Source organism: Sturnira hondurensis, unplaced genomic scaffold, assembly GCF_014824575.4.
Source record: "Sturnira hondurensis isolate 20B ecotype Veracruz unplaced genomic scaffold, ASM1482457v3 Scaffold0011256, whole genome shotgun sequence".
Taxonomy (NCBI): domain Eukaryota; kingdom Metazoa; phylum Chordata; class Mammalia; order Chiroptera; family Phyllostomidae; genus Sturnira; species Sturnira hondurensis.
In genome coordinates, this window is record NW_028083887.1 from 283104 (window position 1) to 427282 (window position 144179).

Genomic DNA, 144179 nt, shown 5'->3' on the forward strand with positions numbered 1-144179 from the left:
TTGAAGACTTTAGCATCTATGTTTATCTGGGATATAGCCCTATAATTTTATTTTTTTGTAGTGTTTTTACCTGGTTTTGGAATTAGGATATTGCTGGCATCATAAAATGACTTTGGGAGCCTTCCCTCCTCTTGAATTTTTTGGAATAGTTTAAGAAGGAGAAGTGTTAGTTCTTCTCAAAGTGTTTGGTGATATTTGTCTATGAAGCTGTCTTGTCCAGGACTTCTGTTTGTTGGCCATTTTTGATTACTGCTTCAATTTTATTCGTTGTGATTGTCTATTCAGTTTCTCTGATTCTTCCTCACTCGGTTCTGGAAGATTGTAGGTTTCTAGAAATTTATCCAATTGAACCAGATGTTCAAATTTGTTGGCGTCATGTTTATATTATTTTCTTACAATCCTTTTTATTTCTGTGGAGTAAGTTGTTACTTCTCCTAATTCCTTTCTTATGACTCTGGATAAAGGTTTGTCAATCTTGTTTATCTTTTAAAAAAACCATCTCTTGGTTTTATTGATTTATTTTTTTATTTCTCTTCTGATCTTTATTATTTACTTTCCTCTACTCATTTAGGCTTTGTTGGTTTTTCTTTTTCTAGATATTTTAAATGGAAAGTTAGATTGTTTCTTTGAGATAATTTTGTTTGTTTCTGTTTTTAAATATATTTTATTGACTATGCTATTACAGTTGTCCCAATTTTTCCATTTTACTCCCTTCCACCCAGTACTCCATTTCTTCCAGCAATCCCTCTTTAGTTTATGTCCATGGGTCATGCATATAAGTTCTTTGGTCACTATATTTCCTATACTGTTCCTAACATCCCCTTGTCTATTTTGTACCTACTAATTTGTACTTCTGAATCCCTGCACCTTTTCCCCCATTCTCCCCCTCCCAACGGATAACCCTCCAAATGATCTCCATATCTACAATTCTGTCTCTGTTCTGCTTGTTTGCTTAGTTTGTTTTTTAGATTGAATTGTTGATAGCTGTGAATGTATTGCCATTTTAATGCTCATAGTTTCTATCTTCTTCTTTTTCTTATGTAATTCCTTTAACATTTCATATAATAATGGTTTAGTGATGATGAACTCCTTTAGTTTTACCTTGTCTGGGAAGCACTTTCTGCCCTTGAATTCTAAATGTTAGCTTTGCTAGATAGAGTCATCTAGGTAGTAGGTCGTTGCTTTTCATCACTTTGAATACTTTTTGCCAGTCCCTTCAAGCCTGCAAAGTTTCTTTTGAGAAATCAGCTGACAGTCTTATGGGAACTCCTCTGTAGGTAACTAACTTCTATTCTCTTGCTTCTTTTAAGATTCTCTCTTTATGTTTAACCTTTGGCATTTTAATTATGGTGTATCTTTGTGTGGTCCTCTTTGGGTCTAACTTGTTTGGGACTCTCTGTGCTTCTTGGATTTGTATGTCAATTTCCTTCACCAAATTAGGGAAGTTTTCTTATGTTAGTTTTTCAAATAAGTTTTTAATTTCTTGCTCTTCCTCTTCCCCTGCTGGCACCCCTATGATTTAGATGTTGATATGTTTGGAGATGCCCCAGAAGCTCCTTAGCCTATCCTTTTTTTTAAGTTAATTTTCTTCTTGCTATTCTGACTCAATTATTTTAGGTAAGTTTGTAATGCTATGAATTTTCCTCTTAAGATTGCTTTCTCTGTGTCCCATGGATTTAGGGTTGTTTTGTTCTAATTTTTATTCATTTCCAGGTATCTTTTGGTTTCTTCCTTGATCTCATTGTTGACCCATTCATTGTTTTTCTCTTAATTTATTTGAGAGAGAGGGAAAGGGAGAGAGAAAGAAAGGCAAAGAAACATCAATGTGTGGTTGCCTCTCACATGTCCCCTACTGGGGACCTGGCCTGCAACCCAGGCATGTGCCCTGACTGGGAATTGAACCAGTGACCCTTTGCTTCACAGTCTGGCACTCAATCCACTGAGCCACACTGGCCAGGGCTCATTCATTGTTCAGTAACATGTTATTTAGCCTCCATGTCTTTGTGAATTGTTCAGTTTTTTTCCTGTGAGTGATTTTTTTGTTTCATTCCATTATGATTAGAGAAGAGGTTTGATATGATTTCAAGCTTCTGATATTTGAAACATGTTTAGTGTCCTAACATGTGGTTTCACCTAGAAATGTTCCATTGTACTTGAAAAGAATATATTATACATTCTGCTTTGTGGTGAAATGCTCTGAAGATATCAATTAAATCTATTGATCTAGTGTGTCATTTAAGGCTGCTGTTTCCTTATTGATTTTCTGTCTGGAATTCTATCCATTGATGTTTATGGGGTGCTAAAATCCCCTTCTATGACTGTACTACTGTCAATCTCACCATTGATGTCCATCCAGATTTGCTTTATATATTTAGGTGCTCCTTTTGGGGGTACATAAATATTTATAAAGTTTATATCCTCCTATTAGATTGATCCCTTTAGCATTCAATAGTGTACTTTGTCTTTTGTTATAACCTTTGTTTTGAAGTCTGTTTTGTCAGACAGAAGTACTGCTACCTCAGCTTTTTAAAAATTTCCTTTTCTTTTTCTATCCCTTTACTTTTATTCTGTGTGTATCTTTTTGAGGTGGATCTCTTATAGACAGCATGTATATGGGTCTTGTTTCCTGATCCATTCTGCTACCCTATATCTTCTGACTAGAATATTTAAGCCATTTATGTTCAAAGTGATTATTGATAGGTATTTATTGCCACTTTATTCTTCACAACTATGTTCTTCTGTCTCTTTTCCTCCTCCTCCTTCTTCTTCCTCTTCCCCTTCTTCATCTCCTTTTCCTCCTCCTCCTTCTAACAGATGATTTAACATTTCCTTTAATGCTGGTTTGGTGGTAATGAACTCCTTTAGTTTGTTTCTTATCTAGGAAACTTTTTATTTCGCCTTCAATTTTAAATGACAGCCCTGCTGGGCAAGTGGTCTTCATTGTAGATCCTTGCTTTTCATCACTTTGAATATTCCATGCCAATCCCTTTTGGCCTGAAATGTTTCTGTTAAAAAATCAGCTGACAGTCTTTTAAAAAAAATTATTGCTGTTTTATTGCAGTGGTCTCAATATTTCCCCCCTTTCCCTCTACCGCCCAGCCTACCCCACACTCCCACAGTCAATCCCCACACTGTTGTTCATGTGAATGGGTCATTCACACATGTTCTTTAACTAGTCTCTTCCCCTTCTTTCCACTATTATATGCGTCCCCCCCACCCCCCTCCCCTCTGGTCACTGTCAGTCTGTTCCATGTTTCTATACCTGTGTCTATTTTGCTCATTAGTTTATTTTGTTCATTAGATTACCCTTACAGGTGAGATCATATAGTATTTGTCTTTCACTGACTGGCTTATTTCACTTAGCATAATATCCTCCAGTTCCATCCATACTGTTGTGAATGGTAGGAGCTCCTTCTTTCTTTCTGCTGTGTAATATTCCATTGTGTAAATGTACCACAATTTTTTGAACCATTTATTTACTGATGGTCACTTAGGTTGTTTCCAGCACTCGTCTATTGTAAATAATGCTGCTGTGAATATAGGAATGCATAGGTTGTTTGGAATTGGTGTTTCAGGATTCTTAGGGTATAATCCCAGAGGTGAAATTCCTGGGTAAAAAGGCAGTTCTATTTTTAGTTTTTTGAGGAAATTCCATATTCTTTTTTTTTTTTCCACAGTGCCTGAACCAGTCTGAATTCCCACCAACAGTGTACTAGGGTTCCCTTTTCTTCACAACTTCACCAGAACTTGTTGTTCATTGTTTTGTTTATGATGCCCACTCTGACTGGTGTAAAATGGTGTTTCATTTTGGTTTTAATTTGCATCTCTCTGATGGTTCGTGATGTTGAGCATTTTTTCATGTGTCTACGGGCCATCCGTATGTCCTGAATAGACAGTTGGAGAAGTGTCTATTCAGGTCTTTTGTCCATTTTTAATTGTTTTTTTTGTCTTCCTGGTGTTGGTTCATATAAGTTATTTCTATATTTCAGAGATTAAATAGTCATCTGATGTATCATTGGCAAGTATGTTCTACCACACAGTCAGTTCCCTTTTCATTTTGTTAAAGGTGTCTTTGGCCATGCAGAAAATTCTTAATTTGATGTAGTCCTATTTTTTAATTTTTTTCTTAATTCCTCTTGCCATAGGAAATATATCACTAAAAATATTGCTGCATGGGATGCCTAAAATTCTCCTGCCTGTGTTTTTCACTAGGACTTTTATGGTATCATGACTTATACATAATTCCTTTATCCATTTTGAGTTTATTCTGGTGTATGGTGTAAATTGATGATTTAGTTTCATTTTTTGTATGTATAAGTCCAGTTCTCCCAACACTATTTATTGAAGAGACTGTTTTCACTCCAAGGTATGCTCCTGCCCCCTTTGTCAAATATTAATTGGCCATAGAGACATGGGTTTATTTCTGAGCTCTCTATTTTGTTCCATTGATTTATATGTGTCTGTTCTCATGCTAGTACCAGACTCTCTTGATTGCAGTAGCCTTGTAGTATACTTTAATATCAGTTATTGTGATCCCTTCAACTTTGTCCTTCTTTCTCCATATTGTTGAGGCTAGTTGGGGTCTTTTTTGGTTCCATATACATTTTTGGAATATTTGTTCTAGATATGTGAAATATGCCATTGGTATTTGAACAAGAATTGCATTGAAGCTATAGATTGCTTCGGGTAGTGTACACACTTTAATGATGTTAATTCTTCCAATCCATGAACATGGTATATGCTTCCATTTATTTGTGTCTTCCTCAACTTCTTTATTCATCGTTCTATAGTTTTCTGAGTACAGTTTTTTATCTTGTTTACATCCTTGGCTAAATTTATTCCTAAGTACTTTATTTTTATTGTTGCTATAGTAAATGGAATTTTTTCTTAGTTTCTCTTTCTGGTACTTCATTGTTGGTATACAAGAATGCCATCAATCTTTGAATATTGACTTTATATCTTGCTACATTGCTGAGTTCACTTATTAGGTCAGTAGCTTTTTCATGGAGAATATAGTTTTTCATGTCCACTATCATGCTATCTGTGAATAATGACAGTTTTACTTCCTCTTTTCCAATTTGGATGCCTGTCTGATTGCTGTGGCTAGGACTTCCAATACTATGTTGAATAGGAGTGCTGAAAGTAGGCACCCTTGTCTTGTTCCTGATCTCAAAGGAAAAGCTTTTAGTTTTTGCCCATTGAGTACGATGTTGGCTGTAGGTTTCTCATATATGGCTTTTATTATATTGATATTTGCTCCCTCTGTTCCAATTTGCTGAGTGTTTTTATCATAAATAGGTGCTGAACAAATGCCTTTTCAGTATCTATTGATATGATTGTGTAATTTTTGTCCCTCATTTTGTTTATGCGGTGTATTCCATTTACTGATTTGCAAATGTTATACCATACTTGCATCCATGGGATAAATCCCACATCACTGTGGTGTGTGATCTGTTTAATATATTGCTGGATCAGGATTGCCAATATTCTGCTGAGGATTTTAGCATCTATGTTCATCAGAAATATTGGCCTGTAACATTTCTTCTTCGCTGTGTCTTTACCTCATTTTGGAATTAGGATAATATTAACCTCATACAAAAGAGTTTGGGAGTCTTCCCTTTACTTGCATTTTTTGAAATAGTTTGAGAAGGATTGCTGTTAGTTCTTCTTAGAAAGTTTGGTAACATTTGCCTGCACAATCACCCCATCCAGGGCTTTTATGTTCTGGCAGTGTTTTGTTTTGTTTTGTTTTTGATAACAGTTTTTTTTCAATTTTTAAAAATTGTTGTTCAAGTACAATTATCTTCATTTTCACCCATCACAGCCCAAGGCCCCAACAATCCACACCTGCCACCCTCAAACCAACACCCTTTGGCTTTGTCCATGTGTCCTTTATCCATGTTCCTTGAGGGACTTTTCCCTATTTTCCCCCATTATCTTTCTTACCCCTCCCCTCTGGTTACTGTCAGTTTGTTCTTTATTTCAATGTTTCTGGTTATATTTTGCTTGCTTATTTGTTTTGTTGATTAGGTTCCACTTTTAGGTGAGATCTTATGGTATTTTTGTTTCACTGCCTGGATTATTTCACTTAGCATAATGTTCTCCAGTTCCATCCATGCTGTTGCAAAGGGTAGGAGCTCCTTCTTTCTTTCTGTTGCATAGTATTCCATCATGTAAATGTACCATGTTTTTTTATCCACTCATTTACTGATAGGTATTTAGGTTTCTTCCAGCACTTGGCTATTGTAAATTGTGCTGCTATGAACATTGGGGTGCACAGGTTCTTTTGAATTGGTGTTTCAGGGTTCTTAGGGTGTAATCCTAATAGTGGAATTGGTAGGTCAAAAGGCAGTTCCATTTTTAGTTTTATAAGGAAATTTCATACTGTTTTCCACGGTGGTTGCACCAGTCTGCATCCTTACAGTGCACTAGTGTTCCCTTTTCTCCACATCCTCTCCAGCACTTGTTGTTTGTTGATTTGTTTATGATGGCCATTTTGACCTGAGTGAGATAGAATCTCATTGTGGCTTTAATTTGCATCTCTCTGATGGCTAGTGATGCTGAGCATCTTTACATATGTCTCTGGTCCCTGTTTATGTACTCCTTGGGGAAGTGTCTGTTGAAGTCAAAGGTCCTTTAAAGTATTATCATTTTTTAATTCTTTTTTCTTTTTGCTGCTCTATTAAGGTGTTTTCTGCTTGCTTGTTTTCCAAATTGCTGATTTGATATTTGCTTCATCTAAGCTATTGTTTATTTCTTCTAGTGTATTCTTAATTTCCGAATGGTCCTTTTTTATGGTTTTAAGTTGTTTTTTATGCTTTCTATCTCTTCTTAAAATTATTTCCTTTTCATCGAATTTATTGGTTAAGGAAATTATACAGATTTCTGGTGCATCCATCTCTTTATTCTTTTTTTTTGGAGGTTTCTCCTATCCTTTCATTTGTGGCATATTTCTTTGTCTCCCCATTTTTGCTGCCTCCTTTGTGCTTTTGCTATGTATTAATTAGTTAGAGCTGCTATGACTTCCAGACTTGGTAGATTGGCCTTATGTAGTAGATGTCCTGTGGGACCTAGTGGTGTGGTTTTCTTGATCACCTGAGCTGAGTGCTCAAGCAATGTCCCTTGTATGTGTTATGTGGGCCCTCCTGTTGTTTCTGAGTCTTGATTTGCCCGTTCATTCAAGGGGTTGACACTCAGGCTGGCTGACTGTGAAGACTGGCCCATACCACAATGTATGAGGTGCTGTGCAAGTACTGACCACATGAAGCAAAATTTTGGTGCCTGCTGAGATCTCACTCTGAAAGTGCCACTTGTAAAGTTGATTGGATTCTCCTCTTATGTTGTCTTATGAAGATAGCCACTGAGTGTGTTGGTTCAGGGGCCTCTTGGGAGGGACTCTGGTGTAGAGTAATGTCAGACACTGCCTGTAACTGGTTCTGGGCAATTTTTTTTATAGTCTACTAGTCTCCATTTAGGTAAGTAACAACCCCATTCTTCTGGATGTTTAGTCCATCCTTAACACTATTCCTTCTCTAATATCTGACATCTCATCTATCAGGAAGTTCTTTTGGCAATACCACTCACATTATTTATAGTCTCCAACCCCTTTTCTCACCTCTATTGCTACTACCCTGTTCAAGTTCACATTATCTTTTACCGATATTACATTAATAACCTCCTAACAGATCTTCTTGCTTCTATCCCTATACTCCTTATATTCTGTCTTCTCAGAAAAGCCAGTGATTCTATAAGTAAGAATTTCTAAGTCATAAACTTTAAGTCAGATAATGTCATATCTCTTCTCAAAATTTGGCATGGCTTCTCAGATCATTCTCTTTCCTTGCTCATTCCACCTTACCAGATCCAGGACTAGAATAAAGCAAGAGAGTCATCAAGGACACAAAATTGTTTTTCACATTTTTTATTGTTGTTCAAATACAGTTGTCTCCATTTTCCCCCTACCCCAGTCATCGCCCCTTGATGCAAAATTTAAGGAGGCATTCATTCTCACAGTTGTATGAGTGCCTCACCCTTACATTGGTCCTGCATTCTAGTCACATTGACCTTCTTACTATTCTGCAAAATTGCCAATAATACTTTAGCCTTGGGTCCTTGAATTTTATGCACCCACTGCTTTGAATATTCTCTCCACCCCCAGTACCTGCATGTTTTGCTTATGCTCTTCTTTCAGATTTCCGTAAAAAAATGTCACTTTATGAATGAGGCTTTTCTTATACTCTCACTCTCATTCTGTCCATTTGCTCTAGTTTTCTTCTTAGCACCTACCGCCACCTAATATGTTATATATTCACTAGGTTATTACCTATATTTATAATAAAAATTCAAGTTCAGTGAAAACAAAACTTTTATTACATTTTCTGCTATCTCCTTAGTAATTAGTGCAGAGCCTAGTTCATAGTAAGGATTCCATAAGTTATTTTTTTAATGAATGGATATGCACAGTCTTTTATTTTCTACTTATTTTATGTTTTGCAAACAATGTATGCCTAGATTATTATTCAATGTTTTACTAAATTTATTGGGGTGGTATTGGTTAATAAAATTATATAGGTTTCAAGTGCATAATTTTACATCATCTGTATATTGCATTATGTGTTTGCCACCCAGAGTCAAATCTTTCATCACCATACATTTGACTCCTTTACTACCTTCCCAATGCCCCTTCTTTCTGGTAACTGCCACACTGTCTGTGAGTTTTTAATTTGTTTTTCTTGTTTTTTTGTTTGTTACTTTCAATTTTATATCCCACATATAAGTGAAATCATGGTTCTTCACTTTTTCTGCCTGACTTATTTTGCTTAGCATGATATTCTCAAGATCCATCCATGTTGTTGCAAATGGCTATATTTCATCTTTTCCTATAGCTGAGTAATATTGCACTGTATATATATATATACTACATCTTCTTATCCAATCACTGAAGGACAATTAGGTTGTTTCCATGTCTTGGGCACTGTAAATGATGCTGCAATGAATATAAGGGTGCATATATCTTTGCAATTAAATGTTTTCAACTTTTTCAGTTAGATACTCAGAAGAGGGGTTGCTAAATCATAAGGTAACTCTAGTCTTCTTTTTTTTTTTTAGAAACCTCCATACTATTTTTCAGAATAGTTGTACCAGTTTATATCCCCACTTGGATTATTTTGTACTCAATTTCATATTCTGTCTTTTAAAGAAGCGATTGAGATTATCCATATTTTATATAATGTTTAATATACTTGATTTAAAATTTTACATATATTTCATACATATTATTTAATTAACATATTGTTATTTAATTTACATTTTTGCTCCTTATTTTTCTTTTTCTCAAGTTTTCTTAATTCATCAAGTTATTACTTCAGTTTTTCCTTTTGTTAATTTATAAACAGTAATGTATTTGACCATTTTTTTCATTAGTGGTTACCTCAACTTTCAGATACATATGCCTCCTTTGTTATTTGCAAGCATGATTTTTTTCTATTAAGACTTACTGCTCCTCCAATAATCTTTATTTGGAATACTTTATTACTTATTTGGAATACTTTCACTTTTTTCCCTCTTCTAAATTTATGCCTTCCCAGATAACACTTAGAACGTCTTTACTTCTCTGTTCTCACTCCTTTGCTATTCACAACTCTGATTTTTCATAGATGATGTACTACTTCTAGTACTAGACATTAAGTTTCCCTGTAAATATAGACCTTTGGTTTCAAGAGTCCTTATTTAACAGTTTTGTTTCTGTTTCTATACAGTCTACTATTACCCACTTACATTTAACTATTGTATTTGACATTCATACTTGTTCATTTGTTTTTCAACTCAAGAATTGTCCTGTTTTTTTCTTAATAATTTGGTGATTTTTCCATGTTTTGTTTTCTCCTACTGGTGCTGAAATTATTCACATATTTGGTCTCCTGTATCTATATATCAGTGGAGATCCATACCATAGAGCTCTTACACACTGGTCCCTAGGTATTTGCCTACCCACAATGTAAAAAGTATAGCACCAATACTTTTCATTATAATTATCATAGTGTCAAAAAACCCAGGCTACAGGTGCCATTTGACCCAAGTAAGGTAGATAGTTTAGAGTTGTTAGAAGAGGGAAAGTGAGCCTTGTTCAGATATTCATCTTTCTGGGGATTGAGGCTTTTACTGGTTTAAATGGCAGCTCATTTGAGGAAGCAATGTGTTCTCAAAGTGTGGAGAGACAACATATTTTTCCTCTTTCTTCCTCATGTTTGTAATGGTAAGAGTACTTTTAGCTGGATATACTCAGAAACTCCAGCCCTCTCTCCGACTCCTTCTTTTATAGTCTTCCTCTGAAGACCTTAAAAAAATAAAGTGTGCTCTTCTTTAGAAGAGATTTAGCTAGTTATATCTCTTTCTTTGTTCATTTTTCCTTTCATTGTTTCAAAAATAATGGGGCCCTGGCTGGTGTAACTCAGTGGATTTAACACTGGCCTGCAAGCTGAAAGGTTGCCAGTTTGATTCCTCATTAGGGCACATGTCTGGATTGCAGGCCAGGTCCCCACTTGGGGGTGTGCAAGAAGCAACCACACATTAATGTTTCCCTGTCTTTCTCCCTCCCTTCCCCTCTCTGTGAAAATAAATAAATAAAATCTTTGAAAAAATATTTAGTACCTACTGTGTGCCAAGCTCTATTCTAAGTGAATAAGATAGATATGGTCCCTACCCTCATAAAGTTTACATTCTATTGTGAAAAGGAGTTTAAAGGTAATTTCATATAGCTATAAATGATATAAGGAAGCTGTGGGATGACAATGGTGAGTTCTGGGATAAAAAGATGGGTCAATAAAATCTTGGAAAGGAGACTGAGGGTGTGAGGAGAAAGTTTGGGGGAAAAAAATCAAGGGAAAACTCTTGATAATAGTAACCCTTGTCTACTGGTACACAAAAGTAGGAAAAACAAACAGGACTCGCCATTTTGAAGAAATCCATGTCAAATTGTAGACACTAATTAGGCAGAGAATCTAATTAGGAATGTTATATTCAGAATAAAGAATTCAGGTGCTCCAACTAAGGCTGTGAACAAATCTCAGCTAAAATTTTCACTTGTACCCTCCACAGACACTCAGAAATGCAAATCTGTGGGCCTCAGAACTCCTGAATTAGAATCAAACTATTGAATTAGAGGCCCAGGAATTTGCATCTTAACAGGCCACCCAGGTAACTCTTATCATGCAAGTTAAATTTTGAGAGCACTAATTAAGAACATAATATATCATTGGAAAGAACTTTAAGTTGACATTATATTAGTGCAAAAATAAGGTCTAGAATAAGTGGAATCATCCATGTTAAGACATAAGCAAAGTAAAAAGAAATAGCATGGCCAATATCCAAACACACTGTAGGGGAATAGTAGTCAGAAAAACTAAATCTGAAAGAAAATATGTGAAAATGCTGAAAAACATTTTCTCATCTCCCATGAATAATAAAAATCCTGTATTTCACCTGGGTATATGAAAAGTACATTTCTCAGCCTTTGTTGCAGCTGACTGTGGCCATATGAATAAGTTCTGGGCTGTGGAATGTGTGAATAAGTGATATCTTCACTTTCAGATCCTCCTCTTGAAAGGAATGAGTGTGTTTCCTTACCATTTCTCCCTTCTTATTGGCTATAGATATGATAGTGGTAACTGGAGAAGCCTGTTTAGACACAGACATGGAAGCCACCCATTTTGCCCTACCAGCCCCATACTGCCCTGCCTCTGAACTGTAATCTAAAATAGAACAAACTTCTATCTTGTTTAAACTACTTTATTTCGGGTCTTTTTGTTACAGCACTTTAGCATGAATCCTAATGAATACACTACATGAATCCAACAAAACAAGCACTCAAAAACAAGTGATAAAACAACAGATGAAAAGGCAGACTGCACAACTCAAGAATCAAATCAAATATCACAATAATATTTCTTCAGAACTAATAATTAGGAAACTGAAAATATTAAAAGACATGTTAAAATATAATTTATTAATGTAAAGAAAAAACCTAAGATATATTCACTTAACAAATATTTGTTTCACAGTCACTTTCTTTAGACATTGTTCTAGGTACAGGTAATTGGAGGAAAGATTTTATAGGTTGTATTTCAGATAAAGGAAGCAATATGAGTGAAAACCTTGAGGCAGAGAAGAGGTTGGTGTTTTTACTCATAATAGGAGTAAAGATAGTGTGGCTAGAGCTGCATGAGTAAGAGGGGAAAACTGTGTGGGATTAAGTTGGAAAATTTGGGAGGAACCACATTATGCAGGGCCTCTATGGGCCATGGTAAGAGTTTTGATTTTATTCTAGGGACAATTGAGAGGCTTACTGGGATGATTTAGGTGGGGGAGAAGCATGATCTAATTTTGCATTTTAAAGTATCATTCTAGCTGTTAAATGAAAGAGGACAAGAGTGGAAGCAGGGATACCTACTGCTCAATTTCTCTGAACTAACAACTCCAAGGCAAATAATGACCCTAAACTAGGAGAACTACATGGATTTCAGAGACATTTTCCTGGTGCAATTATCAATACTTAGTGAAAGTTTATGTAGGGGATAAAGGAAAAAGAAGTCAGAGATAACTCTTATGTATATGACCAAAGCAGCCTGATAAGTGTCATTTACTAAATTGGGGGAAGACTGAAAGATGAACAATTTGGGAAGAAGGAGAATACCAATAGTCCAGTTTAGCATGTGTAAAGTTTACAACATCTATGAGAAAATATCTAAGCAATGTCTCAAAAAATTGTGTATGTAAGACATGAAGCTCAGAGGAAAGGTCCGATCTGAAGATAGAAAACTAGGAGTCCTATAGTTGGTAACTGCATGCAGATGAGATCAGCGGGGGTTGAAATGTAGCATGAGAAGATGAGAGTTCAAGCCCAAGTTCTGATGAGCTCTCAACATTTAGGGTGGGTAGAGGGAGAGAAATGTCCAAATATCATTGAAGGAGAGAATCCAGAGAGGTAGGAGGTAAGCCAGAAGAGTGTGGTGTCATGGAAGGAAGAAAAAGAATGTGTATTTCACTAGGTAAATGCTGCATGGAGATGTCAAATGAGATGAGGATTGGACAGTGTTCATTGAATTTAGCTATAAAGAAATCTGCAGTTGGATCTGCCTTAAACTGTAGAGAGTTAAAGAGTAGAAGACAGGTATATAAGTGGTTTTAATGGTAAGATGGCTGGAAGCCTGCAACCCTTAGGAGAAACCTTAGCTTTTTCTTTCTCTCCTTTCCTCTTTTAATATGTGATACCTGGGCCCAGGAAAAGTAATCTAGGTCAGCTTAGCTCTAGGTACTGAGTAATGTTTTTCTTCTTTGACCCATTTCTCTGGCATTGAAATATGTGGCCTTTCATGTTGCTGGAAGATAATATCAGAGGTTCATGTTTGGGCTTAGAAGGAAGCCACTTAGGATTTTAGGCTTAAATACATACATATATACATACATAAATACATAAATAAAATAAATAAATGTTTTCTATATGACTCAGTGATAGACTAGAATTTTTATTTAAGATTAGGGTCCAAATTTTCAACTAACAATAAAAATTTTTTGTTTGTTTTGTCTACCTCATGGACCTCATAGAAAGGAGAGGTACTTGGTATAAGTCAGAATTCATATATTCCTGGGACTTCCTATCAAAATATCTTCTTTTTTATAATTTTAAACTTTATTTCATTTAGTCTTTAAGAATAGTAAAAACTGTGTGGATGGTAGTTAAAATTATAGAGACAGTACTGACTTTTCATATGTAGACTTTGAAATTCTTTGAATATTCTATTGCAAATCACTAACATTATTAAATAAGAAAATATCACATATAGACTTTTCTTTCACCAAATGTTTAAAGAGATATTTTTCTAATTTAAATGCCATCAAAGGAGTTGGACTTATTTCTTAGATCTCTGAACGAAACTTCAGTGTAGACTCTCTCATTTTCTTTTCATAATCTTCTTCAAACTTCTCATTTTTGGCTACAGTAAACTTGTTTTTCCAGTCTCCCACAATACCCTTTCTCATGAAGGGAGATACGGTATGATCCATTCTGTTTGTACAGTAGTATAATTTGCACAAGAATTCTGCTTCATCACATCAAAAGAACTATGATAGAGGATTTTATTCACAGTTTCTTCTGGCAGGTCTTTCTCTAAAAACCTTAACACCTTCTGAATTTCACACTTTGGATCCTCTTTCATGTCTTCATAGAATAGGTAGAGGATATGATAATCTTTCCTTTTTTCCCACCAGCACTTCACGTGGTCATACCAAGAACCAAAAGCCACCTTCCCAGTCATGAATTTATGTAGAAACTCCTCCCAGGTACCAGGCTCTGGGTGTAATTTTGCCATTTGGTAGAAATAATAGTAACACACAGCCACATCTTTAGCATTCCGTGCCATATAGACCATCTTGCAGTTATTCTTCCAAAAGGAAGAAGGAAGTTGAACCGGCAAGTGTGTTTTCACTAATCGAGGAGACTGCATGTTTTTCAAAGCCTCAATGCCATTTTCACATCCACATATTATAAGTTCCATGAATGGTACTCGGTTGTATATTGCACCCCATTTACATTTCTCTGCATCCCCATTATTATAGATCAAATCCAGTATTTCACTGACCCCAGTTATGCCAGATTTGGGGTAGGTGGAGATCAAAAGGTCATCTGATTGGGATTCAAATGACTCCACCTGGGACCACTCCTCAGCAATGCTCCAGAAGAGAAGGACACCCTGAACATCCACTAACTCCCTTCTGTAAAGACTTGGCTTGTCATCCATTTTTGAGAGACTTTAAACTTCTGATTGTTGGGAACCACCCTGCCTGGTTTCAAGAATTGTAACTGCCTCCCATGGCTAAGACTGAGTGAGCAACCTCCGGACTGCGAGCCACTTAGGAGACAAAGCTTCAAAATATCTTCTTAATAGACCCTCTTAACAGATCTTTATTTCAGCTTCTTACATAATCAGGCAAGCTACCAACTTAAATTACAGATCTCTTGACAGTCCCTATCTTGATCTAAACCTGTACTTTTTACTCTTATACTGAAAACCTTCCTGGTAATCATATACCTCTCCTTTATAGTAATAGAGTGATAACCTTCAAATTCAATCCTATGGTTGTCACCTCCCTGTTTCCACCCTCTGTGCTGCCAAATTCCACCCCCCACCCAAATTGGCTGTATACCAATTTCTGCAGCTTAACAGCTTCCAGATATCAGCTATGCCCAATTGCCTCACTGAACTTTCTTGTACCATGTACATTGAATCTGTTATATAGTCTTTACCTTATGTTAATGAGTGTATCTAGGCTTCTGCTACCAATCTTACCTCATGTGGTGTGTGTAGTCATTGACTAATTTATTAAGTTGTAGCCTTATTTCTCATAGCTATAGAAATAAAGTTACAACCAATTGTGGTTCCAATTAACTTCTTGAAGAATAAGGTGATATCACTTTGAGAGGTGTGCCTTCTTCTCTTTTAAATATATTTGTCCCTGGTACGTCCTCAGGACAATGTTAACATCTGTATTGTTTGCTTTTTCTAAGAAAATTTCATTGAGTTTATTTCTATGGCTATATAGATTTGGAGACAAGATCTTTTCCTCTCTATGAAATGACCTAATAGTGTCAAAATTTTACAAAGATACTATTTATATATAGTAAAATTCATCTATTTTAAATATACAGTCAAATTAATTTTGGTAATTGTATATAATTGTGTGACTTCCACACATATAATGGTTTGGGAACCACTGCTACCTCTACCTATATATTTTTAGCAATTTTTCTCAGGTGGTTTTTATACACACTACATTTTAAGCACCACTGAAATATTTATTATTGTTGTCAGAGTTGCTTTGCATCAGATCCCCTTTCTTTTTCTCTAATAGTCTGTTGATATGTTGTAGGGGCATTGGTTTTCCCATCATCCACAGATAGTCAACTTGTATTTTTCTGCTGATGTTACCACACATAGAGCCACACATTCAGCTGTTACGGATTCAAAGAATGGAAATTGTCATTGGGTTTGGTTTGGCATAATATTAATGAGTTTTAGTGCTTTCACAAACTCATGTCCTGAAGTTCCATGCCAAATAGAAATGCTTTCTGTCTAAACCACTGTTTGTAATCCAATGACTATAGGTACCACTGTGGCCTGATACCCCTGATGTCAGGGATGCACCTATAGGTAAATAAAGGCAATGAGGAAAATTGTTACTTTTATTTTAGAATAAAGAAATGGCTTTAGAATTAGACTTTCAACACCATGCCCTTGGTTTCTGCACTAATATGATACAGAGTAAAACAACAATGTGCATCAGAAATTTTCTATGAGATGCATAGAAAATGTCTGTGAAAATGCTGTTTAGACTTCCAGCGAAGATGGAGTCATAGGTGGAAACACTGTGCCCCCTCCCACAACTAAATTTAAAGACAGCAAAGTTTTAGAAACAAAAACGCAGCCAAAACAGTGAAAATTGAATTGTACGGAAGTCTGACAACAACGAACCACTCAGCCAGACTAGTACGAGAGGCGGAGTCAGTGGAGGAGCGGGGTCCGGCTGGAAAGATCTTTCAGTCTGACCGACCCAGGAGCAGAGGTGGTTGGTGGATCCCAGGCATGGGGTGGCCACAGGCAGACCCAGTGAGGGTGTAGGGAGGCTGGCTGACTGTGGTCACACATTTGCGCGCAGATAAACCAAGCAAAGGAGCGAACAGTGAGACAAACTGCTGAAGCTAGGGCCCTAGCGATGGGACTTAGAGCCTGAAAGCACCAACTGGAAAGACTTTCTCAGGGTCGAGGGGCTGGGAGAGGCTCCCAGGCTCACAGAGAGTTCATTGGAGACACCCACAGGGTCCTGGAGAGTACACGGGCCCACACACCCGGGAACCAGCACCAGAGGGGCCCAATTTGCTTGTGGGAAGCTGCAGAGGGGACAGAAATCTGAGAGAGAGCAGAGAGGAGCTAAGCACTATTTTCTTTTCTCTCTCACCCTGCCCCTACATACAGCGTCACAACCCAGCGACTGGGTTGCCCGGCCCTGGTGAACACCTAAGGCTCCACCCCTCAAACATAACAGGTGGGAACAGACCAAACATGACTCAAGAACAGGTCAAAGTCCCAGAGCCTATAACTCTAAGTGACTAAGAAATAGCCAACCTTTCAGATGCCCAGTTCAAAATACTGGTGATCAGGATGCTCACAGAATTGGTTGATTTTAGCCACAAATTAGAGGAACATATGAAGGCTAAACTAATTGAAATGAAGGGAAATGCACAGGAAACCAATAGTGATGTAAACAAAACTGGGACTCAAATCAAGGGAGTGGACTGGAAGGAAGAAAGAAGCAACCAAACAGAAAAGAAGGAAGAAACAAGAACTCAAAAAAATGAGGAGAGGTTTAGGAACCTCCAGGACATCTTTGAACGTTCCAACATCCGAATTATAGGGGTACCAGAAGGGGAAGAGGAACAGCCATGAGTGGAAAACTTATTTGAACACATAATAAAGGAGAACTTCCCCAGTCTGGCAAAGGAAATAGACTTCCAGGAAATCCAGGAAGCTCAGGGAGTCCCAAAGAAGTTGGACCCAAGAAGGAACACGCCAAGGCACATCATAATTACATTAGCCAAGATTAAATGAAGGAGATAATTCTAGAAGCAGCAAGAGATAAGGAGACAGTCACCTACAAAGGAGTACCCATCAGACTGTCAGCGGATTTCTCAAAAGAGACCTTACAGGCAAGAAGGGGCTGGAAAGAAGTATTCCAAGTCATGAAATCCAAAGACCTACAGCCAAGATTGCTTTATCCAGCAAAGCTTTCATTTAGAATGGAAGGACAGATAAAGTGCTTCTCAGATAAGGTCAAGTTCAAGGAGTTCATCATCACCAAGCCCTTATTATATGAAATGCTAAAGGGACTTATCTAAGAAAAAGAAGATGAAAAATATGAACAGTGAAAGGACAGCAAACTCACAGTTATTAACAACCACACCTAAAACAAAAGCAAACCAAGAGGACAGCTAGATCAGGAGTGGAACCATAGAAATGAAGATCACATGGAGGGTTAGCAACAGGGGAGTAGGAGGAGGAGAAGGGGGGGAAAGGTACAGAGAATAAGAAGCATAGACAGTAGGTAGAAAATAGACAAGGGGAGGGCAAGAATAGTATGGGAAATATAGAATCTGAAGAACTTGTGACACATGGACATAAACTAAAGGCGGGGAATGGTGAGGGAGGGGTGTGCAGGGTGGAGGGGAGTGAAGGGGGAATAGAACAACTGTAATGGCATAATCAATAAAATATATTTTTAAAAAAAGAAAGAAAAAAGAAAATAAAGAAAAGAAAATGCTGTTTAGCATCATCACAGTGTCCTCCTACTATTTTCTATAGAAATATAGAGTGACTTAGGATAGTAAGTCATGAGTTAGAGTCTTTTCTATAATAAAAAGTGTTCTAGAAATAAGAAATATTTATGTATTGGAGCCATGGGATCTAATCCTAACTTTGCTACTAACTCGTTTTTCTGTGTCTCACTTTCCCCATTTTAAAATACAAATGATAAATTAAACAGTTTCTGATGGCCTTTCTAGCTCTGACATTCCATGAACCTGTAATTCTCACCACTTTTTTTTCCTTCTAAACTGTGAGGAGAGGGGAAAGAAGTGTTGGGTTGTTTTTACTCTTTCAGCTTAACAATTAGATCTTGAGTTGATTAATGCTCTCTTGGCAACTATTGCATCTTAGTGAAGATGATTTAGTATTTCAGCAATTGCTGGATGCTTATAAATGTGCCAGCTTGGTGTATTGAAATTATTAAGATTTCTAAAGGTATTTCAAACTGGCCTTAATTAATTAAATACTGGATAGATGCAGTCCAAGGTTAACCACTTAATAAATTGGCAACCAAATAAAAAATGGAATCAAACATTTTGAGCAGCTTACTGGAAGGGATCTGGGCTATTCACCAAGAGATTCTGTAGCAAGGCTGGCAGCATGGTGGGTCATTTTTAAGTTCCTGACTCATTGTCACTATACCTTTTCACCCAAGACTACACCCTCCCCAAAGAAAAAACAACACAGTATTGCTTCATCTGTAACAACAAGGGTTATGATAATGTCCACAGATTAGAAGGAAATACCCACGTGAAATCATTGAGATAGAAACCAACTTCTATTTGAAACCCCAAAACCCCAGTGTTCATGCTGCCTGTCACTAATAGATAGAGACAGGGATTGAATTTTTATGGATGCTTTACTCAGATGCTCATGATCTGAGAAGATGGCAGGTTGTGTACCCTAAAAAAACACACTGAAAGCTAACCAACCCTTTCACAGGGAGAAAGAGTGGGTAGGTAAATGGTTTAGGAAAAGGTTAATCAAATAAGAATTCCAGTCTGGCTGCATTTTTCCTGGTATTTCTTTATTTGCTGGTCAACAATTCTTTATCTGCATCATAGACATTCCCTCCCTGGAACACAATGGCTCAGATACCATCTTGATCCCTTGCAGACACCCTGGGGCACAAAGGTTGAATTGCTCCTCAATCTGGAGCAGTCACGTAAGTCCTGCATTCCAGTTCCTGGAATCACAGCTTTCCACAAGCATTAATCACTTAAGCCTATCAACTATGACTGAAGCTAAAATCTTCAGTCATACCCTATCAAATTTACTGTGTATGTGAACATAAGAATACCATAAAGAGGACAATAGTGATAGGTCTTATGTACAAAGAAAACTCCTTTTCCTTTTCTCCGGTCTTTAAGTTGAATACTAGCTTAACATAAAGAGAAATTGCTTAGAAAAAGGAATCATAAAGTAAGATGATTTGATTCTGCTTAGAAGGCAGTAGAGAGAGATAAGTTATTGAAGATTTGAAGTCAAGAAGTAATTAAGGGTTAGCCATGTACCTAGTGAGTATATTAATTTGGCTTATGCAGGTCATCAAAAACTGCCAACACTTTTAGATGAAAAGTGCTGAATAAGTTTATAAATAAGTTTATCCATTATAAACTTACAATGGATAGATCAGGCCGACAGCACATCAACAAACTAATCAGTGTTAAGATCACAAAAGAGAGACACCAGAAAATATGTTTTCTGATGTGATGCCATAGGAAGTACAAAAATGCCACCTATTATTGCTAAAATTTGAACCTGAATCTGATAAACCTCTATATCTAACTATAGAAAATACATGGGTCAGAGGCACTGGTGAGTGGTGATACCACACCAGTTAATGAGTTAGGGAAGCCTGGAAGAGGTTAAATGACAGCATAGGGAAGGACCATTCTGGCAAAATCCAGAATGTGGGAAATTTTATAGGACAAAACTGATTTCTCCCACAAATACACTGAAAGGAAGGAGAAGAGAAATAAAACCTACATGTAGAGTAAAAGAGATTAAAAAGACGTGTCAATCAATGGCAACATATGTGCGTTATTTGGATACTGATTTAAACAAACCAGTTGTAAAAAAAATGTAGGAAACAACGAGGGAAATTTGGACACTGAATGAATATTTAATGATATTAAGAAATAGTTGTTGTCTTTACATGCAATACTAGCTTTCAACCTTACAACTAAAGAATAGTAATATATTTATCTTTATTTAGTTATATGTAGTTATATATTTACCCTTATAAATAGTTACATGTTTATCTTTAAATAGTTTATTTTTAACTTTATTTTTATTGTTGACACCATTGCAGATATCTCCATCCCCACCTACCCCTTTTGCCTACCTTGACCCAGTCCCTCCTCCCTATCCTTCTGGCCTTCACCACACTGTGGTCTGAGTCTATGGGTTATGCATATATTCTTTGGCTAATCCCTTCACCTTCTTTCATCGAGTCCCCCCATGCCCCTTCCCTCTGAGATCTGCCAGTCTGTTCCATGTGTCCATGCCTCTGTTTCTGTTTTATTTGTCAGTTTATTTTGTTCATTAGATTCCACATATAAGTGAGATCATATGGTATTTGTCTTTCTCTGACTGGCTTATTTCACTTCACGTAATAATCTCCAGGTCCATACTTGCTGTCACAAAATGTAAGGTTTAAAAGAATAGTTATCTTTAGAAATGGTACTGTAATTATGTTTATAAATGAGTCCTTATCTTTTAGAGATACATATTGAAATATTTATGGATGAAATGAGACATATTGGTCTTGTTTCAAAATAAAGGGAATTGGGTTGGGGGTATAGACGAAACAAGATTGGAGAGGAACCTAGGTTTTTGGCTGGAGCAATTGGATGCACCATGGTAACAATTGGACGTACCATGGCAACACTTAGTGAGATAGAGGAAATAGAGAGGGAGGGAAACAGGTTTGGACCAAGACAAGGGGAGTAGCAGTTCAGGAGTTCTGTTTTTGATACATTAGATTCTAAATGCCTATTAGGTATGGAAGTGGCAATGTCAAGCAGATTATTGGATAATAGAGTCAGGTGCTTTGCTAAGGGGTCACGCTTCAGTTGTAACTTTGGATGTCACTAGATTCTATTATTATTTCTATTTCTTAATAGGCTTCTGGTTTGGAATATAAAGGGTGTCTGAATACTATTGTAGTGAATAACATGATGAAATGTGAGCTGAATGGTATTGTTAGGATAGTCATAGTAGATTCATTTGTTAAATATTTTGCACACTTATGTGGAATTGTGTGCAAAGTGTTTTCTTTCATAGATTGCTGTCTACCTGAAAAGCCAAAGCATGGTACTATTCAACAGTTTTGTTAAAGACTTGAGAAGAATGAAAGAAAAAGGAAAATGAAGATGACATAAATCTTGAAAGGAACACCAATTCCATTGATAAACATGCAGGGTTGAATCCAATAAGATGAAAATGTTGTTTTTCATAAAGTAAAAATAATCATAAACCTAAACATTTCTCTTATCCAATAGCCACACAATGCTATAATACTCTCACCAGTATGCAAAATATGAATCATTTTATCTCTTGAACGTTGTTTTGAACAGAGGACTCATTATTTCATGAAGCAGACTGTTCAACTGTTGAACACCTAGAATTGCACCTTATGAACTCTGTACCTTAAAGGACTCTGTAGCTTTAAGAATTGGCTGTTGTTTTCAGATAGAGCTACACAGATCTATTCTTTCATCTTCTACATGGCAACTTTTGAATATTTGTAGATAGTGATACTGCCACCCTAAAATCATTTCTTTTTCGGGTTAAAAATTCCTGAACTTATTTGGTTTCCTATCACCCTCCTTATCCTCTGGATCAATTCTAGTTCAGTGGTGTTCTACTTAAAGTATGGGCCTTAGTATTTTTGTTGCTGGGAAAGTACATCTGCTATTGCAACTTGCCACTTTAGCACATATCAGAGCGATAATCTGGAGCAGTTGTTCCTCTAATGACCTCATATAATTAACCCTTGTGGTGTCTAATTAAAAATAAACATATATCGGGGCCCCTATGTTTCCCTGTGGAACTGTTCTAATTCATCTTTGTCCTCTGGCTACTACTTTACATAAGATAACCATAGGGCAGTTAATTTTGGAAACACATATGATAGAAACTTGCAGTTCAGTTTTTTTCCTTAATGCACTTTCAATCAGTCCTTCTGGTTATACTCTGATGATTTTCTCATACCTATTTATTCTTCTATCCCTAACCCTATGTAGTTGATACTGAAAATTAAACCTTAAAATAACATGACCTAGGTTAATCCCATTCTCAGACCTACCCATATTTCCCCTCTAAACCAGGAGACAGATATTTTTCACAGCTGGCGGAAATCTTAGCCTACTCTCATTCAAAACCAGAAAATTCAAGGGAGGTCACACTGGCCTACCTGAGCCTGTGTTTTTAGGCCCTTGTAGACCCTTTGATTATCGCATCCTGACTTCTAAAGAACGCAAGAATTTTCTCTCTTATTAGGGTCACAGAATTCATAGTGATTTTATTTCTCTGCCCCTTCAAGTTAAGTCTCAGTTGATTCTTCCAAACATTGGGACCACATCCTTGGATCTCTTCTCTATCTATAATTCTCTTCTCCCTCAGACTTGTAGTGTTAAATACCACACAGGGTGGGGAAAGTAGGTTTACACTTGTTCATATGGAAAATAATACAATAATTAATAAATAATAATACAAAAAACTGTGGTTTGCATACTCACAAGTATAAACTTCCTTTTGTCCCACCCTGTATATATGCTGATAATACAAAATATATGTCTCCTCTTCAATTCTTTCCCTTGAATTCTGCCATCCATGGTGTTAGATACAATCCAAGGCTGGCTCCCTTTAAAGTCATAGGATGACTGCTGGCACACATCAGGACTACATTATTCCTTGTTCCTATCTAGTGGAAAATAGACAGTATTCCTCCCCAGAGTCAAAATTTTATCAAAGGCTTTTTCTACAATAAACTTCTATTATCATGTAGTTTTCTCTTTTAATCTGTTAATATGGTAAATTACTTTTATACATTTCTAATTTTAAACCACTCATGCTTCTCTAGCATAAAATCAACAATTGGATTCAATTATTAACATTGCATGTAATGTTTAATATTTATATTCATATATAAAATGAACATGTCATTTTCCTTCCACATAATGTCCTTGTCTGGTTTTTACTATCATAATTATGCTGTCTTCAAAGAATAAGCTAAGAATTCCTTTTAATCAGTTTCTTGGCAGAGTTTGATAAAAATTAGGATGATCTTGAAATTTAGTTGAACTTGCCTGTAAAACTATCTGGACCCCGTGTTTTCTGGAGAAATAGTTTAACATAGTGTTTTAATTTGTTTCATGATCCTGGAACTATTCAAAATGTTTATATTTTCTTGGGTCAGTACTAGAAGTTTTGGTTAAACTTAATTGTGATATTAATATCTTCTATATGCTTCTGAAATATTTTTCTCCTTGACACAACACTAATTGTGAGAAATATGTTGAAATCTCCCTTTATGTGGTAGATTTGTAAACTCCTAATTCTATGAATTTTTGCCACTATAAATATATTTAAAATTGGAATTAAACATTTATCATTTGGTAATAATCTTCTCTATGCCTAATATTTTTTGTGTAAAAGTTTATTTTATCTGAAATTAATGTAGATGCACCATTTCTTTTTCTTTATATTTGCCTGATATGCTTTTCTCATTTTTTACTGATAAATTTTTATTTGATATCATTATTGTTGATTTGTAAGAATTACTTTTAACAGTTTATGTATAGCCTTCAAATTAGCACATATTTATCACTGACCCTTTAATTCCACATGGAAATTAATGCATAGAAATCCCAATTATTAAGTTGGCTCATGATATATGCAGACTTTAGTACACACATTCATTTAGGGAGTTAAATGTCACCACTCCCTCTGTTACTGCATAATCCAGAATTTAAATGGTGGACTTGAAACAATGATAGTACAGTGGTTTTAAAGATTAATAAAAAATACCTTGATTTACTTCAACTCCATATTTTGTTTGACCACTTGGAGTTTTTATTTGTTTTTAAATTCAAAGCAATGTAATAGAATATGAACTGTAAGATAGAATATTTTTGTTTCAAAAGTGAAAGTTTTCATTCATAAAGGAAATATTTTACTGTTTGAACAATATGCTTAAAATTGAAATTTAATCTTTTCAAGTTAATTATTGTTTTAAAACTAAAGAAGAAACAGAGATAATGATTTTGCATATTAATTTTGTCATATGAAGGGAGGAAGCATTAAGAAGTGATCTGCTCCAGCCCTGGCTGGTGTGGCTCAGTGGATTGAGTGCCCGCCTGTGAACTAAAGGGTCACCAGTTTGATTCCCAGTCAGAACACATGCCTAGGTAGTAGGCCAGGTCCCCAGTAGGGGTCAGATGAGAAGCAGCCACAGAATGATGTTTCTCTCCCTCTCTTTTTCCCTTCCTTCTCCTCTCTCTAAAAATAAATAAAATCTTTTTTTTTATAAAGAAAAGGAATGAACTGCCCCAGATGATAAGTACACTAGGTATGCTGCTGTTAGGCAATTTGCCCGTTCTCTTTATAAGCTATTAAAATTTTCTTTTTGAGATGTTCTGAAGTTTCACTACTGCTAAGCGTGGTTTTCCCTTATTTCTCCTTAACAGCACTATCAATAACAAGTTGTTTATCTTTGATTCTGGAAAATTTAACTACATTATTTCTTTAATTTTTTTCTCTTTTCTATTCTATTATTTCCTCCCTTTCTGGAACCCCAATACCCATCTTCTATGGCATGTAACTCCAAGGTTTTCTTTTATATTTTCTTTTTGATTGGAAAATTTCTTCAATCTGCTTTTATAATTTGTTAATCTATTCATCAGCTGTGTCCACTGTCCTTTTTATCCCAGACACAGTATACTGTTTCCTTCATGCCAGATATTGAACTCTTTTTCATATAAAATATTTGTTTTTTTGAAAAAAATTATTAAAAGACTTTACTTATTTATTTTTAGAGAAAGAGGAAGGGAGAAAGAGCGGGAGAGAAACATCAATGTGTGGTTGCCTCTCACGTGCCGCCCCCCCCATTGGAGACCTGGCACGCAACCCAGGCATGTGCCCTGACTGGGAATTGAACTGGCAATTCTTTGGTTCACAGGCCAGCACTCAATCCACTGGGCCACACCAGCCAGGGCTTTTTGAAATATTTTTAATCATATTTAGTCAGTGACATGTAATTTATATACAGTAAATGTACTCATTGTAGTTTTGACAAATGTATATAATCATGTAACTACCATTGACATCAAGGTGTAGGACATTTTCATCACCCACAAAAGTATTCTCAAGCCCTTCCCCCCAACCCCCCTACCCTCAGGTACATCTGATTTCTGTCACTGTAGTTTGCACTTGAATTCCATAAAAATTGAGTTATACAGAATGTACCCTTTTGTGCCTAGCTTCTTTTAATTAGAAGACTGTTACTGAGATTCAGCCATGTTGTTTTATATATCATCAGTTTATTCTTTTTATAATTATTAGTGTTCCATTTTATCAATATATAATGTGTTTATTCCTCAGTTGATGGAAACTTTGGTTGTTCCCAGGTTAGGCTTACTATGGATAAAGTTGATGTAAATATTCAAACACAAGTCTTTTGTGGAAATATGTTTGTATTTATTGAAGAAGTACCTAGAAGTGGTATTACAGGTTTGTATGGAAAGCATATGTTTAGCTTCATAAGAAACTGCTGAACTGTTTTCCATAGTGGTTGTGCCATTTAATGTTCTCACCAATAAGTGAGTCTCAGTTTTGCCACATCCTTACCAATATGGGGTATTGTTACATCCTTTAATTTTGGTCATTCTACTGGGTGTACTGTAATATCACATTGTGATTTTATTTGTATTTTCCTGATGACTAGTTTTGTAGAGGATCTTTTATAAAATTCTTGTTCAAATTTTTGGCCACATTTTTGCAAGTTGTTTGCCTTTTATTATTATTATTATTATTATTATTATTATCATTATCATTATCATTATTATTTTGAGAATTCTTTGTATACACTTGATACAAGTCCTTTGTCAGGTATGTTTTGCAAACATTTCACACAATCTGTGAGTTGTTGTTTTGACAGTATATTTTATAGAACATTTTAAATTTTGATAACGTCCAGTTTATCAGTCTGTTTTCTTTTCTTTACTCCCAAGTCTGTTTTCTTTTATGCCTCATGCTTTACAATTGTATGCTAAGAAACCTTTTCTTACTTACCTCAAGATTGAAAATGTTTTCTCTTATTTTTTTCTATTGTCCATTTCAAGTGAATTTGTGTGTGGCATGAGGTAAATATCGAGTTTTTTTCTTTTCTTTTCTTTTCTTTTTTTTTGCATATGGATAGCCAATTGTTCCTGCACCATCTGCTATACAGATAATTTTTTTCTTCATTTAACTATTTTGACACCTTGGTCATAGATCAATTGACCATAACTTTGTGGGTCTATTTCTGGATGCTCTATTCTGTTCCATTGAACTATATGGCTGTTTGTTGCCAACACCAAAATATTTTGATTTCTGCATCCTTTTAGTTAAGTCTTGAATTAGGTAGTGCGAGTACTTACACTTTGTTATTTTAGAAATTGCTTTTTGGTATATGGATCCTTTGCATTTCCATACAAAATTTAGTATCAACTTATAAATACCTTTTAAACAATTCTGTTAGGACATTGATAAGCTTAACTTGAATCTATAAATTTATATGAGAATTGACACTTTGACAGAACTGAGTTTTTCAACCTGTGATATAGTATATTTCTCTAAAGTTTTTAAAATTTTTTATGAATAAGTTTTAAATGTACAGGTTTGCACATATTTTGTTAAATTTAACTTTAAGTAATTCATGTTTTAGTATGCTGTTTTAAATGTCATTCCTTTTATGTTAATATCCAATTTTTATTTGCTGTTTTATAGAAATAAAATTGACTTTTGTTTGTTGATCTTTTATCTTGAACCTTGCTTACTTGTGTAATTGCTAGCTTTTGGGGGGATTCAGAAATATTTTTCATGTACAGAGTAATGCCACTTGTGAATAAAGATAGCATTATTTTTTGGTTTTTTAATATTTATGTCTTTTATTTCTTATACTGACTTTACTGCAATGGCAAGGAACCACAGAATAATGCTGTAAAGAAATGGCAAGAGTGGACATTCTTACCTTGTCCTCAATCTTAAGAGTAAAATAGCAGGACTTTTTTCATAGATGCTCTTTATTAGATTAAGAAAGCACTCTTCAATTTCTTTTTTGCTAAGAGGTGTTTTAAATCATGATTTAGTCTTGATTTTTTAAAAATTATTTTCCTGCATCTATTAAGAAGATCGTGTGGTTTTTCTTTTATCCTGTTGATATGGAATTACAACAATTTATTTTCAAATGTTAATACAACCTTGTATTCTGAGAATAAAGCCTACTTGGTTATGACACATTCATTATCCTTCATATACATTGCTGAATCCAATTTGCTAATATTTTGTTGAGTACTTTTGTATCTTTACTCATAAGGAGTGTTGCTGTGTAGCTTTCTCTTCTTGTAGTATCTTAGTCTGGTTTTAATATTAGGGTAATAATGGCCTAAAGATTTCTTGAGAAATGTTTCCCTAATTTCTGAAAGTGTATAAGATTGATATTATTTCATGCTTAAATGTATCATAGAATTAAACTGTCTGTTCCTTTAGTATTTTAAATTATGAATTCAAAGTCTTTATAAAATATATTTTATTCAGATTTTCCTTTTTATAATCAATTTCAAAAATTTGACTTTTCATGGAATTTGTCAATTTCATATGAGTTGTGAAATCTCTTGGCATGAAGTTTTTCATAATGTTTTATTATCCTTTTAATATATGTAGGATCTCTAGTGATGTTCTTTCTTTAATTTGTTTCTCCTCCCTTTTTTTCTTGATCACATTAGTTAAGGCTTATGAATCTTTTCAAATAAGTAGCTTTTAATTTCACTGATTTTCTCTAGTGTTTATCTGTTTTCAATTTCATTGATTCCCTTTCTTTATTATTTTATTTCTTCCAAATTTCGGGTTGAATTTGCTTTTATTTCTAGTTAAGATGGAAACTTACGTTGTTGATTTAATACTTTCTTCCTTTCTAGTATAGTAAGCACTAATGCCACAAATTTCCCTTAAGCATGCATGCCTTTAGCTATAACACACAAATTTTAGTATTCCATGTTTTCATTTTCATGCAGTAAAAAATATATTCTGATTTAACTTTCGATTTCTTTAACCCACGTGTTATATATAAATGTGTTTTAAGTTCCAAATATTTAGGGACTTTTGACATAACTTACAGATTCCTAATTTAATTGCATTGTGGTCAGAGAACCATGCTTTGTATCATTTTACTTCTTTTAAATTTATTAATACTAGGCTTATAGCCCCAAATATTTTAGTGAATGTTCTGTGTACAGTTGAAAAGAATATGTATTTTGCTGTTGTTGATTGGAATTTTATATAAGTGCCAAGTAAGTCATGTTGGTTGATCAAGTTCTGCAAATCTTTTATAATCTTATTGATGTTCTATTTGTTCTATCAATTACAGAGAAAAGTGGGTTGAAATATCCAACTATAATCATGTTTTGTTTATTCTGTCTTTCATTTTTGTCAGTTTTTGCCCCATGTATATTCAATCCCCATTGTAGGTGCATACAATTTTAGGATTGCTATGTCTTTCTAAAGAATTAACCTGTTTATTGTTATGAAATGTCTGTCTTTACTCTTGATAATATTTCTTATTCTGAAATCTATTTTATATGATATTAATATAGCCATTCCAGCTTTCTTTAGATTATTTTTTGTATTGTATATCACTTCCCACATATTTCCTTTTAACCTACCTGTGTCTTTATAATAAAGTGAATCTCTTTTAGACAACATTTAGTTGGCTCCTGGTTTTGTATCTAAGAGAGAGAAGAGAAAGTGTTTCTTTTTTTGTAATATAAAGAACTCTTATTTGAAAGTCAAATAATGAAGTCAAATGAGTATATTTTCTAAGATGAGTCAATGCCGCCTGACCCAGCAGGATTTGAAAAAATCACAGTAGGAAATAAAGAAGAATTAAAAGTACTTCTGGGCATTTTGACATTAAATGAATAATGCATGACTTTCAAGCAGTATATAATACAAATTAAAATTTTTGAATCAACAACTCAGGCACATTTTAAAATAGGTTTGCAAGAGAATGAAGTACAGGCTATGTCATTGACATGCATATATCTTTCAATTTTATACCTTAGTATTTTTTGACTAGTGACATTAATAAACTATAATGAGCAATAATCTGAAACTTATTTTTATTTATCAGTGGAATAGACTGTAGTACATTGATACATGTAATTTTTTTCCAACAGGTTTACAATATGCCAGGTAATGAGAACACAACAATTAACAACATAATCACTATTCCTTCCCTCACAACATTTATATTTCAGGGGTAGAAGAAAGAAGGAAACAGATAATTAAATACTTACTAGTGACAGAGCACTGAATACTATAGAATTGTATAATGAAGGACATAATCTAGTTTTCAAGGGACCAAAACCAAATGTGATAGTTAAGATATCTAAAGAATGAGCTATGTTAAGGAATTTGGTTTGATAAACCAACACGGGCAAATGCCTGAGACAAGATAAAACGTGGTATATTTGCCCTGGCTGGTGTAGCTCAGTGGATTGAGCACGGGCCTGCAAACCAGACGATCGCAGTTCGATTCCCAGTCAGGGCACATGCTTGGGTTGCAGGCCAGTTTCCGGCAGGGGTCAGTTCCCTGCAGGGGATGCACCAGAAGCAACCATACATTGATGTTTCCTTCCTCTCTCCTTCCCTTCCCCTCTAAAGATAAATAAATAAAATATTTTAAAAAAACGTGGTATATTTAAGGAAATGAGAGAAAGTCAGTATACTTAAAATAAAGTGGGGAGAAAAGTTGAATATGAGATAGGAGAGAAATAGGCAGGGACCTGGCAATGTTAAGAAGTTTGATTTACTGATTAGGGAGTTGCAAAGAGAATTGAGATCAAGACAATGAAATAATCAGATTTGCACTTAAAAATCCTTACTCTTTGCTATGTGGAGAAAATATTAGAATGGGCACAAAAGGTTTTATGATGAAACTAGTTAAGAAACTATTGGAGCAATACAATAGGCATTGTTAATAGCTTTGTGGTTAGTAAGTTATAGTTGTGAAGATGTAGAAAAGCCTATCAATTGGATATATTTTTAAGAAAGTAGAATTGACAGGACTTTTTTGACAGTCAAATTTGAAAGTAAAATTGACAGACTCACTGTATATACTCTGTGAAGGAGAAGGAAAAGATAAGTTTAAGCATATGGCTTGAGTGGTTGAGTGGATAGTATTACCATTTATTGAGTTTGAGAACCGCCCCCCCCAAAATAATCAGGTTTAAGGAGAAAAAATACAATTAGTTCAATTTGAACATACTGAACTTGAAGTATCTATGATATATGCAAATGTAGAATATGAAGTTCGATATAGTCTTGACCTTATAGAAATAAAGTATGCTGGAGATAAAAATATGGGAGTCATCAGACTACTGATGATAGTTGAAGTCATAGGAGTAGATGACATTTCTTAGTAAAAGTGCATAGAATTAGAAAGCAAAGGGCCCAGGAAGAATCCTGTATACTCCAACACTAAAGGGTCAGATAGAGGAAAAAGACCTAGAAAAAGGGACTGGGAAGTAACCATATAAATAGGGGAAGAAACAGAAAAATAGCTTACTCAAAACCAAGGCAGGAAAAATCTTTGAGAAGGGATGAGTCAATTGTGTTGAAAACTACTAAAAGGTCTTGTTAAATAAAAAGGAATGTTTAATTTTATACACACATTCTAAATGGATATAATTAGAAAAGAAGGTGGTATTGTACAGTGCAAAGAATATAACATTTAATTAAGAAAAACCCAATTTTATTTACTTAAATATTTTCAAATACAGTTTACATTCAATATGTATTATTCCGTATTAGTCTCAGTAGTGGTTAGAAAAATCATGAACTTAACAGAGTGGCCCCCCTGATGTTTCAAGTACACACCTGGCCCCATACGTAGTTATTATATTATTTACTATATTCCCTGTGCTATACTTTACACCTCTATGACTTCTGTAACTACCAATTTGTGCTGCTTAATCTCTCCACCTTTTTCACTCAACCTCCTATTCCCCTGACAACTGTCAGTCTGTTCACTGTATCTATGAGTCTGTTTCTATTTTGTTTGTTCTTTAGATTTTACATATAAGTGAAATCATATGGTATTTGTTTTCTGTGTCTGACTTATTTCACTAAGCATAATACTGTGTAGGTTCCACACTGTTGCAAAAAGTAAAATTTCACGTTTTTATGGCTGAGTATTACTCCATTGTATTTATGTACCACAAACTTTTTATTTTTATCTTTAGTTTTATTGTTTACACTGTTACAGATGTCCCCATTTTCTTCCCCTTTGTCCACCTCCACCCAGCCCTTGCCCCCTTTTCCCTCACACCATCACCACACTGTTGTCTGTGTTTATGGATTATGTATATAAGTTCTTTGGCTAATCTCTTTATCTTCTTTCATCCAGTTTTTTGTCCCCACTCCCCTCTAACAACTGTTGGTTTGTTCTATGCACCCATGCCTCTGTTTCTATTTTGTTTGTCAGTTTATATTGTTCATTAGATTCCATATATAAGTGAGATCATATGTTATTTGTCTTTCACTGACTGGCTTATTTCACTTAGCATAATAGTCTCCAGTTTCATCTATGCTGTTGCAAAAGCTAAGAATTTCTTTTTTTTCTATTGCCATGTAGTAATCTATTGTGTAAATATACCACAGCTTTTCCTTATCCACTCATCTACTGATGGGCATGTGGATTGATTCCATATGTTGGCTATTGTAAATAATGGTGCAACAAACATACAGATGCATATATTCCTTTGAATTAGTATTTCAGGTTTCTTTGGATAATATATTCTAAGAAGTGGGCCCTGGCTGGTGTAGCTCAGTGGACTGGGCATGCGCCTGGGAACCAAAGGGTCACCAGTTGGATTCCCAGTCAGGGCACATGCCTGGGTTGCAGGCCAGGTCCCCAGTAGGGGGCACATGAGAGGCTACTACACAATGATGTTTCTCTCCCTCTCTTTCTCCTTCCCTTCCCCTCTCTCTAAAAATGAATAAATAAAATCTTTCAAAAAAGAAGTGGAATCACTGGGACATAAGGCAGTTCCATTTTTAATTCTTTTGAGAAACCTCCACACTATATTTATCCCCAATCTGCATTCCCACCAACAAAAAGATTAACATCATTAAAATGTCCACATGATCGAAAGCAATGAACAGACTCAACAAAATTCCTATCAAAATACCAAGAGCATATTTCTAAGAACTAAAACAAAGTCCAAAAGTTCATATAGAACCACAAAAGACCCCGAATAGCCTCAGCAATTTTGAAAAAGATGAACAAAGTTGCAGGTATTATGCTACTTAATATCAAAGTAGATTATGAGGTCACAGTAATCAAGACAGCATGGTACTGGCATAAAGACAGATATAGATCAATGGAACAGAATAGAGAGGCCAGAAATAAATCCATGCTTATATAGTCAATTAATATTTGACAAAGGAGGGGAAAATATACAATTGGACAAATACATGCAAAAAAAAAAGAAACTAGACCAGCTTCTTATACTACATAGAAGAGTAAACTCAAAATAGATTAAAGAGTTAAGTATAAGACTTGAAACCATAAAACCTCTAGAAGAAAACATAGGCAGTAAAATCTTAGCATTTTTTTTCTGGTATATCTCCTTGGGTGAGGGAAACAAAAGAGAAAAAAAGCGAACAAATGGGACTACATCAAACAGAAAACTTTTTGCCCAGCAAAAGAAACCATGAACAAAACAAAAAAATATTTTTCAATGATTCATTTGATAAGGGTTAACAACCAAAGTTTATAAAGAAGCCAGAAAACACCAGAAAAACAAACCCATTCAATTAAAAATTGGGTACAAGACCTGAATAGACACTTCTCTAAAGAGGACACACAGATCACCAATAGATATGTGAAAAGTTGCTCAACATCACTAATCATCAGAGAAATGCAAATCTAAACCAGAATAAGATACTACTTTACACCTGTCAGAATGGCTATTATCAACATATGAACAAACAATTATTATTGCAAGGATGTGGATAAAGGGAGACAAACCTGGTTTTTAAACCTAGGTCAGGAAAGTAATGTCAACAAGATGGTAGAATAAAAGTATGAGTCTTTGTCCCCACAGAAACACAAATCTTGACAACCACCCATCAACAGCAATAATTTTGTGGGAGTGCAGAAGTCCACGAAGAGGTCCAACAACTTGTTGGATAAAAAAGTCTCTATCAAGATTCCAATGGCATTTTTTTACAGGACTATTTAAAAATCCTAAAATTCATTTGGAACCTCAAAAAAATCCCAATAACTAAAGAAATCCTGAGAAAGAAGAACAAAACTGGAGGCATCATACTTCTTTATTTCAAACAATATTACAAAGCTATCATAAGAAAAACAACATGGTACTGGCATAAAAATACACCCATAGACCAATGGAACAGAAGAGCCTAGACATAGACTTCTGATTAAGATGGAGGCATAGGTAGACACACTGTACCTCCTCACACAACCAAAAGAAGGACAACAACAATTTAAAAAAAACAGAACTGACAGAATATCAAACTGTATGGATAAGTCTGACAACCAAGGAGTCAAAGAAGACACACTCATCCAGACCAATAGGAGGGGCAGAGAGGACTTGCAACAATGTGGCTGCTGATGGCAGCTGGTGGACCCAGCAAGATGGAGGATTGTGGATCGGGGCATGTAAGGCTACAGGTGGCCAGCAAGGCAGCAGTTGGCAGATGAGATGGTCCCACATTGGCATGCAGATTAACCAGGTGAAACAAAGGGGGAGTGGGATGGACCGCACAACCCAGGGACCCAGAATGGGAAATAAAGCCTCAAACCACTGATTGAAAACACCTGTGGGATTTGAGGTGCTGGGAGAGACTCCCAGCTTCACAGGAGAGTTTGTTGGAGAGACCCACAGGGTCCTAGAATGTGCACAAACCCACCCACATGGGAATCAGCACCAGAAGGGCTCAATTTGCTAGTGGGAAGAGGCAGAGGGGACTGAAATCTGGCAGAGAGCAGAGCAAGTGTCATTGTTCCCTCTTGGACCCGACCCCTGCCGCACATACAGCATCACAACCCAGGGACCTGGGTTTCCCCGCCCTGGTGAACACATAAGGCTCCAGTCCTCACTACATAACAGGTGTGTTAAAACAAAACAAAAAAAGGGGCCCAAACGAAAGAATAGATCAAAGCTCCAGAAAAATACAACTAAGCAATGAAGAGATTGCCAACCTATCAAATGCACAGTTCAAAACACTGGTGAGCAGGATGCTCACAGAATTAATTGAATTTGGTCGCAAATTAGATGAAAAATGAAGGCTATGCTAAGCAAAATAAAGGAAAATGTACAGGGAACTAATAGTGATGGGAAGGAAACTGGGACTCAAATCAACAGTGTGGCCCAGAAGGAAGAAAGAAACACCCAATCAGAAAAGAATGAAGAAACAAGAATTCAAAAAAATGAGGAGAACCTGGCTGGTGTAGCTCAGTGGATTGAGCATGGGCCTGTGAACCAGAGGATCGCAGTTCGATTCCCAGTCAGGGCACATGCCTGGGTTGCAGGCCAGTTCCCAGTGGGGGACACATGGGAGGTAACCATACATTGATGTTTCTCTCCCTCTCTCCTTCCCTTCCCCTCTAAAGATAAATAAATAAAATCTTTTTAAAAAGAGGAGAGGCTTAGGAACCTCCAGGACATCTTTAAATGTTCCAACATCTGAATTATAGGGGTACCTGGAGGAGAAGAGGAAGAGCAACAAGTGGAAAAGTTATTTGAACAAATAATAAAGGAGAACTTCCCCAATCTGGCAAAGGAAATAGACTTCCAGGAAGTCCAGGAAGCTCAGAGAGTCCCAAAGAAGGTGGGCCCAAGGAGAAACACACCAAGACACATCATCATTACATTACTCAAGATTAAAATTAAGGAGAGAATCTTAGAAGCAGCAAAAGAAAAGGAGGCAGTTACCTACAAAGAAGTTCCCATCAGACTGTCAGCTGATTTCTCAAAAGAGAACTTACAGGCAAGAAGGAGCTGGAAGGAAGTATTCCAAGTCATGAAATGTGAGGACCTCCATCCAAGATTGCTCTATCCAGCAAAGCTTTCATTTAGAATGGAAGGGCAGATAAAGTGCTTCTCAGATAAGATCAAGTTTAAAGAGTTCATCATCACAAAGCCTTTATATGAAATGTTAAAGGGATTTATCTAAGAAAAAGAAGACAAAAAACATGTAGAGTAAAATGACAGCATACTCACAGTTATTAACAACCACACCTAAAACAAAAGCAAAAAAACAAACAAACCACCAAATAGAACAGGAACAAAACCACAGAAATGGAGATCACATGGAGGGTTTTCAACACAGGAGTGGGAGGGAGAGAGGGGGGGAAAAGGTACAGGGAATAAGAAGCAAAAGTGGTAGGTAGAAGATAGACATGGGAGGGCAAGAATAGTATGAAAAATGTAGAAGCCAAAGAACTTATATGTATGACACATGGACATTAACTAAAGGGGGGGAATGTGGGTGGGAGGGGGTGTGCAGGGTGGAGGGGAATGAAGGGGGAAAATGGGACAACTGCAATAGCATAATTAATAAAATATATTTTTAAAACTCCAAATCAATAAAGTTACTGGTGAAAATGGAAAAAAAGAGCCTGAAAATAAGCCCATGTATATGTGTTTACATATTTGACTAATATTTGATAATAGTGCCAAGAAAATTCAATGAAGACAGTGTCTTCAGTAAATGGAGCTGGGAAAATTGTATATTCACATGTAAAATAATAAAATTAGAATTCTATGTTACATAATTCACAAAAATTAACTCAAAATGGGTTAAAGATTTAAATGTAAGATATGATCATAAAACTCGTAGAAGAAAACAAAGGGGAAAAGCTTCTTGACATTGCTTTTGGCAATGTTTTATCTATCTAGATATCTATCTATCTATCTATCTATCTATCTATCTATCTCCTCACCTGAGGACATTTTTTCATGGCTTTTAGAGAGAGACAAAAAGAGGGAGTGAAATAGAGAGAGAGGGGAGGATAGATAGAAATATCGATGTGAGAGACAAACATTGATTGGTTGCCTCCCCTACGTGCCTCAACCAGGGGATTGAACCTGCAACGTTTTAGTTTACAGGATGACACTCCAACCAACTGAGCCATGCTCACCAGTACTTGGCAATGTTTTTTTGGATATGACACCAAAAGCATACACACAAAAAAATCAAAGTTTCTTAGCATTATGCTAAGTGAAATAAGTCAGACAGAGGAAGACAAATACTATATGATCTCACTTATATGTAGAATCTGAAAAAAAATCACAGACATAAAGAACAGATTGGTGGTTGCCAGAAGTAGGGGAAGGTGGTGGACAAAAGAGATGAAGGTGGTCAAAAGGTACAAACTTCATTAGAAAAAAATAAGTAGTGGAGATGAAATGTACATGGTGATTATAGTTAATACTACTGTTTTATATATTAAAAGTTGCTAAGAGAGTGGATCTTAAAAGTTTTTATCACAAGAAAAAAAAATTAACAACGTGTGGTGATGGGTGTTAACTAGACATGTCAAGGTAATCAACCTAAAAGAGAAATAAAATTTCATTACAAATTATGGAACCAAGGTTTGTTTGGAACTTCATCTAGAAAAAATGAAACAAAAATTATGAAAATAAGCTTGTTCAATCTCATATTTTAAAATATTTTAGGTTTTAATTGCAACTATGCACTAATTTTTAGAATGGACAAAGAATGAAATAAGAATCATTTGGGGATTTGAGACATTTTTCCAATAAAAGTATCACATGATACACCTCATTTGTGATCTATCACAAAAAGAGTTATTTTTGCCAAAACATTTGAACAATTCACTGTTTCTTGGAAAGATCCTTTACTAATTTGATATCAAAATACCCATCACTTATCAATCCATGTAGATTTTCTTCATTTCAGTTAGTAACTGATTTAATTAATGTGTCAGTGGCTTGTATGTTGAAGCAGTTATCCAACACCACTTTCAACTTTATAAAATCTTATATCTTTTGCAAGATTTATAATTTTAACTTGCCATTATTTATCATTTTTGCCCTATTAGCATTCAATAGTCAACAAAGGACCAACGATGTCTGTTGCTTAGCATGGAGGAATTTTTGAGGACTAATTGTGAAAACGATCAGTTTTTTGGGTGACCTTTTCTATGGCATAATGAATTTTGCTTTTCTACACACTCTCAAATTATAAGCACTCAGAAAAACATTTAAAGAAAATACAGGCCTTGCAGACACCGCCACCCCTTCGGACCTTCCCGGGTCCAGCCATGGTCAACCTCGCTATATTCTTTGACATCACTGCAGAAGGCAAGCCCTTGTCCCATGTCTCCTTCGAGCTGTTTGCAGACAAAGTTCCAAAGACAGCAGAAAACTTTCGTGCTCTGAGCACTGGGGAGAAACAGTTTGGTTATAAAGGCTCTTGCTGTCACAGAATTATTCCGGGACTTATGTGCCAGGGTGGTGACTTCACACTGTACAGCAGCACAGTTGGCAAGTCCATTTACAGGGAGAAATTTGATGATGAGAATTTCATCCTGAAGCACACAGGTCCTGGCATTTTGTCCATGATGAATGCTGGACCCAACACAAACAGTTTCCAGTTTCACCTGCACTGCCAAGACCGACTGGCTGAATGGCAAGCACGTGGTCTTCCACCAGGTAAAAGAAGGCATGGGCTCATGGGCAAGTGGGATTGGCTGTGGGAGTTGGGGGGATGGGGTTGGGGTGAGTAAGGGGGAAAAAGGTGGGACAACTGTAACTGAACAATAAATTTAAAAAATAGTTCTATACACACACATACATATCTATACATACATACATGTCTATAAATGTATATGTAGTCTTCTGAAGCATATACCCTAAATGACAGGATTAATATTGGTTTTTATATTTTCCTGATTACCTACTTTCATTTTCTGAATGTTCTATTACAGATCATGTATCACTTATACAACTATAAAAATGTTATGATATTTCAAATGAAAGTAGGTCTTGAATAATGTTTGAAAACAATGAGGTTTATAGTATCTGGCTAGTGGCAGATTTTGTTTGCATTGGTTTTACAAACTGGCGAGTGAATTAGGCCTAGGTATCAGTATATCATATAGAGTCATTGAACCCAGAATTATAGGGTACCGATTACCAGGGACAGGAAATGAACCTAAAACCACAGAATGAATGATTTAGGTTATATCTAATAAATAGCAATCTGACCATTTGTGCTGTTAACTCTGGTAGGCACTACTACAAAGTGAAAAATCTGATCCTGGTTTAGGATTAAATCTGATCCTATTCTGAGATTGGGGAATTAAATAAATAGGTTTTATAGTCTCTGTTTTTCCAGTGTTTTCTAAGCTTATCAGTTATCACCTGAGTCCCTTGCTACAAACACAGACCTCCATTTTCTCCTTTAAAAAATATGGCTTATACACCTCAGGTGATTCTGATGCAGCCCATCCATATACTGGTGTTAAGGAATCAATATTTTAGTCCAATGGTTCTAGAAAGAAACCACCAAACTCATGGTGGATAGACATTTAAACTTACATCTCCATGATCATATAATGGGAAAGTTTCTTAGGGTATGGTCCTCCTTGGGCAATAGAAATGTCTGTATTTTCTATCCGTATCAACTGCCGTTACCTGCCAACCAAGAAAAAGCAAAGGATAACAGTGTTATTGTTCAGTATCAAATATCAAACAATAAAATGCAGTAAAAATTTCAAGAGAAAAACATTCACTTAAAGCAAACAATTTTTTGCAGGATTCCAGTAGTTATATCACAACAATTTTTTCTTAAAGATCAGCTACTACAACAACCTTATAATTTTACAGATGACAGTCAGAAAGGTAAAGTCATATAAATTATATTGTAACTGGAAGTGTAATAAAATCCAGGACACAATGATTTACACTTGCATGTTTTTTAATGAATCACTTACATATATTATTTGAATTCCTTGAGAGCATGTGTCTTTAGTACTTAGCATACTTCTTCTTGGCATGTGATGCTCCAGTCAAAGTTTGTTGAACTGAATTTCTGTGCAATTGCAGGTACTCAAAATTAAAGTCATGGTGATAACTTCTAAAAAATTCCTAGAATGTTGGCCTTTCTAATTTGGCCAGCTACAATTGTATCAATATCTCAGTAAGTCTGGACAAACTGAAACATGTTGCCTTAATGACGAAAAAATAGATTCCTTCTGTGGGTTTTATTACATAAGCAGTAACCTTTTTCCCTATTACATTCCTGTCCAAGTCATCTGTTTAGGCCCAGTTTGACTGTGAAGTCAGGTTGGGCTGGCCCCACAAGAAGCTGCATTGTATAAAGATATATAGGGGACTTTGGAGTCAAAATATACATTGGATTTGAATTTCAGCTTTGCTTTTAAACTTCTACAGGGTACTTAACCCCTTTAAACCCAAGTTTTCTCACTATTTTTCGTCATGTCCTTTGATATATTGAGTTTGCCAAAAAGTCCGTATGGCTTTTTCTGTAAAATAAAAGATACATTTTTTATTTTCACCAATAACTTTATTGATTTGGATATTTTGAGTACATCAGCTATCTCCCACTATTGTCTTCTAGTGAGTAGAGGCCAGGGGTGCTGCTAAACATCTTCCAATGCATAAGACATCCCCACAGCAAAAAATTATTTTGCCAAAATGTTAATAGTACTAAGAAACTTCACAAACCACTTTTGACACATTCAATCAGTTACAGCACCTTCTCCATACACTGCACAAATCTTTTTCTCTTTTTCCTTTTTTATTTTAGTTGCGTTCTTACCTTTCTTGAATTAATAAAGCATAATATGCTGCAAATGTTGCGTATTTTCTTCCATCAATATAAAATGGCTACAGAAAAAATTCACCTATTTTGATAAATTTTTAAATGCATGCTGATATGACAGCTGTTACAATACAATCTAACAAAGTTGTTTCAAATGAAGTTAAAGACAAGTAAGCCCTACTAGAGTCATGGTATGGAAAAAAAAACAAATGAACTTTTTGGCCAACCCAATATCTACATAAGGAGATGTCTTTGGATTATTTTTATAATTCTAGTTGTTGCTGAAATTTCAAGAGATATACCTCAAGATGATATTATCCGGAATTGGTGGGATATCAACTGAGATGAAGTATATTTTTTTAAGAAAGAAGGTAAGAATACTTGCCTAACATTAAGTAGGAACTCAACAAATGTGATCTCCAAGAGGGCAGGAGCTGTGTTTTGTGTACTGTTGTATTAATATCTTGGACATATCAGGAACTCAATAAATATGTATTCAAGAAATAAAATGGAATGTGTTTCCTTTCTTTCCTCTTGCTACTTTGGCATAAGATGTCTATTATATCAATTATCATTGTACCGTGCATATGTACTTTTCTATTTTACACCCCAAAGCAGATTGTGAACACATGGTTTTATCCTTGTTTGTAGTCACCCAGTTCAGCAGGCTTCAATAAATGCTAAGTTTGTACGGTACTTCAATTCTTCTAAATTTCTACATGACTTTCTGTTACACCTAGCAACTTACTGTCTTCTTACAAAAAAAGTGTTCCCACTCCTCAACAAGGTTAATGGTCTGCACAGCTGTGTGAAGTTGTAGTAATCATCAATGGAGAGTTGAATGTATCCTAGTGGTCCTGTGATCCACAGGATGTGAATGAATTCCAGCCACTTTTTTACAGAGCTTCCAAAACACTCTACAGTTACTTTCCAGAGGGAGTAAGATGGACAAATTAAAAATATACATATATTTCTTGATTTCCTTTGTGTAACATATGGACTTGCAGCTTTCAAATACTTTAAAATATAACATGAAAATCATTACCTTTTTAAAAAAGATTTTATTTATTTTTAGAGAGAGGGGAAGGGAGGGAGAAATATCGGTGTGTGGGTGTCTCTCACATGGCCCCCACTGGGGACCTGGCCCACAACCTAGGCATGTACCCTGACTGGGAATTGAACCCATGACACTTTGGTTCACAGCTTGCACTCAATCCACTGAGCTACACCAGCCAGGGCCGAAAATCATTACCTTTTAATGCAAGCTATCTAAAGCTTTTGTTCCTTTCCTTACAGGGAACTGCCATGGCCACAGATTGGAAATAAAACTGAAGGCTGTAGTGGGAATTTTAAAAACACTTGAGATGTGTTGGGGAGAGCAAGGGTGCAGGAAGCAGCCACCTCAGGCTGTAATCCCAGCTCCACAGTCTGTAAGTACAGGGTGATTTAGAGCACCTGCCTTTGAGCATTACTGTATAAGACTATAGAGGTGGATTCCATCCATGGTTTTACCCCCTCATTTTAAACCCAGTCTCCTTTCCTTCATAGAAGTGCTCCGCTCATCTCAAGATGAGTAAGGAGGGAGCTGAAACACTGTCCACTGTATCTTTTTGAAGAACAATGAAAGAGACAAAATAAAACCAAAACTAACCTGGTCTACATGACTGTTATATCCCCTTGCACCTTGGAGATTGCAGATTTGGTCCGTTTCCCACTGATCTCCCAAATCTGGGTCATGCTTGCACTTGGTGGCCAAGTTCAATATCCAAGGGAAGCCATAATCCTTGGAAAGGAAGAGAACTATTGGGAGGACACCCTGTCCCATCCCTACAGCACACAATTCCCTGCAGAGCAGCTGCCTCTAGCAGTGACCACTGGGCCTTCCTATTCCTTGTTCCCTGACACTATCCTGAGCCCTGATTCAAGCTCTCGTGGCCCTGGGGGAATTTCTGCTAAGGTCCCTGGTCTGAGCACTCAGAACTATTTTACCCCTCGTTAGCATTCACTCATTGCCTTACAAGCGTTTTGCTGTGAGATGTTGGCTCCCCCTACAACCAATTTGGCGCCTTTGTGCTAATCATCTGCTTTTAAGGAGGCATGGCCAAAGAGACAGGAACAGAAATATAGGAGTAGTACAGAAGCAAACAGTGTGTGTATGGGTCTGGAACTGTTTGATTTAGTAAACCAACAGTGGTTGCCCACCAATCCTTGTGTTCCCTCCTAAGGTGCTTCTGAAATTTATGCAAGAGGGGCTGGGTCAGGAAGCCAAGACCCAGGCAAATGAGGTTGATGATAATAATTACTTTATACCATCACCGCAATGATTAAATGCAGTAATTGTATTTATCTTAGAATACTGTTTGGTAACAGAAGAATGTTAGCCCTTCTCATTAGTATGCATTCTTTCAACAAGCTGTAATTGAGCACCCACTCTGTGCCAACTTGAGGAGATAGAATGATGAACAAGAGCAATAATATTTTTCACTACTGAATAAAAAATGTAATGTGACAGACAATAAGCAAGTAAACAATGAAAAATTATTTTGATTATCATAAACTTTGTAAAGAAAATAAAACATGATAGTGTACAGTGGTCAGCAGTCAGGGAGAGTCCATCTAAGGAGGGGCAGTATGAACTGGAACCTGAATGATAAGAAAGACATATGCACAGATCTGGAGGTTCAGCATTCAAAGCTGAGTAAATAGCTAATGTAAAAACTCAATGGTGAGAACATATTTGGTCTGTTCCAAGGTGGGAATCATGCACTTGCATGTGTTCATGCCTCGGAGATGCATTTCTACCACTGCACATGTAGAGATAACTTATATGGGCATCTGCATTCTCATGAAGGAAGAGTTGGAGAATGGGGAAGATAGAGCTATGTGTCCTGGATGTTGTGTGATTATAAAGACGATTGATGACAAAGGTCAGTTAGTGTGTGGAGAGACAACCCGGCCCCTTCATAAACAAATAATTTGTTAAATGCTGAATTCTTGACAAGTCCAAATTCTGAACAGTTGGGAATGAGCCAAGGTGGGAAAAAACCAAATGCTCAATTATAGGCCTCTTCCACAAAGATACCAGTTCTTTGTGGTTTAATATTAAAATGTGGATTCTTTACATGAAATTAGAACTGAGAGAACAAATGGGACCTGCCTGGATTTTATGCTTAGAGCATTGAACTGGAAGTGTTTTTAATAGTCCATCAGTATTTTAAAGGACAATAATTTTAAATCAGTGGTTTCTTTCCCTCCATTTCACTATTTTTATGTACTAAACCTAATCACGAGGAGAGGCAAGGTGGCAGAGGAGTAAATGGAAACTACACTAACCTCCTCCCAGGACCAATCTGGAATTACTACTAAACTGTGGAGAAATTACACAGAACTGAACACTAGCAAGAGAGAAGCCATATAACCTTGTACACACAGAAGACTCATCTTCAGCACTAACTGACTGGTAGGGAGTGCAGTGGAGAGTTGAGAAGGCTGGCTGGACACTCATGGACAGCAGCACTGGAGGGATAATTAAGCAACTGGTTGGATCCCCCTGAGAGGTGTGGGGTCCAAACCCTAAGCTGGGGTCCCCAGCCTAGAGCTCAAGAGCCCAAAAAGTACAGAGATAACAACCAGTAGGGAAAAGTGGCAGGTTTGCTCTCTGCCAGAGACAGATAGCTGGAGACACAAAGAGCCATTTAAAGGGCCAATGCACAAATTTTCATGTGCAGCCACTTACCTGGGACTCCAGCAAAAGTGGAGGCAGAGTGTGATAGAGACGCCTGAGGAGAGACTGGGGACAGAAGGTTTGGGGAGAGAGTTGAGGGAGTAGCTACCAGGCCCTCAGTGCTGAGTCATCCCCCTGACAGCAGCAGCCATCCTGCTCAGGCATAGCACTCCTCTCCGAGTGGCAGCAGTCTGAGGGGAAACAACAACCCCACACCTGGGAGGGACTCTGCCCCGGTCTATGGTGCTTAAGCCTGAATGCTGACTGCAGAGTGACTAGATTAACAACTGAAGGCAACAGACACAGACAGTAGATCCCTGGCAGTCTCAGAGGAAGCTTCCTAAGGTCAGACAGGGTCAACATCTGACATCACCAGAGGTGATCCAGAAAGTGAAACCAGTGGTAGATACCAGAGGCTACTGAGACAAAAGCCACTGTGATCATCTCCATGATTTGCGATGTTTTCTTTCCTGCTTAGCTTTTAAACATTTATTCCTTCTCCATCAAGTTTGTGTATATTAAGTCACTAGATTTTATGCTATAGTTTATTTCTCTCCTTTCTTATAATAATCTTAATCTCTTTATACCAGGGGTGTCAGACTCATTTTCACCATAGGCCATATCAGCCTTGCAGTTGTCTTCAAAGGGCTGAAGTAATTTTAGGACTGTATACATGTAACTCCTTAACAGTTAAGGAGTTGGAATTACATTTGGCCCTTTGAAGGCTGATGTAACTATGAGGCTGATGTGGCCCCCAGTGAAAATGAGTTTAACACCCCTGCTTTACACCCTTATTAATACTAGTTCATTTGCTGTTGAGAGTGGGATTGTTGGGGGGAGATATTCTTGCAGATGTGGGTTTGTCTCCTGGGCTTTGTAGTTTTGCTTTGGCGGCACCTGCACAACAGCGCAGGAGACCTGGTGGGCAGAGTGACTGTCAGTCAACAAGCAGGAGGGAAGGACCCACCAAAGGTAGACCTAGCAACAATCAAAACCCAATTCCATCCAGAGAGCCAACTTAAACAGCATCAAGGGCATCCCAACAGCATCAAGCTCAGGAGATCAAGAAGACTGCATCATCGAATCTCACAGGCCTGCTACCATACAAGTTGATACCACAAACTCAGGGAGTCAAAACAGATCAATGTAAGAAGCAGAGACTAACAAGTAGAGTCTCTTTTAAAAATAATCCTATTCTGTGAGGCAGACCTTTTCTGTTACACTCCATCCAGTCTAAGTTGTGCCAGTAAAGAGAAAATATAGTGAGCTCCCAGTATCTCTAGAATTAGAGTTAGTGCATAAGAAAAGTAAAGAGAAAATGGTCAGAAAATTTGGAATCACCTTACGAATTTCTGTATGTTTCTTTAGAACTAAGAAAAGATAAAAGTCAAGCAGCCAAGGGAAGCAAATTTTATAATAAAACCAGAGGATCAAAATATGCCAACTTAGTAAATAAAACACTTTAATAATTTTCCTAGATCAGAGTAGATATTTCTATTATCTGGATGCTTGTCAGATTTTTAAAAAGCTATGAAATTGCTCTCCAAATGGGAGTTGATCTCTTAAGTCTTTATGGCTGGCAATAACACTTTCAGCATCATCACAATATCATGTCACTTCACCTAAAAAGTGAAGCATCTACAAAAACTCTTTTTGCTGAAGATCATCTTGAAAATGGGAGGCCAAATCTGAATAGACACTCTCATAGGGGCACATGTGTGCACCTCTGTAGGGCACATTCTGACAGAAAAATGTTGTCCTGATAAAAATAAATATATATGGAGAGATGGATCATCAAATTTCCTTTGTTACAGTGCTAAGAGGAGCAAGAAATTAGAATCACTTATATGGAAATTTGAAAACTGGCTTTATATATACAACTTTCCTTTGTGTATATAAAGTTAAAAAATGCACTGACGTCTGGCAGTTTGTTTGGGACATGCCTCCTGCAATTAGAGAAAAAAATGGTTTACCAGAATGTGAACATTTTATTACTGATAGTTGCACACAGACACTGGAGGCTTAAATTAAAACAAGTTTGTGTGTGTATGTGTGGAGTTTTTTTTGTTTTTGCTTTTGTTTTGTTTGTTTTGTTTTTGCCTACCACCATCATGGCTATGTGTAGCCATTAGACTGAGAGGTAAATCAAAAAAATTTGGATGCTGTAAGTACTTGGTACATTATGAGGAGCACTGTTCTATTGCAGATGTAAAGAAATGGCATGTTTTGAAATGATGAGAAATTTTATTGCTATGTGGGACAGGCAACTCAGAAGTAATCCATAACTACTGTGCCAAAGCTGGTGTCATAACTATTGATGGCTTAAATGAAGAGATCAGAACACATGATGACTCTGGAATGAACTGCAAAGAGAAACAAACTGTCCCATAATTAAATGTCAATGATTATATAGATATTGATAACATGTTAGCTCCCTCTGCTGATTGTGATTTTCAAAGGAGAACAGGCATTCTTGAGGTAGGTCTGTTTTAAGTATTGAAAACAGAAAGAAAATTTGCCCAAGTCCAAATATCAAGGAGAAAGAAGCATAAGCAGCACTAGTTATCAGTGATAAATTGAAATAAAATCAATGATTTTGATGCTAAAGCAACAGTCACTAGACTTGTTTGTGAACCATAAAATAACACATTAAGAGCCAATCATGGTAAACAGAATGTAAAAACAGGGTATCCCAGATATGACCAGAGCTCTATGTAATATATGTAACTTATTTGGGCCCAACAGACATTTCTAGAGTATCTAATACATGTCAGCTGGTTTGTAACACAAGTTTATCTTTTCTTAGCTCAGTAATCTTTGTCAAGATCAGAAAATTTCTTCCAGTCAAGATGGCAGTGTACGCAGACATGGCTTGTCTCTTTGCACAACCACATCAAAATTACAACTAAAATATAATCACTAAGAACCATCAGAAATCAAGTTGAATGGAAGTCTGACAGCTATAGAATTAAAGAAACCACATCCATCTAGGCTGGTAGGAGCGGTGCAGATGTGGAACAGGCTGGTCCCACGCCCACGTGTGGTGGATAAAAATTCGGGAGGGATATCTCAGAATGAGGAGTCCCAGCTTTACACCAGGCCCTCCCAGCCCAGAGTTCCAGTGTCAGGAAGATTAACTCCCCAAGTTTCTGGCCACAAAATCCAGCAGGGATTGAGTCAGTGGAAGAAACTGCTGGAGCCACAAGTAGTTTGTCTTAAAGAACCCACACATGGACTTACCTATTCAGACTCACTCCCTCTGAGGTCTAGCACCAGGGTAGCAGTGTGAAAGGCAGCAGTGGCATACTGGGAGAAACTAGGGTGTTTGGCATCACGGCGGGCAGAGGCCATTGTCCCTCTTCTGAGTGTGCTCCCCTCCCCCGCCCACAAAGCCAGCGAGCCAGGAAGCTGGTGCCTGAGATACTTCATCACCTGGCTAACACAGACCCAAACTGGAGATTCCCAAAGGCTCCACCAAACCCAATTTACAGGCCCACCCCAGCTATTTTTCCATATGAATGGCTGTTCTTGGCTCAAGCTGCACAACTTCCTGAATCCTTGCAAACAAGCAACAGCTGGCCTCCTTGATTCCCAGGCCCAGCACTAGCAGCAACCAGCCTAGAATCACAGCTTGGCTTTGCCTGGGATTCTCCAAGCCCAGCACAAGTACCAGCCATCTCAGATTGCTTTATAGCTCAGGAAGGGTGGCCCCAGGAAAAACACAGGTGGGGCCTGACCTTGGCTTGCACCACCCAGGAAAACCCAGAACCTGTGCTCCCAGGGGACAGTTACAGACCACGTTCTAGCACCACCACCCTTCCAAAACACAGCTCATCCTCCACGGAGGGCAGAGGTTGGTGGTCAGTGGTCACAGCTAGTCCTTGCAGCTGACCGGCCTGGGTAAATCCCTCCCACTGGCCTACCAATCAAGGCTCAACTACAAGAGGAGGGGGTACTCAGCCCACACAAATGGTGCACCTTGAGTACCCATCTTGGGTGATTGGGAAGGCTGTGTCACTGGAACCTACAGGACACCTACTACTACAAAGGGGAAAAATTAGGACAACTAGAATAGCATAATGAACAAAATACAATTTTTAAAAGACCAGAACATTTCTCATGTGTACAAGTAGGAGACTGGATTAGGTTATATAAGCCTTAAATTTTATAATTCTAGGCTTGGTAGATGCAGGAGCTAAAGTGGAAATTGGAAACTTTACTCCATAAACTCAAACTGTCTAAAATCATGGATTATGAGGAAAGAGTTGCCATGCTTTAGTAACTTGATGATATGTCAACAGAACTCCTAAATTTGAAAATTATAAAATTGCAAAGCCACCTATTTAAATAATTCCATATATACTTTAGTGTACTTATCCAGAAGCATTTTTGGAAGCCAACCCACATAGCTCAAAAGCTGTACATATTAATTTACTGCCAAAACAGACAATGTATTATCATGCTAAAAAAAGTGTCATAAATTTTTAAAAACCCATGCATCAGATCATATCACTCCTTTGCTTGAACCTCTCTAATTACTTCCCATTGCACTTAGAATGAAATCCAAACTCCTTATCCTAGTTTACACAGCTTTGCGAGACCCTCTGGGTACAGGATGAAAAGAGGGAACAACTTCAAGCAGAGAGACCTGGTGCAAAGATCCTAAGACAGGAAGGAGCTTGACATGTTTGAGAAAGAGAAACGGCTAGTGTGATCTCTCCTACAATTCTCCTTCTCTTCCCAGGCCATCAGTCACCTTGGTTTTATTTCTGTTCTCTCTTATCTTCTTATGGTTAACTCCTCCTTGATATTTAGGTTTCAGCTAGAAGGTTACTTCCTCAAAGAGACCTTCTCTGATTTCCCAATGTAAAAGCTTGCTAGATATACAAATTGTAGAGCTCAGATGATACTACTTTAGGAGAATAAATGAGTAATTTATTGTCCAAAAGTCAGTCTCTTTCTAAGACACTGTGTTGTCTCTCAAAGGGTAGATATTACATAAAAATAATATTAATATATAAAGTCAACCTTTGCAGAGGATGGTAAAGTTGAGAAAATAAGCATATACTTTGCTAGAAAATGAAGAGGTGATATTTGAGATAGGTCTTAAAGAATAAATAAGATTTAGACAGTGGAGGCACAGATGAGCATGGTATTGAAGTGCTAACTCCATGGAGGCAAGGACATTGTCTTCTTGTTCACTGCTATATCTCCAGTATCCAGAAGAAGCCTGGCTCATGGTAAGCACATAGTACACATTTGTTGAAGGAATGGATGGATAGATGAATGGATGGGTGGGTGAATATTACCATACAGAATCAAGGTTGAAAACAGGCTGTGTTGATGAGGGAAGCAGAGTATAAAGCTGAAGAAATAGAGAGAGGTCAGTTAATGGAGGCTTTGAATCTTAGACTTTATCCCCTACATAATGGGGAGGAAATTAACATTCTAAGTAGGAGTTTGAAGTGATCAGATTGTGTTTTAGATGTAATCTCAAGTGAGAAGAGGGGATGGTGAAGAACATACAGTAAGTACAGAGATATTAATTCTGATATCTAGTGCCCAGATCATTTTAGCCATGATTCTTTGAGTACATTTCAGTTTCTTTCTCTATAGCCCAGTCATAACTGGTAACAATAACTAAGGTAGAGTATATTCTGCACATGTGAGAGTAGAACCTTATGTATAGTGCCTCATGACCAGTACTGCAATATATTGTGTCATATTCAGAAAAATACTGAAGAATGGAGTAGGGGTAACTTGCACAAAATATCTCACCATTTCTTGTTTTTTCCCTTTTATTTCTCTGTAAATATAAACCAAATAAAAGTATATGTCAGCTATAATTATTAAGGCCTAATGAAGGAGAACTCATAACAAACACAATGCTGCCCTGGTTGGTATGGCTCAGTGCATCGAGTGGCGACCTGTGAACCAAAGTGTTACTGGTTCAATTCTCAGTGAGGACACATGCCTGGTTTGCAGGCTGGGTCCCCAGTAAGGAGCATGTGAGAGGCAACCACATTAGTGTTCCCCTCCCTCTCTTTCTTCCTCCCTTTCCCTCTCTAAACATATATAAATGAATAAAATATTTTTAAAAACACAGTTTGTTCAATAAATATTATTCTTGAGTGCTTACTCTCTGCCTGGTACTACTGCTTATTAATCATTGCAATAATCCTTAAATACAGATATTATTATTATCCTGATTTTAAAGTTGAGAAAACTGAAGCTTGAAAGTAAAATATTTAGGAGATAGAATTAATGACTTGGTAATTGTTTGGATGTAAGCATGGAGTGGTAAGCTCATTCAAAATGATACCCAGTTTTCTAGTGTGGGCAACTGATTACATGGCTGTGCCAGTCACTGAAATGGGATTAGAGGAGGAGGAGCAGGTTATGGGAGACAGGAGGGTAAAAATGTATTAGGCTAACTGAATACTAAGTTAAATTTTAGGTGCCTGAAAGAGAGGTCCAGCTGTCCTTAGATATTTCACTCTCAGTTACAGGAATCCTCTCTAGACTTCCTATATGTGGGAATAATCAGCATACTGATGACAACTAAAGCAATGGTGATGGTTAAGACCACCCCACAAAAGTGTGAAGACTAAGAAAAGAAAAGAGTCTAGGGCAGAGTCCTATGGAATATGAACATTTCAAAGGAAAACAAGGAGCTGCCACAGAAGTGAGAAAGGAACCAGGAGAATGCAACATCTTAAAAAGGGCTGAGACTAAAGAGCACTATGTAGTGAATGTTTGTGCTCCCCACAGAAACTTATATGTTTGAGCCCTGAGTTTGAGTGATGGTGTTTAGAGGTAGGGCCTGTGGGAAGTAATTAGGCCATGATGATGGAGCTCTGATGAATCCCTTTTATAAGAGATTAGTGCCCTTATAAAAGATGTGAAAGAGATGATGTCTCTGCCATGGGAGGATACAGAAAGAATGCAGCAGTCTGCAAGCTATGAAGCAGGTCCTCAACAGACCGTGATCTTATTGGCACCCTGGTCTGAAACTTCCCAGTCTCCAGAGCTGTGAGAAATAAATTTCTGTTGTTTAAGCCATCCAATCTGTGGAATTTTGTTAAAGCAGTTGGAACTAAGAAGTTTTCAGAAAGGAGGGGAATAATCAATGTAAAATCCCACAGAATTGAAGTATGGTAATGCTTGAGAAGTGTCTATTTGTTTCAGCAACACCATGAAGAATTTTGACTGGAAAGGAGAAGTGGAAGAAAGACCACAAGGTTAAGTCTGTATGTGGTGAAGGGTTTGGGTGGTGTAGGGCTGAGAAAGATGATTTTGGAATATTTTAGGTGAAAGAATCTTTGACGATGTTTAAGTGCTGATAGTAAAAAGGAAAAATAGCAGGGAGCTGTTGACACATCAGGAGACAAAAAAGGTTCACCAGTGGAGCTGAGTTGGCAAAAGGGAATGAGGTTGTAAAGCAGGTGAGAGAGCTTAGATCAAAGTACATTGGTAATAGTATTAGTAGTAGTTGTTGTTGCAAAAGATTGGGAGAAAAGATTTATGGGGTGTCCAAGCAGGTTAAAAAATTTCGTGGCAAAAGTAGAGGGAGTTCCTTCCAGATGAATTCTATTTTGTATGTGAACAGGCAATATTATCTGCTGAGACTATGAAGGAAGATGGTGGGACAAGATCTGCTCTTCATTTATCCCGCCAACTTAATGCTCATAGTCTTTGGGGCCCTGCATCTTCTCGTCTTCCCGCAGGGCTAGTGGTTGATGTTTACAAGAGTTCTTGCCTGAAAGTGTGACAGACTACGCGATACGCCCGTCGGAACTACCACTCCCAGAATGCACTGCCGCTTCTGGGAAGTGCGGAAGCTGGGAACGCTTAGGCCCCGCCCCTTCTGCCGCACCCATTGGAGGAGTGCTTACATTCCCAGGAGTCCGCGCGCGGGCGGGGCTTGTACCCGGAAGCTGGCGCCGTCCGGTCCCTGCCTTCTCTGGGAGTGGGCAGTCAGCGACCCCAGCTGACCCACGCCCCTCCGTCCCAAGCCCCCGCGCTCTCAGCGAGTGCCCGCACAGGTAAATGGAGCGGGGCGCGGTCGGCAGAAGGCGGGAAAATGACGGCGGAGGGAGGGCAGAGGTGTCGACCTGAACGTGCTGCGGTAGAACGAGGAGGCAGTGCAAGGATGACTTGGGCTTTCTCTGTTATCGACGGTCCTAATTGTCCGACAGGTGCAGTTTTGACCAAGTGAGTTTTATGCCGCTGAAAAGGCCTGGAGTTAAGGAGTGTCAGAATGCGTCACTTACAGGAGGGTTAAAAATGACAACTTTCCTTCACTTAGCATTCTGCAAGACCTTTCTGTAGCCTTTAAATCTCTTGAGTCTTTTGAAAACTCCTCTGTACGCTCATGTTTTAATGACGTCACTGCCTCTCCTCCTTCTGAGCCTCTACGTGGGTTTCTAGTCCTATGCGTGCCCTTCCTCCACCGCTCATTGCTGACATCCTTCTTCCTATGTTCGGATAGAAACTCTGTTTCCACCCAGACCTGTTTTCCCAATGTCAAACGTGTGTTACTATTATTCACCAAAATTTAACAGACTCTGACCATGTAATACATTCTCTGGTATATGCTTTACATCTCCCTCACCCATAACACCTACAGTCAGTTATCAAACCCTTTTTTCTGTCTTACTAATTGTTCTCAACTACCTGCACCTCCATGGTCCCATCCTTGATCCCAAAGGATACTGTCATGTTTGGGACATTCTTTCCCTTTGAATAGCTGTGTGTGAGAGCACTTACTGAACAGCTAATATGTGCTAAACACACTTTTCTAACTGACTGGGATGTAGTTGGAAACAAGACACAGGAAATCGCTGCTTTCTGTGGCTTACATGTTTGTGTGTGGGAACAAAGAGGAATGCAAGATCACATATGAGGTAGTGGTAGTTAATGTAAAGTAAAACAAGTGGCTGACTTGACAGAGTAGGCTACTATTCTGAGAAAGTCAGAGGGATTGGGTTGGCCCTAAGAGGATCACCCAGAAAGAATATTTGCAGTACCAGCAAGAGCAGGCCGTACCACGACCAGGCTTAAGGCTTTGCATAAATGCTTTTCCTCTGTTGTATCAATGTTCTTCATTCTTCTGCCTCTTCCAAGGTTATTACATCAGAATTGGTGACTTATCTATTGTTGGCTTATTTTCTCCTAAGACCCAGACAGAAGAGTTGGGGAATGAATTATTCTCAGATCAGGTGCTTTATCTTGCTTAGGGAGATAGTTGGCGATATTATTTTTGCCAGGTCCTACTAATAAAGTTATGTATCACATATAATATATTTAAGACCAAACCATGCTGAATGTCTGTTCATTTATTCAACAAATATTTGAGGAAATGGTATATGCCAGGCACTGTACCAGGCACTGGGAACCTAGTGAGGATAAAATAGATGCATTGATTTCTCTTCCAAGGAGAAATAGTTGTAACATGTACTGAGAAAATTCCTAACACATAAGCTGACACATACATTTTTCTTCATTCAAGATGAGATAAGTGCAAATCTCCTGAACAGTTGTGTATGTTCTTAGATTATTCACTCATTACATTTTATTGCATTTATTTGTGTCTGTGTTCCCCATTGTACTATGGCTCCCTGGAGTATAGAGGTCTACTTTTTACTGGTCTTCATATTCCAGTGTCTACTCTATTGACTACCACATAGTAAACCTTCAGAAGATATGTGTTGAACTGAAATAGAAAAACTATTTGATCCAATTCAGATTACTTAATTTATACAAGGCTTTCTTTATATAAGGCCATTGGGCTTATTCCTACACCTTCTCATTAACCAAATGTAGACTGTTCCATTTTGTCAGGTTTGCTTATTTATCTTCCCTAACTTGTTCTCACTTCTGTCTCCTCTCTGGTTCCATAGCTTCCTCCTAAAATGAGTTCTAATCTCTTTCCTCAGTACCTTGCATGTCCCACCATTGAATTTCACAGGCCAGTTTAATAGTATGCCACATGATATAAGGGTGGGAAAAATTTAATATCCATTGTGGATTTCCAATGAAACATTCTGCTGATGAACTGTTGCAAGGATTAGCACAATACATTCCCTTACAATATTATAAATAATGATACAGAATACTTTTTATTTTGCATTGACTATTACCATGTGTTATGTAATGAGTTAATTCTTCCAGTTTTTCCTTTTGGAACAGTCCCACAGCCTTTATTTATTATATAGCACATTATGGTATCATTGGTTTTCACTTGGTACAAACACATCTTTAAATATTATTTTCTCCTTAGCCTGAGGTAGTGTATGTGCTCATGTCATTCTGCCACATTGGCATTTTTGGAATGTCAGATAAAAATCTCGATTCTTAAAATAAAAGTTTTTTTCCATGGAGATATCTTTCAGTTGTAAGTTGTTACTATAAAGGATAAATTTCCTCTTTATAACTGAGCAAAAACATGAGAGAAATACAGAGTACTTGAGTTATGATTGTCATTATGATTTTAGAATATGGCAACCTAAGAGCAGCCAGACATGCTTCTAATATATTAAAAATTAAGCATTGTCATTTTAGGGAATTTCTTGGTACCTATGCTTTCATAATGCAAATGGAGCCCCGAATTGTGTTCCATCCCTCATTTATAACCTATATGTGTGGATGATCCAGAATGTTTATACACAGGGGTGTCCAAGTCTCAGCCCATGGGCCACATGTGGCCCAGGGTGGCTATGAAGGTGGCCCAACACAAAATTGTAAATTTACTTAAAACCTTTTTTTTGCTCATCAATTTTCGTTAGTGTTTGCATATTTAATGAGTGGCCCAAGACAACCGTTCTTCTTCCAGTGTGGCCCAGAGATGCCAAAAGGTTGGACACCCCTGATGTACATTATACAATTTTATCAACATAAAATACAGAATTTAAGGAATATTCAGAACACATGGACTGGAGTATGAGAAACACTGACTTGGCCTTTTTCCCCAATCAGTACCTGAAAGTATTCAATCTGCACTTGAAGTTGCCTCCACTGAGAAGCGTTTGCATCATTGTTGTGCTATTTTTGTTAGCATTTATTTTAAATACAGGCAGTCTCTTCCTTACAAATGGATATATTCCAAAGGTTCCTTCCTAAGATTATCGTTTGGCACCCTGAATGCAGTTTCTTCTATAAACAATGCTACTTATGACCTTTTGATTGTTACATCAACCAGTAGCATCTTACTTTGGTTAACATCTTAAGTAGCGTCTTAACCTTTTAATTTGATGGACTTAAAGACCTTCACCACAATTTATAATAATTCACCTATAAGAAACTGCAGCCAGATTGCTCATTTGGATTCCCCCATAGCATATCTTTTGGAATCCCCAAAACTGAAACAAAAATGTCCTTTCCTTGGAAACTTCTAGGCAATAGAAACAGGCCTTTATTAACTGCAAGCTACTGGAGGTTGCCCTTCTGGCTCATTGCTGAGGAGTCTTAAATGAGTAAGGAAGGAATCGTAATAGAGGTTTTGGAGAGTAGAGGGAGGCAAGTTGGGGTGATGTGAATATATGGAAGGGAGAGTAGGAGTGAATTGGGAGGACCAATTAGTTTCTAATATGGGGGTTTATTGTGTCCTCATGAAAGATACATTGAATTCTCTCCCATGGTACCTGTGAATGTGACCTTTTTTGGAAATGGGGTCTTTGCAAATGTGTTCATTAAGATATAAATTAAGATGTAAGTTAAAATGAGGTCATACTGCAGTAAGTGTCCTTATAAGAAAAGAGACACAGAGAATGCTGTGTGGAGACAAAGACACATGGAGAACACTGACTGGAAGCAGGGACTGAAGTGCTTCAGCTGCAAGCCAAGGGATGCCATGGGTTGTCAGGAAACCACCAGATGCTAGGAAGAGACAAGGAAGGATTCTCCCCTATAGATTTCAGAGGGAGCATGGCCTATCCAACATCTTGATTTCGGGCTTCTGGCTTCCAGAACTATGAGACAATACAGTTTTGTTGTTTTAAGCCTTGCAGCTATTGGTACTTGTCAAAAATGTCAGTCACAGGAAACTCATATGCAGTTCTGAGCAGGAATGAAGTAGAATTGGGATGATGGCTCTGGGACCAAGCAAGCAGTGAGTAAGAGGACAGGGAAGAATAGTGTTGATACAGGGCTTTCTGTTATATTCCATTATCTTTTCTTCTCTTTCTGGCTTATCTTTTCATTCTTTTTCTTCTTGAATATTATATTTGTATAGCACTCTATAGTTTATTAGACATTCATATACCGCTAATCATTAGCAGAGCTAGGTTTTCTGATTTCAACTGCAGTGTTATTTATGCCACAGTTTCTGTTGCCCTGATACTCATTAAGACATTACAGATTCTATTGCAAGGGATCTACAGTGGGGGCAGGTGAGACTTGATTGTAGGTGGGATTTTTAATTATTTCCTAGTAGTGACATCTGAGAGGAAAGTAAAGTTTTTGTTGCTATGTACTCGATGTTTAACAGTCAGGCATTTTTCAGTTGGGGACTGCTTTAATTGAACAATAAGTTGCTTCCCTATAATTTATCTTCATTGTTCCTGGTTATATTCCAAATAATGTACCCTGTTGCAGGTGACTGTTTTATATAAACTTAAAGACTGCTGTCATATTCCCTCTAAGTCTTCTCTTTTTTACGTTAAATGTTTCTAGTTCCTCTAGCCATTCTTCAAACGATACAATCTCCAGGCCTCTCACCCTTACTGTTGCCCTTCTGTGCATTCTTGAAATACTATACCCAGAGTTAAAGTCAGTGTTCCAGTTGTGTTCTAACCACCACAGAGTATAATGGCAGTAGTTTTAAAGAGATCAAGATACCCTGTTTCTTAATGTAATTTAAGATTACATAAGCTTTTTAAGTAATTACTTCACGTCAGTTCATAATGAACTTATGGTCCACTAAGACACTAGATGTTTTTGTACTGTCGCCAAACTCAGTTTTATTCTTCACGTTGCTAAGGGACTAAGGCTACTACTTTTTCATCTCTGTGTCAGGAACCACATGATTTTTCATCTCTGTTTCTCTTTGTGTGTTTGTTCCACTCCACTTCATGTCTCTTTGACCCTAACCAGTGACCTCCTTCCATATAAAATTTCAGTGACTGTTTTCAAATCGTCATACCGTGCATCAGTGAACACAGCCAGGCCCTGACACTTGTTCCTACTTGAAGCTTTATTTCCCTTTGGCTTCCAGGCCACCATACTCTTCTGGCTTTCCTTTTACTTTCCCAGTCTTCTTTGTGCTTCCCTGTTAATCTCCCTTTCCCTCAACTGTTCATTGCACGTTCAGTTTTACCTTTGGTTTTCCCTCAGTTATGGTGTGCCTTTGTATCTTTTTTGCTTTGTTTTGGATCTTTGCATGCAATGTATCTTCAGCAAATAAATCATGTTTAAAGGAGCAGGTCTAGATGAGCTCATCTAGGGATAAGAGTGCAGAACCAATCCCTGTGGAAATTCAACATTTAGAGGTAAACTAGAGGAGGAAGACTCAGCAAGAAGACAGGAGAGCTAGGCTTGCAGGAGGATTTCAAGAAAGAAGGTTTAGTTGGCGGTGTTGACTGTTTTGAGAGGTCGAGTAAGGCGAGAATAGAGAAGTTACCACTTAATTTTGCAACAGAGAGGCTGTTGGTGATCTCAGCAAGCATGGTTTTGTGGAGTGTACTACTAAAAGCCAGATTATAGTAACTTGAGTTAAAAGGAGATAGAGAAGCAGAGAGTGTTTCCAGATGGAGATGATTTTAAGAAATGGAGCAGTACCTGGAGCATGTTACATGGTCAGTTGAAGGTTTAGAGTCAAGGACTAATAATGCATGAGAAATGATTTGGAAATTATAACTTCTACAAATGTGTGAGGAGAAATCCAGAAAGAAGGTGGCTGAGGACATAACTCTGGGGAACGCCCTCATTTAGAGAATGGAACAAGAGGAGTTCAGCCCCAGAGACAGACCAGCACTTCCCTGTGCACTGTCCCTCAGTGCTAGCATTCCAAAAGGGCATCGCGGCATCCTCTGACCTCAAGCACTTTATATCTGTTGCTGTGTTTCAGAAAATGTGGTTGTGTGAATCATCTGCATCCAGGCAGGCTTGTCTTAAATACATATTCAAGGCCCCACCTCAGGCCCTACTGAATCAGAATTTCAGGGGATGATGCCAAGAATATGAAATTTTAATAAGTGACTCTGACGCTGCCACCTAACATGACTCATTCACACTACAGTTTGAGAACCACTGACTTATTGGATGAAAGGGAACATGTTAACAAATAACATTAAGTTGAAGAGTTAGTGGAAGAGTGGGAAGGCATTTTTTTCATCTTTTTTAATACATGTATATTATTAGACAAGACAGACTGGGCCGATACGTAGGAAAACCATGGCACAAATTCATAAACATGACAAAAATAATCTTAAACTCATGCTGCGTTGTTTTAGAAATGTTTTACGAAGGATCTTGCCATCATTTATAGAATCATCCCTCTCTTGTGGAAGGTTTGAGCTATTTTCACTTCACTTCTATTTTGGATAATTAATGCCTTTCTGGTAGAGGCAGTATACATTATAAGGATAAAACTGTGGATTTTAGAACCATACTGCCTGGGTTTAAATCCCAGCTTTTATCACTTACTGGCTGTGTAATTTTGGGCAAATTATATAAGTTGTCTATACTTCAGTTTCTTCATGTTAATATAAGTATCATAATAGTGTATAATTTTATTGATATGAGAGTTAAATCAGCTAATATTTGAAAAATGCTTAAAATGGTGCCTGGCACATAGTAAGCACTTAGTAAATATGGCCTATTATTATTGTTCGTAGGTATCTTTACAAATCTAGAGTGTAACTTCTTTTGAATTATTTCAACAGAGATAATTTATCCAAGGATAAATTTATCCAAGGATAATTTTTCTGAATGGCATTACTGCACTAACGGATGAAGACGTCTTTATGCCACTGCTTTTTAAAGGGTGATATGAGTTTGTGCTGTATAATTTATAAATGCAACCTGTCTATCATTGTACATGCACACGTATATGTGTATGTATATAAACGTGTGTGTGTGTATATTTGGTATGTCTCTATGTACACATATCAGCATGATTTAAGTTGTAAGCTCATACAAGACTGTGATGTACTTGTGAAACCTGTAATTACGTGTTATATTTGATGTTAGAGTGCCTTGGTCAGTACTGTCTCCAGGTAGATGTTGCTAAATGATACTAAGTGACTTTTGAAAGATCATGTCAAAGAAATATTTCGAGTCTTGCATGTCTCTTTTCCTTTTGATAGATTGAAGCCATGGCCATTCTTTTCGCTGTTGTTGCCCGGGGAACCACTATCCTTGCCAAACATGCTTGGTGTGGAGGAAACTTCCTGGAGGTGACAGAGCAGATTCTGGCTAAGATACCTTCTGAAAATAACAAACTAACGTACTCACACGGCAAGTGAGTTCTGCTTTGCATGGGTAGAGGGTGAAAGAAATGAATTCTATTATTATCAGGACAGTATAAAGCTAGAAAAGCAACTCATTGGTAGATAATTTGTTAACCTTTGCCAGCTTAGAACGTGTCTAGTTCTATTAACTATGAATTTAACTTGTGATTATTTTGTTCTATCATTGGGAGTGATATTAATCTTTCAAAGATATGGAAATGTGAGATGTAAAACTGATTTTACTATAGAACTCTATGATATGTGAAACTTGATACAGATAAAATGCATAATATTTCTTCATTCTTTTAGTACGTATTTACTGAGCACTTGACTATTGTCAGTTGCTTTGCGTGGTGCTGAGAATACAACAAGAAATGCAGTATTTGTCCTCCTGGAGGTTACAGTTTAATGCAGGAGACAGTCAAATGCATGGATATAGTAGAGTGTGAGAGGTGGTAGGTAGGTGGAGGGCATCTCCGGTAGAAGGAGCAGCTAGTAGAGAAGTACGGAGGCATCACATCAAAGGACGTGTTTAGGGAAATGCAGGTGTTTTCTTGTGACTAGTGCCCAGCATGGTGAAAATAAAGCTAGAGAGATGGGTAGAAGAGAAGTCATGTCGGGTCTTATAGGCCACGCTAGGAGATTGGACTGTACACTCTGGGCAGTGGAAAGGCGCTGAAGGCTTTCAGCCAGGGTTGACACAGTTAGACTTTGCTTTAGAAAGGTCACTGTGGTGATTGGTTGGAGAAGGGAGTAGACAGGGCATGTATGGGCAGTCTTAGTAATCAGTTTAAAAGTACCTCCTTAACCTTCCTCATTAATACTTAAAAAACTTTTGTTACCTAACCCATGTTCATTTTCTTAGTTCTTATCTCAGAAGGAGATCCCTATTGCTTACTAGGGCTAACTCCTATAATTTAGGATCTAGTCTAAGCTACTATAAGAGAGAGACCCCAAAATACAGTGTTAACTTAAATTGGATAGCCCGGAGGTGAGTACTTCGGGGCTGGTGGGGTGGCTCAACCATTTCTAATTAGAGCTTTCCAACTTTGGCTAAGGCAGCTCCTTCAGTTCCTGTTAACTCCCTGTGGTTGCCCAGTATTTTTAAAAGCAAAGGCCAGAAGTGGCCTGATACTTTACTGTTCAGAAGCTTTCGCTTACATTGTATTATGTGCTGTGTAGTTATGTAGCTCATCTATGTGGAAGGGAAGCTAGGATGTGTCATTTCTGGCTGTGCAGCCATATGCCCAGCTAAAACTCTGTTCCTCTGCAGGAAGTTCTAGAAGATCAGGAGACAGCTTGCAATCTTGCAGACTACTGTTCTGGGCTACCCAAATGTCTGGGTTTACTCTTCTTCCCAAGATAGAACACACCTCCTTTTTGTAGGAGGTGTCCCCAAAGACTCATCTGGTTGCTGTGTCCAGCTTCAAATCCAGAGAGAGTCTGGGTGATACACTGTCCTCTCCATCAGGCCCAGGGTTGGTTCCTGTGACCCACTGACCATAAGCTTGAAGACAAGTCATCCGTTCCCTCTGTTCCTCCAGCCCCACCAGTAGACAGTGGTGAAATATGAACAGCACCACCACAGTGGAAGTTACACACTCCCTTTTAGAAACAGGAAGAACAAGAAATATGTAAAAGTCCCTGCTGCCTAGCAATATTAAAATAACTACTTCACAGCAATTTCAAAGATCCCCTGTTGTAACCAGGGAATGGTTAGTGGTTCTTGTTTATTAGAGAAATTTCCTTTTCTCCCTGATTCCTGGCTTTGTTTTCTAGGAGGCTCTTCCAGGTCCATCATCCTCTCTTGCCATGTTCAAAATGGGTGTCAGAGAGTGTGTCATCTTTGGCAGCTGCAGGTTTTATAGTCCTCTGCTTGCTGGTGTAGTTTAGAGGCCTACAGGTTGCCTGAGGGGTTAAATAAAGCCAGCTTCTTCTGATTATGGCTTCATAGTGTTGTCCAAAGTTTATTGGACTTTCTCTTTGTGTGTTTCTAGTCAGTTTCCAGGACGATGCCCAGGGATAGCACTTGGCAGGCCTTTTACGGGCAAGACCAGGAAGTAGGGCATATACGTCCCACTCACATAGCCATGTCTAGCTGTAAGGTAAGCTAGATATGTAATTCAATGACAGTATGGTTTACGGTGCGAGAAGACAATGTCATCATCTGCAGAACCTTTCCACCTGCATCCCGATCCAGTCCTGCCTAGTGTCCTCTGAAGTAAGGCTCCATCAGTGAGTGGTCTGTTTCCTTGCAACCTACAGCATTGGTGTCTTTCCTGTAATCATGTTCCGTCACCCCAATCCAAAATATCTTTTATTACTGTAAATTAAAAGAAAAAAGTCCATTTTACTGTAGGACAGTTGTTCCTCCTCCTCCTGAAATCTGATCTTCCACCTGCTATTCCTATCTCTTCTTTAGTAGCATCACCAACTAGTCAGCTGCCTGAACCTAAAACTTCAGACTCGCATTTGACTTCTTTACCAAATCCTTCCCATTCTCCCACAAAGAGGTATTTCAGTCCATTCTCTCTCCTCTGTCCTCACTTATTAGTGTTAGTTCAGGCCTTCATGGTTTCTCATTTCTAGTAGCCCCCTCCTAACTGGTTTTTCTTCTGTCTCTTTAAATCTATATTTCACGTTTCTAATTACATTTCCTTGCTTAAAACCCATGACTTTTAGCATAAATCCCAAACTTGGCCTTCACAGTTTTGTTCGTTCCTGACCTTTCTATCCTTGTTATTGTAGGACCCCTTGCTGACAGCCAGCCATATTATTTCCCGACCCAGCCATATTACTTCAAGCTTTAGTATGTGTTTCCATGCTTTTGCATCTTGGAATACCCTTCCCCTCCTAGGCCCCCTGGTAAAGTTTTACAGGCCTCAAATGAAATACTGCCTTAATTATCATGTTAGTCCTTCTAAAAGGGCAGTTCTGTTCCTGTCCCTTCCTGCAGCAGCAACTCCTTCCCCTCAGGCTAAAGTTCCTTAACCTGACTTGGAAGATTCTTTAAGATCTGCCCCTGCTCCCTTCTCTGATGTCATCTCTCACTACTTTAGCCCTAAGTTTTATTCTCAGCCGTACTTAGCTATTTGCATTTCAGTGCCTGTTCTTTCTCTCTTCCTAGCCTTTGTAATAGCTAGTATGTTTTACTGCAGTTTGTTTGTCTTACTTTCAACAAATCTAACTTTGTCTTCTTGAGCTGAGATGTTTCCTCCTGTAGAAACCCCTGAACTCCAAGATGGGCCAGGTGCCCCCTTTTTGTGTGTTTGCCTAGGAACCTTGGTTTATTCATATTATAGCACTTAGTGCACTGTATTGTAATAGCAATCTTTATTTTTGTCTCTGTCCCCTGACTATAGGCTCCTTGGTAGCAGGGACCATCCCTCATTAACTTTTGTTGTCTTTGCACCAAGTTGCTCCCAGGCGTGATTTAGGAGAAATAAATTTGGTAGGGAAAAGAATGGCTTCCATTTCGGACATGTGTTCAAGTGGTCTATGGTATATCCAGTTGGAAGGTCTGGTAGACAGTAGCATATGCAGGCCGAGAACTCAGGACATAGGTCACATCTAGATTTAGGAATCATTGTTGTCATTGTGGTAGCTGAAAACAAACGTCAACAACAAAATGTGAGGGTGGATGCCGCCCTTTAGGGAGTGTGTGTGAAGAAAGCAGAGAGCTAAAGATGCTGGAAAACATCAACAAAGAAAGAAATAAACTAGGCAAGCGTGGAGTCAAGAAATCTAGTGGAGAGAAAACACTTTCCTGAAAAAAGGAACTGGTCAACACTGTTAAATGTCTCAGAGAGAACCACCGGATATGGCAGTGTGGAAGTCGTTGTTGGGTGGATGTGAACTGTATCAGAACTAGGAGGAAGACATCTGGGTCCCCATACCTCCTTGTAATTCACAGCAAGCCTTTATGTCAGGGTGTCAGGCTCATTTTTACCGGGGGCCACATTAGTCTCACAGTTGCCTTCAAAGGGCCGAATGTGATTTTAGGGCTGTATACATGTAACCACTCCTTAACAGTTAAGTGAGAGCTTGGCACTGCCGCTGGGTAGAAACAAGGTTCCAGGCCAGGTAAAACAAGGTGGAGAGCCAGATTCAGCCCACTGGCCTTGTGTTTGCCACCTGTGCTTTATGTGAAAATTAATAATGTAATTTAACAGGTACTCCTTGCCCAAGGTAAAAGTCTGGGAGGCAAAGTCAAGTTATCTCTGTGCCTCACCCCCAGTAGCCAATCATCAGATTCTGTTCTATTTCTTCTTTGTCCCTTCTTCTTCTGCTTATAGTACTTTATTTCCGTCATTGCTTTTTACATGCAGAAGAGTCTCCTGTCTGGTCCTCAGTTCAGTCGGTTCTCCACACTCTGGCCAAAGCATCTTACTATATTGCAGATCTGATCACACACGCCCCTTGTTCACTGTTCTTAGGCTAATGCATAGTGAGGTTTTAAAGCCTTGTATGACCTGCTATTTGCTTACTTCTGCAGCCTCATCTGTACAGTCAGTTTTTTCCCCTCACATTTTATACTCTAATCATATGAACTAATTTTACTTTCCTAAACCCATTATTTGCTCAAAGACCTTAAGTTTGTTGGTCTCTCACTCTGGAATATTTCGCTCCCTCTTTACCTTGCCCTCTCTTACTCATTCCTCAGGTCTCAGTTTAGACATCATTTGCTCCAGGATATCCTTCCTGTTACCCTTAGCCAAATTCTGTTAGGTACCTCCTGTAGGTCCTCAGAGTACCGTGTACTGACTTTAATTCCTCATCCTGCTTACTATGCTGCTCTGTAATTACCTTCACTGTGATCTCTGTGAAGGCAGAGGCCGATGATTTTGCTCGTTTGTATCCTCAGCACCAGCCCAGCAACCGACTCAAAGCAGATACCAAACAAATGTTATTATTAAGTATTTGGTAGAAAAAAAGTATTTGCTTTGAGATCTTAGGAGAATGCAAGGAAGACCACATGGCTCATTGGTAGTTAATTTTACTTACATGTCCCTCCTAAGATGTCATCTTGTGTCCAGGTCTTAAGAGTCCAAATGATATGTTTATGCAGGTATCATTTTAATGGGTAATGTGCACACTGTTGTGCTATATAACTAGGGTAGAGACATTCTTTTAATTTTTTATTTGTTCTTATCAGTTTGATTTGAGAGAAACAGGTATGTATACTGGAGGTAAAGAGAAAGAATAGACAGTATCTATAAAAATATGGTCACATTAGCAGTATGACTTTGCTTATACATAGAAGATAGAAGTGAAAGACATATTATTCATAACCACATAATTTGTATATGTTTTATCCTACAGTTATTTGTTTCATTACATCTGCCAAGACAGGATTGTATACCTTTGTATCACTGATGATGTAAGTAACTTGGAGACATTTTGCTATTTAACTATGTGTACTATTAATAATAGAGTCAGTTCTTAATTATCTATGTCTATGGTGGGTAAAGGTGACGTGGATAAAACTGTCCATAGCTGGGAATGCTTTTCTATACTTTCCATTCATCATATAGAGCAACAAATGACAAGAGTCGTTATGCAAATCAGCTTGGTTTGGGTAGAGTTTTAGCTTGACTTCTTGCCATCTCTACATTTATCCTATTGTGTAGCAAGAATTGGTATTTATAATTATCACACTTTGGTATCAAGCCCTCTCAAAATGTTTCTAAAATATTAAATTATTTCATTCCTCTAGTCAGTAATTAGTGAATTGTCTAATGTATACGAACTTTGGGGAAATCACAGTACACTACAATCAGCTTTGTAGACCTGTAGTTCACATTGGTAGGTTGGTTTTAAATATCCATAGATTCTAGACTGAAAATACTCACTACCTTAACAATGTCACCATGATCCTTTTTTTCCTCTGCTATCTGTAGTGTCACCTTCTTCCCAGACATATTCCCCATTCCCCTTTCCCCTTATGGCTGCGTGCAGCCACACACCTATTTATGCTTGTGTGCAGGAAAGACAGCCTGTGTCTTCTCAAGTCTGTTATTGTAGGAATGAGGAAACTTTTCCCAGATGCACACTCTCCCGACCTTTTGCTTTCAAAGTGGACTTCCTTTCATGCCATATTGGCTATGACGAGGCTGCATTTTTATTTCTAAATTGATTACTGACAAGAGACATGGAATTGATATGGTTGCCATGGGTATGAGTTATTGGCTTTTTTATTTGTATTTTTTATTTGTAACTTTTGAAAAATATTTAGTTATTTTTAGAGAGAGGGGAAGGGAGAGAAAAAGAAAGAGAAACATCAATGTGTGGTTGCTTCTTGCATGCCCACCCACCCCCATTCACTGGGGGCCTGGCCAGCAACCCAGGCATGTGCCCTGACTGGGAATTGAACCATTGATCCTTTGGTTTGCAGGCCGGTGGTCAATTCACTGAGCTACACCAGCCATGCCAGATATTAGCTTTTATTGTGTCACAGAGCCCTTTGACACTCACGGTCCCCTCCCAGAATGTTTTTTTAATGATGTAGAATTTTAATGATGTAGAATTTTGAGCAGTGGTCCATCATTTTGTTTTAACATGGTGGGGGAGAATCATGAGCTAAGCAGTATCAATACAAATTCAACTTTTTTCCTAGAGGAAAGAAGAGTCCTGTGAAGACACATTATAAAATATGAAGTAAAGTACATGACTATAAACCAAACCAAGTATATTGAAAGACACTATTCACAGTATTTTAAAAATTGACATAGTAATGTATATATGCTTCTTTATGAATTTATTAATAAGATCTAGTCATGGATCTAATAACTAATAATAATAATTTTGAAGTGGTGCAAATAAAAAACAGACAGCATATGAAAAAAAGATTTCTATTGGTGACAGACTCCTAGGCACCATCTAATAATACTACTCTGGTTTGCTACCTACATTCACAATTGAAGTATAAGTTAAAAAGGATGAAGGGTTTTCGGAACAACTATAAAGGACACACGGACAAGACTAAGGACGGGTGGAAACGGGGGAGGGAGGTGGCGATGGACGAGGTGTGGGGGAGAGGTGAAGGGAAAAGGCAAAAAATTGTCCTTGAACAGCAATAAAATAAAATAAAAATTATACACTTCACTTAAAATGGGTAGTCATTATAAATTATACTTCAATAAACCTGTTAAAAATAAGTGTGAAAAAAAGATTGGTGAAAATAACAATGTAGTTTTTTTGCATCCAAGTACATCAGCCCCTTGAGTTTGAACCATCGACCCCAGTTTGAAAGCCCCTGGCTTAGACAGTCACCTCAGGTGAATGGAGATGAGTGTCAGCCACAGTGATCCTCATGGTGATTTTTATCTCTGGTTTTACAGGATTTAAAAAAAAAATTAAAGCCAGCTATATCTAGAGCAACTGAAGTGAAAGGGCTTGGAGTAGATGAGAAATAAATCCCACTAGCTTTGAGATGGTCAGAGTTGAGTCACATTTATTGATCTATAATTGCGTGTGTGTGTGTTTAAAAATACTTTTTGACTAGCTGGAACTAGACAAGAGTACATCACTTGCTTTTTTTTTTCAAATGTATCACCACTATTGAAAAAATCAATTCTAAATTTATGTCAGTAGTGTTATCTTTGTGTATGAAAGACTATACTGTTATTAGAATTTGTTGAACAGCTTGTACTGGGCTATCTGATAGATCCTGTGAAGGATACGAGGGAAGTAAAACCCTATTCCTGCTCTTAAGAAACTAACCTACATTCTGTTGTCTTCAGTTGGCACTGATCAAACATATTTGGATTGGACTCTGAGCTCATTCATTTACTAGTTATCTGACCTTTAGCCAGTTAGTTACCTTTCCAGGGACTTTGTTTACTTCTCTGTAAAATGAGGTCAGTGTGAGTTCCTTCTCATGGAATCATTGCTCAGTAAATGTTAGCTGTTCTTATGGTTGTTGTTAATCATCCATGTCGTCTTTTGTTTGCTTTTGAGCTCTGTGTTGGTCTCTCTTCAGGATTTTGAACGTTCCCGAGCCTTTAATTTTCTGAATGAGATAAAGAAGAGGTTCCAGACTACATACGGTTCAAGAGCACAGACAGCACTCCCATATGCCATGAATAGTGAATTCTCAAGTGTCTTGGCTGCACAGCTGGTAAGATCTTCCTCCAGATATAGTATTTTTATTCATGTCATCTTTATTACCTTAAAGCACCATGAATATAGAGGTCCCTGAACTGTAATATAGTTTGCTGATTGTGTTATTATATTCCAACATAATAAAGTTTCCCTGATAAAAAAAAAAGTCAAAGGGGCCATTTTAAGGTAGAAAGCTAATAGTTGGTGATATTCTCTATTAATAATAGAGTATCTCAGGATTGAGAAAGGCATAAAAGATTATCTACTAAAACTACCCATTAGCATACATCCATTCCACATGCCAAGTGGCCTCTTAACTTATTCATTGACCTTCTGTTCCATGAGACAAATTTAATTTTTGAACAGCTCAAAGTAGTCATTTGAAAGTCTGTTTATCTGTATGCATACCTAACTGTTGGCTCAGTGAAGTTTCACACACATACACTCCTGTGAAATATTACCCTCTGCAAGATAGCAAACATCTCCGTGACACTAAAAGTTCCCTCAGGTCCCTTGGCAGTCAGCCCTCTCCCTCACACTGTGCCTCAGGTAACCGCTGCTCCGTTTTCTTTCACTATAGTTTTGTCTTTTCTATAACTTGGTATAAGTGGAATCACAAATTATGGACTCCTTTGTTTCTTGCTTGTTTTGTTCAGTAGAAGGCTTTTGATATTCATTCATGTTGTATAAATCAATAGTTCCCTTCTTTTGCCTAGCAGTATTGTATGCATATACCACAACTGGTTTATCCACTTCCTGTTGCTGGATATTTGAGATGTTGTCTGTTTTCAGCTATCATGAATAAAGCTCTTATGAATATCCATGTACTAGTCTTTGTGTGGATGTATGTTTTTATTTGTCTTTGGTAAATACTGCATTTTGCCAAGTATAATGCTCACCTTTTTGCCCAAAGTGTTGAGGGGGAAATAAGGATGTGCATTGTATATGGGTAGCACTAATTACTTATCTATATAAGTGTTATTAATTCTTTTACTTATGCACCAAAAATGTGGGTGTGCATTATACACAGCAAAATACAGTGCCTAGAAATGGAATTTCTGGCTCATGTGAGTGTTATTTAATTTTATAATTAGTCACCAGCTTTTTCCAAAGTACTTGCACCCTTTACATTCCCACCAGCAGTTCCAGTGTTTCTGCTTCCTTGCCAGCACTTGTTATGGTCCATCTTTTTACTTTTGGTCATTCTGGTAGGTATCTAGTGATGTTTTACTATGTTTTTAATTAGCATTTCCCTGAGGACTAATGGTGCTAAGACCTTTAAAAATGCTTACCTTTTATTCATGCAAGTTTTTGAGTGCAATGACACAAGTTCTGAGTATGTTGTGAATGAGAAAAAACTCACTATAATTGAATACTTTCCTTTTCACTTCTTCTGTTAAGTGTTCTTTTTAATATTCTTTTTGAGCATTATATTTCTAAGAATGCATTACTTTGGGTGGTGGAGTTTCTTTAAATAGTTACAAATTGTTATTATTCAATTACTTGATTTGTTTTATACTTCCCACTAGGAAACATTCATATATGAAGGGGTACACCAAAATAACTGAAATCATCTTAGGGAGGGCAGGCCCCTTGTAGGTGAGGAACACTTACCCCACCAAGTGAGTGTTCTAGGAACCCGTCTATATCAGTGTACCAGCTGGCATTGTTGTGAGAGGCTGCATTTGGCTTAAGTGAATTTTTTAAAGACTCTTTCAATACATTTGCCAATTTCATCATGAGTGATTTATTTTTTAAATTATATTTATTATATTTTATTGATTATGCTATTACAGTTCTAATATTTACCCCTTTGCCCCCCTCCACCCAGTACCCCCGACTCCCTCCAGCAATCCCCACACCGTTGTTCATGTCCGTGGGTGATGTGTATAAGTTCTTTGGCTACTCCATTTCCTATACTGTACTTTACATCCTCATGGCTATTCTATAACTATTTGTAATTTTTTAAAAAGATTTTATTTATTTTTACAGAAAGGGGAAGGGAGGGAGAAACATCAATGTGTGTGGTTGCCTCTCATGTGCCCCCTACTTGGGACCTGGCCCACAACCCAGGGATGTGCCCTGACTGGGAATGGAACCGGGGACCCTTTAGTTCACAGGCCAACACTCGATTCACTGAGGCACACCACTCAGGGCACTATTTGTAATTCTTAATCCCCTTAGCTCTTTACCCATTCCCCCACAACCCATTCCCGGTTGGCAACCATCAAAACTCTCTTCATATCCAAGATTCTGTCTCTGTTCTTCTTGTTGTTTAGTTTGTTTTTTAGATTCAGTTATTGGTAGGTATGTATTTATTGCCATTTTATTCATAGTTTTGATATTCTTTTTCTTAAATAAGTCCCTTTAACGTTTCATACAATAATGGTTCAGTGCTGATGAACTCCTTTAGTTTTTTTCTTGTCTGGGAAGCTCTTTATCTGCCCTTTGATTCTAAATGATAGCTTCTTTGGGTAGAGCAATCTTGGCTGTAGGTTTCTGCTTTTCATTACTTTGAATATTTCTTGCCAATCCCTTCTAGCCTGTAAAGTTTCTTTGGAAAAATCAGCTGACAGTCTTATGGGAACTCCCCTGTAGGTTACTAACATCTTTTCTTTTGCTGCTTTTAAGAGTCTGTCTTTATCTTTAACCTTTGGCATTTTAATTAGGATGTGTCTTGCAGTGGACCTCTTTGCATCCATCTTGTTTGGGACTCTCTGTGCTTCCTGGACTTACATGTCTATTTCTTTCCCCAAATTAGGGAAGCTTTCTTTCACTATTTTTTTCAGATAGATTTCCAATTTCTTGCCCTTTCTCTTCTCCTTCTGGCGCCCCTATGATGTGAATGTTGATTTGCTTGAAGTTGCCCAGAGGCTGCTTACATTATCTTCACTTTTATGGATTCTTTTTCCTTCTTGTAGTTCTGATTGCTTGTTTTTGCTTCTTTATGTTCCAAATCATTGATTTGATTGTAGACATTATCCACTCTACTGTTGTTTCACTGTAAATTGTTCCTCATTTCAATGAGTGAATTCTTTGTTTCTGACTGGATCTTTTGTATGCTGTTGAGGTCCTCACTAATTTCCTTGAGCATCCTTATAACCTTTGTTTTGTACTTTGCCTATGATAGATTGCTTACCTATATTTTGTTTAGTTCTTTTTCTGGAGTTTTGATCTGTTCTTTCATTTGGACCATGGTTCTTTGTCTCTTTATTTTGGCAGCGTCCCTGTGTCTGTTTCTATGTATTAGATAGAGCTGCTATGACTCCATGTCTTGGTAGTGTGGCCTGATGTAGTAGGTGTCCTGTAGGGTCCAGTGGCACAGCCTCCACTATCACCCAAGCTGGGTACTTGAGGTGCACCCTGTGTGGGAAGAGTATACCTGCTTCTTGTAGTTGAGATTTGACTGTTGTTGGTGGATAATTGGGAGGGATTTACCCAGGCCAGTCAGCTGCAAGGACTGACTGTGACCACTGACCACCAACCTCTGCCCTCCATGGAGGATCAGCTGTGCAGAGGCAGGGTGGTGGTGCTCCAGTGTGGTCTGTAGCTGTCCACTGGGTGCACAGGCTCTGGGGTTTCCCTGGTGGTCTAGGCCAAGGTCAGGCCCCACCTGTGTTTTGCCCAGGGCCACCCTTCCTGAGCTATAAAGCAATCTGAGATGGCTGCTACTCATGCTGGGCTTGGGGATTTCCAGGCAAAGCCAAGTTATGAATCTAGACTGGCTGTGGCTAGTGCCAGGTGTTGGGGGCCACTTAGCAAGAGGTACGGGGCCTGGGAACTCACTGAGGCCAGCTGCTACTTGTTTGAGAAGATTTAGGAAGTTGTGAAGCATGAGCCAAGACCAGTCTTGGCTCATGGTTCCATCAGCCATTCATATGGAAAAGCTTTGGTGAGTCTGTAAGTTGGGTGGGCAGAGTCTCGGGGGATCTCCAGCTAGGGAAAACCAGATTGATAGAGTCTCCAGTATGGCACCTGCTGCTGGCTCTGTGGCTCTGTGAGGGGAGAGTTCAGAAAAGGGACAGTGGCCTCTGCCCGCCTTTCTCTCTGGGAGAAAGCTGTCCTCCTGCTCTCACCTGGATGCCAGATAGTTTAGTTCCTCCCTGTGTGTCACTAGTGCCTTTCAAGGTGCTACCTGGTGCTGGAGCTGAGAGGAAGTGAGTCTGAGTAGGTGAGTCCTTGTGTGGGATCTTTTTTTAAAAAAGAATTTTATTTATTTATTTTTAGAGAGCAGGGAAGGGAGGGAGAAAGAGAGGGGGAGAAACATTAATATGTGGGTGCCTCTCATGCACCCCCTACTGGGGACCTGGCCTGCAACCCAGACATATTCCCTGACTGGGAATTGAACCAGTGACCCTTTGGTTCACAGGCTGGCACTCAATCCACTGAGCCACACCAGCCAGGGCATGTGTGTGTATAGGATCTTTAAGAGGAACTGCGTAAGACTCCAGAAATTTCTTCTGCCAACTCAGTCCCTGCTGATTTTTGCAGCCAGAAGTTATGGGGACTTATCTTCCTGGCACTGGAAACCTGGGCTGGGGGGCCCGGTGTGTGGCTAGGACTCTTTGCTCCCAAGATATCCCTCCCAAACTTATCCACCACACATGGATTTGGGACCAGCCTGTTCTGTGCCTCCTACCAGCTTGGATGGATGTGGTTTCTTCAATTCTGTGGTGGTCAGACTTCCATTCAGCTTGATTTCAGGAAGATCTGAGTGATGCTTGTTCTATAATTTAGTTGTAATTTTGATGTTATGATGGGTGATTTATGACTGCATTTGCCCACACTGTGCTGAATGTTCAGTTTTTGACTAAAAATGGCATGACCCCTGTGCCCCACCCTCCATATTCACCCATCTTGCCCCAAGCAACCTTTTTTTTGTTTCCCTGAATGAAAAAAGTCCTCAAAGGGAAATGTTTTGCCAATGTGAAAGAGGTAAAACAAAAAATAGCAGAAGCTCTAAAAGGCATCATAAGTACACATTTTTTATAAATAATTTCTGGTTTTTTGGGGGGTCCTCCCTCATATGTGAAACTATATAAAATATCAGCAACAAAAATACACCAATGCACAGTCAAAAGTAGACAGAGTTAGCTGGCAGCAAACTTGCAGCTTAGCTGGTTTTGTCATTAGCTCCAGTTCTGTGTGTGACCCTCTGAATAGTTTCCTCATCTCTAAATGGAGATAATAATTATGGTATCTTCATCATAGAATTTTTGGGTGAATTAAATAACATCCCCTATTTGAAGCATCTAGCACAGTGAAGTGACTGGAATATTGTGTATTAAGCACTCCATAATTGTTAGCTATGGATAATAATTTCAAAATATATACTGTTATCAGTGTATTACATTTCTAGGTCTTGTAAAAAGCCAGTGAAAATAGGACACGTACCCTGATCCCAAGGGTATAAGAACTGATGCCTAGAAGCTGGGCCACTTCCTACCTCATCATACTCAAGAAGTTGGGAACAATTTAGTGTACCCTTTCCCTGTCCTGTTCCCCCACTACAACTACAGTCTTCTGTTCTTCTTTGTCTGAACCCCCTACTTCTGCTCTAAAAGTCTCAGATGTATATTTGATGTACTATATTTAGTTCTACTTAATTTAAAATAAAGTGGTATTTTTATACTGTAACTTATATTTCATATGGTAGAATTTTTATGCTGTCTATATTTTTTCCTAGGTCTGGTAACAATTTTTAATGAAGTGACATATTTTTTGTATCAATAGAGGCATAATTTTATAGCATTTGTCAATGTCATTTTTTAAATGATGTCTAGGTATCATAAGTTAAGTATTGTTTTCTTACAGAAGCATCACTCTGAGAATAAGGGCCTTGACAAAGTGATGGAGACTCAAGCCCAAGTGGATGAACTGAAAGGAATCATGGTCAGAAACATAGGTACGTTCCATGGCATAATCCACATGAATATGGGCAAAAATGATGATAGATTGATTACCAGGAGTCAAATTATTCTAGAAAGACTGAACTAGAACTTCCTTATTTTTACTAATGGAAGCTAATTGTCAGCTGAGATACGGAGATTACTTACCTGTGGTAGTGTCTACTGTATGAATGGTTTCTTTTTAGTACTTATGACTGTGTTCTAAAATTGTTGACTTATGTTATAAAACTTAGTACTTATGTTCTGTGTTCTAAAATTGTTGATTGACTTAGCCAGACTAATTTCCAAGACCCTTGTCAAGGAACATATATAAAGGACACATGGACAAAGCCAAAGGCGGGTAGGATCAATGGTTGGAGGTTGGGGTGGGTGGAACTGGGGAGGAGTGCTTGGGGGGAAAAATGGAGACCACTGTACTTGAATAACAATACAAAATTTAAAAAATTCTGAGACCCTCACAATAGTTCAGCAATTTAGCTAATTTTGGCTGGAGGTACACAGCTGATGTTATCAGTAGATAACTTGAAGTATAACTATTTAACCTTACAATGTTTGTAGCTCTTGATTGAGAGAAAGAAATGATTGGACCCAAAACTATTGTATTCTTCAGCAGTATGAACTGTAATATATGAGGTCTGTCCAGAAAGTATCCAGGTACCTTATCCAGAAGGTAATATGAAAAAAGGAGACATTGATTGAAGAAGATACAAGATACAAGAAACATCATTCACAGGACAGTGATGCCTCAGTCCCCTTCAGAGTAGGCACCTTGGGACTTCACACAGTTCTTCCAATTGCCATCAGCTGCCCCATTTCCCCCCCAAATGTGATTGATGGTCTGAAATCTCTTCCCTTTCAAAGGTGATTTTAGTTTGGGGAAAAGCCAGAAGTTGCAGGGCACCAAATCTGGGCTGTAGTGGGGCTGAGTCACCTGGGTGATTTGATGTTTTGTCAAAAAACTACATGAGATGTGATGCATGAGCGGGCACATTGTCATGATGAAACTGTCAATCATCAGTTGCCCATAGCTGTGGCCTTCTGAATCAGCTGAATAGTTTCCGTGGAGGAATGTTCAAGCTTAATGCAAAATTTGATGCCGATTTGTTGCTGTACTTGCTCAGTCATTTTGAATATGACAGCCACACAGTACACATGCTCACTCAATGGCGTCTACCGCCCCCACTGACTAGTACAGCTGAAGTCATCATTGTTCACACGTGTGTGTTCCAGTCCACTCTCCTTGGCTGCCAGGTTACATCAATGTCATGCAAAACATCCTCTTTATATTAACAATGGCTGTACATTTTCCGGACAGTCCTTGGATATAGATTTTATCAGCCTGTATGTTGTCAAGAACCTATTTAGTACATTAAAATGATCCAGAGAAATTCCTACAGGTTATTTTTAAATTGATTATTCAATGGTATTTAGGTTTGGGATGATGCTAATTTTTTTTAAAGCACTGGTTCTCACAGTTGGAGTCCTTGGGCCATCAGCATCTCCTAGCATCCTGTTAGAAATGCAAATTTTCATGTCCCACCCCAGACCTACTGAGTCAGAAACTCTGGGACTAGAGCCCAGAAATCTGTGTTCTCACAAGCCCTCTGGAGTGTTCCAGTGCACACTTCAGTTTGAGAACCACTCTTTTAAATATCTTTTAAGGGTAATATCTCACAGACAATCACTTCCATAAAATTGAACAAGAAGGATTTTCTAATTGATTTATAAGGTATATAATTGAGACATCGTCAAATTGCATAAATGTCTAGTCACATACAATCTTGGATGTACTCTGAATTATTTTTTATATTATTAGAATAGTTAACACATTGAGAACAGACATTTTAAAAAATTTACTCTTGCTTTCACCATCCTCAAGATTTATTTCCATTTTCCTTTAAATTTTTATCCACATGTATATATATTTGTAATCAGATTCAGTTTATATTCAGTTTCATGGAGACAGTATAATATAGCGATTAAACTTGGAGTCACATATGCCTGAGAATGAGTCCTGGTTTTACTTCCTGCTTTGCTGTTAGCCCTTGATCAATTCTCTGACCTCTCTGGGCTTTATTTCCTAATCTGCAAATAGGATAGAAGAAGTAATGATGTATGTAAAGCATTTTGTACAGTGCCTGGCACATAGTAAAAGATTGTTAGCCTGCCTTATGTTCATACAGTAATTGATTGAGTTATATCATAGGTTACCAATCATGTCTTTATTTTGGAAACTTTGATTCTGTACAGCAGTGGCACTCAAGAGTTCTGTTTTACAACCAGACAAGTAGCTTGCTTCAGAATGTAAGTCAGTGCTGTGCTTCCCTCATCAGGAATGTCTTACTGCGAAAACCTCAGCTGGACTGAACAGTGTGTTTAGAGACTTAAAGCAGTAGCACAGTCTTAGCACTGATCTAGAGGTTTGTGTTACAGGAACAGTTGTGTTATAAATGTGTTTTGGCTTTTACGATTTTCTTATTTACTTAAGATTAATTCCTAGGAGTGGGATTAATCATCAAAAGGCAGAAACATTTGTTTGTGTGTGTCTTGGCTCTTTGAAGTGATTTCCTTTCACTGACTTTTAGTTTTAATTATATGTCTAGATGCAGATTGAGAGAACCTATTGAAAAAATAGGTTCCTGTTTTTCATCTTTTTTTGGTCACCAAATGTATTCATTTTGCCTGAAAGTAGAAGCAGCTAACTACTACAGTATTATTTATTGCACATTCATAATGTTTACAGAAAATGAAACTTTTGAATCAACTGCCTTTAAATGACTTATTTATTTTTAGAATAACAAACAAAATTAAAAATGTAACACTTCTAATCATCTCCCTCTGATTTTTTAAACAGCTTTATTGAGATACGGTTTACATACCATACAATTACCCTATTTAAGGTATACAATGCAATGGTGTTTACTGTCAGAGTTATACAGCTATCAGCACAATCAATTTGAGAGCATTTTCATCACCACCTGGATGAAGTCCTGTACCCGCTTACAGTCACTCCTTTCCCCTCAGACTCCGGACCTAAGCAACAATTAACCTCCTTTCTGTCTGTATAGAGTTGCCTAGTCTGGTGGCCTTTTTAAAAAAATCGTGGCTTGTTTCACTTAACATAATGATTTTGAATTCCTTATTGTAGCATGTATCAGTGCTTTATTCATTCTTATGGCTGAATATTCCATTGTATTGATACATTTGCTTTATCTATTAGTTGATGGACATTTTGATGGTTTCTACTTTTTGGTTATAAATAATGCTTCCGTGAACATTAGTATACAAGTTTTTTTTTTTTTTTTTTTTAGAAAACTGTCTTTTTAAAAGATTTTATTTATTTATCTATAGAGGGGAAGGGAAGGAGAGAAGGAGAGAAATATCAATGTATGGTTGCCTCTCATGAGTCCCCTGCCGGGAACTGGCCTGCAACCCAGGCATGTGCCCTGACTGGGAATCGAACCGCGATCGTGTGGTTCGCAGGCCCGAACTGAATCCACTGAGCTACACCAGCCAGGGCAGTATACAAGTTTTTGTGTGAGCCTATGTTTTCAGTTCTCTTGGGCATAAACCTAGGAGTAGAAATGCCAGGTCACATGGAAACTCCTAGTTTATCATTTTGAGTAAGGACAAACTTTCCTGAAGTGGCTGCGCCGTAGTACCTTGCCAATAGCAATGCGTGAGAATTGCAGGTTCTCCACATCCTTGGAAATTTTATGATGTCTTTTTTTATTAGATCCCATTTAGTATGTGTGCAATGATATTTTATTGTGGTTTGATTTGTATTTTCCTGGTGACTAATGATGTTGAGCATCTTTTTGTGTGAATTGGCCATTTGTATATCTTTGGAGAAATGTCTATTCAAAATCCATCGTCATTTTCAAGTGGGTTGTCTTAATTATTGTTGAGCTATAAGGGTTCATTGTTTACTCTGGATACTATACCCTGTGAGACATGATTTACAAATATTTTCACACATTCTACGGGTTGTATTTTCACTTTTTTGATAGTAATCTTTGAAGCATAGCAGTTTGTAATTTTGATGAAGTCCATTTTCTTTTTTCTTTTGTTGCTTGTTGTTTGAATGTCATATTTAAGAGACCATTGCCAAAGCCAAGATCACAAACATTTACTTCTTTGTTTTCTTCTAAGAGTTTTGTAATTTTAGCTGTTACATCTGGTCTGTGATTTTATCGTTTGTGTATAGAGTAAGGAAGGGATCCAACTTAATTCTCTTAAATGTATATCCAGTTGTCCTGATACCAGTTGTTGAAAAGATTCTTATTTTCCCATTTAATGACCCTAGTACCTTATTAAAAACTAAATTTCCATGGATGTGTGGGTTTGTCTGCGCTCTCAGTTTTGGGGCAGTGCCATATGTTTGTCCTCATGGCAGTTACCACACTGTCATGAGTTTTGTAGATTTGTAGTTAAGTTTTAAAATCAGGAAGTAGGAGTCTTCCAGCCTTGTCCTTTTTTAAAAGATCGCTTTGGCTAATTCTGAGTACCTATCATTTCCATAAGAATTTTAAGGTGAGCTTGTCAGTTTCTGAAAACTGGGATAGCTGGGATTTTGATAGGGGTCGTGTTGAATCTGTAGGTCAGTTTGGGTAGTATTGCCAGTTTTTACAATATTAAACTCTGATCCAGGACCATGAGATGCTTTTTTATTTATTGAGGTCTTCTTTTAAGTTTTTTTTCAACAATGTTTTGTAGTTTTCGGTGTGCAAGCTTCATATGACAAAGACTCTATGCTTGACCAAAGGTTAAACAGACTCTTCTGAGCCCTCTGTTTGACCAGGGTTTATCCTTGGGCTCCGTCCTTGGCCTGCCTAAGCCAGTCTTAGCAAAGAATCCTGGTCAGTCAATCCCCTGCCCTTGCTATCTAATCACCCCTGATATCTGATCACCCCTGATAGCTGATCAGGTTCCTCATCCCCTACCTTTGATGTGTAAATGTTTGGCCTGCTTTTACAGAGATCCTTTAGGCCAGTTCAGCAACATTCTCATACCTTTGATTCCTCCTTCTAGTAATTTTCCACCCACTGACTACTCCCTCACTCTGCTCATTGGCTATAAATCCCCATTTGTTCTTTTTTCATTATTAAGATATCATTTACATAGAAAATCCTGTGAGTTTTAGGTGTACAATATGTTGATTTGATACATTTATATATTGCAATATGACTACCACCTTAACTTTAGGTAACATATATCACGTATATTATTTTTTTGTGGTGAGAACATTTAAGATCTAGTCTCTTAGCAATTTTGGACTATGTTACACAGTGTTGTTGATTATAATCTATGTGTTGTGTGTTAGATCTCCACAACTCATTCATCTTCTAGTTGCAAGTTTGTAGCCTTTAGCATCCCTCCAACTTTTCCAGTTCCCATCCCTTGGTAACCACCATTCTACTCTGTTTCTACAAGTTTGGCATTTTTAGATTCCATATATAACTAATATACAATATTTCTCTTTCTCTGTCTGATTTATCTCCCTAAGCATAGTGCCCTCAAGATCCATCCATGTTGTTGCAAATGGCAGGGTTTCCTTCTTTCTTGTGGCTCAGTAATATTCCACTGTGTGTGTGTGTGTGTGTGTGTGTGTGTGTGTGTACCTATCACATCTTTATCTACTTGTCCGTTGATGGACACTTGGTTATTTACGTGGCTTGGCTGTTGTGGATAGTGCAGTAAACATGAGAGCACAGATATCTCTTAAAAATCCTGTTTTTATTTCCTTTGGATATACACCCAGAAGTTGAATTGCTAGATCATATGGTAGCTGTGTTTTTAATTCTTTGAGAAACCTGGCTGAACCAATTTACATTTCCACCAACAGTGTAAAAAGGTTCCTCTCCCCCCACATGCTTGACAACACGTGTTATGTCTTGTCTTCTAGCTCATAGCCATTGTAACAGAGATGAGTTTTGTTTCTTTTCTTTCCCCTTTTCCTTTCCCCTCTTCCTTTGCTCTTCTTTTCTTTCCTTTTTTTTTCTTTTCTTTCCTCTCTTTCCAGGCTAGAGGTGGTTTTATTGACTTTGCTTTGTGTCTGCAAATCTCATTGCCTGCCCCTGAGCTGTGTGAGATGAGACCTGGAGAGCAGAGGGGCCCAGAGCACAGGGGAGTAGCAAGCGGTGAGGGAGACAAGGAGGGGCCTACGTGGCTTGTGGCACAAAGCCTGCACGGAACGCATTCCAGCTGCTCAGTCTGAGCAAAGCCTGTGATAGCCTGAAGCTACACCGCATTCCAGCTCCACCTGTGGCCTCCCCTTCTCTCCCCTCCTGGTGGTTTTAATTTGCTTGGCCCTGCTGATGTCGAGTGTCTTTGATGTACCTGTTGGTCTTTTGTACGTGTTTGGGAAAATGTCTATTGAGTTCCTCTGCCCATTTTTTTATTGGCTTGTTTGGTTTTTTGCTACTGGGTTGTACGAATTCTTTATATATTTTAGATATTAACCCTTTGTCTCATATATGGTTTGTAAATATTTTCTCCAGTTCTGTGTGTCATCTTTTCATTCTGTTGATTGTATCTTTTGCTGTTCAGAAGCTTTTTAGTTTGATGTACTCCCACTTGTTTATTTTTGCTTTTGTTGCTTGTGCTTCTGTTGTCATATCCTAAAACAACATTGCAAATACCAACATCCAGGACCTTCTTCCCATGTTTTTTTCTAGGAGTTTCATGGTTTCAGGTCTTAAATTGAAGTCTTTAATCCATTTTGAGTTAATTTGTTGAGTGGTATACCATAGTAAGCTCTCATTTCATGTCGTCAATAGATTCTTGGAAACTGTTACTTGGAGAGAAATGATGTGTAATGAAACCAGTTTTTACCATAAGCTAATCGATATAAACAAAAGTTAAGTTCTTACAGTGTGTTTTTTGTTACAAAAACATCACCAAACTTCTAAATAAAGACCTCAAAGACTTCTAATATTAAACCCCAAGATAAATGTAAGCTGTACATATATTTAAGAAAGATTAGCTCTGGCCGGTATAACTCAGTGGTTTGGGTGTGGGCCTGTGAACCAAAGGATCGAGGTTCGAGTCCCAGTCAGGGCACATGCCTGGGTTGCAGGCCACTTCTCAGCAGGGGACTCATGAGAGATAACCATACATTGATATTTCTCTCTCTCTCTCCTTCCCTTCCTCTCTAAAGATAAATAAATAAAATATTTTAAAAACCACTAAAAAATGCTCTTAAAAAAAGGAAGATTAATAAAAACAAGTAAAATGATTTTTCAACCCACTATTCCAGTTCAGGGTTGCATGTGGTTGGAGCCTATCCTTCCAGCTCAGGGTGCAAGGTGGGAGCCCATCCTGGATGAGGTGCCATTCTATTGCAGGGCTGCCATCATGCTGACTTTACCCACTTGTTGTATTCAGAGTTGAGCTCAGTCTCTTTTTTCCCCTCTTGTGATAGTTCTCCTTTGGCTATCTATAGTCTTCAATAACATCTTCCTTGCCATTTTAACAAGTGTCAGAATAATCTCTCTAATAGTATCTCTCTTCCAACATTTTTCTTGCCTTGTTTTCAAGGATTTTATTTTTTATGCTACTGTAAATAGAATTTTTCTCCTCCATTTTTGGATTGTTCATTACTTATATCTAGAAATACAATAGGTGTTTGTGTACTGATTTTTATCTTGCACAACTTTGTTGAACTTATTAGTTCTAATAGCTTTTTAGTGGATTACTTGTGAGTGTCTGTATATGTGATCATATATTCTGAAAATAAAGATAGGTTTAGTTCTTCCTTTGTAGCCTGGAAGCCTCTCATTTCTTTCTCCTACCCAGTTACCCTTTCTAGAACCTCCAGTACAGTATCAAATAAAAATGGCAAGAGTGGACATCCTTGTCTTATTCCTGATCTTAGGGTGTCTTTCACAATTAAGTACGGTTAGCGGTGGTACTTTTATAGATGCCCTTTATTAAGTTTAGGGAGTCCCCTTCTATTTCCTGCTTTTTGAGTGGTTTTATAATGAAAAGGTGTTGGATTTTGTTAAGGACTTTTTTTCATGTAATGAAATGATCAAACATGTTTGTCCTTTCTTCAATTAACACGGTATATTACAGTAACTTGCATTTCTAAAATAAATGCCATTTTATCATAGTCTGCAGTTCTTTTTTCTTTGTAACATTTTATTTATTTTTTAACTTTTTAAATTTATTTTTAGTGAGGGGAAGGGAGGGAGGAAGGTAGGAGAGAAACATCAATGTGTGGTTGCCTCTCATGCGCCCTCTACTGGGGACCTGACCTGCAATTGTTTTTTTATATTGCTGGATTCATTGTGCTAGTATTTTATTGGAGGGTTTTTTTTTAATGTCTCTGTTCATATCTGTTGTTTTCTTGTGAAGTCTTTGTCTGATTTTGATACCAAAGTAATCATGGCTTCATAGAATGAATTGAGAAATGTTCCCCCCTCTTCTATTTTTGGAGAAGTTTATGGAAAAAATAGTATTAATTCTGCTTGAAATGTTTGGTAGAATTCACATTTGAAGTCATCTGGGCCTGGCCTTTTCTTTGTGAAAAATTTAATAATTATTGATTCAACCTCTGTTTTGTATTTAATTTGTTGTAGATCTAATTCAGTTTTTCTGTTTCTTCTTGAGTCTAGTGGTTTGTGTCTTTCTTATATCTATTTCATATAAGTTACCTAATGTGTTCACATACTTTTGTTCATAGTAGTCTCTGAGAATCCCTCTAATTTATGTGAAGTTGATAGTGATTTGTTTAGTGATTTGAGTCTTTTCTGTTTTATCTTGGTTAGTTTTTGCAGATTTGTCAATTTTGTTGATATTTTTTAAAAATCTACTTTTGTTTTTTATTGATTTTTCTCTATTGCTTTTCTTTTCTGCATTTAATTTTTTTCTGCTATAATGCATATTATTTTTTTCCCTTAGGTGAAGCCCCCTCAAAGTAAATTTTTTAAAAGATTTTATTTATCTTTAGAGGGGAAGGAAAGGAGAGAGGGAGAGAAATATCAATGTATGGTTGCTTCTCGTGTGTCCCCCGCTGGGAACTGGCCTGCAACCCAGGCATGTGCCCTGAGTGGGAATCGAACCACAATCCTCTGGTTCACAGGCGCGAGCGTGCTCAATCCACTGAGCTACACCAGCCAGGGCTCAAAGTAAATTTTTAATCTCTGCTCTTTTTCTTGTGCATGGCTCCCATTTTGCCGTTTGTATTCGTATCTCAATTTTTTGTTGAAAACTAGATATTTTAGATAATATATTTTAGAAACTGTGGGTACTGACTCCCAACACCCATAGTTTGTTGTTTGCTTGTTTATTTGTTTAGTGATTCTGTTGGGCTTTATTTTTTAAGTATTTTTCCCAGAGGGTTCAGCTTCTAATGTCACTTCTTAGAAAACCTTGGGCATACACACAGTCACCCTGAAATGACAGGTCCCATTTTGTCTCTTGTTCTCTGTGTTATGCTTCTAGCTGGTCTGCCCCTCTTGGCATCTCACCCAGCTGTTAGCCATCACTAATTGTAGGCTAATTGCTCTATTTTTTTCCAGTAGTTCCCCAGACATAAATGTCTCTAGTCTGATCTAATTAGATTTGAGTTCCCTTTGTCTTTGTGGCCAGTCTTAGATATTTGTTCTGACCTCAGGAGGATCTTCTTAGCACTCCCTTTCCGTGGTACTTTGTTAAATTTCTAGCTGGCCTGTTGTTTAACTTGCGGTTCTCCTGAAGCTACCACCCTCATCTTAAGTGCATATCTTCAATATCTGTTTTGACAGCACTCTTAGGCTTGAACTTCCCCATATTCTATTCTGTTCCAAATAAGTCTGTTAGGGAAATCTCTATTCTTTTTTTAAATTTATTTATTTATTTTCAGAGAGAGAGAGAGAGAGAGAGAGATCAACGTGTGATTGCCTCTTGTGCACCCCCAACTGGAGACCTGGCCTGCAATCCAGGCATGTGCCCTGACTGGGAATCGAACCAGCGACCCTTTGGTTCATAGTCCAGTGCTTAATCCACTGAGCCACACCAGCCAGGGCAGAAATCTCTGTTCTTAAGGCCTTCTTCTTCCCCTGTGAACCATCTCTCAGCCACTGCTCTAGAGCAATGGATAGTGACAATGGACTGCTTCTCTTTGAGTGACATGGTTGCTTACCTAAGGAAGCTGGGAAACTGTGGCCTCCTTGGCTTACCTCTCCCAGCATGGGACCTCTGCTTGATGAGTAGGTCAGGGCAGGGGCACTCAGGCCCAGAATTCTTGGCCTGCCACCTGAGGTAAAGCTTCTGCCCTATGTGTTGGGGCTAGGGTACAGAAAGGGAACCCCATACCTTCCAACAGTGCCTTGCTGGTGTAGAATTTCTGCATCATGTAGCCTCAGATGGGGTGGGTGGGACATGAAATGGTAATGACTTGCCCCAACTTGCCCCTCCTGGGGAGAAAGCATAGTCTTTGACTGGGACCTGAGGGGAAAGAGAACCCTCAGGCTTTACCTGCCAGGAGTAGAGCTTCCACCTCACTGAGCTGAGGTGTGGAGCAGGTCATGGCTTAAATGTCTTAGGCTCACTGTACTTACTGAGAATTAGTTGATTTTCTTATATAAATGTTTCTTATTTGCCCTGTGTCTTTAGGACAGTCACAGTTTTCAGAGACTTTTAAATGGTAGTGGTTGTTTGTTTGCTTGTTTTTATCATTTTCGCCTGTTGGAGTTGTTTTGTCAGAGAGGATCTGTGGAGCTAGCTCCTCACACCACAATTCTTGGAGTGTCTAACTTGCACTCATTTTGACAGTTCCTTTTTGTCACTCTCAGATTACTCCCTTAATTTCAGGGTTTAGAGACTGTATCCCTTGGATCAAATCTATCCTGTTTTTCTACATAAAATTCCCTTGGAGTATAGTCATGCCCATTTGTTTGCATATTGTATGTCTGACAGAGTTGTGCAATTGCAACTGAGATTGGCCCACAAAGCCTAAAATATTTAGTATTTGACCCTTTACAGAAAAAAAACAACCCTGCCAGCCGCTACATATGTCAGTTAATTAGACTTACTAACATCTTCTATTACTTAAACATAGAGGTGCTTCTCTATGTTGTCAAGAGTACCAAATATAATGAAAACAGATTTGGCTTAAAACAAAGAGAAAAGTATTACATTTTAAATATAAACATGATATTTTCTGTTTTTTCCAACATCTTTAGACCTGGTAGCTCAACGAGGAGAAAGATTGGAATTATTGATAGATAAAACAGAAAATCTCGTGGATTCGGTAAGTACAGGATATGATGATATTTTTCAGGATATAAAGTAGAGAAACTGGTTGATGGCTAACTTAATAGGGAAATGTCTTAAATTCAATACTGTCTTTTTTCTTCTGACTTCCATTATATGATTGCATTTTGATTATGAGCATAACAATAAGGCATAGTTGAAAAGCCATGACCCATTAAGGAAGCTTTGGTTTGGAAAACATACTCAGTACAGAAACAGTTTTTTTTTTTTAAGCTTTGGATTGATGCCTATTAATTTAGCACCTCAGCTGCACATACCAGTCTGTTCTTCTCTGTGCATTTTGTAAAACATGAGAAAAAGAAATTTTCAGGCCACCATGACCCAGTATGAATCCTGAAACCTGGACAATTCAATCATTGTGTTGCTTACCGTGACAGCTTGAGCTTTCCTTATATCAAGCAAGAGGCACGGACGGGGAAGGGCCGCTGAGACTTAAAGGAATCAGTGCAGCCCTGTCACGTACTTCTGCTACAGTTAAGTGTGTCATTACATTCTCCATCTGGTTAGTAGATGAAAGTTTTGAGGAAAGCTGGTGGTGAATAGAAAGCGGGCAGAGAGAGGTTCTGCCTTGAGTCTGCACAATCAGAAATTTCAATGCAGAATGGAAGTTCACACTTAGAAATAGATCAGTGTGTGCTCGTGTTCATTTTTACTGGCAGCTAGATTGCAGTAGTTAATAGCACAAGCTCCAGAGTTGGGTTACCTAGGATTGAATCCCATCTCTGCCACTTATTAGTTGTGTGATCTCAAGCAAGTTACTTAACTATAACGCAGTCATTATCTGTGAAATGAAGATGTATCTACTTCATTAGTGGTTTGAGGCCTAAATCAGATAATGCATCCAGAGTGCCTAACACAATGTCTGATACCTAGTAAGAGTTATTTAAATGTTTATTGTCATTATTAGTTTTACAGGGACATTTGTTAACAGTAGGTTTTAGAAGAATAACAGTGTTTTCATCAAAGCATGTGGTAATTGGGGGAAGGGTGGCACCATACTGGAAGTCAAAACCCCAGGGTTCTAAAATGAATCACTCTATAACCTACTACTAGGATATGAAGAGGACAAAGAAGTATCTGATCCCGGATATGCAGGCTGATTGATTTCTTTGGTACTTCCAGTCCATCTCTTAGCTTTAAAAAAAAAATCCTCACCTGAATATGTTTATTGATTTTAGAGGTAACAGAAGGGGAGGGTGAGAGGGAGAGAGAAACATTCATCAGTTGCCTCCCATACACACTCCAACTGGGGATCAAACCCACAACGTAGGTATGCGCCCTGACCAGGAATCAAACCCACAAGCTTTTGGTGTACAGGACAGTGCTCCGATGCGCTGAGCTACCCAGCCAGGCCCATCTCTTAGATATTCTTAATCCTAAAATGAAGATTGGAATGGTCTGTGTTTGATCAGTACTAATATAGTTCGTACTTTCCAAATAAAAGCCTTCTTAATTTAGTTGACTACATTTCCCAGCATGACAAAAGGGGCTCACAAACTAACAGGTTTCTCTTTTTGGGGGGAATAACATGCATACAATAAAGTGCAGCAAGTATATTACTTTTAATACCGTAAAGATGTGGTACGTATATTCAGTGGAACACTACTCAGTCATAAGAAAAGATGAAATGCTGCCATTTGTGACAACATGGATGGTCCTTGAGAATATTGTAAGCGAAACAAGTCAGTCAGAAAAACCTAAGGAACATATGATTTCATTCATATGTGGGACATAAAACTGAAACTCATAGACACAGGCAAGAGTATGGTGGTTACCAGAGGGAAGGGGTGTGGGAGGGCAGTAAAGGGTAATCGGGACAAGTATATGGTGATGGAAGATGATTTCACTTTGGGTGTTGGGCACACAATGCAATAAACAGTTCATGTGTCATTCACTTGAAACCGACATAATATTATTAATGTCACCCCAATAAATTTAATTAAAAATACATAAAATTAAAAAAGTAGATGATTTGTTAATGTTCAAATATTGACTTGAGGGTCGTGGAGGAGTCTCCACCCCAACCAATTGCATGACATAATTCTATTCAGTCTTACTAGTTTCATTGCTCACTGCTTTTTCTTATCTACATTATCTTATTTCTTGAATTCTTTATTGTGATTTAGTTTGTAAATTATTTCAAAGAGTTCAGACAGCTGAGAAATTTACAAACTATACAGGTTAGAGGGCACGGTCCCAAAGACCACCTCAGTTCTGATACTGCACGTTTGTTTGTTCCCAAAACCACCCTCAGGTTTGATCATTTACTAGAGGGACTCACAGCCCTCCGTGAAAGCTGTCATACTCACCGTTATGATTTATTACAGGCGAAGGATACAGATTAAGCTCAGCCAAGGCAAAGAGGCACGTACGGGGGAATTTGGGAAGGCACCAAACCCGGAGCTTGTGTTATCATGTCCTTGTGGAGTTAGAACATGTCAGTCTCCCAGCATACATGTGTTACAGCATGCGTAGAGTATTATCACACAGGGAAGCTTGCCCAAGCCGTGGTACTGAGTTTTCATCGGTGTTTTATTATGTAGGCACAGCTGACTGATTGCCTACTTGCTTGATTTGGCTCTAGACTCCACCTTCTCTATGTGTGACCCAAAGCCTCTATCCTAAATCATACAGTTGGTCTCAGTCATGAATAAGCCCCACCCTAAAGTAGTCACATTGTTACTACTTGGCTAGCCCATCTATCCCAGGCAAGCAAAGATTTTACCTCCCAGGAGCTGCAAGTGAAGGTCACACCCCTTTGGGACAAGTTTAAGTTCTTTACTACATAGTACAGTTGATAGGCGTTTGGATCATTCCCACTTTTGAGATAAGTCATATAGTACAGTTAGAAATATTTTTGTACACGTCTTTTGGTGAACTTGTGCATACATCTCTTTTGAGTACATACCTAGGAGTAAAATTGCTGGGCAATTAGGGAATTTTATTGTTTGCTTGTTCTGAACTGTTTCTGTCCTGCTGGGAATGGTTCGGTAGATACTGAGAAATTGATGTTCCAAAAGAAAATGGATAACTGAAGAAGTGCAAGTAAATACACATCTTCATATGGAAATTGAATGAGTGTTATGCAAAATCCCAGAATTATACTGGGCAAAGTAGGCAAGTGTGTTTGCAGCCAGCAGGCTTAGAAGGAGCCTTTCTTATTGGAAGCATAAAGAGGATAAGGCTTTTCTACTAACAGGAAGAATCACTTCTGGTGCTTGGCATTACGTGCATGGCTATGGTGGAGAAAAAAAAAGAAGGGAAGCCTTTCCAGTGGGCTAATACTGCTTGCCATAGACCTGGCAGAGTTGTGCTTTTGGGGACAAGGGATTATGAATGGCTGTCTTTACAGGGAAGAGAGAGAAGGGGTACAGAACATTGGAACTTAACAGAATTAATGAAAGTAAAAGTTCTGCAGGTAGTGCTGCAAATCAATCGTGTAGTCAGTGCCAGAAATCAAACAGATTTGTGTTTTTTTCCTAGTCTGTCACCTTCAAAACAACCAGCAGAAATCTTGCCCGAGCCATGTGTATGAAGAATCTCAAACTTACTATCATCATCATCGTCGTATCAATTGTAAGTTTTTATCCTTTTTATGTGTGATTTTATGTTTTAATCTCTAAGCAATTAGGGTCTGGAATTCTTTTTTTTTTTTAAGATTTTACTTATTTTTAGACAGAGCAGAAGGAAGGGAGAGAGGCAGAGAAACATTAATGTGTGGTTGGCTCTAGTGCACCCCCTACTTGGGACCTGGCCCACAATCCACCCATGTGCCCTGTCTGGGAATTGAACCAGCGAGCTTTTGGTTTGCAGGCTGGTGCTCAATCCACTGTGGCTCAAGCCCTGAGCCACACGAGCTAGGGCTTGGAATTCTTTCTAATAATTAGCACTCTACAATGAGCTACATATAACTTTTAATGGTGAAACACATGACCAGGCAGTGGCTTTCTCATGAAGTCACATTGAAATATTACCTCTACTTAAACCCCATGTCCTTATTTAGAATCGTTATATGTTAGAAGTTGTGCAAGCCATTCCAAATATACCTGGATATGTGATGTTTTTGTTGCTACTGAAATTTTTAAGAGTGATAGTTAGCCCTGGCTGGTGTGGCTCACTGGATTGAGAGCCAGCCTGTGAACCAAGGGGTCCCCAGTTTGATTCCCAGTCTAGGACACATGCCTGGGTTGCGGGCCAGGACCTTGGTAGGCGGCACTCAAGAGGCAGCCATACACTGATATTTCCCTCTCTTTCTTCCTCCCATCCCCTCTCTCTAAATAAATAAATAAATAATAAATAAATAAATAAACAAACTTTAAAAAAAGAGAATGTTTAAAAAAATTTAAAAAGAGTGACATTTACTCTGAATTCGTGTTGGATTTTTATTGTCAAGTTAAACAACTTTAATTTCTATATTTTTTATTTTTTCAATTTTTATTTATTGCTTTGAAGGGGGACATCAAATATTTTTTATGCATTTATCGGTTGATTTTTGTATGTGCTGTGACTGTAGATTGAACCCACAACCTTGGTGCATCAGAATGATGCCCTAACCAACTGAGCTATCCAGCCAGGGCAGTTTTATTTCTAAATCGCTAAAACATTTTATCAGGGATAAGCATTTAATTTTAGGAAATGATATTTATCTACTCAATGAATTGACAGTGACTATTTATATTTCATATTAATGCATTGAATTATATTAATAACTGCTTTTATAATTGACTGATCTTATTGGAATAACTTCCTTCTGGGATAACTCTTATTAACTATGATTTCCGGGATAAATATTAAGAGGTTATTATGCAGTATTTTTTAATGCATGGTAAGTATAATTTTCTAATACTGATTTAGTAGTTTTCTATAAGTATGAATTAGATATGCTGTTCTTCTTTTGGTACCCATGTGGAAACAGATACTGGACCTCTTTGTACTATTCTGCATGTCTAGTAACCTTTTCAGCATGTTTAAACTCCATTTTGCATTTTATTCTGGGAGACTCATTCTACTAACTGTTCCAGCAAAGTAAATTAATTTTCAGCTCTGTTTATTCTGCTGTCCAGATCGCTTGCTTGCTTATTTATTTATTTATTTATTTATTTATTAGAATCATGTTTTAAATTTTTAAGAACCCTTATTATACATAGTTTAACCTTTTTTCATGGAACTTGTACTTGTTAACAAATGTACTCTATCCTTGCTGTCTTTCTTTTACCATTAGCTTTCCTTCGATTTGGTAATCGTAATTAGTGTGTCATTACCTACTGAAAGGGCAGTAGCAACATTCTTGCTCACAGTTAATATAAATGTAGAGTTTCTACTCTACATTTAAAATTTTTATCCTAATAATGATAAATTAATTCATGTGTAAAACTTAAGAATGTACTTAATAATAAAACAATCCTTTAAAGGAATTATAACTTGTGATGCTTATGCCTATTAATGATATATCAGTAAGAGTTTCTCATATAGCTGAATTCTTTCTAGTTTCCAGTGAAGAGAAGCAACCCCACTGCTTTCTTTCCCACTGAAAACAGCCTCATAGAATTATGCTTTCTGTGAGAAAAGCATAATTCCCACATGAGAATTATATCAGAAAGGATCATTTTAATTCAACTGATATCTTTGAAAATACTAAATTAGTGTATCACACAACTGCTACTCTGATGGAACCAGTATTTGTTACTAGGTCTTTACACTGCTTTACATATTATTTGGGAGCCTACGATAGATTCAAGAAAATAAGATTGCCTTGCTCCTCTTTCCAGGTGTTCATCTATATCATCGTCTCACCTATCTGTGGTGGATTTACATGGCCAGTCTGTGTGAAGAAATAAACAAGAAAAAGTTGTCACTAACCAAGGATATGAGAGAACAAGGGGTTGAAAGCTCCATGTGATTTAAGCCTTTTGATACTGACAGATGGTTTCTGCCAGTCTCTTCAACCTTCTTTTTCTGTGTTTAATCTTATACTCTGCATCCATATTGATCTTTGTCCTGTCAACCAGCTTATTCCAGTACCCTTCAGATTGAACCATTTATTGCAGCAGTAGCTTTTACTAAGGTTTTTGTTTGTCTCTTTGGTTAACTACTCCTGTCATCTACTTAGAGAAACATTTTTGTTTGTGATTGCACAAAGCTGTCACCAAGGTGGAAAGCACCAGTCTTCTGAGCTGTCTACTGTAACTATAGGTGAATTTTGTATGTGCATACAAAAGTATTCAAGAAGCTGATAGTATAGGTAATATCTCATCTTTGTTTTTTGTTCTCAAAGAGTTCTAGGTGCTTGAAAACAATGTAAGTGGAGAATCATTGTTATTTGGGGAATTGTTATTAAATTTGTGGTGCTGCTCGCTTCTAGGAGCTGAAGCAGAACAAGTATTAGACATTTTCTCTCAGTCAGATGGAGAACATTTTGCTAGCCCATTAGAAGCACATGGAATTATCTTTGACCTCCTGGTATTCACTTTCAAGAAGAACATTTTGACCATTTACAAACCTCACAGAGTTTGGTATCTTCTATTTCCCTATTGCAGTTAATTTGAGAAGAGGCTGGTTTCTTATTGAAGATTATGTTTTTTTATATACTTTTCTTCTGTTGATATTTAGGACAATTGTATAGTTAATAGAATATGTATTGGAGGGAGTGAGGAGGCAAATTCCTCTGGCTCACCAAAGAAAAAGGAGAGAATCACCGTGAATATGCTGGCATTTTAGCTGTACGCAGAGAGGTAGCAGGGGAATTTTTTTAACCCATCTGGGAAAAGCCCAAACAGAATATAGTCAACGGTCAACTCTGGGGTTTGGGTTGGACTGCTGTTGAATAGTAGTCTGAGAATCCTTTGTGGTTTAATAAGTTCTTTAACTGCCTAGTTTTGAATAATTCTTTTGTGAAAGAAGAGTAGGCAGTGTTGTGTATAGAAACAATGTAAGACAATTTAACATTCATATAAATGCACCGTAAGAAAACTGGAACGTAATCATATTGCTTTGGCTACTCTGGCATCTGTCAACTAGTATGTAGTTTTAGTGTGTATCTGAAAGGGTATTTGCAGCCCGAGATCTGATTGCATTTGTTTATCAATAAATGCCAGGAAGTGGAAATTAAATTACATTTGACTATTTTCCTGATGAAAGAAAAAAAATTAGTCAATAAAAACTAGCCACTCGTTTAGCCTAGTCATGTGCCTTGAATATCTATATGTCACAGTCTGGCTCATGCTAACTGTTTTTCAGTTGAAGCCTTTTGATTCATGCTACCAGACATTTATTTGACATGTTCAGTGGGACTCTTTTCCTGGTGACCATGCATAGTGCAAATGTTTTTCCAGTTTTGTTTATCAACACTAATGCCTTTTAATTACATCAGCATTTCCTGTTGGAAAACACTTGGCATTCCTGAATAAAAGTTTCTAAATGTCTTTAATCCAAAGAAAAAGACTTAAAGTGTATTTCCTTTCTTGTACACAACTGTAAAAAAAATGATGTGCATGTTTTAAGGATGAATTACTTAATATCCTTTGATCTGTTTATGTATAAGAATGCTCTTTTAAATCATATAATCTTGTTTTAAGTGATGCACAAACTGAAGGCATTAATAAAATTTAAGAGGAACACAGTGGGTTACTTGCTTTAGAATTTCTTCCTGGAATCTAATTTCTTCCAATGACACTTTGCCATAGTTTATAGAACAAAAGTGTTTATGCTGAAAAGACGTTAAGAAGTGTAACTTACAGCAGCCTTTCAGGAAAGAGCAATAGCATTGTCTTAGATTTATAAAATTTCTTCAAAACCAAAAGACATGAAAGAACTTAGTAAAAATATATAGGTCATACCAAAAGCAATGGAAGATCCTGAAATGACCACACAGTCTCCACAACCGTCATCCTGAGACCACGGTTGAGACAACAAAAAAAAGAACCCCAGAGATTGTAAGTATTTATCTCTCTACCTCAAATGCATGACCACAAGGTTAAATAGTGTCACAATCCCTAAGTTTCCCTCAGGATGAAGGGATATGGCTTACATCACATAGTGGTTTCTCCTTGTTTAACTCTGCTAAATTGGGTTGCTTCCCAGGGTGTCTTGATGGAAATAGGTGTAACAACAGTAATAGCACTAAGACCCTCCCCCCCCCACTATTCTACATTACAAGCAGATCTCCTTCAGACAGCTCTCTTTTGAAGAATAATAAATGGGGTGGAATGGTGGTTGGTGGCTGGCCTATGATTCAGTTTGAATTCAGTAGGAAACAAAGGGCTTAATACAAGATGCAGACTTGCACAGGTATATGACAAACTGGAACAGGAAGGTGTAGAAGGGAGGCATCAAGGTATCAGAGGAACTGTCCTAAGCATGTGCACGTGAAGCACAGGCACTGTGGACAGGATGGAGCTTGCTGAAAAACCTGATAGTCCCCACGTATCTCTTTGTCAAAGTGGGTGTGAAGATTGCCATGTGGAAAGGTTTGTTTAAGCCACAGCCTTGATGGACCTGATGCCAAGGGCCTAAATTGTGACTAAATAGGTGAGCAGGGCCAGTAATCAGGAAGATGAGCTGGCTGCAGAGTGGAGACTGAGGAAAAGCTGGGGTACACCAGGCACCTTTGCATCTTTGTGTCTGACTGCCCCAACCAACCGTCAGGGTATTGGCCTCCACTTCCCTCTGCTGCTTTCCAAGTCTCAACACGAGTTCCTTTTGCTGGCAAAACATAATCCTAAAAGCATATAGGGAAAGCGGTTTCTATGACATTCCCAGCTTCTGCTGAGAGCTGTGGTGTCAGTCCAGGAAAGCCACGTTGTTGCCAGATTACTCATTAGATCAGTTTAACTGCTTTATCTTACGGAGAAAGGCTATCAAAGCATTCCTTTGGTCAGGATACTTTGTGCAAGATTATTTTGGATTCATGCTGTTTAACAAACAAAAGCATTATCTAAATCCAAAATATGTTGTGATTTTTTATATCGGTTTTCTAAAGACAAGAAGAAGCTGTGAATTTACTGCAAACAACAATGTTGCCCTTTCAGCAAGTGGAATTGCTTCATAGCAAGAGAACTGAACGGGTGGCTGCAGCTGTTGACCCTAAGAGAACCCCTTCCTTCCCCCGCACTTCAGATCCCACAGCTGTGCAGTGGGCTGTCAGTGACGGGTATCTGCTGCTTTCCCCAGCCCAGCATCTGGTCTACACAAATCCAGCACCTCAGCTTTCCTTTGGGAATTCATCTCACTTCTTCCCAGTCCAAACAGTTCCAAAGGGCTGACCCTACGTCTAGGCAATCACATGTTCCATCCTCTGGGTGCTCTGATGGGTTCAAGGATGAGAATGTGACCAAGCCAGGCCAAAGGCATTTTTGATATTTTTATTTATGTTTCTCATTGAATATTTTGTATTGGTTTCAGGTATACAGCACAGTGGTTAGACAATCATATAATTTACAAAGTGTTTTCCCTGATAGTTTCAGTGACCAACCAGCATTTTTAGGCTGTGGCTTTTTGTGGAACCCAAGGGAAGGAGAATCCTGCCCATTTTGAATGATGGGTGAGTGGGCGTCAGCGCAAGTTGCTGGAGGCTCTGGATGCAGGGAGAGAGACTGTGCCTGTGACTGGTGCCACCCAAGGGCACTTAGCAGGGTGGGGTGTTGCAGAGGGACCAGGTCCCACTGCAACAGTGTGAGTAGCTGGACCTGCCAGGTCTAAACTTATTCTTAAAGTTGCCTCTTGCAAGTATTAATATATGTGGAATCTAATATGAATAAAACCAGAGGCATAGATATATGGAACAGACAACTCAGAGGGAAAGGGGTTTGGATAGACTTTAATAAATTAGTCAAAGAACATATATGCATATATGAATAGTCCATGAACACATACGACAATGTGGTGGGGCTCGGAGAGGGGCAAAGTGGGGGAAAATGGGGGACATCCGTAATAGGGTCAACAATAGAAAATGATTATTTTACTTCAGTAACTGTGTCCAGTTCTCTGCAATCAAGAAAGTCCTAGCTGACTAGTTCCTGAGACTCCCTCCAGCATGGTGTCCTCACTGGGCAGGCCACAGTTGGGAGAGATGAAGACTTGTTTAGGGTCAGATCTTAGGGGAGCTGCTGAACAGCTGTCACTAGTCCTCCCCTGTCCTGGGACAGGGGAACTCCAGAACAATGGGAGGAGAACCCACAGAGGAAAGAGGTCCATGGATGGATAATTTATCTGTTCATATTTTCCTTATTTTAGGTTCTATATTATTAGTCTTTATTTTTACTAGGAAATCACCCATTTCTTCTAGGTTTCCAGTTCAGTTCAGTGGGTTTATCTTATTTCGCTTTTAACTTCTCTCTTTCCAGTTTTTAAATAGAATTGTTACAATTCATGAACAAATACTGATGCATTATTATTCACTAAATTCTACATTTTATTCAGGTTCCTGCATTTAGGCAGTCTCAGTGCTGGTATCTCTATCTGTTAAAGCCCTTACTGATCATCCAACCAGAGAGGTTCATGCTGACAGCTGCGGTACCTGGTGGTGTTGAATTGTGGTGTTATGATAGGAAATGAGACCAGAGGAAGAAACTGGCCTTATAAAGAGTCTCAACACTGTGCTGGTGATACAGACTTTATTCTGTAGGTTTGGGGAGTGGGCAGAGGCTGTTAGTGGTTCTGTACATAAGAAGTGACAGGATTAGGTCCCTAATTTAAAAAGATCAAGCTGGTCACAGTGTAGAGGTTGGACTGGATGAGAGAGGGACAGGAAACAGACCTTGAGAAGACTGGTTACAGGTGATGCTGGCTTGGGCTGAGGTAGGGACCATGACTTTGGAGAGGAGCAGGGGTATGAAGAGCCAGGAGAGACTGTGGTTAATACTATCCTGAGGATAAAGCTAGCACAGATGTAAGAGTTAGTACTTAGGGGAACTCTGAATATTTGGATACTGATAGGAGAGCCCATTCTGCAAAAAGGAGAGTATTTGCTATTTTTTTGTTTATCCAGCCTGTAAAAGGGTAAAAAAAAAAAGACAAAGAAGGGAAGAGGGAGGGACAGTGCGTGCTGATCACATGTTGGGCAGGAGCTAACATACACTACTTCACTGAATCTTCTCACCATCCCGAGAGGGAGCAGTTATTCCATATGCCAGATGAGAAGACTGAGTTTCCATTTCTTTGCCTGAAGTCACACAGCTAGTGGGCGGTAGGGCCAGTAGTCACCTCTATGTTTGTCTGTGGCTCAGCATTCCTCCATAAGGAAACCTCCACCCTAGACTCCATTCCAAGCACCTAGGAAGCTCTTATTAGTAGAGACTTCAGAGGAAGGGATCATGGACAGAAGCAGACCAGTGCTCTGGACTGAAGAACAGATCTTAAAGGGCCAGAGGATAGGCAGGGGTGTAGAATTTGGGAAATCATTGTTACAGGAATCTGAGTCTGTCTCCATCCCCAGCCTCCTGCCCTAGTCCCACCCCATAAATCAGCTTGAGTGTAAGGCAGACTGAACCAGCAGATTTTCTTGAAGTACAGTGACCAAAATTCAATCCAAACCTTCAAGTACTATTTGGATTACTCTATTTGTCCAGGATGCTATGTGTGTATGTTCTTGTGGCCCACCTTGGCCCAGTTAGGTTCGGATCTGGACTTTGAACTGTGTTAGAGTCAGTCTTCAGATTAAATGTTATACCTGTAAAATGGGAAATGGTGGGAGTAGGTGAGATAAGGCATGTGACGGACTTAAAGCCATATGTATCTCAAAGTGAGCTTAATACAGAGGTTCTGGATTCTCATTTAAAAAAAAAAATTCTCACCGAAGATATATTTATTGATTTTAGAGAAGGGAGAGGAGAGAAAAAACACATCATTGTGAGAGAGACACATCTATCACTTGCCTCCTGTATGCACCCTGACCAGGAACAGAACCAGCAACCTCAGTATGTGTCCTGACTCGGAATAGAACCCACAACATTTTGGTGTACCCAATGATGTTCCAACCACCTGAGCCACCCAGCCAGGGCTGGATTCTCATTTTTTAAAAAAAATTAAAAACATTTTTATTAACATTTGCAAATCAATAAACATAATACCTCATATAAACAAAAGCAAAGGCAAAAATCACATCATCATATCAATAGATGCAGAAAAACAGTCGATAAGGTACAGCACCCATTTATGATAAAAACACTCAGCAAAGGGAATAGAGGGAGCATTCCTCAACATAATGAAAGCAATATTTGAGAGACATACAGCCAACATCATACTCAATGGGCAAAAACTAAAAACTTTCCCACTAAGACCAGGAACAAGAGAAGTTTGTCCACTTTCACCACTTCTATTCAATATAGTATTGGAAGTCCTAGCCACAGCAATCAGAAAATGAAAAGAAATAAAAGGCATCCAAATTGGAAAGGAGGAAGCAAAATTGTCATAGTTTGCAGATGACATGATAGTGTACATAGAAAATCCTATAGACTCCACCAAAAACTATTGGACCTAATGAATGAATTTGGCAAACTAGCAGGATACACAGTCAATATTGAGACTCAAAGGCATTTTTATAGATCAACTGAAATATCAGAAACAGAACTCAGGCTAAAAATCCCATTTGCTATACCTACAAGAAAAATAAACTACCTAGGAGTAAACTTAATCAAGGAGGCAAAAGACCTTTACTCAGAAAACTACATAACACTAAAGAAAGAAATTAAGGAAGACACAAATAAATGAAAGCATATAGCTTATTCATGGATTGGAAGACTTAACATCATCCAAGTGTCCATATTACCCAAAGCAATTTACAGATTCAATGCAATCTCTATTAAAATACAAATGACATATTTCACAGATATAGAACAAACATTTCAAAAATTTATATGGAATCATAAATGACCCTGAATAACCTCAGCAATTTTGAGAAAGAAGAACAAAGTAGGATGAATCACAATACCTTGTATCAAACTATATGGCAAGGTTACTGTAATTGAAATAGTTTGGTACTGGCATAAGAACATACACATAGATCAATGGAACAGAACAGAGAGCCCAGAAATAAACCCAAGTCTCTAAGGTCAATTAATATTCAACAAAGGGGGCAGGAGCATTAAGTGGAGTAAAAATAGCCTCTTCAACAAATGGTGTTGGGAGAGCTGGACAGCTACATGTAAAAAAATGAAAATCGACCACCAACTTACACTGTACAAAAAAAATAAACTCAAGGTGAATAAAAGACTTAAATATAAGTTGTGACACCATTAAAGCCCTAGAGGAGAACATAGGCAGGAAAATCTCAGCTATTCCACGCAGCAATATTTTCACTGATATGTCCCCTGGAGCAAGGGACAAAAAGGAAAGGATAAACAAATGGGACTTCATCAAAATAAAAAGCTTTTACATGGCTAAAGAAAACATCAGCAAAATAAAAAGGGAACCAACCTTATGGGAAAATATATTTGCCAATGAGACCTCCAACAAGGGTTTGATCTCCAAAATATATAAAGAACTTACATGACTCCACTCCAGGAAGACAAACAACCCAATTAAGAAATGGGCAAAGGACATGAAAAGACACTTCTCCAAGGAGGACATACAGAGGGCCCCAAGACATATGAAGGGATGCTCAGCATCATTAGCCATCAGAGAGATGCAAATTAAAACCACAGTGAGATACCATTTCACATCAGTCAGAATGGCCATCATGAACAAATCAACCAACAGCAAGTTTTGGAGAGGTTGTGGAGACAAGGGAACCCTAGTGCACTGTTGGTGGAAATGCAGACTGGTGCAGCCACTGTGGAAAACAGTGTGGAGATACCTCAAAAAATAAATTCCCATTTTAAAGCTAAGTTGGCCAAGCCCATAAGACAGGGAAAGGCTCTTCTCTGCTGCCATCTTGTGTACATATTGGAAATAACACCAGAGTGGACATAACCAGGAAAAGTTACTCTCTTCTGTCATCTAGTGGGCACCATGGGAATAACACTGAAGTAAGAAGGCTCCTGAGCTAACAAAGAATGTGTCAGACGTTGGGCCATGGCCCAGGTTCAGTCATTTGTGCCCTGGAAGCTTCCCACTGAAATGTGGAGTCCCCTAGGTGAAACCAGGGGCAGGGCTTGGCACACCCTGCGTCAACTGCCTTCTTACCTATGCATGCCTTATGCCACCCTCCCCTCAGTTTTTGAACTAATAGTGTGCTTATAAAACCTGTGTAAGTCATGGCATCTGGGGGCAGTGAGGTGAAAAGAAAAGATTTATTTTGCATGAAAAAAGAGGCAGCTCATGAGGACCTTAATCAAATGGATCCCATATGTGATAGCAGAAAGCATGGGTATGAAAAGAGCACAGAGAGGCCTTCACAAGCCAGACTGCAGTCCCTAGAATGAGCTGGAAAGGTAGGCTGTGGAGGAATCCCGGGCTCTGATCTAGGGTGTGGGGCTGAAGAGACACTGGAGACTGAAGGGACACTGGGGACTAAACTCCAGGTACAGCATTTTCAGGAGCTGAACATCAAGCTCCTTAGGCAGCTTTTCTGGAAGAGGCCCCATTCCCCTTCCAGCACAGCTGTGGTAGCTGGACTTGTCTGGAAGGTTGAGACAGAATCCATCAGCTTTGCCCTGTCAGAGGGTGTCTTTCTCAAGGCTGCAGCCATTCCCAGGTTCAGAGGGATGACCTGGTGTGGGAATGTCAAGCTCTGGTGGTGGGGTGAGGGGCTAAAGGGGTATATATATATATATATATATATATATATATATATATATATGGCAACCTTGGGAAAACAGTGAAGAATCAGCTAAGACTCCCCCAAGAGATACCAAACCCCTAGGGCAGCCAGACACAGTCAACAACCATAAGCTGGGAGCAGCTCAACCCCTCACACCCTACATTCTCCGTTATTTCGCTCTCTGTCAGATTATCTCCATCAACTTTTGTCATTTTCCATCACCACACGGCAGGCTCCATCACTCTCCGTCGATGTCTGTCTCCACAAAGGAGGTTTAAGGTTCCTTCTTTTCATTCCACATCTTCACTCTCTGACAAAGCTAAGCTCCTACTCCTAGTCAACCTGCTTCCTCCCTATCACTTCTTCACTCGTGCCATTCCTCACCGCTCTTCAACATCACCAGCTTTGGCACTTTTTGTTGACCCTCCTTACTCTTCCTTAATCTTGGTCTCTTTCTGACATTCTCTGATTACACTAGGCTCTTCACACCATGGCCTTCTTCTCTGTCAACCTCTGATCATTTATTTCTTCAGCCCTTGCCACTGTGGTCCATCTCTGCATGTATGCTTTGGGTGTGTGTCACTTCTGGCTCTTCCACTGGGAGCAGCCTTTTTTTGTCATCCCTGCCACTGCCAGAGTGGCTTCCCTATCACTGTGGTGGTACAGTTTACACTCTCAGCCAGTTTCCTCACCCTCTACTCTGCTCTCTGGCCACTAAGGTCTTCCAGGGCCTGTCTTGGGAGGAGGGTGGAGCCAGGTACCTGGAGAGGATGGGATTGAGCTGCAGGGGAATGCATTACCATCAACACAGCCTCCAAGTGTCAACTTGAAGGGCTCAGGCTAAAATCAGTTAGTGGTTTGGGACCAGTCGACCCTGTGTATTCCTGCCCTATAATTTATATATATTAGGTATCACAAGCAGTAATTTTTTGGTTACATTAAAATGAGAAAAAATGTTTAAAATAATAAAAAGATATGCAAATAACTTCTAGTCTTTCCTACTGGGTAGATATTGAACCATATCTTTCAAATAGGTGTCACCTTTTCATTATAATCTTGTGAAATATTTAAAGAATCATCAAGTCAAAGGTTCCCTAATTTGGTCACCTTCTGGCATTGATCGTCTTTTGACTGTGGAAGCATTTTTATCATTTTTATCTGACATCCTGTCTGTTAGGATGGAAGATGGTAGGTTGCCTCCCATACCTGCCCCAACCAGGGATTGGGCCCGCAACCATTTGGAGCACAGGACAATGCTCCAACCAACTGAGCCACCTAGCCAGGGTAAAGAAGACATTCAATTTTAAAGCAAAGTCTGGCCATGGATAGTCAGTCAGCAGAGAGAACTCATCTATACAGTATCACACATGATTCAGTTTCTAGTGCATATTCATTACTTTCCAAAAGAGCATTTAATAAGGCAATTACGTGTCCCACAGTAGAAAAAGCTCACCTTCCTGGTTTTTGTGAAGTTTACAATAACACTTAAACTCCATCATGTTCCTTTAGACACTTGAACTACCCATATCACCACCAATATCAACTTCCATTAAAGGGAGAAAAATCTTGGTAAATAATGCATGGACATTTTGTACTCAAGGTTCATTCTTCTCAAATAATAGAGAAAGAAAAAAAATAGAAAAAGACAAGGAGACCTCCTGGAAATTTGATGTTTCACATGAAAAAGGATTTCCTAACATCCTTGGCCAAAATTATTGGGACTAAATTAAGATGATTAAGATTGAATATGATCTGTGATGTAGCCTGTGCGTTTGTTGTAACAAAAATAAGAGGTTTCAATAGTTGGATTTTATCTAAGTTTTCAGAGGTTTGGGTTTTTTTAACCTCATTGACTTAATTACTGCATTTAGAAAACAATGTAATTCATTCTTGTGCTGCAAAAAGTATTCTAATCTTAATTTAGTTAAATGTATTTGTCTAGAATATTATCAGGCTGTTGCAAAAATAACTGGTAATAATGCAAATGAATAATATCTTAAAGAGAAACCAGAACCCAGTATCATTCTTTTTCTTTTTAGATACCCTTTTTTCTTCCTATAGAGTCTGTTGACATTACCCTGACAGGAGCGACTGCATGTTGGTGTGAAGAGAGGGTTGTTTGTTGGAAGATAAGCTGAACTCATACTTCATTCCACTATTTTTCTTTGGAATTCACAGTCAGGTTTCAGGTTTAACTCCTATTGCCTTTCCTTCCAAAAGAACTTCAGCCAATCAATCATCATATCTTCACATGTGTATTCAGTACTGGTTCTTTTCCTTGTGTTTACAATATGTTCACCTGTCACTAACAAAAGTAGTGTCTTTCTTTTGGCTATCTCTTCCTTGTCCTTTTTTCCACCACCAGATTTCCCACTTTAGAAGTTACCCTGCTGTTACATTTCATTTCTTCACCATCTATTCTCTTATTAACTCAGTGTAAGCCATAATCTGTACCTGTCATTCAACTAAAACCACACTATAGCAGAACCTCGAGGCTACCTGTCCTCATCTCTATGTACTGGTCACAGTTGATCCCCTCTCCTTGAAATTCTCTGCTTCCTGGATGCCACACTAACTAAACTCTCCTGATTCATCCCCTATCCTATGCTGATCTTCTGGTTCCAGGTACTCCCTGTCCAACATCAAGGTGCAATATATACTGCATCGTGTACCCATCATCCAAAGAAAAGTGTTTGTTGTTTGTACCTGTGTGTTACATATATATATTTGCTTAATCTCTTCACCTTTCATTCACCCAGCCCAGCAACCTCCTTTCCACTGACAGCTGTCAGTCTGTTCTATGTATCTATGCTCTTGGGTTTGTTTGTGTTAAATTATTTTATTTACTAGATTCCACATATAACTGAGATCCTATGGTATTTATCTTTCTCTGACTAGTTTATTTCACTAAGCATAATAATCCCCAGGTCCTGCGGCAGAAGGTAAGAATTCCTTCCTTTTTTACAGCCAAGTAGTATTCCACTGTGTGACTGTACCACAGCTTTTTTATCCACTCATCTACTGATGGGCTGTTTCCAGATCTTGACCATTGTAAATAACACTGCTATGAACATAGGGGTGCATATATTCTTTGGAACTAGTGTTTTGGGTTTCTGTGGATAAACTCCCAGAATTGGACTTACTGGGTCAAAAGGCAGTTCTTTTTTTAGTTTTTTGAAGTGACTCCATACTGTTTTCCACAGTGGCTGTACCAGTCTGCATTCCCACCAGCAGTGCACTAGGCTTCCCTTTCTCCACAACCTCTCTAACACTTGTTTGTTGATTTATTGATGATAGACATTCTCACAGGGGTGAGGAGATATCTATTTGTGTATTTGCCCCTTTTTAAAAATATAATCTTTATTGTATGTTCCCATTACCATTTAGTTCCCTTATACTCCCATCCCCGAGCAGTCGCCACCCTGTTGTCCAAGTCCATGAGTCCTTTTCCCTTTTTGCCCTCTACTCCTCCCTAACCTTGCCCCCCACTAGCTGTCATCTGCTCTCCATCTATGAGTCTGACTCTGTTTTGCTTCATAGTTCAGTTTGTTCATTAGATTCCATAGAGGAGCAAAATCCTATCATATTTGTCTTTCTCTGACTGGCTTATTTCTCTTAGCACAATGTTGTCCAGGTCCATCCATTCTGTTGCAAAGGGTAATTTTTTCTTTTTCATGGGCAAGTTGTATTCCATTGTGTAAATGTCCCATAGTCCTTTTATGCACTCACCTATTGATGGACACTTGGGATGCTTCCATATCTTGGCAATTGTAAATAATGCTGCCATGAACATAGGGGTGCTTATACTCCTTCAAACTGGTGCTCGGGGTACCTTCAGATATATTCCCCCCAAATACAATGAAGATTAAAATTTCAAAAAAAAAACACAATTAGATATCTCCTCATATCTCTGAGAATGGCTATCATTACTAATCATTAGTGATATCGAGTATCTACTCGTAAGTCTATTGGTCATCTATATGTCCTCTTTGGAGAAATGTCTCTTCCAGTCCTTTGCTCATTTTTTAATTGGATTGTTTGTCTTCCCAGTGTTGAGTTCTATAAGCTCTTCATATATTTTGGATATTAACGCTTTATCAAATGTATCATTAGTGAACATGTCCTCCCACTCAGTGGGTTGCCTTTTCATTTTGTTAATGGTTTCTTTTGTTGTGAAAAAGCTTTTTAGTTTCCTGTCATCCCATTTATTTTTTCCTTTGTTTTCCTTGTTTCAGAAGATATATTAGTAAAAATATTGCTTTGAGTAATGTCTGAGATTTTACTGCCTATGTTTTCTTCTATGACATTTATGGCTCCATAACTGATATTTAAAAAAAATTGTTTCTTTATTTTTTTAGAGCGGTGGGAAGGGAGGGAGAAAGAGAAGGAGAAAAACATCGTGCATGTCATGTCAATCAGTTGCCTCTTGTACACCCCCAGTGGGGAACCTGGCCCACAACCCAGGCATGTGCCCTGACTGGGAATTGAACCAGCGACCTTTCAGTTCACAGGCTGACACTCAATCCACTGAGCCACACTAAGCAGGGCTCATGACTTATATTCCTAAGTTTTTAATCAATTTAGAGTTTATGCTTGTGTATGGTGTGTGTTGGTCATCTAGTTTCTTTTTTTTTACTTGCAAGTATCTGCCTAATTTTCCCAACATCATTTTTTGACCCTCTTATATGTTCTTGCCTCCTTTGTCAAGTACTAATTTAATACAAAGGCACGGGTCTATTTTGGGGCTCTTTAGTCTGTTCCTTTCATCTGTGTGCAGGTTCTTATGTCAGTACGATTGTATTTTGTTTACTCTAGACTTGTCGTATAGTTTGCTATCAGGTAGGGTGACACCCGCAACTTTGTTCTTCTTTTGCAAGATTGCTCTAGCCATTGGGGGTCTTTTGTGGTTTCATATAAATGGTTGGAATGCTATTTTCTAGAACTGTGAGATATGCCATTTATATGTTAATGGAAATTGTGTTGAAGCTATAGGTTGCTTTGGGTAGTATACATGTTTTAATGATGCTAATTCTTGCTGTTTATGAACATGGTGTATGCCTCCACTTATTTGTGTCTTCTTCAGTTTCTTCCTTGCATATCGTATAATTTTCTGAGTACAGGTCTTTTACCTCCTTGATTAAATTTATTTCTAGATATCTTTAATTTTTTGGTTGCAATAGTAAATGGGATCATTTTCTTACTCTCTTTTTCTAATAGTTCTAATATTGGGGTATAAAAATGCCACCAATTTCTGAATAATTATTTTGTATCCTGCTACATCACTCAATTTATTTATCAGTTCTAGTAGATTTGGGGGGGGTTCTATATAGACAGTATCATGTCATCTACAAACAATGACAGTTTGACTTCCTCCTTTCCAATTTGGATGCTTTATATTCTTTTTGTCTGATCATCGTGGTTAGAACTTCCAAGACTATGTGGAATAAGAGTGGTGAATGTAGGCAACTTTGTCTTGTTCTTGGCCTTAAGGGGAACGCTTTCAGCTTTTGCCCATTGAGTATGATACTGGCTGTGGATTTGTCATATATGGCCTTTATTATGTTGAGGTATAGTCCCCCTATTCCTACTTTGTTTAAAGTTTTTTTAATCATAAATACTGATTTCATCAAATGCTTTTTCTGCAACTATTGACATGGTCATGTGGCTTTTAGCCTTCATTTTGTGTATCCGATAAACCACAGTTATTGATTTGCATATCTTGTACCAACCCTGCATCCCCGAAGAAACCCCACTTGATCATGCTGTAGGATGTTTTTCATGTATTGCTGGATCTGTTTTGCTGATAATTTTGTTGAGATTTTTAACATCTGTGTTCATCAAGGATATTGACCTATAAATTTCCCTTTATAGTATCTTTCCTTGGTTTTGGAATTAGAATAATGCTGGCTTCATAAAAATAGCTTGGGAGTATTCCATTCTCTTGAATGTTTGGGAATAGTTTGAGAAGAATATGTGTTAGCTCTACGTTGAATGTTTGTGGAGATTTGCCTGTGAAGCCTTCCAGTCCAGGACCTTTGTTTTCTGGGAGTTTTTTGATTATTGCTTTGCTTTCATGTAATTGGTCTTTCCAGATTTTGTTTTTCCTGATTCTGTTTTGGAAGGTTGTATGTTTCTAAAAATGTATCCATTTTCCCCAGGTTGTCCAATTTGTTGACGTACATTTGCTCATTATATTTGTTTACAGTCCTTTGTATTTCTTGGTGTTGCTGGGAGATTTTTGACTACCAGTTAAATCTTCTTAGTAGTGTTCATCTGTTCAGATTTTCTTTTTTCCTGGTTGGGCCTTGGTAAATTGCTGTTTGTTTAAATGTTAAAAAAATTAAAATGTTTCTAATCTTTATTTCTTTTCTCCTTCTATCTTTCAGGTCCATTTGTTTTCTTTTTCTGGTTATTGTAGGGTTATAATTTGGCTGTTTATTTTAGATCTTTGTTATTTATCAATGGATGTTTCACCTGCTATGAACTTACCTTTTACAACTCTTTTGCTGCTTCCCATTACTTGGTATAATATGTTTCCATTTCGTTCATCACATGATTTTTTATTTGCTCTTTAAATTTTTCTTTCTTCCACTGGTTGTTAAGTTCCATGTATTTGTGAGTATTTTAGTTTTTATTCTGTTGTTGATTTCTAGTATTATAGCATTGTGGTCAGGGAAGATATTTGGCATGCTTTTAACCCTGTTGGGTTTTTCAAGCCTTATTCTGTGGTCTAACAAGCAGTCTATGCTGCAAAATGTTCCACGTGCACTGAGAATAATGCGTATACTGCTGATAGAACGCTCTGAATTTGGCTCGGCTTCTTGTGGTCTATAATGTTGTTTAAGTAAGCTTTAGCAGCACCCCATTGGAATTGCATATGTTGTGGGATTTTTATTTGTTTTGAGACCATTTTTATTTCCTTTAAACAATTTTTTGATACATTTGTTCTTCACATATGTGTTGTGTATACACATTTGTAAACTTTCCCAGCTGCCTTTACGTTCTTGTTTTCTAGCTTCATACCATTGGGGTCAGAAAAGATAGTTAACATTGCAGTCTTCTTAAGTTTGCTCAGACTTGTTTTGTATCTTATGATATGATCTCTGCCAGAGAATGCTCCATGTGCACTTGAAAAGAATGTGTACTCTGCTGTTGATGGATGGAATGTTCTATGTGTGTCTGTTAAGTGCATTTGATAAAGACTATGGCTCAATTCCAACATACCAGGGAGGTTGCTGTTGCTGCTGTCAAAAGCCTCAGCCCTTGCAGCGTCCCCCTGGGGAGCAGGATTGCCTTGGCAAATTCCTCCCTCTCCTCTGCTTTCTATCTTGTCTCGATCCCTCTCTAACGCCATGCTCGAATTTCCCTTCAGGCAGGCTGGCCTTCCACAAGTAACCTCACTCACATATATCTATCCAGTTTTGTACCTTCTGGGTCACTTCTTTCCAATAACTGAGATTGGGATTGTGGCAACTTTGTACACTCCCTTGGATCTGAAGGCCCTACCTAAGTTCCAGTTGTGGGTTTTGAATGCACAGGCATGTTATCAACCTCTTGGATCCCTTGGTGTAATGGGCAGAGCCATGTTTGTTCAGCTATGGATGTCAAATTTGTTTTACAAATGCAGGAAAAAAAGAGCAATTACTTATACTGCATAATGCTGATGTCACTCACGGCCTTCATGTTTGAAGTACAGTTTTGCCGCACGTTTATGCTTGGTTCGCAGTTATTTTTTCTTTTGGCCCTGTAAGATTTTGGCTAAGAAAACCATTCATCCTTGTAGAGGCTCTCCTTGTACGTTATATGTCACTTTTCCCTTGCTGCTTTGAAGATTCTTCTTTTGTGTTTGATTTTTTGGCATTTATTTATTTATTTATTTATTAACAGAGTGAAAGAGAGGGAGAAAGAGAAGGAGAGGAACATGAATGTGTGGTTGCCTCTCACTCGCCCCCTAATGGGGACCTGGCCAGCAACCCAGGCTTGTGCCCTGGCTGGGAATCAGGCCTGTGACCCTTTGGTTCATCAAATGGCACTTGATCCACTGAGCCACGCCAGCCAGGGCTGTGTTTGATGTTCAAATATTTCTTACTTTGGGATTCTTTGGGTTTAGCTTATTTGGAGTTTGTTCACCTTTTTGCATTTGTGTATCCATTTCTTTTTTTCAAATTGGGGATTTTTCAGCCATTATTTCTTCAAATAACATCTATGTCTCCTTTTCCCTCACTTTTCCTAGGACTCTTATAATGTATGTATTATTCCACTTGGTGGCATCCTATGAATACCTTGCTCTCTTTTCACGTGGTTTCATTATTTCTTTTTGCCCCCGAGACCCAATATTTTCCAATGACCTGTCTTCAAGTTTGTTTTATTGACGTATTATTCTGCGTGTCTCAGCCTTCTGTGGAACCCTTTCAGTGAATATTGCAGTTCACTTATATTTTTTAGCTCCAGAAATCTCTGGTTGTTTCTTTATTGCAATTTATATCTGTGTGTTTATATTGTAACTTTGTTCATATCATTTTCCTGGCTTTCATTTGTCCATGATGTCTTTTAACCCACTAACATTTTGAAGACTGTTGTTTTAAAAGTTTTGTCAAGGAAGACAAGGGGACCGGTATCTAGAGAGTCATTTTGTTCCTTTGAATGGCTCTGTTTCCCTGTTTCTTTGTATGCCTTGTTATCTTTTTAAAAATTAGGTACTTAAAATTACATCAACCTCTCCTCATCTTCGTGGACTGGCTTTGTGTACAGGAAGTCCTTTACTAATTGACCTGGCCTAAAGATTTAGTACTCTGTGAAAACCTTTGGAGTTGGGTGTTTTTTGAGCCTGCACATTTTAAAATTCCAGTTCCTCTCTACATATAACTACTTCGTAATGTCTTCATCTCCCTAGGTGTCTCATCCTTGTTTCTTCTCAAACCCTCGGTTGTTTTAGAGTGTAGCTCTGTCTGTAATATCTTATACTCAGACACCCACAGGTCTGCAGTAACCATGCGACTCGCTCACGCCACAGCTCCAGCCACTGCTTTTGACGGTTTCCAACCTGATAGACAAACTATGCCTCTCTTCCGCCCATCAGTGTTCCCTGACAGGCAAGAGATAAACCAGTGCTCCGGGCTGCCCCTGTATCAGCCAGAACTCTGGAAGCAAATTCCACTCTTTTCTTCCCAACCTGAGGCAGAAGTCAGTAGTTAGCTGGGTGGCTTCCTCCCAATCTTTCTGGACCAGGCCAGGAAAGGGGTGGGACAAGAATGAGCAAAGGGCGCGTGAGATTTCGTAGCCTTTTGAGGGCAGGCTTTCTTTTTTGGTCATTTGTTTTATTGCTGCAGTTTCTTAACTGGTTTTCAGAGATCTCACCGAGCTACTTTGGCCTGTATGTTGGTGTTTCCATGAAGAACTGAGGGCCTGGGGCTTCCTTGTAAGCCGTCTTGCTGACAGCACTCTCCAATGATATCTCCTTTTCTCACACATGTTTATCTGTCGCCCTATCTTCATTTCCTAAGGTTGTGACTCACCTGGAAAATACATTAGGAGCCTCCATTCAACACGTTAAACTGAAGCAAATGAAGTATTCTTTTCAGTTATGGGTCACAATGATGTCAGCAAAAGCATATGATGGGAAGGTATGTTTACTACTTTTCTTCCTTTCTTCTTTCCTTTTGCAAATAGTTACTGGCCCTCTATGGTGGGCCATGTGTTCTAGATATGTAGGAATGAAGTTCATAAGCAAATAGGTGACATAGTTAAATACTTAGGGATTAGACAGTTTAGTGAGTGCTCTACTGGTAGAAGCATATATGGTTGTGTGATCACAGAGGGAGGGCCCATCTGTAGGTGGAAGTCAGGAAAAGCTTCCTGGTGTAAGATCGCTATTTACCAATACTTGAATAATTTGGAGGCCTTCACTAAGTAAAGAATTCATAGAAGGTGTTCCAAGCAGAGATGACATTATGAGCACGGATACGATGGCACGAGGTTTATCCCGGTAAAGCGTGTGTTGGACATCAGAGCACTGAGGCTTCAGTAAAGCATGAAGTGGTCGGGTAATTCCAGTTGTCCAGATCACAGCTCAACTCCCCCATCAGAGGTGTTTATGGACTCACGCACAATTATCTGCTTCTCTACAGTGTGTTTCACCCTCATGTTATTGGCTGAGTTTGGCAGTTCATGTGGGTACTTGTGAAAGATGCTTTACTTGTGATTTCTTTGGGCTTGTTGAAAATTTTAAACATGGACTCTTTAAGAATAGTAAGTTACATTTGACATCGTGAAGAAATCGAAAACTTTTTTCAAGTCTTTTAACTTTTGAACGTATGGTGGCCATTAAGAATGTGTGTGTTGGCGTATGACAGACCCAGATTCAATTGTTGAATTCTAATTTATACATCATGCAAATCACCCATCTAAAGCATACAATTAAATGGTTTTTACAACACAGAATGTGCAGCCATCATGGTAATCAATTTTAGAACATTTTCCTGAGATCACCACAAAAAGAGAGCCATACTCATCAGTCACGTCCAATATCCTCACTGCCCCGATCCACAGTCTTGGCAAAACCTAATCTGCTTTCTGTCTCTAGTGGCTTGCTGATTCTGGACATTTCAAATAAGTGAAATTGTACATTGTGTGGTGTTTTGTTATGGTCTTCTTTCACTTAGCTCAGTATTTCTTGCCTCTCACCTGTGTTGTACCTTGTATTAGTACCTTATTTCTTTTTATGGCTGAATAATATTCTACTGAATTGGTACAATTTGTTCATCTGTTTGTCAGCTGATCGGTGTGTTACTGGCTGTTACTTACTGTGCTGCTGTGCACATTCCTATTCATATCTTTGTCCTAAACATACCTTTTGGAGAGAATACGTGCGTTTCTTGTTTTAGCAGTTTGAGATGCTTGTTTTCACATTGACGTTTAATCTCTCCCTTTCCCAGTTCCTTTTTAAAATCAGATTTATTGGTGTGACATTGGTTAATAAAATTTTCTCTAATCTCAGGAACCTCTGAAATTTGTGGATCTGCTTAGTGACCGTGGGAAGCCCATCAACCCTCTGTGGGAACTGGTCAAATGGTGCCTGGGCCTATCAGCGCACACCATCCCTGCCATCGGTATAGAAATCATCTTTTCTCTGTTTTGATGTCTTTAGGGGAGGGAAGAACATCTTACCAAGAATACAAGAACCACTCACAACACTTTGGGAAAGCTGAAATATTAATACCGAGTTAGCGTTCATCATTTGCTGACACCTCACTCACTATGTGCCGAGCGCTGTCCCGTGCATTTGATCTCATCGATGTGCAGTGTATCTATTGCAGGGCCCATTTTGTCGGTTTCGAAACCTCAATTCACAAAGGTTAGATGGGTACCAAGTTAAGGGGTGTCCTTCCAATCTTTATCTTACAAACTCAAACACCTAGGATGCTTTCTCGTGCCATGTGTTGTATTTAAATATCGAAATGGACAAACACTTGGACAAAATATTTGACTTTAGGGATAGGGCCATCCAGGGATATTTTGGTGAATTAGCCTGTTGCAATGTTAATTATTGGTCATGTAGAGGAAGTTTGGTTGAAGCACCTCTCCAAAGAAGTCAATGCAGCTGTGCACCCTTGTTGCAGAGTTGGACACTGCCACTACTATGAACAAATGCTCACTGAGTACCTGCATGCCAAATACTAGGTTTTTGGTACTTTTACATGTGTGAGCCCTTTAAACATTTAAGGCAGTCTGATAGTGTATGTAAGTACCGTGACCTCTTTGTAGTGGGAAACTGAGGCAAATAGAGACTGGTTAATGTATTTCAGACTGGAGTCCAATCTTCACTTTTCTAGGTACCACTTGCTTAACGTTCATTCAGTTGTTTATGCTGTCAGTGATTCATTTTCCTCGTCTATAAAAAGGAGTTAATGAAAGTATGTATTGACTATGTGATTGAGTGGACTATGTGCTGCCTTGCATGGTTGGCCTAGTCAAATGACTTATGCATCTAACGCATGTGCGATAGAACCTAACTGTGTACATACTGGGAACTTCAAGTGGATTTTGGCCAGAAGCTAGGCTCTTCAGATAAAGACATATGAAGCCATAGTAAAAAAAAAAAGGTATAGACATGTACATTGCAGCATGTTTTACAAAAAAGTTATCAGCATCCTAAATGTTTAACAACAGAGGACTAGGTAGTGAGTGACCATTCATGTATAGAATAAATTGTATGCTGGCACTTAAGGCCAACTTAACAGAGGTGTATTTGTGACATGTGGATCAATGCACATTAAAATGGTGAGTGGGAAATGTGGAAAGTTTTACACACAGGGTGAGCAAAGACATAATATTTGCATGGAAAAGTACATGAACTAAGTGTAGTAACACATCTGCAACTATTTCCCCCAGGCACAATATTTTGGGGTGAGTGGTTTATTCCAGTGTAATCGTTTGAATGTTTTTTGTTTTCTATTAGACTTATGTGTTCCTTTCATCATAGGAACAATAAGCTTATTTTTAAATAAGTCAGTAAACTCTATTAACAAATATTAATATTAAATACTAAATAGGATTTCTTAAGCATGTATGATGCATACTTAACTAGTGTGCAAACTATGTGTACATGTGCGTGTATGAATGATCTTTTCCTAAAATCATCTAAAACTTGAAGATACATGGATAGAATCCTCTAAAACTATCCCTCCATTATAAAGTTTTTCTAAGAATTTCATGCATGAAGGTGTTTATTACAACATTTAAATTTTGGAACAGTTCATATGCCCGACAGTCATGGGCTAGTTCAAGAAAAAGCTACGATACATTTCACAGTCATAAACCCTTATGAGGTAACGCTCTGTGGGAGAAGCCAGGGGCTCCATGGGCAGCATCGCCGGAAAAGACTAAGACTCGGCGCTGAATGGTCAACAATGTTCATGTACGGGAGGCAAGGTGGTGAGGTTTCCTTTTCAACACTTTCTTACTTCCTCAATATTCTGCAGTAAGAAAAGATAAACTAGAGAACACGAGAGTTTATTTATTTTTTAGAAATCTAGAATTGAAAATGAAATTTCATACCGTAACTTGTTTTCTGTTCTCATCCTGTAGGACTGGCCTTGTTGGAAGAAAAGCTCAAATACAGCAGCGAGAAATGCAAAAAGTTTACGGCAGTGAAAGAAAGCCTGCGTAAAGAATTGGTGGAGATGCTCGGTGATGATGGTGTCTTCTTATATCCCTCCCATCCCACAGTGGCTCCCAAGCATCATGTTCCTCTGACAAGGCCTTTCAACTTTGCTTACACAGGTAACCAATTGCACTTCTTTTACTCTCTAATCTTAAAGACACAGAGGCATTTTCCAAGAAAAGTGTAGTTTCCTTTTGCTGTTGGACAAGTTTGATACATGCATGTCCAAAAATGATGTGTACTTTATGAAAGGCCAGAGAGCAGCTGCTGTGGTCACACGTGGAAGATGATTTGCTAATATCTGCACCCTGCCCTAGAATCCTGCAAGTGAGTATGGGCGTCACATTTTAGAGCACCGAGCTTCAGGGAGGTTCGGTGACCTCTTCAGCAACACAGTACGAACTAACCGAAGCCAAAGGCTGCCTTGGCTATTCTGATCATGCTAAAGCCAAGTCAGCTTTTTTCCCCAGGATGTGTGGCTTCCCCCAAAATGCTAGTACAAAATAGAGTTCTCTTTGCCTTAGCTATCATCTTTTCTGAGTTTGATTCAGTCCAGTATTCACCCAGTTAGTTTATTTCAGTTTCAGCTGGTTTGGGAACTGTGCCTGGGCCATGGTCACGTGAGGTCAAAGGCCCCTGGAAATGTACTCATACTGGGTCAGTTTCTATAGTTTCTCCAGGGTCTCTCCCAGGGACCCGCACTCTATTACTTTCCCACTCTATAATCCTGTGGTCCAATTTAACTTAGAATTTGGAGCTTGGTGTATTTGAGTTCAAATACTTGGCTCTATCATTTTCTCCCTGTGTTCCCTGGAGCAAGATATTGAGTGTTTCTGAATCTTGTTCTTCCTCTAGGAATAAAGGGTAATCTGTACCTTTCTCTGTTGCTGTCAAAAGGTATGATCATCAGCCCTGGCTGGTGTGGCTCGGTGGATTGAGTGCCGGCCTGTGAACCAAAGGTTCGATTCCCAGTCGGGGCACATGCTTGGGTTGCTGGCCAGGTCCATGATGGGGGGGGGGGCAGGTCCATGATGGGGGGGGTCATGGGAGGCATGTGGCGGGAAACCACACATGAATGTCCCTCTCCCCCCTTTCTCTCTCCTTTCCCCTCTCTAACAATAAATAAATAAAATCTTTAAAATTTTTTTAAAGAAAGCCATGTTCATCACAACACAGCAAATTGTTAAATCTGGTTACCGCCTGAGAATAGGATTGGGAGGGAGGGTAAGGGATTTGGGGTTTTATTTTCTATAATTTGGTATTGTTTTATAATTTTCTTCAAAAGATTGGGAGCATATATCACCTTTGAATGTTTTTGACCCGAAAATAAAATAATTGTTTTTAACAGTCAAGAAAGGGGTAAATTAAATAATGCATGCAAGGTACTTGGCATTAGGGTAGTGGAGGATGAGGGGGAGAGGGTATCAAATAATCGTTCTTATCCATCATTTTCTCATCTTTACTCTCCTTCTTGGCTCTGGTCAGTTCCTTCCAGTTCCTTGGATCTTTGAAACACATTTCTGCCTAAGCTTCTCTCACCTAGCTACTCAAGTTGTGAAGACAGGAAACGTAATTGTCTACAGGAAAGAACCGAAAGAGAAAGTTACCAGTTAAAGCTTTTTGCTTTTGTTTGGTTCTGCTTTTCTTTTCATCTGTATGTAATACATCTTTATAAAGATTTATATGTCATTTATTAGCTTGCTCACTAATTTTTAGTTATTAACAGCAGAGATGAGTCTAGTCCGATGTGCCCTGAGATTAACAAGGGCGACTCAGCCTGAATTTTAGGCCAAGACCAGCTCCCCTTTGGAAACCTGGTTCACATCTCAAGCCTGACCACTCCCATGTTCAGCCCGCAGTGAAAGATCCATCTCTTGAGATGCTCTACCACTTTTGTCTGAATCACTATTTGGTTGTTCCTGAGACTATTTCTTCTTGTTGTATTAGCAATCTTTTCATGTTTGTGTCTTAGCTCTCTGTCTAGACTGCATCCCATGAGGAAAGAGGTCATTTTGCCAGGCCGTTTTCTTTGTTATTTATTTATTTTTTCACTTGGGGGTTTCCCTGTGATATCTATATGGAGATGTCAGATAGGAATTTGGTTGTGTACGTCCAAAACGTGGGTCAGGGAAAGTAGATGCGAAGGTCCTTTGCTCCCAGGCAATGGCTGAAATGATGGCAGTGGCAGAGATTCCTGGGTAGGTGCCTGCTAGCATAAGAACAGGAAAGGGCAGACTGTGGTCTCCCATGTGCTCCTCGCTCCGATGTTTGCCCCCCCCCGATGTTTGCCCCCCCCTCCCCGCCCCACAGGCTCCCTAGGCAGGAGTCCCAAAACCTCCCACTCTTGACAGTGCTAGTGCTCTTGCCTATTTAATCTCATGGTCCTCCCCATCCACAAAGACAGCTCAGGAGACCTGGCACTGCATCCTTTATGTATCCCGGCCTGCTAGACTCACGTTTGTTTGACGTTACAGATGTCAGAGAACTGATACATGCTGCGGGGCCTTACTGGAGCAGATAACAAACCCCACTTGCTTATCTACTTGCTAACCGGAACACTTGCTTCCGGCCCCTGTGGCAAGATTCCCAGGAAGAAAATAAGGGGATGTGGGAGGAGTGTGTTTTCTTGGTGAGGCATGGCGACTGGCAGCCTCCTATCTAATAATAATTATTTGTATTCACACAGAAATCTGTTCAGCTAAGGAATTCAAGCTCAGAAGGAAGTCCTCCTTGATAATACACATCACAGTTCCACAAAGTGTTTCCATCATTTACTTTATCTGTGCCCGGGGGTTGTTTGAAGCACAGCGGGTAGCCCAAAGCTTCCAAGAAGAAATAAAAGAAGTTGACTCCTGTTCTATAGTCAAGGACACTGTAAGGTCAATTCTCCCACCAAAAATCACAGCCCCACTTCCCAATTTTTATTCCAGAACTCTTCCTGTGTCCCAACTATAGTTAACTAAAAAAAAGCTTACCCTACCTTCTAACCATTTTGTCAGTCTCAGCTCGAGGGCCAACCAATATTGGACCATCCAGGGATCATTCTGAAAGCAAGCTGAAAGCAAGTGAAGGATGGTTTTGTACAAAATGAGCCTCAAACCATTCTGTCTAAAGCTTCTCTGCATGTTCCTATCCGTTGTATATGGAATGCCAAGGTTATACATTAGAAGTCATCTAATCATATGTTGTTTCAATTCCTTTCTATGATTTGCTTACAGAGTGTTCATTCATTTCTGCTTGGACACCGCAAGGATGTGAAATTAACTACCTCCTAGGCCACTGCATTCAATTTTTATGCAGAACAACAAACTTACAGCTTTTTGGAGGGATTTTCCTCTGATTGAAGTTAGCCACCACCGGGAACCTTTTCCTGTAGTTATGTCTCCTGAGCCAGGTAATATGGATACAAGATCTACGATAGATAAGAGCAGTATTGATTCAGTGTCTCTTATGAGCCAGGCACTGGGGGCTAGCAATGCTGTACGTTTTCTCATTTAAGGCTCCCAGAAACCCTCCAAGGCAGGTACAGGTAGGCCTGTGAGAGAAATGAAGAAACAGTGGCTTCAGGGTCAGAGTCAGGACTGGAATCCAACTGTGAATTGTCTGACCTCAAGGCCGGTGCGATTTCCACTCTGTGCATGGATCCACGATACTTAGTAACTGTTTTTGCTTTTATTTCTGCCACTGAAGCTGAAAACTTACCAGTTTGGGAGGCCTTCCGTCAATGACATAGAATCGTCAGATGCCAAACACCTTGAGCGTTTAGCTGTGCTTTCAGGTTTCCTGTGACGCAATACTCCTGTTAGTTTCTACTTGAGCAAGTAGAAGATGTTTATACTTGCCTGATAGTTACAGGAGGGGTAAATTCGGTCAGATATTTAATTTCTGCACCGTGGTTTTTTTATGGTGAGGATGAAGGTGCCCCATGAATTTTTCAGTACCGTTGGATGAATGGTGAAGTGTGAGACTGTGTATTAAGTGCCTTGCAAGTTTTAATAATAATGGCAATGTTACAGTTCATTGAACACATGCCTATGTGTATGTTGACCTTAGGCAATATTAATGTCTCTGTTTTACTTCATAAAAATGGCTATGTATTTTCCCCTTGATTTTTCTGTTGCATGCATTGTTCTAATAGCTTTATAGGCCTCATCTAATATCATACTCACAGCAGTTCTGAAAACAAGAAACTACCATCATCCTCATTTCAGAGATGAAAGAATTCCAACACAAGGAACTTGGAGCACACTTCCACAGGCACATAGCTAAGGTGGTCTTGGAAATGGAAATGGAAGCCAGGGCCCCCGATCTCAGAGTTTGCACGTTAGTTCACTACACAGAAGAGGAAAAAGGGCATGCCCGAGCTCTCCAGCTCTGCAGGAAAGAGGGTAATGGTCCAAACACAGGTCTGCTTGACTGCAGCTGCCCTCCTCCTCTGTTCTCCTGCCCCACTTGGTGTTCCGGAAATGGTAGCACCTTCTACTACTACGTTTCATTGCGACTCTAGAATGGCCAGATCCCTCTTAAACGTTCACCGAGACCAGACTGTGTGTACCGGGGTTAGAGAGAGGGTTGCGATGCATTCGACACAGGCCTAGGAGGTGATATGAATAAGACTAGAGAGGGCTTCAAAAGAAGGCACTGAATACAATGGCAAAGGAAGAATTTCAGGAGCAAAGGAAACGGGACCTGGGTCCTGAGGGAAGATTAGTAATTACCCAGGTAGGGGGTTAAGGAAAGGAGGACGATGATCCAGGCAGTAGAAACCCCATGAGAAATGGTACAGCAAAGGTACATGGGGAACCTTGAGAATGGGAAGGTGAAGCATTATACTGTCTGCAGCGTGTGAATTGTCAGTGGGGGTGGAGGATGAACTTGAGTTGGGAGACGTAAGCCCATCATGAAGAACCTCGAGAGTCAAGCCAAAAACGGCACCAAACATATATCATGCTACCTGTCCTGGGGACATACCCATATTCCTCATTCTTTCTACGGTGCTGGTGGAATAGCACAGTCATAAAAGATAACGTAGTCTGCAGAATCTTGCAATGTTTTGCTATTCTTATTGTATTCTCTGGTGGCAATAAGGATCGATGACGTTACCGTTTAAGCCTTACCTCAATGGATTCGTTTACACATCTCCCACATAAGCTTCACCACACTAATCGCCACACCTGCACGCCATGTTAAGCGGGAGAGGCGATGACCGGGAGAGAGGGGAGGAAACAGCTTACAGAAGTGGCCTTCTACTGGCTCTCCCCATGCACCCCACTTTACTTTAGGTGTCTGTCCTCATGTACCTCTAGGGCCATTTACATCCCGAGATGAGCAGCATTGGGCAGTCAGCATTTCATAGACCTCATGTGGGAAGACCACTGTGTTTGCTTTTTGATTCTTCCCAGCGATTCTCTGACCTCCACAGCACCTGGCATCAGAGTAAACCTCAAGATGTCATGTGTCAGTTTTGGCAAAAGCCTAGTGCACCACCATCATCAGGGGTCCCTCGTGTACTCACAGCAGCCGTAATAATCGATCACGGCATTCTTCCTTCCTCTCAGAACAAATTAGACCTCAGGACATTTCCCTACAGAGAGCTTGGTAATTTCACTCATTGGTAAGCCAAGCACAGAGATGACACTTCCGTGCGCTCCGAACATAGATTCTACACAACCCTGCTATATTACGAGCTCTGTGAAGGCTGCAGTCCGTGCAACCGTCCTGTCCACCCATGCAATCCCTGCTGACTAGCACATTGCAGTTCTGAACATACAAACAAAGACAAATTACTAAAATGGGCTTTCCAAACTGATGGCGTGAAAAGCTGGGCAAAACCTCTCTTCAAAAACTGCAGCGGTGAAACTGGACAAAAATCACCAAGCAAAGTGTTCCAACTTTGACATTTGATCAAAGGGCATAAGACAATTTGAGAAGCATATATTGAAAAAAAATCTACTGATTCTTGGTCGGAACAGTTGGTGCCTGTGGCATTTGCTCAGGGGGCTGAGCAAATGGGGGCTGTTCCCATCCTTTCCTCTTAGGCTCCAGCTCCGCGGTGCCAAGATTCCACTGTGGGCAGGCAGGACAGAACCTAAAGACGCACAGCTCCCATCCATCCCAGCCCCGTCTTGCAAAAGTTCTATTGTGAGCAGACAGAAAAGACTATGAGATCCAGCGTCTTTGGCTCCTTTTTATGGATTTATTGGGGTGACACTGGTTAACAAAATTGTACAGGCTTTAGGTGCACAATTCCACAAGCATCTTCAGAGTAGGCTGTGTTGTGTGCTCACCACCCGAAGCCAAGTCTCTATTCATCCCCATTTATCCCCCCCTATGTCCCCCACAACCCACCTCCGCCCCCTTTCTCCAGCAATCACCACACTGGTGTTCGTGTCCACGAGTTCTTTCTCTTTTTTATTTTCAGCCCAGTATCCTCACCCAGCACCCCCAAAAGTGGTCCGCCGGCTCTCTGTCTGAGTCTGTCTCTGTTTTGCTTGTTAGCACATTTTCCTCATTAGACTCCACGTATGAGTGAAGTCATATGATGCTTGTTTTTCTCTGACTGGCTTATCTCACTTAGCACAATGCTCTCCAGGTCCAAGCATGCCATCATTGCCTAGGATAACATCTGCCTCTTTTTTTTATGGAATGGTAGTATTCTATTGTGTAATTATACCACAACTGTTTTATGCACTCATCTACTGATGGGCACTTGGGAAGCTTCCAAATCTCAGATATTGTAAATTGTACTGCTGTGAACAAAGGGGTGCATCTACTCTTTTCTATCAGTATTTTGGGTTTCTTCAGACAAATTCCCAGAAGTGCAGTCACTGGCTGAAAAGGCAGTTCCATTTTTATTTTTTTGAGGACCTTCCACACTGCTTTCCACAGTGGCTGCACCAGTCTGCATTCCTACCGATAACAGTGCACTAGGGTTCCCCTTTCTCCATATCCTGACCAGCACTTGTTGTTTGTTGAAGTATCGGTGGGTGATACTTATGCTCCCAGGTGTGAGGTTTAACTGTCAATCACTCAGGCATGAGGTTTCATGTCATTTCATTTGCAGTTCTTTGATGATTAGTGTCCTTGAGCATCTTTTCATGTGCCTATTGGCATCTGCACATCCTCCTTGGAGAAGTGTGTGTTCAGGTTTTTTGTGCATTTTTTAATTGCGTTGTTGTTGGTGGGGCGTTTTTTTGTGGGTTTTTTTTTTTGGTGTTGAGTTGTATATGTTCTTTATATATTTTGGATATTAACCACTTATCAGATATATCATTGGCCAATATGTCCTCCCATTCGATGCATTCAGTGGGTTGCCTTTTCATTTTGTTGATGGTTTCCCTTGCTGTGTAAAAACTTTTCAGTTTAATGCAGCCCCATTTTCTTCTCCTTTGTTTCCCTCCCTGTAGACGTCTCGGCAAAAATACTGCTACCAGAAATGTCCGAGTTTTCACTGCCTATATTTTCTTCTAGTAATTTTATGGGATCGAGTGTTACATTTAGGTCTCTGCTCTCTTTTTTTGAGTTTATTCTTGTGTGTGATGCAAGAACGTGGTCTACTTTCATTTTTTGCACATATCTGTTCTGTTTTCCCAGACACCACTTGCTGAATGAACTATGTTTACCCCATTGTATGTCCCGGCCTCATTCGTCAGATACTAATTGGCAACAAAGCCATGGGTTTATTTCTGGGCTGTCTATCTGTTCCGTTGATCTATGTGTCTGCTTTTATGTCACTACCATATTGCTTCGATTGCTAGGGCCTTTGTTTGCCTATTTAGTCATTAATTGATTTTGTGAGGCCAGTAACTGTTATACTATAACTGACAAAGACATCCCAAGGAAAGAGAACTATAAATCAATGTACGTCATTGATACAGATGTAAAAATTCTTTTTTTTTAAAGATTTTATTTATTTCTCTTAGAGAGAAAGGGAAAGAGAGAAGGAGAGAAACATCCATGTATGGTTGCTTCTTGTGAGTCCCCCACTGGGAACTGGCCTGCAACCCAGGCATGTGCCCTGACTGGGAATCAAACCGCGATCGTCTGGTTCGCAGGCCCAGGCTCAATCCACTGAGCTACACCAGCCAGGGCCAGATGTAAAAATTCTCTAAAAAATCAGTAAATCAAATTCAGCAGGAAAGTAAACATTATGCACTATCAACAAGTGCGATCTGTTCTAGGAATTGGAAAAATACATTAAAATCACAATAGATACCAAAAAAAGCTTTGGAGAAAAGTAAAAACCCATTCAAGGTGAACAAAAACAAAACCAAAAACTTTCAACAGCCCTGGGGCTGGTGTGGCTCAGTGGATTGAGCACCGGCCTGAGAACCAAAGAATTGCTGGTTCGAGTCCCAGTCAGGGCCTGTGCCTGCGTTGCAGGCCAGGTCCCCGGTAGGGGGACGCATGAGAGGCAACCACACGTTGATGTTTCTCTCCCTGTCTTTCTCCCTCCCTTCCCCTCTCTTTAAAGATAAATAAATGATATCTTTAAAAAAATGCTCAACAAATTAAGAATAGGTGGGATCTTCCGCAAGACAAGCAATATGTAAAACACCCACAGCTAGCTTCGTACTTATTAGTGAAAGACAGATTTCCTCCCTAAGATCTGGAACAAGACAAGGATTCCCACTTTTACCACATGTGTTCAACGCTGTGAGCACATGTAACCAAGGCAGAAGAAATAAAAGGCATCCAGATTTCAAAACAGCAAGTAAAATTATCTTTCTTCACTAAATACATAATTAGTATGAAAAGTCTTAAGGAACTTTGTCTTTTTTATTTTTAACGATTTTATTCATTTATTTTTAGAGGGGAAGGGAAGGAGAGAGGGAGAGAAATATCAATGTATGGTTGCCTTTCCTCCGTCCCTTGCTGGGAACTGGCCTGCAACCCAGGCAATGTGCCCTGACTGGGAATCGAACCGCGATCGACTGGTTCGCAGGCCCGCGCTCAATCCACTGAGCTACACCAGCCAGGGCTTAAGGACTTTTCAAAACCCTGAAACCAGTAAGTAATGCAACAAGATCATAGAGTACAAGGCCTTTTTAAACGAGGAAAAAAGTTGGAATACGCACACTTCTCAATTAACAAAGGTATAGTAATCAATAAAATGTGGTACTGGTACAAGGGTATATGAATATATTTATGTAATATATAAATGGGAATATATATATATAAATATATATAATGAATATATATATATATATATATATATATATATATATATATATATAAAATCTGTGGAAGAGAATTCAGAGTACAAATGTAAGTCCCCATATTTATATTTATGTTCACTTGACTTTTACAAAGCTTCAAACACAACTCGGTGGAGAAATAACAGGCCCTGCCACGGATGGGGCTGTCATAACTGGATGCCTGTGTGCAAAAGAATTAAATCGTACTCCTCTCACACATGAACTATACACATACTCTGTGAATAGGACAAAGAATTAAAACTTACAAATGTAGGCTACCACACAGTAGTGTTACAAATGCTCGTAGTAAGAAGAAAATTCATAATGCAGGAAGACATTGCCCCCACTTAGCATTTACTCTCATTTTTTTTTCTGAAAGTATTACGCAGGGCAAAGTAAGAGTCACGTATCAGAAAACAGCGCTAGCTCTCATTCACATTTTCTGCATTCAGATCCTAATTCGGACTCTCCTCGCCCAGTAACCGTAGGTATGTTGTCTAACTTGTCTGTTCTTCAGTTACTTTCTCTGTGCAATAGGAATAATTAGCAGTTTCTGTGCCATGGGTTTTGTTGTGGTAATTCAAATGTTTCAGACACATCAAGCCCCTAGAGGAGTCTCTGGCAGATGTAGGAAACTCTACAGGTGTGCCAGTATTTCCATCACCATTGTACAATTGAGGGGAGAAAATAAGTTTTTAAGAACATGCCTTGACTTCTTTTTTTTTTAAAGGTTTTATTTATCTTTAGAGGGGAAGGGAAGGAGAGAGGGAGAGAAATACCAATGTATGGTTGCCTCTGCCAGGGACACAAAATGTATCGTGTGTCCCCTGCCAGGAACTGGCCTGCAACCCAAGCATGTGCCCTGACTGGGAATCGAACTGCGATTCTCTGGTTCGCAGGCCCGCGCTCAATCCACTGAGCTACACCAGCCAGGGCTAGAACATGCCTCGACTTCTCACATTATTCTCGTTTGTTTCATTCAGGTGTCTTCAATGCCCTGGGTTTGCCTGTGACCCAGTGCCCACTGGGTCTGAATGCCAAAGGACTTCCCCTAGGTATCCAGGTCGCGGCTGGACCCTTTAATGACCACCTGACCCTGGCTGTGGCCCAGTACTTGGAGAAAAGTTTTGGGGGCTGGGTCTGTCCTGGAAAGTTGTAGTACGGCCTCCTCACGGTTTGTGAGTGTGTGTGTGTTTCTATAAGCTGGGTGACATCGAGCACTAAGAAGCAAGTAAAGGAAACACAATTGTACAATGGTCACTTGTTTAGTTATTCTTTCCACTCTGCTTTCCTTCACTAACTGCTGGCTTTAATAAAATGGCAATATTTGACTCCTGCCCTCAGTTTACCCTCCGGAGGAGATAAGCATGTAAATGAACGAGTGCAATAAAGTTTTCTATATGCTGTGATGGTATCTTTTCTGGGTATAATCGGGAGATCACGGGAGGCAATACTCAATTTGAATTAGAGAATCACAACCAACTTCGTGGAGTAGATGATGCTGAAACTGAGATTTGAAACAGTTATGTGTTTGCCAGGTAGGCCGTGAAGTAAGGGAATTCCACTTAGGGGTATTAGTGACAAAGACAAGGCATGGCAGCTACACAATGAACTCGTGTCAGTGTAACTTAGTGTGAACATTGAGGAGCTGGACAGGAGTGTGGAAGCAGGTGAGATGCCACAAGAAGCCCTCTTCCAATATTACCAGAAAAAGTCCACGTCATAGGTCTGTCCACTAAGAGGACCTAGAAATCAGTGCCATCTTGGCACAGATAATCGCACATAGCACCCAGATCGCCAATTCCAAATACCTCTTCCCAATAAAGAGAACCAGAACTTCTTGGAGGGAAGCTGATTCCAGGACTAAGAGTAGGAAACTGTAAGATGAGCCTGGAAGAGACTGCTGTGCTAGAAAGTTGTGAAGTACAAGGAGCTGAAGGAGAATATATCAAAATGGCACGGAAACGGTCTAAAGAGGCTCTCACTGGCCAAACGTGGGGCAATTCGAATATCAACACGAATAACAGCAATGGGTTGTGACTCAAAGGGCCGTGGAGGTGCGGAACAGCCCATACAGATCTAGATATTGAGGTAGAAGTAGATCCGCCTACTGTATAGTTTGATAGTTGCACAATGACTTTCTAATGCTTGTTACGTGCAAGAATAAACAATATATCAAGCGATGATAGAGTTATATATAAAGTTATACATGTTCATATTTTACAAATACATAAAGTTGTACATATTTGTATATAATGTATGCTATAAATATAACATTGTAAACATAAATTAGTATAAATAAAATGAATGCACATAATACATAAAATTATTTTATGTTCCTATGTAATATAACAATAAAGTAGTGTAGGGTTAGAAATACATGACAGGGGATAAGGGGGGAAAAGTTGGGAAAACTAGTAGCACAATCAATAACATATACTTAGAAACACATAACAATAGACACGTGCAGAGGTGAACACGCCTCGCCTCTGCCCACAACTACAGCGAAAAATAAACCTACACTGCAAAACAAGTATCATCCAGCATTGTCAGAAAACCAAGCAGTATGGAAGCCTGACAGCCAAGGATTTAAAGACACCTCATTCATCCAGAAGCGTAGGAGGGGTGAACATGCATAGACACGTGGAGAGGTGGAGTGGTGCAGAGAGGTGCGGAGATGGGAACGGGGGTCCCACATCCACGTGGGTGGCTAAAAATGGGAGGGACACCTCCAGAGTGAGGGGTCCCAGCACCAGGAACATAAGTCCCTGTAACTCCTGGCTGTAAAAACCAGTGGGGGTTGGGGCAGTGGAAGAACCCACATCTTCTTAAAGGGCCTGCAGCAGACTTAAGATTCCCACAGACACACCCCCTCTGGGATATAGCCCCAGGGCAACAGCGGGAAGGGCACCAGTGGCGTCTGGGGAGAAAGTCAAGTGTGAGTGGGGAGACAGCTCCTTCCCAAGGAAAACTCCAGAGGCCAGGCAGCGGTATTGTCCCTTCTGCGAGCCGTCCCTCACACAGAGACAGAGAGGTGACACAGATTGCCCCACCCTGGCAATTTCCTGAGGTTCTGCCCCATACAACTGGACAGGGCGCCAGGACAGGGAGTCACAGCAGCTCCACCTCATGCACAGAAACAAACACAGGGAGGCTGCCCAACTGTGGAGACAAAGAAATGTGGCCCAGATGAAAGAACAGAACAAAACCGCAGAAAACAAGCTAAATGAAATGGAGATGAGCAACCTCTCACATGCACACTTCAAACCAACAGTTATCGGGGTGCTGCCGGAACTCACTGGGCACTTCAGGGCCATAAAAAGACCCAAGAAGAAACGAAACAAAGGTTGCATCAAGTGAGATAAAGAAAAATCTACAGGGAACCAACAGTGGAGAGGATGAAGCCAAGAATCAAAGCAACAATTTGGAACACAAAGGAGGAAAAAGCATTCAATCAGAACAGCAACAAGAAAAAAGAATTCCAAAAAGGAAAAAAAAAAAACCCAACAACAACAGCAACAAGGAGAGCCTCAGGAACCTCTGGGACATCTTTAAAGACACCAACATCCAAATTGTAAGGGTGCCAGAAGGAGAAGAGGAAGAGCAAGAAATCGAAAAATTATTAGAGCCCTGGCTAGGGTGGCTCACTGGATTGAGTGCTGGCCTGCAAACCAGAGGGTCACCAGGTTGATTCCCAGTCAGGGTGCATGCCTGGATTGTGGGCTAGGACCCCAGTGGTGGGAGGGTGGGGAGCACGAGAAGCAACCAGATATTGATGTTTCTCTCCTCTTTTCCCCTCCCTTCCCCTCCCTAATACTAAATCAATACAATCCTTAAAAAAAAAAAAAAAACTCGTTTGAGAAAATAATGAAAGAAAATGCTCTAATTGGGTGAATGAAATTGACATGCAAGTCCAGGAAGCACAGAGCATCCCTCAAAGGGTGGAGCCAAAGAGAACCACACGAAGACCCATCATAATTAAAAATGCCAAAGATTAAAGAAAGAATCTTAAAAGCAGCAAGAGAAAAGCAGACAATTACCTACAAAGGAGTTCCCATCAGACTGCCAGGTGCTTTCTCAGAAGAGACCTTACAGGCAAGAAGGGGCTGGAAAGAACTATTCCAAGTCATGAAAGGCAAGGACCTACAACCAAGATTGCTCTATCCAGCAAAGCTTTCATTTCGAATGGAAGGGCAGATAAAGTGCTTCTCAGATAAGGTCAAGTTCAAGGAGTTCATCATCACCAAGCCCTCACTATATGAAATGTTAAAAGGACTCATCTAAGAAAAAGAAGACCAACAGGATGAACCTTAAAATGGCAACAAATCCACAACTATCAATAATTGAATCTAAATAACACACTAAGCAAACGAGCAGAACAGGGACAGAATCATAGATATGGAGATCATTTGGAGGGTTATCAGCTGGGATGGGGGAAGGGAGAAAATGGGGGGAAAGGCGCAGGGATTCAGAAGCCCCAGTGCATACAAAATAGACAGGTGTCTGTGTGTGTGTGTGTCTGTCTGTGTGTAAAGCACCGTATAAAAATGGAGTGCTCAAAGAACTTATATGCATGACTCACGGGCATGAAGTAAGAGGGGGGTTGCTGGAGGGAATGGGGGTATTGGATGGAGGGGAGAAAAGGGGTAAACATTGGGATAACTGTAATAGCATAATCGATGAAATATATCTTAAAGAGAAAAACAAGGAAATACTACATGACGATAGATTTTGAAAGTCATCACCTTACAACTATCAAAAAATATTTCGTTCAGACATGACTCATCAATGGATGCTAAAACCGTTGGATAAAAGTCAGGGAACACTTCTTGAAAGGCTGTTTCAGTCTCAAAACATTGCTGTACAATCTTCCTAATTACAAGAGTGGGAAGGTTGACTTTCAGGTGGAAACACATGCGTGACGTGCCCTTAATCAAATGATCAAAATTCGCATGCGCAATTATGGGACAAATTAATGTCACGCGTCTTTTGGTGAAACGCACCGAGAGGGACACATCATTAGTTCCCCGGTGTTCCTTCCAGAAATGTGCCACTTAGAGGTAGGCTACGTATGTGTGGGGACAGGGGCATATGGGAAATACCTGCACTTTCTCTTCCATTTTGCTGTGAACCTAGAATGGCTCTGAAACAAAGCAAAGTCTAAAAAAAATGAAAATGCAGGGTTGAAGATTATTAAGAATTTTGAACCCTGGCTGGTGCGACTCAGTGGATTGAGGGCCGGCCTGTCAACCAAAGGGTCACCAGCTCAATTCCCATTCTGGGCACGCGCGTGGGTTGCGCCCTGCGGCTGCAGTAGGGGGTGCGCGAGAGGCAAGCACACAGTGGTGTTTCTCTCCCTCTCTTTCTCCCTCCCCTTCCCCTCTGTCTAGAAATAAATACATGAAAACCCTTAATTACTTTTTAAGTAGCTTTACCTTCGGTTTTCTTCATTTCAAAGAGTGATGACATTTACTAAGCACTTTTTAACGTACATTTGTGGCAGTCAACTTTTTAGTTTAAAAACTAAGAGAAAAATTTCAGTTTTAGTAAGACATAGCTGACAATAACATTATATTAGTTTAAGGTATATAGCCTAATGATGTGATATAGGTATATGAGCCTAAGCACTACAAGTTTAGTTCACAGCCATCACCTTCTATAGTTACAATTGTTTTTCTGGTGACGAGAACTTGTAAGATCTGCACTCTCAGCAACTTTCCTATACGATACAACAAAACTCTTAACAATAATTTAGGGATGGCAACAGCAGTGCATTAAAACAAGCTGGGGGCCCTGCAATGCACAGTTGCACGCCCGCGAAGCCAGCCCCGTTGCCCACTGGATTCCTGAAAGCCACAGGGAGAAAAATAGAGAAGCTGAGTCATGTCCCAGCAGAGCTCCAGGGGGCTGCCTACTGACTCCCGCCGCCAGATCACAGCCACTGCCCTGGCTGTTGTGCTGTTCTACAACTGTGCCTGCGATTCTGGGAACTCTCACTCCTTCCAAGATGCCCCCTTCTGGTTTTGTAAAAGAAACAAACAAGACAGAAAGGGAAGGAGGGAGGGAGGAAAAGAATCAGACAAATCCCGATTTATGGACACATTACAAAATAAAAGGCCATATTCTTTATTTTTTAAATATTTTATTTATTTACTTTTAGAGAGAGGGAAGGGAAGGAGAAAGATTGGGAGAGAAACATCAATGTGTGGTTGCCTCTCATGTGTCCCCTACAGGGACCTGACCTGCAACCCACGCATGTGCCTGGACTGGGAATCGAACCACCGACCCTTTGCTTTACAGGCCCGTGCTGAATGCACCGAGCTACACCAGCTAGGGCTGGGCCCACATTCTTTAAAACAATTCAAGGAATCAGAGGCTAGGAAAGGCGGAGAAACTGTTCCAGATTAAAGGTGACGAAAAGCAGGTGATATCTCAATGCCCTATGTGATCTTGGATGGGAAAATACAAAGGACAACAGGAAGACGATTGGCAAAATATGAGTATGGGGTTTATATCAGATAGCGTGTCACTGTAGAAATTTCCGAATTTTGGTATTACACTGTGGTGATGTAAAAGACTACCGTTCTTCTTATCAAGAAAGGGGCTGGGAGCCAGGTGAGGGGTGCTGCTGTATGTGCGAGACATTGTAGAAGTATAAAAACTTGGAGATAACAGAGGATACAAATATATAACTGACTTGATGTTGTTTCTTGTGTCCAGGATACCTTTATAATAGTCATAAGGAGCTGGACATGCATTACCTTCTTTTAAAAAAAAAGATTTTAATTTATTTATCTTTAGAGGGGAAAGGAAGGAGAGAGGGAGAGAAATATCAACGTATGGTTGTCTCTCGTGTGTCCCCCACAGGGAACTGGCCTGCAACCCAGGCATGTGCCCTGACTGGGAATCGAACCGCGATCCTTTGGTTCGCAGGCCCACCCTCAATCCACTGAGCTACACCAGCCAGGGTGCATTACCTTCTTTAAAGCTTTCGAGAGCGATGATGGGAAGTACAGGTATTGTCCTCACTCCACAGATGAAGAAACTGAGACATGGAGAGAACTGACCCTTTGTCCAAGATGGCACAACTTGTAAGTGGCAAAGTGTCTGTCCTGTGATCCGGAGACCAGCTACCTCCCTCAGAAAAATCTATGTCGTTTGTTGGGTTGGCTAAGATGCTTTTGTCTTTAAACAATAGAACACCTTGATTCAAACTAACTTATAATCTTGTATAACAGGCATTCCAGTGGTAGGGTGAGGTCCAGGCAAGTTGGTTATATACAAAGTGCATCAGGAATGGTATTGAGGGCCCAGGTCTCCTCTGTCTCCGTGCTCTGCCATCCACAGGGGTAGCCTCCTCTTCAGGCTGGTCCCCAAATGGCTGTCCTAGATCCAGCCTTCATAGCCAGGCCAGGTAAAATAATGTTCAGGGACGAAAAGGACCATCTCTTCCTGGTTCTCTTTTTTGTGGAGAAGGGAACTTTTCCAGCAGTGACCCCCTCAAGGGGACATCACCCACCAGCACATTAGGCAGCGATGTGTCAAACACTCGTTCCTGGACAGTTCTGTGCCTGGTCTCAATCTGTAAAAGTGACCGAGTGACAACATGGAGGGGTCAGTGTCATTGTAAGAAAAATTTAACATTACTCACAGTGCCCCTAGAAACAAGAGACATGGCTCACCACACAAGGAACTCCAAGTTTGCGCCGCGAAGCAGAAGGACCGAGGAGACAAGCTAGGGCAGAAGCCTTTATGGGGGTTTCTCAGGGACAAGCCAAGGCAGGGTAAAGTGATGTGGACTCTGACCAGGGGCGTCGGCGGTGCTGTGGCTGCAACGAACAAATTCACAGGGACTGCAGAAGTCCCGTGGAGAAAAGGGATGGCCTGGCCACTCTCTGAGTGAGAGAGAGGGCCCGGACCCCTGCCTGGACAGGCTTTTCTGGCTTTTCTGGGAGCATTCCATCTAAGGAAGGTCCTCGTTCATCATGCACAGAAAAGGATGTTGCTGTTTGCTTCTTACAGATAACAAAGAAAAGCATGTTACAAATGCAAGGGGAAGAGCGGTCAGACTGGTTACACTCCATCCTTGGGAGGATTAGCACAGACTTCAGACTAAAGTTACTTTAGAGATATGCAGTAAGCATTTGCTGCCTCAACTCAGGGCGAGAGAGGGTTAGCCAAAGCAAACCTCAAAGCAGCCTTGGTACAATGCAGACGTGGTTCCCCACGCGAGAACCTCTCCGTGGGCATGGGTCCTGTGAGCTGCCTTCTGCCTGTTGGTTTTCCGAACCAGGGCTGAGCTACATTTGCCACTGCCACACGGACCGGTTCCCTACAGCAAAGTACACAGCCTGGGATCGATCGGCTAGTTCAAATAACCTCAGTGGGCTTTGTGTTATAGGGGTGGTCCTTACTTGCCTGACACCTGGCTGTGGGATTGATTAAGGCAGAGGGATGTTGTCCTGGGGAACAAGGGTCAGACATAGGCCCTGGATTGATTCGTTTGCATATGAGAGGCAGCCAAATGGCCTTTGAAGATGTGGAAACATCGCAACACCCACAACACGTTTTAAATGTTATTCAAACATGCACCAGTCACTGACAATAGGAATGGCATGACCTTGACTTGCTTCAGCGAGTGGCTTTGCAGTAACATGGACACGGGGGTGTCAACCCACTGCCCACTGCACAAAACAGGGTGCTAATGTGAGAAAATGGGTTGTGGGGTATGTGTACATATATGAAGGAGAGCTCATTTCTACAGTCAGGCTGACACCGTAAAAACACGCTGTTGCATGTGGTAACACAGAAACGGATGAAGGCGGGGAGAGCTAGCTAACATCTGGTTCACAGGTCGTTTAGTGTCTGATGGCAGCAGGCTGGAAAGCTTAACCACTGAAAGTACAAAACGTCAACATCCCTAGGCCTATACTTATTGGTCCCTTGAAATTGCTTGGTCGAGCGTCACCCAGGCTTCATTCCAGGAGTGACCAACCATCCTCCATCAGACTGACAAACTCTATCTGTAGCCTTTTTGTTAAAGGTTTTATTTGTTTACGTTTTCAGAGAGGGAAAGGGAGGGAGAAAGAGAGGGAGAGAAACACTGTTGTGTAGTTGCCTCTCGTGCACCCCTACTGGGGACCTGGCCCTCAACCCAGGCATGTGCTCTCACTGGGGATTGAACCTGAGACCCTTTGGTTCGCAGGCCGGTGCTCAATGCACTGAGCCACACCAGCCAGGGCTGCCTGTAGCTTTCATAATAGGACTAGATTTTTTTATAGATGTCAGGACTAGATTTTTAGTCAGGACTAGATTTTTTACAGATGGGGGAGGCAATCTTATTCCTTAAAATAACTTTAGATATCCCTGCTCTGATATTGTAGCATAACCTTAGACAGCAACCCAACTCCCCTTATTTCTGAGTTCTGGGTCATGACATGCCCCTGGTCCCGGATGTCAACAGCGTATCTGCCTCTTGGACACGTCTGTCTGTCTTCCACATTTATAAAATGTTAGTAACAGGAATCTTTCCCCTTAGCCATGCTACTCTAGATCTGAAATACCAGGGCTGGATGACATTGAAACATTGCATAGATTGTGGGAATATCGTAACCTTGTATGGTATTGTCAAAAAAAGAGAAATTTTGCCACCTACCAATTAGTGGTTTACAGATAGCTGATCTTCACAAGACGAGTAAACCGAGGACCAGAGAGCGTAACACACTTGCTCAAACTTCACTGCTGGGTAGTGATGGAATTAGTTTTCTTTCTTGTTTTTATTGTCAGCACTATTACGGATGTCCCCATCTCCCCCGCTTTGGCCCCCTCTCCCCAGCCCCCAGCCTCCTTGGCCTTCCCCACCTTTAATTGTTGTCTGTGTCCCTGGGATGCTCATATATGCACACATGCTCTTTAGCTAATCCCCTCCGGTCCCCCCCTCCCTGCTTCCCCCCTGAGATCTGTCCGTCTGTTCCACGTACCCATGCCTCTAGTTATTTTGCCCGTCAGCTGATTTTCTTCAGTAGATTCCACGTATGTGTGGGATCGTATGGCATTTGGAACTCGTTTTCAGTTCTAAGTCTGTTGGACTTTCTGCCATGATGTGTTTTACTGAAACCCATCAAAAGTACCCCCAGTTGCCACTACAAGGCAACTTCCATTGCCTTGTAATGGAAGTTGGTACCGTTGGACTTCCAGTTCTAAGATGAATAAGTGCTGGGAATGTAACATGCAGCATGATGACTGTAGTTAACACTGCTGTGTGTGTGGTGTGTGTGTGTGTGTGTGTGTGTGTGTGTGTGTGATACATTTGAAAGTTGCCAAGAATGTAAATCTTGGAAGTCCTCATCCCAAGGAAAAAAGCAGTGACTGAAAGGGGTGACGGAGGCTAACTAAACTTACCCGTAGTAATCGTTTTGCAATATGTGTCTGAGAAGTCGTTATTCTGCACACCCTACACTTATGCAGTGTTTATGCCAGTCACGTCTGAATGTAACTGGAAGGAACGCTTGCCCTTTCCCTGTTGGCTTCTAAATTCTTCAAATCTACTAAATGATTACTGCTATTCTCAGGAAGGTAAGACACTTGATGAAGAGACAATTTCCAAAGAGATATTGCTGGAAGCCTCTTTGTATTTTCTTGGTTCCTCCCAGCAGCTGGACCCTAAAAATGAAAGCTTTTCCCAGCTGTAAGTGGTGCAAGGCTCAGAAGCAAGACTGTCACTCCCCAGTTCCCAGGGACAAGCTGTGTGCCGGGAGCCGGCCCTCTAAGGATCTGGCCCTGCGTAAAAGACAGGGGGAACTTCATCTTCCTTGCATTGCAAACTAATTTGTGCATTTGTCTTCTCTGGAAAGGGCCTCAAAAGTTGATCCTTGCAACTTCTTGATTCAGAAGGTAAGTCCTGACAGTAGACCTCAGGCCTGATGGTTTCAGCACATCTCTTCTGAGGTCTTCCCCGAAGCTGGGGTGCTCACAGTGACTGACACCGATGAAAGTCATTCTGTCACGGTGCTCTGGGACAATTCGCTGTCTTTGTCCAAACCCATCATTCCTACTCTTTGGAAGGGAAAGGAATTGCCTTGCTTTGGGAAGAAGTAAGGGAGCTGGCACTGCACGAAGAGAAAGTGAGACCCACACAATCTGCAGCTGAGAAGGATGGAGAAGGCCACTCAGCAGCCCGTCACTCACTGTGTATAGGCCCCACTGTCCCTGGTGTGTGGGCTTCACCCTGATGCTACCCGTAGTAACAATATCCACGGGTAATGTATGGTGGAATCTTGTCTATCCCTTTCAGTATCTTCCCTTTGCATACTTGTACATGTATGTGTGCTTTTCTATTTGTAGAAATTTGTCCTATGAAGTACATTCTCTTTCGTATATTGATTCTGTCACTTGAAATTATGAGAATTTCCAAACGCTTTAAACTTTAAGAGTTGGAAGTTATAAAAAGGATTACATAATACCAGGGAAGCTCAGCAAGGAAATATAGAACAATATTTATCTAATCGCAGATAAGGAAAGGCTTTCTAAGCGGAGATGCTAAAACTGATATTTGGAAAATCTGATTCGGCTTCTTGAAAAGGAACATGTTGGCCCTGGCTGGTGTAACTCAGTGGAGTTGCACCAAAGGGGCGCACCAAACGGGTGTGGGTTCAATTCCAAGTCAGGACTCCAGCCTGGGTTGCAGGCCAGGTCTCCAGTAGGGGGAGCACAAGAGGCAACGTGCGGTTAATTAATGTGTTTCTCTCCCTCTCGTTCTCCTTCCGTTCCCCTCTCTCTAGGACTAAACACACGAAATCTTTCAGAAAATGAGCATGTTTATGGACAAGAACTCCACAAAAACTAAATGGCAATTGAAAGTTGTTGAAAGACGCTTGTAGCGATCAATCCATGAGGAGAAAATATATGTAAACCTCCCAAAAGTCTGCAAAGCTACTATTTTCCAGTAGCTTACTGGAAAATGTTTTGAATCTCTCCCCACACTTCTAGTAATCAAAGGCACGTAAAGTGAGATACCACTGTGCACCTTTTAAATTGCTACGAGTAGTGGGTAAATGATTATGTATTCAGTACTGCGGACACCGCATTCCCTCGTACGCTGGTATTGGGAGTGTGTGAATGTGTCGCAGTACTCAACCCGCCGATCAAAAAGGCGTCGGTTCCGCCATTTCCCTCCTAGAGCAACATTCTCAGGGAAAACCTTAGGCTGGCGCTCAGGCAAGGGGCCAGGCTCCACGGGAGACTGAAGGCAGGGGAGGGGGCCACAGGGATCGAGGGGCGGAACCCCAGGGATTGAGGGCGGGGCCACATGGGCTGGGGGCGGGGCCACAGGCATTGAGGGGCGGGGCGAACGATGGAGCGCTAACGGCCTCCTTTGTGACGCACCGGACTGCGTCAGAGGGTCCCAGGGAGAATAGGGCCTAGGCGGAGGGGTCGGGACCCAGCAACGCCATGGCAACTAAGTCTCCTCAACGGTCTCCGTGGGGGCTCTAAGAGTCTTCGTCTATGGGGTCCTTGGGCAGTCGGATCCTGAGATGCAGGGAATCAGCCCTAGCTGGCCCGCATCAGTCAGAAGCCCGAGCAGGCCCCGGCTCTGTAAGGGGCGACGACCGGAAACGCAAGCGGAGCAGGCCGTCCATGGGCCCCGAGTCTGAGGACGGCCCCACGTCTCCAGATGGGGACCAGGAGCTCCAGCAAGTCGTCACACCAAACCATGGTAAAAAAGTTAAGATCGCACCTGAGTGTGCTTACCAAACTTTATTTTTGACTGGGGAAACCAGTGACGTTAAAATCTGTGCTCTGGGGAAAGTATGGTGCTTACACAAACAGTTTTTATGTCAGTCGGGCTACTTTGCTATGATGTTTAGAGGTTCTCGGGAAGGCTCTCACAACGATATTATCGAGCTGCAGATTAATGACCGGAATATAGACGCAGAATCCCTACACTTTGTACTAGGCTCGTTGTACAGGGACAGCTGTGTCATAAGGGAGCCCCTTAAGGTCCTAGGAGTTTTGGCAACAGCACACCTGCTTCAAGTAGAGGGCGTAACTCGGCAATGTGAGCAGACCATGGAGGACACAATTAGTGAGAAAACGGTTTGCGGCTATTACGCAGCAGCAGAAACCTACGGTTTAGATTCTGTGAAGACAGGGTGCTTTGAGTGGCTTCTCCACAATTTGATGACACATCCAAGTGTTGAGCTTTACAAGGGACTCAGAATAGACCTCATGAATCTGCTCATCTCTTCTCCTAACTTATTAGTAATGCAAAAGGAAATAGATGTATACACCATACTTAAAGAGTGGATGTTCCTTCGTCTTAACCCAGCTTGGAAAGGATCGATGAAAGAGCTCATAGTTCACACCAACGACTGGTTTTCCAGGCACAGAGAACGCGTCGGTTGCATCGCCTTCCTTGAAACCAAACGAGGCAGAGCATTTCAATCGGTTTTTAAAAACTTGAGGTTCCAGCATATCATCTGCGACCTGGCCTCCACAAGAGTCATTGAGCGAGATGCTCTGATACCTTCAGAATGGTTATCGCATGTTTACAAACAGCAATGGTTCGCCTTTCTCAGGGCACAGCAATGCGGGGAAATTGGGCCCCGATACATCAACAGAAAAGAACTTGACGAATGCAGCATGCGATGCGGCAAAATGATTGTCAGGGACGGAAAGTACTCCTGGAAGTGGTCAGGCTTCAATTTTGGCTTTCCTGTACACGTCATCTTCAGCAGCCATTATGTCATTTTCAAGCAAAATACTCTCCCTCAGCCATGTGACGCCTCGGATTGTTTACGATCTCTAAGAAACATTGCATTCCGATTAACTCTGGTGCAGTTCGATTCTAGCGGAAAGATAAGTTTCCACAGAACAACCGGATATAAAATCCTTACCTTTGAAAAGGACGAACGAGTGGTGATGAAGTTGGATAGCAGAGCTCTGAGGTTCCCTTTATACATATTCTGTAACTTCCTGTTTATATCATTAGAAGACCCATGAACTTGAGCTTGCCGATTAGGATATATCAGCATTTTGAAAACTTCTGATGACTCGCGTCATTTATTGGCCCTCCTCTTAAACACGATGAAGAGGCCGAGTAACAGAAATGAAATCTTTCAAAACATAAAAACTATCATCAATGACTGTCTTCGTTTTATTTCTATGGACCTAAGAATAAAACATTTCATTTCAGGAAGATATCTGTGAAACCAAATAGCGACTGCTGTCAGCATCTCCTGTTTTTCGCTTGTCATCAACAGACAGCTCCAAATAGAAGTGAGACTGCATGCATGTCTAAGGAATCAAAGTAAACTAATCAGTTAGATAACTTTTACCCGTAACACGGAGGCAAAATAAAGAATTCTCTTCCTTGCTAAAATTGTTGTGCAAATGTTGGCTTTGACTGCAGCAATATTACACCAGAAGAGTTGATCATACACAGTTTTTAATAGCCAGACAATCTCAGGTTTTATGACATTACGTATTTGCTGTATAACGTAGTGCTATTTTACAATCCATTTGCCCTGTGGCCCTTTGACTCTGTGGTTTGGAGACCTTGTATGGCTATTTATCTGGAAAAAACTGTGTATCTTCCACATTTAATTAAAGGGTGCAAAAATGGACTAAAGAATATGTGTACATATTATATTATTATGTAGTATCTATAGTATGTATTATTATATAGGATATTCGCACATATATCAGAAAATGTGTATTATCAAATACATATAATTATAATTGTATCAAATACATATAATTATAATTATATCATAACATACAAAAGCACCATAGGGTTAGATGCAATTTTATAGATGATATGTGAATACATGTAAATAAATGTTGTTTTTACCCCCAAAGACCAAAGAAAAATACATTTCTAAATGGGTGAATAGATATTGTAATCTAAAATCAATTTCCATAAAAACTAGTGATTCCTACAGATACCCAGATATGAATGATTTCGAAGTATCTTTCTTTTGTATTTGTGCTTATATTGGGTTTACTTTTCATTTTGCCAGAGTTTGCTGTGCTTCACTGCAGAGGATTTGAGGTGACATTTATTTCAAAATAGAAACCAATAGGATAAACAACATTATCCTTTTTAAATTATGTCTTCCAAACAGTCCCCAAGGTAAGAAGAGAGGGTCAATTTGTCCAGTAACTGGTCAAACTTTCAAAGACTTTAGACCACCTTAAATGCTACCTACGTTGCTTTTGATGATTGCCTTTTACTACGAATATATATATATTTATATATATTCATATTTTCTATCAATATATATATATACATATATATAAATTAAATCACAAACTAATTGAGCACCAAGCATGCAGTCAAGAGCAGTTTATTTTAATGTGCTTACCACAGCCATTTTTCAATTTTTATTTTCCAGGCCCTCATGTTCTCAAAAACAGTAAGGATTTTGCAGTAAGTTACATCATGATTGTTTTTTTACAGGTTTTATTTTTTTATTTTTAGAGAGAGGAGAAAGGAGGGAGCAACACAGGGAAAGAAACCTCGATGAGTGCTTCCCTCTCGTGCTCCCCACACTGGGGACCTGGTCAGCAACCCAGGTGTGTGCCCTGACTGGGAATCGAACCAGGGACCCCTTGGATCACAGGCCAGCGCTCAGTCCACTGAGTCACACCAGCCAGGGCTACATCATGAGTATTAGTGACATTTTAAATGTGTCTGGACGGAAAAGGTAAATTTTATCCTACTTGTCTTCTTTTTCCATTTCTCTTTCAATTGTTTCTCTACTCTGGAGATTGAGGAAATGGTATGGAATCTGCAAAATTTTGAGATATGCCTATTTTACAGTCTCTCTAGGGAAATGAGGGCATCTGCCAATTGATATCTCCTGAGGTTGAGGATTCACTTTGGCATGCATAGAGTTCAATCTGTCCAGAAAACCAATCGTGAGAAGTGGAACACTAATTATGAGTTAACTTACAGGGAACAAAGTAAGAGTCCATTGAAGGCTCAGACAGAGACCAAGGGGGCTGAGATATGCCCTAGATTATTTACGGGCTTACTCATGTTTCGGTTTCGGCAGAGTTCATAAAGCAATGACCCTGAGTTATTTTGGAAAACTAAGAGGCATGCCAGTGATAGATTTCTAATGCTATTGTTAACTCCTTTGTTCATGTGTAAAAATAAGTAGAAACTTTAGGAAAAGGGGGCAGTAATATCTATTAAACAAATAGACACTTTATGGGAGAGTATCACAGATTATTGGGAAACCATGGGCAATTCTTTTTTAAAAAGATTTTATTTCTTTATCTTTAGAGAGGAAGGGAAGGAGAGAAATATCAATGTATGGTTGCCTCTCATGTGTCCCCTGCTAAGAACTGACCTGCACCCCAGGCATGTGCCCTGACTGGGAATCGAACCTTGATCCTGTGGTTCACAGGCCCGCGCTCTATCCACTGAGCTACACCAGCCAGGGCTTTCTACTTCTTTTTTTTTTTAAGATTTTATTTATTCATTTTTTGTATTTATTTATCTATTGTTTGAATCTTTACAGGCACTTTATTCAGATGGCCATCAATCTGAGAAGGTGGTGGATTACGTTCCCTAACAGACCGTCTTATATTCCATTTCAAACGGACCTCTTTTAGAGGGGGAAGAAAAGTGTAGGTCAGGGATTTGGAACTCAGGGAGAAGGTTAATCAGATAGAAAGCTGCGGAATTCTTTCATCTCTGGACACGTGGTTCCTTATCTGTGTACTGCCTGGGCTGTGGTATTTACCTGTGTCCTGGGAGGTGGTCTTACATGTGTCCTAGGTGGTGGATGTCTCCTAAAATGACTCAGATAACATCTCGACTGCTTGCAGTCCTCTTGGGGCACAAGGTAGAACTGCTTGTGGTGTCCTGCAGTCAGGGTGGGTCATCCCTTCAGTTCCTGAAACAACAGTGTTTTCTATACACTAATTGCTAAGTGTATTGACTATTACCTAAAACTGATTTTTTTTCAACTTTTATGTCCCCCATCAGTTCTGTTCCTGGTCAGGGCACAGGGCTGGGTTGCGGGCCAGGTCCTCAGTTGGGGGCGTGCAGCCCATCAGTGTTTCTCTCACACGTGGATACTTCCCTCTTTCTCTTCCAAGAAGTCCACTGATCCACATGTCGAAAGATGAAAGGAGTGGAGATAGATGCTTTAAAACAAGTACCCTAAGGCAAGTAAGAGGAGTATTTCGGGTATGACAGATAGTCCTTGGCAATGGAGAGCAATCTCCAGCCACCTCCCACAGTCACCTCCAGGCACTGAGGCAGTGAGGAAACCTAGCTTCAGTGTTGCCACGTTCAGAATTGTGAACAAAACGGGGCCACATACTAAACCTGCCAAGCTCAGGGAGGTCTGCATGGCCACCTTACATAAACTCAGAGACCGAAGTAACCACAGAGCACGATCTGAAATGGAAGTTTTGAACTAAAAGCAGCTCATGGCGGATAGTCATGTCCGAGGCGAGACTCTTCCTTGACGAACGTCAATCTTTACCTTAATTTTGAGTCTGTCTATTGTCTCTTTGCATCTGTGATAGCATAGCCTTTGGAGTGTCAAAGTGTAACAGAACGTCGGGCTATGCAGTGCAGTTCTGAAACAGATTTGGGGCTCTTTTGCCCATCGCTGGAAGTGTAACTCCACAGCCTGAGTTAGGGCAAAGGGAAAGGAATGATTTATTTACTTTTTGTAAATTTTCACTTTATTTTATTTTGTTAAAGTTTTTTTTAAAGATTTCATTTATTTATTTATTTAGAGACAGGGGGAGGGAGGGAGAAAGAAAGGGAGAGGAACATCAATGTGTGGTTGCCTCTCAAATGGCCCCCACTGGGGACCTGGCCTGCAACCCCGACTGGGAATCGAACCGGTGACTCTTTGGTTCGCAGCCCGAGCTCAATCCACTGAGCTACACCAGCCAGGGCTAGAATTGTTTATTTAAAAGTTATACAGATTTCACCCTGGCTGGTGTGGCTGCATGGATTGAGCACTGGCCTGCAAACCAAAGGGCTGTCACTTCCATACCCCATCAGGACACGCGCCTGGGTTGCAGTAGGGAACAAGCGAGAGGCAACCACACACTGGTGTTTCTCTCCTTCTCTTTTTCCCTCCCCTCCCCTCTCTAAAAATAAACAAAGATTTTATTTGTTTATTTTTAGAGAGAGGGGAAGGAAAGGACAAAGTGGGAGAGAAACATCAATGTGTGGTTGCCTCTCATGGGCCCCCAAATGGAAACCTGGTCTGCAACCCAGGCATGTGCCCTGATGGGAATGTCATTAGTGACCCCTCAGTTCGCAGGCTGGCACCCAATGCACTGAACCACACCAGTCAGGGCTGCTTCTTTTTTTTTCCCCTTTCTTTCTTTCTTTCCTTTCTTTTTTTTTTTTTTTACTGCTGTTCAAGTACAGTTGTCTCCATTTTCATCCCACCATTTTCCCATGCCCCGCCCACCCCCAACCCCCCACTCTCAATCCCACCCCCTTTGGGTGTTGTCCATGGGTCCTTTATACATATTTTCTGATGACCCTTCCCCTTCTTTTCCCTGTTATTTCCCTCACCCCTCCGCTCTGGTCACTGTCAGTTTCTTCTGTATTTCAAGGTCTCTGGTTCTATTTTGCTTGTTTGTTTGTTTTTGTAACTAGGTTCCACTTATAGGTGAGATCATATGGTATTTGTCCCTCACTGTCTGGCTTATTTCACTTAGCGTAATGCTCTCCGGATCCATCCATGCTGTCACAAAGGATAGGACCTCCTTCTTTCTTTCTGCTGCGTAGTGTTCCACTGTGTAAATGGACCACCATTTTTTGGGCCGCTCATTTACTGATGGGCACTTAGGTTGCTTCCAGCACTTGGTTGTTGCAGATTGTGCTACTATGAACATTGGGGTGCATAGGTTCTTTTGAATTGGCCCTTTGGGATTCTTCGGGTATAATCCCAGCAGTGCAATTGCCTGGTCAAAAGGCAGTCCCCATTTTTAGGTTTTTAAGGAAATTCCATATTGTTTTCCACAATGGCTGCACCAGTCTGCATTCCCACCAACAATATACCAGGGTTCCTTCCCTTTGCTCCAAACCTCCCCATTACTCGTGGTTTGTTCATTGGTTTATGATGGCCATTCTGATGAGTGTGGAGCGGTATCTCATTGTGATTTTAATTCACATCTCTCTGACTGCTAGTGATGCTGAGCATCCTTTCAGCATGAAAGGATGACTCTGGGCTCTCTGTATGTCCTCCTTGGAGAAGTTCTGTTCAGGTCATTTGCCCATTTTTCCATGGGATTGGTGGTCTTCCTGGAGTGGAGACCTGTGAGTTCTTTATATATTTTGGATATCAAGCCCTTGTCTGAGGTATCATTGGCCAATATATTTCCCCATATAGTTTGTTCCCCTTTCATTTTGCTGATGTTTTCTTTAGCCATGCAGAAGCTTTTTATTTTGAAGAAGTCCCACTTGTTTATTCTTTCCTTTTTGCCCCTTGCTCTAGGGGACACATCGGTGAAAATATTGCTGCATGGAATATCTGAGACTTTCATGCCTATGTTCTCCTCTAGGACTTTTGTGGTGATCAAGTTTCATTTTTTTTGTTGCATGTAGCTGTCCAGATCTCCCAACAAGATTTGTTGAACAGGCTCATTTTACTCTATTTTATGCTCCTGCCCCCTTTGTCGAATACAAATCAACCATAGAGACATGGGTTTATTTCTGGGCTCTCTAGTCTGTTCCCTTGATATGTGTGTCTGTTCTTATGAGAGTACCAGAGTGTTTTGAGGACAGTGGCCTTGTAATATAGTTTGATGTCAGACATTGTGATCCCTCCTGCTTTGTTCTTCTTTCTCAAAATTGCTGCCAGTATTGAGGGTTGTTTATGGTTCCATATAAATTTTTGAAATGCTTGTTCTGTGTCTGTGAAAAATGATATTGGTATACTTACAAGGATTGCATTGAATCTATAAACCGCTTTGGGTACTATGGACCTTTTGATGATGTTAGTTCTTCCACTCCATGATCACTGTATATGGCTCCATTTATTTGTGCCTTCCTTAATTTCTTTGTTTCCTTTTTTAATGATTTCATTTACTTATTTATTATTAGAGAGGGGGAGAGAGAGGGAGAAAGAGAGGGAGGGGAACATCACGTGTGGCTGCCACCCGTGCACCCCCTACTGGGGACCTGGCCTGCAACCCAGGCATGTGCCCTGATTGGGAATCGAACTGACGACCCTTTGGTTCATAGGCCTGCAGTCAATCCACTGAGCTACACCAGCCATGGTGGAAACCTAGATCATCTTATTAACCAATGTCACCCCGATACATTTAATTTAAAAATAAATGAAATAAAAAAATAAAGAACATTACTTGCTGCCGCAAAGGGTAGGAGCTCCTTCTTTCTTTCTGCTGCATAGTATTCCATTGAGTAAGTGTGCCGTGGTTTTTTGACCCATTCATTTACTGATGGGCACCTAGGTAAGCTTCCAGCGCTTGGCTATTGCAGATTGTGCTGCTACGAACATTGGGGTGCATAGGTTCTTTTGGATTGGTGATTCAGGGTCCCGAGGGGAGGCGGGAGGGAATTTCAGGGGAAATTCGGGGGGAAAGGGGAAGGGTTTACAGGAAAACAGTATAAAAGACACATGAACAAAAACTCAAGGTCGGGTGGCAATGGGAGGGAGGGGGGAGGGCTGGGTGGGTGGGCTAGGATGAGAGTAAAAGACAGAAAACTGTACTTGGACAACAATTAAAAGTACAAAAATAAATAACGTTCCTTGCAAGAAAGATCTAATGGTGATGAATTCCCTCATTTTTTCCTTTGTCTGAGAATGCATTCATTTCCCTTTCACTCTTGAAACACAATTTCATGAAGTACAGAATTCTTGACGGGTAGTTTTGCTTCTCTAAATATGTTGGATATTTCATTGTACCCTCTTCTTGCTTGTTTCGTACTATGAGCTCATTGTTTAGGCTCCCCAGCGCAAAATTCTATGGTAAAATTCTGAACCCCAAGGTAATCATGGTAGGAGGTGAGGCCTTGGAAGGTGATTAGGTCATGGGGGTGGAACCCACATGAATCACATTAGTTGTTTTTTTTTTTTTCTTTAGAGAAAAGGCTCTCCAGAGAGTTTCTTACCCCATTCTAGTACGTGACTGACAATAGAATGACAAGTCTGCAACCCAGAAGAGGGACTTCACCCCACCATGCTGGACCCCTGATCTCAGACTTCCAGCTTTCAGAGCTGTGATAAATAAATGGTTCTTGCTTTTCAACCACCCAGTCTGTGGTATATTGTTAAGAGCAAAACAAATAGACTAAGACGCTTTTTTCTGATAAGGAGTCAGGTGCCATTTTTATCTTTCTTTCTCCACACACAAGTTATTTCTATTTTCCTCTGGCTTCTTTCAGAATATTTCATTTACCTTTGATTTCTGTAGTTCAAAATGATTTCCTTAAGAGAAATGTTTGCCAATTATCCTGCTTGACATTGTCTAGATTCTGAATCTGTGGTCTGGGATTTGACATTAATTTGGAGGAATGATCAGCCATAAGTTTTTTCAAATATTTCTTTTGTTACTTGCTTTCTCCAGCTTTTGGTATCCCACGTACACTTATGTTGCACCTTTTGAGGTTGGCCCATAGTCTTTGAATATTTTGCCTTCTTTTTCAGTGTTTATTCTGTTTAGTTTCTTTGGTTTTTCAGGGTTATGGAGATATTCGCATGCTCGGATACGTTCTCTTCTACCACGTTCAGTCTACTAATAAGCAAGTCAAAGGCATTCTTTATTTGTGTTGCAATGTTTTTCATTCGTAGCATTTTTTTCATTCTTTCCTAGGATTTCCATATCTGCTTGCTTTGCCCATCTGTTCTTGCACGCTGTCTGTCGACTTTATCAGAACAGCCCTTAGCTACTAATCATAGTTGTTTTAAGTCCCTGGTCTAATAATTCCAACATCCTACCACGTCTGGTTCCGATGCTTGCTCGTGCCATCAAGATTGTGTTGTTTGCCTTTTAGTTTGGCTAGCAGTTTTTCTTGATAGCGAGGCGTGCCATACAAAGTAGAAGGAACATAGATCTTACATACATACATAGATACATAGATCTTGATCGATGTAGTGGTGAGGTGTGAGGGTAGGGCAAGCATTCTGCCATCCCACGATTAGGTCT

At 39.5% G+C, this 144179-nt stretch overlaps 5 protein-coding genes across 6 annotated transcripts; 4 read left to right on the forward strand and 1 right to left on the reverse strand.

Annotated features, from left to right (window-relative positions):
* Positions 1-13860: 13860 nt before the first annotated feature.
* Positions 13861-14796, reverse strand: LOC118996334 (sulfotransferase 1 family member D1-like). The gene is given in 2 exon segments (XM_037059689.1): positions 13861-14063; positions 14066-14796. Coding segments are annotated over 2 exon segments (879 nt in total). The 5' UTR covers position 14796; the 3' UTR covers positions 13861-13914.
* A 23199-nt stretch (positions 14797-37995) lies between these two features.
* Positions 37996-52462, forward strand: LOC118996329 (peptidyl-prolyl cis-trans isomerase A-like). Its single transcript, XM_037059684.1, is given in 3 exon segments — positions 37996-38327; positions 38329-38410; positions 52148-52462. Coding segments are annotated over 3 exon segments (729 nt in total).
* VAMP7 (vesicle associated membrane protein 7) lies at positions 52153-92585 on the forward strand. 2 transcript variants are annotated; one of them, XM_037059696.1, is made up of 8 exons: positions 52153-52289; positions 59550-59704; positions 65016-65073; positions 67675-67812; positions 73611-73701; positions 84874-84941; positions 88448-88540; positions 90733-92585. In XM_037059696.1, exons 2-8 carry the CDS (start codon positions 59559-59561, stop codon positions 90799-90801), a joined length of 663 nt encoding a protein of 220 aa, XP_036915591.1. In that variant the 5' UTR covers positions 52153-52289; positions 59550-59558; the 3' UTR covers positions 90802-92585. The 2 variants fall into 2 exon arrangements, with proteins under 2 accessions (XP_036915591.1, XP_036915592.1); XM_037059697.1 differs by lacking the exon at positions 84874-84941.
* Positions 92586-108650: 16065 nt separating this feature from the next.
* Positions 108651-124059, forward strand: LOC118996331 (fatty-acid amide hydrolase 2-like). The gene is made up of 5 exons (XM_037059685.1): positions 108651-108842; positions 109163-109282; positions 110656-110767; positions 112746-112940; positions 123002-124059. Exons 1-5 carry the CDS (start codon positions 108651-108653, stop codon positions 123175-123177), a joined length of 795 nt encoding a protein of 264 aa, XP_036915580.1. The 3' UTR covers positions 123178-124059.
* Positions 124060-134522: 10463 nt separating this feature from the next.
* LOC118996335 (germ cell-less protein-like 1) lies at positions 134523-136019 on the forward strand. The gene has a single exon (XM_037059690.1). The coding sequence runs from the start codon at positions 134523-134525 to the stop codon at positions 136017-136019; it is 1497 nt and encodes a 498-aa protein (XP_036915585.1).
* Positions 136020-144179: the final 8160 nt, after the last annotated feature.

Excerpts from the sequence above, each read along its gene's own strand:
- VAMP7 (XM_037059696.1), top strand. The coding sequence starts at position 59,559 with ATGGCCATTCTTTTCGCTGTTGTTGCCCGGGGAACCACTATCCTTGCC. Across the intron at positions 73,702-84,873 it reads AATCATGGTCAGAAACATAG|ACCTGGTAGCTCAACGAGGA; the intron begins GTACGTTCCATG and ends CAACATCTTTAG. Across the intron at positions 88,541-90,732 it reads TCATCATCGTCGTATCAATT|GTGTTCATCTATATCATCGT; the intron begins GTAAGTTTTTAT and ends TCCTCTTTCCAG.
- LOC118996331 (XM_037059685.1), top strand. The coding sequence starts at position 108,651 with ATGCGACTCGCTCACGCCACAGCTCCAGCCACTGCTTTTGACGGTTTC. Across the intron at positions 110,768-112,745 it reads GCACACCATCCCTGCCATCG|GACTGGCCTTGTTGGAAGAA; the intron begins GTATAGAAATCA and ends CTCATCCTGTAG. Across the intron at positions 112,941-123,001 it reads TTTCAACTTTGCTTACACAG|GTGTCTTCAATGCCCTGGGT; the intron begins GTAACCAATTGC and ends TGTTTCATTCAG.
- LOC118996335 (XM_037059690.1), top strand. The coding sequence starts at position 134,523 with ATGGGGTCCTTGGGCAGTCGGATCCTGAGATGCAGGGAATCAGCCCTA.